General features: G+C 42.8%; 1 protein-coding gene across 4 annotated transcripts; it reads left to right on the top strand.

The window, feature by feature from the left end:
• The first annotated feature begins 16,244 nt into the window (after positions 1-16,244).
• On the top strand, positions 16,245-99,224 carry rap1gds1 (RAP1, GTP-GDP dissociation stimulator 1). 4 transcript variants are annotated; one of them, XM_062066167.1, is made up of 15 exons: positions 16,245-16,832; positions 23,200-23,307; positions 23,389-23,511; positions 23,580-23,705; positions 31,227-31,373; positions 38,043-38,171; positions 85,911-86,036; positions 86,163-86,306; positions 86,382-86,513; positions 86,589-86,723; positions 89,962-90,087; positions 90,161-90,312; positions 92,397-92,523; positions 95,391-95,519; positions 96,994-99,224. In XM_062066167.1, the coding sequence occupies exons 1-15, from the start codon at positions 16,829-16,831 to the stop codon at positions 97,119-97,121; spliced, it is 1,836 nt and encodes a 611-aa protein (XP_061922151.1). In that variant the 5' UTR covers positions 16,245-16,828; the 3' UTR covers positions 97,122-99,224. The 4 variants fall into 4 exon arrangements, with proteins under 4 accessions (XP_061922151.1, XP_061922153.1, XP_061922152.1 ...); XM_062066168.1 differs by having other exon boundaries at positions 16,247-16,832; positions 90,161-90,300; XM_062066169.1 differs by lacking the exon at positions 31,227-31,373.
• Positions 99,225-110,203: the final 10,979 nt, after the last annotated feature.

Raw genomic sequence — 110,203 nt, 5'->3', positions numbered from 1 at the left:
AAGGCCACTGAGTAGGTTAGAGTAGGGTTAGAGCAGTGGTCCCCAACCACCGGTCCGGGGACCAAGCCGCACAGAAACATTAATTAATTTATAAACTACCGCATTTTCTCCAACTTAACTTTGGCCTGTCCCACTAAACACACCAATAGCTTGTTAATAGATGAACAATACAACTCCTCATAGGAAGTCACCATTTGCTATATTTGTTATTAATGCACATTAATGGACATTTAAAATGTTAATGGGCCACATTGTAGCCAAAGGCTAATTTCCATCTGCAGTTCCCAGCAGGGTCATTGTACAAACCCCAAAACCAGTCAAGTTGGCACATTGTGTAAATCGTAAATAAAAACGAAATACAATGATTTGCAAATCCTTTTCAACCTATATTCAATTGAATAGACTGCAAAGACAAGATATTTAACGTTCAAACTGGAAAACCTTTATTTTTTGCAAATATTAGCTCATTTGGAATTTGATGCCTGCGACATGTTTAAAAAAAGCTGGCACAAGTGACAAAAAAGACTGAGGAAGTTGAGGAATGCTCATCAAACACTTACTTGGAACATCCCACAGGTGAACAGGCTAATTGGGAACAAGTGGTTGCCATGATTGGGTATAAAAGCAGCTTCCATGAAATGCTCAGTCATTTACAAACAAGGATGGGGCGAGGGTCACCACTTTGTGAACAAATGCGTGAGCAAATTGTCGAACAGTTTAAGAACAACATTTCTCAACGAGCTATTGCAAGGAGCTTAGGGATTTCACCATCTACGGTCCGTAATATCATCAAAAGATTCAGAGAATCTGGAGAAATATCTGCACGTAAGCGAATAAATTACGGACCTTCGATCCCTCAGGCGGTACTGCATCAAGAAGCAACATAAGTGTGTAAAGGATATCACCACATGGGCTCAGAAACACTTCATAAAACTACTGTCAGTAACTACAGTTTGTCGCTACATCTGTAAGTGCAAGTTAAAACTCTATTATGCAAAGCGAAAGCCATTTATCAACAACACCCAGAAACGCTGGGCCCGAGCTCATCTAAGATGGACTGATGGAAAGTGGAAAAGTGTTCTGTGGTCTGACGAGTCCACATTTCAAATTGTTTTTGGAAACTGTGGACGTTGTGTCTTCCGGTCAAAAGAGGAAAAGAACCATCCGGATATAGGTGCAAAGTTGAAAAGCCAGCATCTGTGATGGTATGGGGGTGAATTAGTGCCAAGGCAAGGGTAACTACACATCTGTGAAGGCATCAATAATGCTGAAAGGTACATACAGGTTTTGGAGCAACATATGTTGCCATCCAAGCAACGTTATCATGGACGCCCCTGCTTATTTCAGTAAGACAATGCCAAGCCACGTGTTACAACAGCGTGGCTTCATAGTAAAAGAGTGCAGGTACTAGACTGGCCTGCCTGTAGTGCAGACCTGTCTCCCGTTGAAAATATGTGGCGCAATATGACACATAAAATACCACAACGGAGACCCCAGACTGTTGAACAACTCAAGCTGTACATCAAGCAAGAATGGGAAAGAATTCCACCTGAAAAGCTTCAAAAATTGGTCTCCTCAGTTCCCAAACGTTTACTGAGTGTTGTTAAAAGTAAAGGCCATGTAACACAGTGGTAAAAATGTCCCTGTGCCAACTTTTTTGCAATGTGTTGCTGCCGTTAAATTCTAAGTTATTGATTATTTGCAAAAAAAAAAGTCTATTCAATTGAATATAAGTTGAAAAGGATTTGCCAATCATTGTATTCTGTTTTCATTTACGAATTACACAATGTGCCAACTTCACTGGTTTTGGGTTTTGTATATCGCAGGGGTTCCTAACCTTTTTGACCTTGGGACCCAACTTTTCCACAGCAGAGGGGGCCGACGACCACTCTGATATTAACACTGAATTAGTAATCTTACTCTTGATTTTGATAATATTCAATAATTATATCTAACCTACTTACAGTTTACTACCTTGTCAAATTATATAAAAACATGTGTTCATCACAAAGATTATATTGTTAATAAATAAACCTTAGGTTTAGGTCAGGCTTATTTGCAAATTAAGTACTAACCAAATAATACATTTACATACAATATGTATTATGTTGTGCTAAACTAAATAAACTAAATGAATAATTAATATGCTTCTTAACTAAATTGTCAATAAAATTAAAGTGCAAATGAAAATACAGTTTCACCACTTTAGTCATAATTTTTGCGCTTAAGAAATGTCTCTATGACAATAGCGCCAGACTTCTTCTGTTTGCTTTATATTGTCATTACTGCCACAAGTGGTGGAAAAGTGTATTACAACTGAGTACTGCTGCGGCCTATACGGACAACAACTGAAAAAACAGATTGTGGAGGTTGCCCTCCTGTGGGTTCTTCTGACCACAAGGATCCTCTCGTGAGCCCGGGATACATGTTTGAGCAAGACTTTTATTTGCATATATACAATGCGCAGGACTTATCCGCCAGCCGTGTGCGTGTGTCATGACGCAGAGTCGAACCCACGTTTCCTCTGCAGCTGGAGCTGCAGGCACCTCTGCTAACCCCTCTGCTGGCAGCATGCTCAGACACGCCTCTGCTCGTGCTGAGCACAACACGCCCACACAGCAACAAGCCTGCAAGCAATCAATGATCAACGCACCTGGACTTGACGAGGGAGAGCGGCATAAAGACCAGCGGACCCGAGGAACCTTTGCCAGAACGTCGCTAACCTTCCAGTAAGCATCACGTCTGGCATTCCCTTTTCCCAGTGATTTCCTCGTCCTTGTGGTTGCTCTATCTCTCCGTGTATTCCTCCTGGTTCATGCCCTTTTGTATTTCCACAGTGACTCCCCTGTCCTCCGTGATCGTGCCTTGTCACTCGATACCCATCCGGATTCCTGACTGCTCTCCCCGATCCACGACCTCCCTGCTCGGAACCAGACCACGCTGCCCTGCTCTTGCCCACGACCTCTTGCCTGTCCATGAACTGCCTCTTCGCCTTGCCCCTTTGGATAACCACGAAAGATACAACCAACATTTGCTGACAACAACTCATGGTAACATTTACATTATTAATATTACACATAGTCAACACTCATTCACTTTGAGTAGCATACACACGCCACGTATTGATCAAAGGTTTAAAATAAACCTTGAAAAACCGCAATCCTGCCCTGGTTGTCGCCTCCTTCCCTTCTCTGATACATAACAGTACGTTCTGGCCAACAACATGTCGGAACCAGGCGACAACGGCAAGCCCCAGGCCCAGATAGCCATATCTTCCGACCTAGCTATCCTTAGCTCCGTTGTTAGCGAACATCAGGTTCGGTTTACTGCCCTTGAGGATCATCTAGAGAGAGCCTTCACCAGACTATATTCCAGGCTGGACAACATGTGCCCCGGGGCCAGTCCTGGACCGGTGGTACCTCCTCGTGCTTCTCCAGTCCTTGGACCCGAAAACAGCATTTTTGCACGTGAGCCCAGAATTGCCAGCCCTAAACCCTTTGAAGGGGACTTTGAACTTTGTAGAGGGTTTTTGGTTCAATGTGACCTCATTTTCCGTCACCAGCCCTCCCGTTATTCCTCCGACGGCGCCAGAATAGCATTTATTTTTTCCTTACTTTCCGGTCCGGCTCTCAAGTGGGCTACAGCTGCAGTCGACAGGACCGTTGGGCTTAACTCCGACTATTCTGCCTTCCGTGCTGAATTTCGGGCTGTTTTTGATCACCCCAAGGATGGGCGGGACGCGGCCGGACGTCTGCACTCCATCTCGCAGGGATCCCGCTCCGTGGCAGCCTACACCTTTAGAGTTCCGGACTTTGGCGGCAGACAGCGGTTGGGGTGACGGGGCGCTCCAAAGCGCATTCCGTCGCGGTCTTTCTGAGGAAATCAAGGACGGTCTACTGAGGGACAGACCCACGTCCTGCAGAGATCTCATCGAACTGGCCCTCCAATTTGACCTAAGACTTTGTGAGCGAGCAGCAGAGCGAGACCAGAGAGCTGCCTCTAGGAGCCAAACTCTGCCTACCTTCAAGGCAGAAGTGGAACCAGACCACTCCCCTAGTACATCTATGGCAGTCCTGGTGAGCCATACTTTATTCCCCCGTAATGAAGAAAACCCCGACATACTGCTACACGCTATTCTGGCCTGGGACAAGAGGAGCATTCAAGTACAGGCATTTGTGGACTCTGGAGCTGACGAAAGTCTTTTGGACTACACATTCGCCCGGCTGATGGGCATTCCCCTGATCTCCCTGGACAAAACGCTGTCAGCACAGGCCCTGGATGGACGGCCATTGGGCCCCATCAAGTACCGCACAGAGCCCCTTTCCATGACCATTTCTGGTAACCACAAGGAGACCATCAGCCTATGGGTGCTGGAAGCTCCAGTAGCCCCACTTGTGCTTGGAAGATCTTGGCTTCGTCACCACAATCCCCATATTTCCTGGACTTCCGGCAGAATCCTAGCCTGGAGCACACCCTGCATGGCCAATTGTCTGGGGTCAGCGTCTCCTCCGGTCCACCACTCCACTACCCCGACTCCCCAGGCCGATCTATCCATGGTTCCTGCTTGCTACCATGACCTAGCCGAGGTCTTCAGCAAGGTACGTGCTCTGGGACTACCACCTCATAGACCCTACGACTGTGCCATTGAACTACTTCCTAACGCTACCCTGCCGTCTAGCCGCCTTTACAATTTGTCTCTTCCAGAGAAGGAAGCAATGAGGAAGTACATTACAGAGGGCCTTGCCTCGGGCATCATTACCCCGTCCAAGTCTCCACTGGCGGCGGGATTCTTTTTCGTGGCCAAGAAGGACGGGTCCCTTCGACCCTGCATTGATTACCGTCATCTTAACAACATTACCATCAAAAACTTTTGGAGAATTGCCTATTTGTTAAGGCAGAAAAATGCTGCTTCCACTCCTCTTCAGTGGAGTTCCTGGGATTTGTGGTCGAAAGGGGTCACATAAGACCCGACCCGAAGAAGGTGGAGGCCGTGGTGAAGTGGCCGCAACCAACCACGAGGACGGAACTTCGGAGGTTCCTCGGCTTCGCCGGCTTCTACCGACGATTCATCCAGGACTTCAGTAGGGTTGCGGCACCGCTCCATTCTCTCACGTCAACTAACGTGCCTTTTGTATGGACTCTTTTGGCTAAGAAGGCCTTCGAGGAATTAAAGGAGCGTTTTGTTTCGGCCCCCATTCTGGTCCACCCTGACTTGGACACTGCCTTCTTGGTGGAGGTGGACGCCTCGGACTCAGGGATTGGGGCTATTCTCTCTCAAAGATCCAAGAATGACAAATTAATTCATCCTGTTGCCTTCTTTTCTAGACGCCTGACTCAGGCCGAACAAAACTACGATGCTGGGAATAGAGAATTATTGGCGGTCCACGAGGCCCTGGTGGAATGGAGACACTGGCTGGAAGGGGCTAGACACCAGTTCCAGATCCTGACTGACCACAGCTACCTTCTGCACATCCGAGCTGCCAAAAGAATCAACAATCGCCAGGCAAGGTGGCAGCAGTATTTTTCCCGCTTCAATTACGTGCTCTCTTTCAGGCCAGGATCCAAGAACACTAAGGCTGACGCTCTATCCCGTTTATTCGTAAGAGAGCCCACTTGTCCATCAGTAGCGGAACCCATCCTTCCTCCCACTCGCATTGTGGGAATGGTAACCTGGAAGGTGGAGGACCTGGTAAAATCTGCGCTGCGCTCCAATCCAGGACCAGGAGGTGGACCACCCAACAAACTATTTGTCCATCGGGAGCTACGGCCCAGAGTCTTGGATTGGGGACACTCCAGCCTGTTCTCTTGCCATCCAGGTTTTCAACGAACTCTATCACTGCTGCGAAGACGTTTTTGGTGGCCATCCATGGCCAAGGACACTCATGAGTTCATCGCTGCTTGTTCTACTTGTGCCCGTAGCAAGACGTCACACAGGCCTCCCGCTGGTCTCCTTCACCCTCTCTCCATTCCTGCCCGTCCTTGGTCACACATTGCCCTGGATTTCGTCACAGGATTTCCAGCCTCTAGAGGTAACACCACCATCTTAACTATTGTTGACCGTTTTTCCAAGGCAGCCCACTTCATTCCGCTGCGCAAGTTACCTTCTGCCTCAGAGACTTCTGATCTCCTCACTCTACACGTCGTCAAGCAACATGGTATCCCGGTGGATATCGTCTCTGACCGTGGCCCTCAGTTTACATCACAAATCTGGAGAGCCTTCTGCAGGGGAATCGGGGCCTCGGTCAGCCTCACATCGGGATACCATCCCCAAAGCAACGGGCAGGCTGAGAGGGCGAATCAAAGCTTGGAGACCATGCTCCGCTGTGTCGCCAGTCATCAACCCACATCCTGGAGAAAGTTTCTGCCTTGGGTGGAGTTTTCCTATAACTCCTTGAAGAGCTCCGCTACCGGTATGTCTCCATTTGAGTGCTCATTGGGTTATCAACCCCCCTTGTTTCCCCAGCAGGAACTGGAAATCGCTGTGCCCTCAACAAGGGCTCATATTAGACGGTGTCAGAGGGTGTGGAGAGCCGCTTGTGCAGCTTTGGAAAGGGCATCCGAGAAGATGTGTCGCAACGCAAACCGTCATCGCATTCCAGCCCCATCCTATAAACCTGGACAAGTGATGCTTCTCACTAAGGACCTCAGTCTCCAGGTACCATCAAGGAAATTGGCTCCACGTTATGTTGGTTCATTCTCCATCATGTCGATCATAAATCCTGTATCTGTTAAATTGGCTCTCCCACCCTCGGTCAAGCGACATCCAGTTGTCCATGTGTCTCAGATTAAACCGGTAGCGGAGAGCGCTCTGTCCCCTCCTGTCCCTGCCCCCCCACCCTCTAGGTTCTTGTCTAACGGAGATCAGGTTTGGACGGTTAAGGAAATCCTCAGGGTCCGTCGACAAGGTAGGGGGCTCGTTTATCTGGTCGACTGGGAGGGATATGGACCTGAAGACAGATCTTGGGTGCCAGCCTCCTACCTTGCCGATCCCTCACTTCTAGAGGATTTCTACCGTGCCAATCCTGATGCTCCCCGGCGCTCGTCGGGGGCCTCGCATAAGGGGGGGGGGGGGGGGTACTGTCATGACGCGGAGTCGAACCCACGTTTCCTCTGCAGCTGGAGCTGCAGGCACCTCTGCTAACCCCTCTGCTGGCAGCATGCTCAGACACGCCTCTGCTCGTGCTGAGCACAACACGCCCACACAGCAACAAGCCTGCAAGCAATCAATGATCAACGCACCTGGACTTGACGAGGGGGAGTGGCATAAAGACCAGCGGACCCGAGGAACCTTTGCCAGAACGTCGCTAACCTTCCAGTAAGCATCACGTCTGGCATTCCCTTTTCCCAGTGATTTCCTCGTCCTTGTGGTTGCTCTCTCTCCGTGTTTTCCTCCTGGTTCATGCCCTTTTGTATTTCCACAGTGACTCCCCTGTCCTCCGTGATCGTGCCTTGTCACTCGATACCCATCCGGATTCCTGACTGCTCTCCCCGATCCACGACCTCCCTGCTCGGAACCAGACCACGCTGCCCTGCTCTTGCCCACGACCTCTTGCCTGTCCATGAACTGCCTCTTCGCCTTGCCCCTTTGGATAACCACGAAAGATACAACCAACATTTGCTGACAACAACTCATGGTAACATTTACATTATTAATATTACACATAGTCAACACTCATTCACTTTGAGTAGCATACACACGCCACGTATTCATCAAAGGTTTAAAGTAAACCTTGAAAAACCGCAGTCCTGCCCTGGTTGTCGCCTCCTTCCCTTCTCTGATACATAACAGCGTGCTTTCATTCTCGTGTGTCTTAGTGTGTGCCTCTCTGCTCCCACTCCAACTCCAACTGCCTTGTCTCGGCTCGGCTGCTGCTAATAAGCATGGCAGGTGATTGGATGATCAGTCCCAGCTGGGTAATGCAATCACCTGCCAGCTGTGCTTCGAGGAAACAGTGCTCGTGCCACTCTTTGCAGAGATGGACCGCAGCGGCACTGCTTCGGGATATCGCGTTGCGTAATCCACCAGGACTAGCACAAAACGATATTCCCGAGTGCTCGGGTGGAATGGTCCGACGAGGTCCATGCCAATTCGTTCAAACGGGACCTCCATGAGTGGTAATTGCGCCCTGGGGGTGGCCGCAGGATTGACTAGCTGGCAGTCCGAGCAGGCCGCGCACCGGACCACTACCCGGTTAAGTGTCTTATCATACCCCATGTGGTTAAAGTGCGCCACCTGGAAAACCATTTCCCGACGGCGTTTCGGCACCAACAACTGGGTGATTTCCTCTCCTGTTTGAGTGTCACGACTCACTCTATATAATCTATCCCTGATTAAAGCAAAATGAGGGAATGCCCGCGCTGTTCCCGGGCGCACCAGCTGACCATCAATAGAAATCACTTGGTCCCAGGCAGAGCGCAGAGTATCATCCCGAGACTGCTCGAGTGGGAAGTCTTCCATGGGGTGCCATTGGGGGTCCGGGGGGGCTTCCCGCGATACTCAGATAGTTTGCACTCGGTTTGCTGCACAGCTTCCATATTGGTTCGGTGTCCTACTACTTTGTTTACTTCCGTTCAAAAGCCACAGGACTGAATACAACCTATATTGTTTACTCTCTCTCTCTCTATATAAAAAATAATACATTATATTTTACATATTTATTAGATCCCAGGTGGAAACTGTCTTGTGTCTGTGTATGTACGAGTGCGTGCATTTTTGTGTCAATTTTGTGTTGAGGTGTGAAAAAAAGTAGTGTAATGTTTAATAAAAAAAATTAAACATTTACATAAATCAGGCCCTGTGATGAGGTGGCGACTTGTACAGGGTGTACCCCGCCTTCCGCCCGAATGCAGCTGAGATAGGCTCCAGCACCCCCCGCGACCCCAAAAGGGACAATGGATGGATGGATACATAAAACAAATTATCTGCTCCCATTTTGTGTGTGCATTGTATTGAGGTACACTTATCAAAGATTGAAAAAACTAAACCTTATATTTCCGATTAATCACGATTGATTATGAGGTAACTATAAGCAATGTGATTAATCGCAATTAAATATTTTTATTATATCAACAACCAGACGTGACATCATTTCCAACCCCTATCCCCTATGCTTGCATTGTTTTTGACTGTACGAACTGTTCAAATCGTGAAAAGGATAAAAGTTTATTTAGAGTTTCTCAAGAGGTAATTAAGAAGGGCGAAAGAGTGCAAGATTTTACAATACGATTACGAAAAAGACAGCACACACTCAGACTCAGGGAGCAGTGTCGAAGAATGCGCGAGTTTGCAGTGATCACTTCTTAAAAGTTTGTTCGATAGACTTTTAACGTTGAGTGTTTCCAGTTTAAGAATTTTCTTGGTTTTATTTGTATTTCTTAAAACACATTTTTGCTACGAGTGTTTCGAAAAGCATCAACTCAGCGAGTCCAAATAAAATAAGGCAACTGTGAGCAAAGCCCAAAAGAGTTAAGCAAAAGCAAAAATTATAAATTAATCTTTCAGCATACACAATGTTGACATCTATAGTTATATTTAGAGATGTCCGATAATGGCTTTTTTGCCGATATCCGATATTCCGATATTGTCCAACTCTTAATTACCGATTCCGATATCAACCGATATTGATAAATACAGTCGTGGAATTAACACATTATTATGCCTAGTTTTGTTGTGATGCCCGGCTGGATGCATTAAACAATGTAACAATGGGGCGGCGTGGCGAAGTTGGTAGAGTGGCTGTGCCAGCAATCGGAGGTTACTGGGGTTCGATCCCCACCTTCTACAATCCTAGTCACGTCCGTTGTGTCCTTGGGCAAGACACTTCACCCTTGCTCCTGATGGCTGCTGGTTAGCGCCTTGCATGGCAGCTCCCGCCATCAGTGTGTGAATGGGTGAATGTGGAAATACTGTCAAAGCGCTTTGAGTACATTGAAGGTAGAAAAGCGCTATACAAGTATAACCCATTTATCATTTATCATTTAACAAGGTTTTCCAAAATAAATCAACTCAAGTTATGGAAAAAAATGCCGACATGGCACTGCCATATTTACTGTATTATTGAAGTCACAAAGTGCATTATTTTTTTTAACATGCCTCAAAACAGCAGCTTAGAATTTGGGACATGCTCTCCTTTAGAGAGCATGAGGAGGTTGAGGTGGGCGGGGTTGAGGTGGGGGGTAGGGGGTAGCGGGGGGTGTATATTGTAGCGTCCCGGAAGAGTTAGTGCTACAAGGGGTTCTGGGTATTTGTTCTGTTGTGTTTATGTTGTGTTACAGTGCGGATGTTCTCCCGAAATGTGTTTGTCATTCTTGTTTGGTGTGGGTTCACAGTGTGGCGCATATTTGTAACAGTGTTAAAGTTGTTCATACGATTACCCTCAGTGTGACCTGTATGGCTGTTGACCAAGTATGCATGCATTCACTTGTGTGTGTGAAAAGCCGTAGATATTATGTGATTGGGCCGGCATGCAAAGGCAGTGCCTTTAAGGTTTATTGGCGCTCTGTACTTCTTGTATTTCTTAAAACACATTTTTGCTACGAGTGTTTCGAAAAGCATCAACTCAGCGAGTCCAAATAAAATAAGGCAACTGTGAGCAAAGCCCAAAAGAGTTAAGCAAAAGCAAAAATTATAAATTAATCTTTCAGCATACACAATGTTGACATCTATAGTTATATTTAGAGATGTCCGATAATGGCTTTTTTGCCGATATCCGATATTCCGATATTGCCCAACTCTTAATTACCGATTCCGATATCCCTACGTCCGTGTATGAACAATTTCCCTTGTGGATCATTAAAGTTTGTCTAAGTCTAAGTCTAAGTCTAAGTGTACACAGCGGCGTTTTAAAAAGTCATCAATGTTACTTTTTGAAACCGATACCCATAATTTTGAAACCGATAGCAATAATTTCCGTAATTACATTTTAAAGCATTTATCGGCCGATAATATTGGCAGTCCGATATTATCGGACATCTCTAGTTATATTTACTTTATTTACTTCTATAGTATATATAAATTATTCTTATTGTGAAACATAAATTACGCATCAATGTCCTTAAATATCAGTACCAAACAATCTACTTTATATGTACATATTTTTAATAATTAGGCTAAACCAATCCTTACTTTATTCTAAGCAGAGGTGGGACCAAGTCATTGCTTTGCAAGTCACAAGTAAGTCTCAAGTCTTTGCCCTCAAGTCTCGAGTCAAGTCCCGAGTCAAGACAGGCAAGTCCCGAGTCAAGTCCAAAGTCAAGACTGGAAGGTCTCAAGTCGAGTCCCAAGTCCTGCATTTTGAGTTTCGAGTCCTTTCAAGTCCTTTTAACCACAGACTAATATTTTTACACAGATTGTGTATGCTTTTAAAATGCTGTATTTATTTATTAAAACAAGTGCATTTGAAATAGCAGGAAAAAAAATACTGCTGACATTGCAATTCATAATAGCACTATTAACAGTAATTTTAATAGTTTAAACAATTTTAAACATTTAACTCATTCCTTTACAGAATAAACACATTTGCAAAAACAAACATTAACATACTATTGGTTGTATTTTATGAAAATAATATTACCACAGAGTTGAGAAGGAGCAAAGATCTTCAATATTTGTATGTGAAAATCACAAATAAATCTTCTGGGGGAGGATGACCCCCCTACAGGGGTTTGCTTTACAAACTTTCAGCCCCACCTAAAACAAAATTCACCAGCCGCCACAGATTATGATGCATTCTCATTTTAGGCAAAATATAAGACAATACTTTCTTAACAGTATAATTGTAACCAGGAATAAGTCTTCAAGTAACAATATTCAAATACTAACATTGTTGGGTAAAACAGCATTTGGTTTTATTCTGAATGTAGTGAAACAAATTGGTGGTTTTAGCTGATATAAAGAGTTTCAGGTGTTTATATATGTTTAAGTATTTGGCAGACGCTTTTATCCAAAGCGACATACATAAAAAATACATACATAACAATCACTGTAAACATGATCATTTAAGGGAAGAATGTAATACAAAATATCAATACAAAGTGTCAAGACAGAATAAACTCTCTGCTGCTGCAGCAACAGAGATACGGTCTATAGGTCCCTAAGATATATAGATATCTAATGTATTCATACATTGTTTATGTAGGATATACGCATGTATATATAACCTAATCATATTGTTTCTTCAATTTAAAAATAGATTACCGTTTTTTCCCCCTTCTCTGGGATTATATTCCCAGTTTTGATCTCGGACGTCTGGTCACTTATAGCGTATAAGAATATTATATTACTGTTAAGCAAACTATGAATAATAAAACTTGCCAAAACATGTGTCCGTTATCATAGCTACACGTATGACAAAAAACCGCGTGAAAATCAGTGGTATTCAGTGAGGTAAAATGAATTAAATGCGCTGACAGTTCATTGCTCCTGACAAATAAATTGCACTGAGTGGAGCGGATCACCACTCCAAGATGGCGGCGCCGCGTCTCGTCTGCGGCAGTAGGCAGTAGCGCTCAATGCTGCGTACCCTTAAAACATGTCTATGGTTATAACGTTAGCAGTGAGTTTACAGCCTCACTGATTTAACTACACAGCAAATAAAAGTCATGTTACTTAGCCAATAAACGTTATCTTACATTCAAAACGTACCCTTCTTTGGGCAACTTCAAATGTCGAACGAAGTTGGAAGTTGTTGCGTCTCTGTCTGTAATATTCGAACTGCGTGATTTGCATACGCAATTCGTTTTTTGTTGACCAAGTCGTAGTTTTAATACCCGAACGAAACCAACTTTGGCATAATTGTTTCTCTCTGCCGCATTGTTTGACAACTCTTGTTCGGTGGTGGTCCTGCAATTTGATTAGATGAATGCTGTGTGATGAAAACAACGTATAACTAATTTGATTGGCTGTTGTACTGACAGCACACCAGCTGACACGCAGCACACACGCTGATAGACAGACAGACACGTATAAAATGAAAGATACGGAGCGCTCCCAAATAACTTTTTAAGCTTTGGGTTTTGGGGAAAGTAGCAAGTCATGTCAAGTCAAAAGGCTCAAGTCCAAGTGAAGTCACAAGTCATTGATGTTAAAGTCTAAGTCGAGTTGCAAGTCTCTTTACATTTTGTCAAGTCGAGTCTAAAGTCATCAAATTCATGACTTGAGTCTGACTCGAGTCCAAGTCATGTGACTCGAGTCCACACCTCTGATTCTAAGTATTACTAAATGACAATATATAAAATAAAATACAACCAATAGTAAAGTTCACTCTTAGTTGTGAAAAGTAATCCCCTGTTTTCCACGATTCGCCAACTGAGCAAGAGCAATGATGAGGCGTCGCGTTTTTCCTTGTTGTTTCTGCTAGGGATGTGCGTATCGATCCTGTGGTATCGATATATCGATACTCACACGGTACTCATTTGGCATCACTTTTCTGAAAAAAGTATCGATATAAACCAAAAAACGGCGTGTGGGGGGTACAAGCTTCACTTTCAGATGTTTTTGATGACTTACTTAACTTACTATGTGCTGGGACACCCCTGTACCTGGCAGAGTATAGAGCTGGCCCAGTCACGTGACAGGAGACAGCGAATGAGCGTCGTCAACGTGCAACACACACACAGCCAGCCGACAGCGATGCAGCCAGGCATATCCAGTGTTGTCCAATTGTTGACTTAAAGGCCTACTGAAATGAATTTTTTTTATTTAAACGGGAATAGCAGATCTATTCTATGTGTCATACTTGATCATTTCGCGATATTGCCATATTTTTGCTGAAAGGATTTAGTATAGAACAACGACGATAAAGATTGCAACTTTTGGTATCTGATAAAAAAAAGGCTTGCACCTACCGGAAGTAGCGTGACGTAGTCAGTTGAACATATACGCAAAGTTCCCTATTGTTTACAATGATGGCCGCATGAAGTGAGAGAGATTCGGACCGAGAAAGCGACAATTTCCCCATTAATTTGAGCGAGGATGAAAGATTTGTGGATGAGTAAAGTGCAAGTGAAGGACTAGTGGGGAGTTGAAGCTATTCAGATAGGGAAGATGCTGTGAGAGCCGGGGGTGACCTGATATTCAGCTGGGAATGACTACAACAGTAAATAAACACAAGACATATATATACTCTATTAGCCACAACACAACCAGGCTTATATTTAACATGCCACAAATTAATCCTGCATAAAAACACCTGCGTGTTTGTTATGCTAGCTCCTAGCTCCTCTGCTAGCTCCTAGCTCCATAGAACACGCCAATACAATTCAAACACCTGATCAACACACACAATCACTCAGCCCAAAAGACCGTTTACCTAACCCAAGGTTCATAAAGCTTATATATTTTTAAAAAGTTACGTACGTGACGCGCACATACGGTCAAGTTATCGAATGTTTAGCAGCCAAGGCTGCATACTCACGGTACCTGATATTCAGCTGGGAATGACTACAACAGTAAATAAACACAAGACATATATATACTCTATTAGCCACAACCCAACCAGGCTTATATTTAATATGCCACAAATTAATCCTGCATAATAACACCTGCGTGTTTGTTATGCTAGCTCCTAGCTCCTCTGCTAGCTCCTAGCTCCATAGAACACGCCAATACAATTCAAACACCTGATCAACACACACAATCACTCAGCCCAAAAGACCGTTCACCTAACCCAAGGTTCATAAAGCTTATATATTTTTAAAAAGTTACGTATGTGACGCGCACGTACGGTACGGTACGTGTTATGCTAGCTCCTAGCTCCTCTGCTAGCTCCTAGCTCCATAGAACACGCCAATACAATTCAAACACATGATCAACACACACAATCACTCAGCCCAAAAGACCGTTCACCTAACCCAAGGTTCATAAAGCTTATATATTTTAAAAAAGTTACGTACATACGCAAAAAAAAGCCAAAGCTGCATACTCACAGTAGCACGTCTGCGTCTTTGTCATCCAAATCAAAGTAATCCTGGTAAGAGTCTGTGTTGTCCCAGTTCTCTACAGGCGTCTGTGTATCCAAATCAAAAGTCCTCCTGGTTAGAGTCTCTGTTATCCGAGTTCTTCCATCTTGACTGCATCTTTCGGGAATGTAAACAAAGAAGCGCCGGCTGTGTACTGTTGTGGCTGACTACGTTCGAAAAATACGTCCATTTCGCACCGACAACTTTCTTCTTTGCTTGCTCGGCTTCCTTCTCCATAATGCAATGAACATAATTGAAACAGATTCACGAACACAGATGTCCAGAATACTGTGGAATTATGAAATGAAAACAGAGCTTTTTCGTATCGGCTTCAATGTGGAAGGCATACCCGTGTTCGCCGGGCTACGTCACACGCATACGTCATCCTCAGAGGCGTTTCGAACCGGAAGTTTAGCGGCAAATTTAAAATGTCACTTTATACGTTAACCCGGCCGTATTGGCATGTGTTATAATGTTAAGATTTCATCATTGATATATAAACTATCAGACTGCGTGGTCGGTAGTAGTGGGTTTCAGTAGGCCTTTAAAACAGGCATTGTTTTTTTTTTTTTAGTAATTTTTACTGAATATTTTTGTTTAAATGATTATCCTAAATTCAAATAATTTCCACACAGGGGAATTTACTGTTAGTTGAAAATTGCTTGAGTATTTAAAACAAGATAAGAAAGAGATACAATTTGGAGATTCTTCATCTTTGCATTACAGTTTTATTTTTTTCCAAGAAAATCTTGAATATATGATTGAATGTGATTTTGGTTTTAATCTGTAACATGATTTCTTACATTTCGAAAACATTAGCCTATTTCATATTTCATTAATTGCTAATTATATCACAAACTTTAAAACATAACTGCAGCTTCTTGCAATTCGGATTTGACTGTTAATTGGAAAGCCCTAATATTTAATTATTATTATATATAATATATAGTTATTATTATATATAATATTTAATTTATTTTTCATATTTATGTTATTTATTTTAATTTTACTTTTATTATAAATTGACAATAATAAATGTGGTATAAATGGTCTGTATTTGTCTTGTGATTTGTCTTAAATAATAACAATAGTAATAATATTTTTGACTGACAAAAAAATTGCCAATAAGAAATTATTGGTATTGGTATCGGTATCGATGAAAATGCAAGAAAAAGTATCGGTATCTTTTCGACTCCTAAAAGTGTGGTATCGCCCATCCCTAGTTTCTGCTGCTGAAATACAAGTAGATGCCACTTTCAAGATGGCTGCTGAATTTCTTGCGCCCCAGCAGCCAATGCGGTGTCTACGACTATGATGTCTATGCTTTTTACATTTAGTTCCGGGTGTTATTTTTTTTCAGAATACTTAAAGAGGATAATGTAGTTTCTGCTTTATTGCTGCATTTATTCTGGAAGGTAGTTTCCGATTTTCATTTGACTGTTTACCCGGAACTCGATATTCTCACCAGTAGTTTATTTTGAAGGTTTAATCGGAAGCTTGCCTTGCCTTCCTTACTTTACTTTAACACTAGTGTACCTATGAAGATGTCCTTATTACTAAAATGAATATTCACCCTTTATGTGGAAATGAGAGGACATTAGAGGTATAAAATAACAGTTTACAAAACGGGTGCTGTTATTTATTTTCCTGGAAGAATCCTAGCCTTAGCTAGCAAGAAGCTGCCGATAGCTGTGGATGCTAAAAGGCTAGGCTAACTTCATCACGTTCTGAGGGGCGTGCCGAGTCGAGCCAGGCCGAGCTGAGTAAGCTGAACTGTCTGGTCTTTTAACGCTCTTTTTGTTAACAAGTGCCCTGGACAGATTCAACACCCACACCACTGTTTATTTCCTGGTGCAAGCATCCTGTCGAGATGGGTGAGTCGACCATGCATGCTAGCTAGCTTAGCAGGTTTTTCCATTCATTCGGCGTTGACAACCTGTGCATATTTGAAACTACTACCAGCAGCTGTAACACATGAATAACACTTAAATCAAACACGAAATATAGTAACAATCGTTAATGTCCTGTCACTGTTGCTTTGCTATTATGATCCGTTTAGCTGCATCCGCATACACAGGGTGGGGTAGTGCCCCATTTGCCCATGTCTTTTAATTATAACTTTTATCAATATATTTTTTTAATGTATTTGTTTTAATGTTTAAAGAGGGTTCCATCTTCTGAAATGGCGGTGTCCGCCTCATTGTGATGATGCTGCAGATGGCACTCCTCCATCTTTAAATTACAGCTGTTATGCAACACAAGCTGGAAGCGAGCAGCCCCTGCCCTGTTGCCTCTTCTTGTAAACACACACTTGATTGCCAAAACGTGTTTCTCCATTAGAAACGGTTAAAAAGATGGTGGCTGTTTTTCCCCCTCACTGCATAGCGTGCCAGGTGTCTATTGAAGGAAACGCAGGGTTTTATGGTGCACAAATGCATGGTTATGTATGTATAACTAATATATATGTATCTATATATAGCTATATATATATGTGTGTATATGTATGTATGTATGTATATGTGTGTGTATATTTATATATATGTATCTCTGAGCTGCCACCTTACCGTGGTAGAGGAGTTTGCGTATCCCAATGATCCTAGGAGCTATGTTGTCCGGGGGCTTCCATGCCCCTTAGTAGGGTCTCCCAAGTCAAACAGGTCCTAGGTGAGGGATCAGACAAAGAACAGCTCGAAGACTTCTATGGAAATACAAGAACCGAGACTCAGATTTCCCTCGCCCGGACGCGGGTCACCGGGGCCCCCCTCTGGAGCCACGCCCGGCGTTGGGGCACGATGGCGAGCGCCTGGTGGCCGGGCCTCCCCCCATGGGGTCCGGCCGAGCACAGCTCGAAGAGGCAACGTGGGTCCCCCCTCCAATGGGCTGACCACCCATAGCAGGGGCCATAGAGGTCGGGTGCAATGTGAGCTGGGCGGAAGCCGAAGGCAGGGCACTTGGCGGTCCGATCCTCAGCTACAGAAGCTAGCTCTTGGGACGTGGAACGTCACCTCGCTGGGGGTGAAGGAGCCTGAGCTAGTGCGCGAGGTGTAGAAGTTCCGGCTAGATATAGTTGGACTCACTTCAACGCACAGCAAGGGCTCTGAAACTAGTTCTCTCGAGACGGGCTGGACTCTCTTCCACTCTGGCGTTGCCAGCAGTGAGAAGCGACGGGCTGGGGTGGCAATTCTTGTTGAACCGCCCGGAGTTTCTTAAGGCTCTGGATGCTGTGGGGCTGTTTTTGTTGACAAGACTCTGCAGCATCGGGGGCGGTACCTCTGGATTGGCAGACCGGGGTGGTGGTTCCTCTCTTTAAAAAGGGGAATTGGAGGGTGTGTTCTAACTATCGTGGGATCACACTCCTCAGCCTTCCCGGTAAGGTCTATTCAGGTGTTCTGGAGAGGAGGCTACGCCGGATAGTCGAACCTCGGATTCAGGAGGAACCGTGTGGTTTTCGTCCTGGTCGTGGAACTGTGGACCAGCTCTATGCTCTCGGCAGGGTCCTTGAGGGTGCATGGGAAATTGCCCAACCAGTCTACATGTGCTTTGTGGACTTGGAGAAGGCATTCGACCGTGTCCCTCGGGAAGTCCTGTGGAGAGTGCACAGAGAGTATGGGATATCGGACTGTCTGATTGTGGCGGTCCGCTCCCTGTATGATCAGTGTCAGAGCTTGGTCCGTATTGCCGGCAGTACGTTTCCAGTGAGGCCTAGGCTGCCCTTTGTCACTGATTCTGTTCATAACCTTTATGGACAGAATTTCTAGGCGCAGTCAAGGCGTTGAGGGGATCCGGTTTGGTGGTTGCAGGATTAGGTCTCTGCTTTTTGCAGATGATGTGGTCCTGATGGCTTCATCTGGCCAGGATATTCAGCTCTCACTGGATCGGTTCGCAGCTGAGTGTGAAGCGACTAGGGTTGGGTTTCGTTTGAATTCGAACGATTCCGATTCCGATTCTTTGTTTCAATTCTGATTCCTGACGATTCTCGATTCCGATTCTTTTAAGAGGCAGGGTCAAAAAAAAGTTTAGGATATTTTAAATAAGCTAGCTAACCTACAGTCTTTCTGAATGAAATAGTCTGACATTCTCCATCAATTTTAATTCTATTAACTTTTTATGAACTTTACTATAAATTCCTCACAGGGCTGTTTTCAACTAGAATATAAATATCAAATCTATGAACTTCCATCCATCCATCCATTTTCTACCGCTTATTCCCTTCGGGGTCGCGGGGGCGCTGAAGCCTATCTCAGCTACAATCGGGCGGAACTTGAATATAAATATTATAAACTATGAATACATTTTCCCAGGGGTACACTTTCCTCAAGAGAGCTTTATTTTTGAAAACCTCATGAAAACACGTTTACACATAAGTGTATGATGCTGCAGGAAACCTCATGAAAACACCTTTACACACAAGTGTATGATGCTGCAGGAAAGAGCACATCGCAGAGCCTGGCTAGCAGGTTGTAAATTGTCTATGAAAAAATACGCGGGCTAATTTGTTTGCTGCCTCAACGTTGGCGCAAAACACATTATTTATTGCATATATATTGTTTTACTTACCGGATTCGGACTGCAGGTGCCAGGCTGGGCGTCGAAGCCAGAGGAAGAGGCAGAGGAGGACAGTCGGCGCAGCGCGTCGAAGACGGGACACGCATTTATATGTACTCCAGGAACTCGGAGGTGCTTTATCATGTACGACGTGCACCCTCCTAAGCACGAAACAGTCCTGTCGCACGTGTTACATTTCGCCGATATTTCATTTTTTTTAGTAAAGTAAAGCCACACTTTCGACCGCCGACGCCCGCTATCCATGCTTGACTGACTCGCTCGGCTACATAGGCTCGGCTATGCTAACACTTCCGGCGGTGGGCGCTTCTTCGTTGGTGTTCGGCGGACTTATTCTTTTTTTCCGGTCGGCGGACTTATTCTTTTTTTCCGGTCGGCGGACTGGGTATCGAAACTAGGAATCGAAATTTAAACTTTTGAACGATTCCGGGAGAATCGGAAAGTTAGTCCCGGTTCCAATCGATACTCGATACCCAACCCTAGAAGCGACTGGGATGAGAATCAGCACCTCCAAGTACGAGTCCATGGTTCTCGCCCGGGCACTCCACCACTGTAACACAGTGGTGGAGTGGAGACCCTGCCCCAAGTGGAGGAGTTCAAGTACCTCGGCGTCTTGTTCACGAGTGAGGGAAGAGTGGATCGTGAGATCGACAGGCGGATAGGTGCGGCGTCTTCGGTAATGCGGACGTTGTATCGATCCGTTGTGGTGAAGAAGGAGCTGAGCCGGAAGGCAAAGCTCTCAATTTACCGGTCGATCTACGTTCCCATCCTCACCTATGGTCATGAGCTTTGGGTTATGACCGAAAGGACAAGATCATGGGTACAAGTGGTCGAAATGAGTTTCCTCCACCGGGTGGCGGGGCTCTCGCTTAGAGATAGGGTGAGAAGCTCTGCCATCCGGGGGGAGCTCAAAGTGAAGCCGCTGCTCCTCCACATCGAGAGGAGCCAGATGAGGTGGTTCGGGCATGGTCAGGATGCCACCCGAACTCCTCCCTAGGGAGGTGTTTAGGGCACGTCCGACCGGTAGGAGGCCACGGGGAAGACCCAGGACACGTTGGGAAGAATATGTCTCCCGGCTAGCCTGGGAACGCCTCGGGATCCCCCGGGAAGAGCTGGACAAAGTGGCTGGGGAGAGGGAAGTCTGGGCTTCCATGCTTAGGCTGCTGCCCCCGCGACCCGACCTTGGATAAGCGTAAGAAGATGGATGGATGGATGGATGGATATTCATGTGTATATGTATGTGTGTGTATGTACTGTATATATGTACAGTATATACGTGTGTAGATATGTATGTGTATAGATATGTATGTGTGTGTATATATGTGTATAAATATATACATATACATATATTCATGTGCATATATATATATATATATATATATATATATATATATATATATATATATATATATATATATATATATATATATATATATACACTACCGTTCAAAAGTTTGGGGTCACCCAAACAATTTTGTGGAATAGCCTTCATTTCTAAGAACAAGAATAGACTGTCGTGTTTCAGATGAACGTTCTCTTTTTCTGGCCATTTTGAGCGTTTATTTGACCCCACAAATGTGATGCTCCAGAAACTCAATCTGCTCAAAGGAAGGTCAGTTTTGTAGCTTCTGTAACAAGCTAAACTGTTTTCAGATGTGTGAACATGATTGCACAAGGGTTTTCTAATCATCAATTTGCCTTCTGAGCCAATGAGCAAACACATTGTAACTGGAGTGATAGTTGCTGGAAATGGGCCTCTATACACCTATGTAGATATTGCACCAAAAACCAGACATTTGCAGCTAGAATAGTCATTTACCACATTAGCAATGTATAGAGTGTATTTCTTTAAAGTTAAGACTAGATTAAAGTTATCTTCATTGAAAAGTACAGCGCTTTTCCTTAAAAAATAAGGACATTTCAATGTGACCCCAAACTTTTGAACGGTAGTGTATATATATTAGGGCTGCAACTAACGATTAATTTGATAATCGATTAATCTGTTGGTTATTACTTCGATATATATATATATATATATATATATATATATATATATATATATATATATATATATATATATATATATATATATATATATATATATATATATGTGTGTGTGTGTGTGTGTGTGTGTGTGTGTGTGTGTGTGTGTGTGTGTGTGTGTGTGTGTGTGTGTATATATATATGTGTGTGTGTGTATATATATATATATATATATATATATATATATATATATATATATATATATATATATATATACACACAGCACAGACACTCGAGCACTAAGTCTTTGAAAACATTGCAATTCCAAATATTTTGCCTATGTTTTTTAATATTTTGTCAATATTTATTTCATGTCAGTGGGAACAGTGCAAGTTCTATTTTGTAAAAGTGTCCCAAGCCACTTTTGTATGTGTATATAAATTGGATATGTATCTGATGCGACTGCAGTCCAAACGTTTAGGTCACATTGACCCGGCCGATACGTCATGCGCCAAACTAAACGACTGGACAAAGGAGCAGAAAACAGTCAGTGGTGAAAATATAATGTTTTAGAAGTGATTAAAATATAGGAGGACTTACGTCAATGTCACATTGCTCTGCCTCATCACCAACGCCATCCTGGTACAGACTTCCCCACAAACTATCATAGTTAAAATTATTGCCCCCCTCATAATCTCCTATGTGAAACAATAATTATTCTTAGCCTGGCATATCTATAGCCATTTTAACAGGAACACAAATCAGGGCTACGGTATGTTTACTACGTTAAATAAAGGACTCTGCACCATGTTGCATTCAATGGTTTGGAAATGTGAAAGACGAAATAAAAAGATTGTATATAACAGAAAATCCCAATTGGCATTTTCCCTTTTCTGTGTGAACATAGCCTTAAACGTTGAACACAGTTTGAACAACCACTTTTTTATTTTGTATATTTTAGTTTTAGCTTAGCTAGAATTTGCTATTTATTGTTGCATTGTATTTATTCATTATTTCTACTGCATTAATTGTCTTTTATGGTTTGCGCAACACATTGGATCACCTAGGCTCTGAAGGGTTTAAATATGTCATACCAATAGTTAGACTTGACTACAAATACATCAAGCACTTGTATTTAATAGTTACCCTAAAAGTAATGCATAGATTACACATATTATACTTTATATTAAGTGTAAAAGTATGCATTATTCTTTTTTGTAATATGCCCTCCATCAATTACTGAAATAAAAGTAAAAGCAAATATACGGTATGTTTTTTCTCAAATAACAAAAACATTTATTAAACACTGTTTTTTGTTTTTATTATGCCACAATATTATTGTATAAATGTATCCATAGATAATAAGTAGAATATCTGATAAAATATGTTTAGCAGCGTTTGTTAGTGCTTTAAACTTCATCTTCTGCTTTAAAGAGTCTACCTCTGCATCCGCCACATTTTTTTATTGACTGTATCGTGCATTTATTCCTTCAACTGGAGACAGTAACAGGCATTTATCGGATTTTGATGTTTTTAAAAGATGGCAAATTGTATTATGGATAAGTCTAATTTTCGTCAAATTTTCACCCCCCAAAAGAAGTAAAAATAATAATATTTTTGGTAAAATATAATGCCAGTGATCTTTGATCTCCAGCGTCAGCTTTACAAATGTTTTCCTTTTTTTTGGTGTTCCAGACAATCTCAGTGACGCCCTGGAGAAGCTGAAACTTGCATCGACGGACAGCATAACAGACAGTGTGGAGAGCTGTCTGGACTGCCTGCTGAAAGCGCTCGTCAACAATAGTTTGTTTTTTAACCTATGTTTTGTTGCACTTGTGAACGCTAACCTAGCTCAACATTAATTATAACCGGTGTTCCTTACAGACACAGAGGCTAGCGCAAAGATTCAGGAAATGGGCATCCTTCCAATGCTGCCCACTATGCTAACCCCGCAGTCAACTTGCACCCCAAAAGTCGCTAACATCATTGCAGAGATGGCAAAAAACGGTAACAGTTCTATAGCTAACGTTTCAATTTATAACAAGAACTTTTAACTGTATCCCTTTTTTTCATAGAGTTCATGCGCAGTGCCTGCGTTGAAGCTGGCCTCATCCCGCCTCTCATTCAGCTGCTAAACTCAACCGATCAAGAAGTTCTACTGCAGACAGGACGAGCCCTCGGCAACATCTGTTACGATAGTCGTAAGTAGTATTCGCTATTGTTGCGAAAACATTGGTCCAAGTCTAATTTAGATTGCATGTTTTTCACTAACTGACAGGTTACCAGAATGGTGTGCTTTGTGTGAGTGACGTTTGCGTGCTAATTGTTTGACTTTTTTTGTGCGCAAAATGCAGGACACAAATTTATTCGTAGTGCAATCAAATTTTGTGGGATTGTCATGCCATGTCCACACGAACACGAATAATTTAAAAAATGCAAATAAAATTTCCATCTACACAACATTTCCACAGAAAAACACTTGCTGTCATGCGCATTTTGTCCAACCAGAAGCCTTAAAAAGGTACCACAGCTGACTTGACCGTGCATTATAAAGCCTCCATTAGATAGGTAGGTAGGTAGATAGATAGATAGATAGATAGATAGATAGATAGATAGATATTTAATTGATACCAATAGATATTCTTTCTGCTGAGTTCTAGGCTTGCTGCACCTCCGGGGCCCACTTTGTTAACTGCAGGGTCATTAGCGGGGGTTAATTGATGTATTGCTCCTTAGCCCAGAGCATCTCTTGATGGGGACATCTCCCCAACACTGCGTGCAGCTAACGGTCTTCAGGAGTTTTCTGATCCATACGTTCTACGTCTCCCCTACCATTTTCAGAAGCTTGCCTTCCCTGCCTCTTCTGATATTTGCCTGGCTCCCTTGTGCAGTTTGGCTCTCCTTAGCCTCAGGTCTTTTAGCAGCTGTGTCGTTGACTCTCCAACAAAGCCTCGCCCCCACCTGTGTAGAGGTTCACGTTCCATCCCACTTTCCCTACACTCCACAACCAGGTCAGCATATTTCGCCCTCCTTTTGGTCCCTCAGTGGTCACAGGTTTGCTTTGTCACAAGCCCCTGATCGAGGTTGCGAGGGCTGAGTAGAATGTCATAGGTTGCCTTGATGAGGAAATTTAGTCGAGTCTGTGGTAGTTTCCTGAGGTTGGCCCAGCTGACCTTCGGCATGGCTTAATGTATATCCTGTATTGCTCCTGCTCTATTCTGATGTTTTCCGCAACAAGGTCCTTCCTCTCCTTTTTGTCTGCTCGGGACCCAAGGCTGGGTGGCTCATCCCTTCCGAGGCTTGCCCACCCAGTCAGGACCCTGCCCACTCCCTCATAGTGTTGCAGTTTGCTCACTTTTTTTTTAACCGCTTTCTCAGCTCTCCATTTCCTCACCGTCGAGCATGCAGATTCTTCAATGCCTGGTTGGAAGAGTCCCAGAATTCCCTGACAGCGCCTGTACTGAACCGTCATCGATTTCAGGGGTAGCTGGAGAAAGTTCTATCCGTACAGAACTGCTGCTAAAAACATTGTAGAAGCCCAAGCCAATTGTTGATGGTGGAGTTGGCTTATTTACTTTCTGGGTGGCTGGCTTGACTCAGTCTTAGTCCTGCTGAAAGCCATTGATAGATGGTTTTCCTCATCTTCTTGTCTGAGAGGCAGAATGTGTATTGCTGTCCCTGACTTCATTTAGGCTGGTCCTTGATGCGGGGGATATTTTTCTGCCAGTGTTGAAATGGCCTTGTCATTAAGCTCCCCTTTTCGCAAGGAAATATTCCTTGACTTCTTCGGTTTGAATTCCATCCTTGCCCTGGCGATCAGCATGTCCAGTCTCTTCAGGAGGCCGTACATGCATGGTGCAGTTTTTTTTTAAACTGTTTTAAAACATTTTTTTTTTTACATTAAATCAACATAGAAAAAACATATGATACACTTTCAACTAGTGCATCAACCCAAAAAAACCTCCCTCCCCCATTCACACTCATCCACACCCACTCACACAAAAGGGGTTGTTTCTTTCTGCTACCAATATTCTGGTTCCCACAACATGGACAACACGTCTACAAGGGACACAGTCCCTGAAGCACACATGATTGTATGTGTTGCTGGTCCACTAACATTTTCATTAATTACTATTTTATATGTAATTATTTTTATATTGTTTTACTTTCTTTTTTATACAAGAAAATGTTTATTTATTTATCTTATTTTATTTTATTAAAAAAACAACAACCCTATCTTCACCAGACCAGTTTGTAAATGAAATAAGTTTTGTTTAAAGGGTTTTTAAAACCAGGTCCAGTCCAGATAATGTCCAAGTCGGGCTCAGCAACACACACCTTCATTCATGTACACTGAAAAAAAAAATTAGGGAACACAACAGATTGCATATAATGTATAAACAAATTTGCATTTTCAGAAAAAACATTTATGTACAGTCCAGGGAACACAACAACAGATATCATATAATCTATAAACATAATTAGGGACGGCGTGGCGAAGTTGGTAGAGTGGCTGTGCCAGCAATCGGAGTGTTGCTGGTTACTGGGGTTCAATCCCCACCTTCTACCTTCCTAGTCACGTCCGTTGTGTCCTTGGGCAAGACACTTCACCCTTGCTCCTGGTGGCTGCTGGTTAGCGCCTTGCATGGCAGCTCCCGCCATCAGTGTGTGAATGTGTGTGGTGATGTCGCGATGACGCAATCACTGCGCGACATTGTTATTGTTCCTCACATGCTTCTGTACAGCTCACCGTTAATGTACAGTTTATCCACAACAAGACGAGCTTGTTGTCCTTTCTGCCTAAAGAACTTCATAATTGGAATTAACTTACGTCGTCTCTCCACCACCTCGATTGGATATTGGCTGGTCATGAAGAATTTAGTACTGGAGAGAGCAAGCATTTCGTCTTTGCATTTGGAGTTAGTAAATTTTACAAGCATAGGTCTCGGTTTAGCATCCTCCTTGCGTCTGCCAATCCTGTATGCTCGTTCCATCTGGATCCTCTTGACTTCTTCCTCCGGGATGCCGAGTTGCTCCTTCAGAAAGGCTCTGACGAGGTTCTCTGCGATGGTGTAAGTTTCTCCTCCATCTTCGCTAATTCCCATGATTAGCAGGTTGTCCCGCATGCTCCTACAGCGGAGTTCCAACAAGACCGCCTTTAATTTCTCGTTCTCCGTTGTCAGTCTTGTAGTTTCGAGTTTCAAGCTTGTTTACTCAACTTTTAGCGTTGTCTGTTTCTTTTTTATCCCCACCATTTCAGCGTGATTGTGCTCGACTGATTTTTTCAGCTCTGAAACGTCAGTTTTAAGTTCATCCAAAATGTCCAGTTTTCCAAGTTTTTCAACCATAGCTTGTAACATTTTTCGATCGTCCAGAGTATAAGTTGCATTTTCGTCCAAATCACTGGAGGACAATTGATCACGGCCGCGTTTAGACTCCTTTTTTCCGCGTTGTGGCATGGTTGCAGGCGAACAATGAGTCACTCTGCGTTCGAGGCACCTTATCTTCCGCCAAATCACCCTCGTGAGGAGTATATATCTCACCAATTGCAGAGAGGTGGATATATATAAGGAAAACGACTTCAAATCTTGTGTCTCTGGCACGTTTATGCCATTTATAACATTACATACTGGGTTTTGTGTAGAGACGGTCTCAGCTCACGTTGCTCACGGCGGCCATCTTGTTGTTGGTGCAGTCCTCAGCAATTAGGTGACGTCGTCTATATAGCTTTTCAGTTGGGGAAACCTGTGGCCTCATGTAGTCGGGCTCCACCTGCCTTGCTCCGATCAGGATGACTTCAAAATCTGCGACTAAGAGAATAGGGGAAAAAGAATACGATCCCCACTTCCAGGAGCTGCCAATCAGTGACTAACTTTTGCATTACAAAGAAATGTGCATTGCCTCAAAGTAGAACATAACCATTGCCTTGATGTTGTCTGGTATGAAAATAAGTCCAATGTCAACACGATGAGAGGCGGGCGCTATGACAATCAGATCTTAATTTTCCTGCGGTCTATTGACAGCTGGTACTCTATTACTTTTTAGTTCAGGTCAACCCTTCTTCCATTCTGCCTTTCGTAGGGTTTTTGGGCTGTTGTTCTGCTTTTTTATCCCATAGTATAATTGGGTGTCTCCCCTAAGAGACATGTACGATAGATAGATTTACAAAAAATTACTAAAAACAAATAAGCAATATAGAAATGCACATTAAATGCACAAATAAAAATAGATGAAAGGGAAAAAAGGAAAACAGAATTGGACTGGATTCTCTCATTATTACCCTTATCCACTCGGCATCCATTGTACCGGTCACCCAGAGGGTGGTCCCTACATCTGCGGTCCCTACATATGCGGTCCCATCCAAGGTTACTCGTTTTTTCTTGGCTTGATGTGGGATCCATTTGGTTAAGTTTTTTTCTTGGGATCTGAGCCGAGGATGTCGAGTCAAGTCTTAAGTTACTAATGTCAAAGTCCGAGTCGAGTTGCAAGTCTTTAATGATATTGTTAAGTCGAATCCAAAGTCATTAAAATTTTGACTCGAGTCCATGCATCTGGTTATTAGACTCGATGGGAGGGGAGCTAGCAAAATGTAATAGAGTTAGACAGAGATTAAATGAGGAGATGGATTTGATATTTTAGAAAGTTTATTATCCTTGGTGATTGGATTTGGGGGCAGGAATATGGATATCAATGGTGATTGGAAATGTAGAGGTTTTGACTCAGGATTTCCTATATTGGCTCTCTGAGTCATATGCCCATATTGCCTACCACTTCATTTCTGAGACCAATATCAACCAATACTGAATACTGTATGCAACAGCTTTTACCTCAAACTATAGTCAGGTGACAAGGGGTGTAAAATTAACACATTATTCTTATTAAGTCAATGTAAAACCTTTTACTGTAATGCCACTGGGTACAGTTCACAAATAAAAACAAACACTGCACCGCAAATTACAGAAAACATTTTTTTACATTTTGTCTTAGTCATTAAAAAACATTAACAATAGTCAAGTAAAATAACATGATCAACTATCAACATGTAAGACATGTTAGTCTTTGAATAAATTCACTAATACGGATGTAAATAATAATGTTGATAGCTATACAATTTGTAAAGCTGTATCTATGTGGAAACAAACATTTGTATAAGAACAAATTAAAGTACAGTCTGAATGTATGAAAAATTCAGTATGAGACTACCATATGTACTAACATAGTCATCAACATTTTTTTTATCTTTCTTTCACACAGGAAGTGAACTAGATTTAAACATGCGAATGTTATGGTGTGAATGAATGATCTGTACTAGACATGAAAAAGGGGTAGAATTAAATATAAGCTTTGCCTCTTCCTTTTCCTTTTAGACATGTTGATTTGTGCAAATGTAACTGGTAGTACGTAATGTAACTTATTAAGCATGTCTGAAACAAATACATCATATCATACAATTATGAACAGAAATCTCACAATTTAGCATGTTTACGTCTTTGTGCATTACTGGTAATATTTTCTTTTCAGGCGTTTCGATTTTGTTCTGTCATCGACACATAATAAATGTGTAACGTGACGCAGGAGAAACACCTTCTCCGATGCTGTCATTGATAGAAATTGATTTTCTCCGTTCTACTTTTTCCTCATCGCAGTTGTCTCTTGTTTCCATTTTAACTGAGTAAAGCTCAGTAATTTTGTTTTATCGCTCTTGGTCGCTTTTTATTTTGCTGCATAAATGTTGCGTGCGACTGAGGTGTGCTGAGTGTGATTAGAAGTCCAGTATTAAAGGAAAACACTTTACTCACCCCTCACATAACGAGCGCTTTCCACTCATAGGAAACATTTTATTGTTATTATCTAAACGACCAACTTGGACACAATTTCACTCCATAGACATACTAGCAGCAAGCTTGTTGCTCTCTGAAGCCCAATGTAGCTTTTTACGGCATGTTGATGTCATTCTCGGCAGAAAAGCCGATACTGATATGACCAGATATCACATTTTTAGGCCAATATCAGCATCCCAATTTGACTGTATAGTTTTTTTATTTTTTTTTATTTTTTTTTTATTTTTTTTATTTTTTATTTTTTATAATGTCCTGCCCAGCTTCTCGGGCAAATCATATAGCAGATGTAGATGCCCATATCGGCTGTTCAGATTTACTTTACAAAAGAGAAGTGTAGGATACTTCTCTTGTTGCCTTACTTGTATTTTGACTGTATTAAATGTATTTATATTATCATTTGGTGCAGCCTGGCCGGAGCAGGAGGGGATAGAAAGAGAGAAAAAGGAAGACAGAGGGGGGAATTGTGGGGACAAGAGGAGGATTAGACAGAGAGACAAAAACAACAACAGCAAACACAACAACAACAACAACAACAACAACAGAGCAACATCAGCAAATTGACTGTATAGTTGATGGAGGGTGAAACCAGAGGAGCAGACAAGATCCAGGATGTGTTTGTGGGGACATTTATTTGCTAAATTAAGTTCAATGACTGTACAAGTTGAAGAAAATCCAAGGTAGGTTTATTGATGACTTTGTTATGGTTAATGCACTTATTTTTAAACTCTTACTGAACCTTTTTCACCTACTAGCAGCATCAAGAGCAAATGGCTTGAGGCCACTAATAGCACACCTGCACTCCACTAGTGTGGGGAGAGTTCCCTGTAAGGCTGCAGCACTTTTTTGTGCATAAAACAAAGGTTACTGATTTGTTTGGATTGTGTTTAAATATTGTGTGTTGCTATTACTACTTTGGATCACAACACAGGCCCAAAATGCTATCTCTGCAAGTTTTAGTAAGTTCCGCTATTTTTTTGTGTGTGGAACACAGGCCAAAGTTTTATTCGGATTGAGTTCAAATTTAGTTAGATTATAACTCAACATAGGCCCAAAGTTTTATCTCTGCTTTCAATTTGATGGATTTCCATCAGGTTTCATTTGAGCATCCATCAATCCATCCATTTTCTACCGCTTGTCCCCTTTGGGGTTGCGGGGGGTGCTGGAGCCTATCTCAGCTGCATTCGCGCGGAAGGCAGGGTACTCCCTGGACAAGTCGCCACCTCATCGCAGGGCCAACACAGATAGACAGACAACATTCACACTCACATTCACACACTAGGGCCAATTTAGTGTTGCCAATCAACCTATCCCCAGGTGCATGTTTTTGGCGGTGGGAGGAAGCCGGAGTACCCGGAGGGAACCCACGCAGTCACGGGGACAACATGCAAACTCCACACAGAAAGATCCCGAGCCCGGGATTAAACTCAGGACTACACAGGACCTTCGTATTGTAAGGCACATGCACTAAACCCAGTTCATCTTTAAAGTCCGATTGAACTGCTGCTTGCTTCTGGAGGTTTTAAATCCCAGCGGTCGCTGCAGAATCCACTAGAATGTGACATTTGTTTGAGCTATGTTTAGCCTAACAAGTTGAAATGCACAACATGATATACATGTTGTGCATTTCAACGTGTTTTATGGGTACTTTTCAACAATTTAATTTCTTCTTTTAGTGCAACATCAAAGGCTTTCTTACTTGTTTTCAAGATTACAGAGTTTTAAACGCATTACTCCAGTTTTCTATTGCATGATAAAATAGTATTACTATTAATAGTTTTACATGTATTACTTATAAAAATGTTATGGTTATTTTTCCCATATTATTATTTTCCCTCCTTTTGTTTGTGCTTGATTTGTGTCCCGGCCTCTTTTGTTTTGCAGATGAGGGCAGGATCGCGGTTGACCTGGCAGGAGGGGCTCAAATAGTAGCTGAACACATTAAAACCCTCTCCCAAAATACCGAAGTGGCAAACGAGAAGCTCTTGACAGTCTTTTGTGGCATGCTGACGAACTATAGCAATGATAACGGTAATAATGGCCGTCATCTAATATGATAGAACTAATCAGCGGGCTATTCTCTCCTTATACACTCCAAAACTTTGCATCATTTCACAAACACGAGTGTTTTTTGTGCTGTTTTTTTGCCATGCTTTGCCATTTTCCAACTTTCTTTTTGATTGAATTGTCGCCTAACATTTAGGTAGTTTTTTGTATAGCAAATTAAGTATTTAGCCTGTGTTTAGCCTCAATTTATTATAATTTGATGTACAAATAATAAATGCTTGATAGTGTATACAGTGAAGCTTTGAAGTCGCAATATTAAACACGTATACATGTCTTTATTATTGTTTAAGTATTAAAATTATAATATTTGAAGTCAAATGCCGATGATGTCACACAATTGTCTTTAAAAAAAATTGCTTTAAGTTATTTTTTTACATGCTAAATAATGGTAATTTTATTTATTATATTTTCAAAAATATAGTTTTGTAAAAAGTTGCTATTTTTGAATCAAAATCAACTATTTTAAATAATAATAGATGTTTTGTCATTCATACAGTCTGTTACAATTATACAAATGTATTGTTAAATAAAACCGTGACCGATAACCGCACTTTGATAAACTCATGCACCGGTGACACTGCTCATTTCATGGAAACGCAAGCTAGCGCTAGTTTGCTAGCGTCAGTTTCCTAGCGCTAGTTTCCATCCATCCATCCATCCATCCATCCATCCATCTTCAACCGCTTATCCGGAATCGGGCCGCGGGGACAACAGCTCCAGCAGAGACCCCCAGACTTCCCTCTCCAGAGCAACATTTGCGACTTCCTCCTGGGGAACCCCAAAGCGTTCCCAGGCCAGAGAGGAGATGTAATCCCCCCATCTGGTCCTTGGCCTGCCGCGGGGTCTCCTCCCAGTGGGACGTGCAACGAGGACCTCCTTAGGGAGACGCTCGTGAGGCATCCGCACGAGATGCCCAAACCACCTAAGCTGGCTCCTTTCCAAGCGAAGGAGCAGCGGCTCTACTCCGAGTTTCTCTCAGGTGACTGAACTTCTCACCCTATCTCTAAAGGAGGGTAGATGCCAGCCACCCTTCTGAGGAAACTCATTTCGGCCGCTTGTATCCGCGATCTTATTCTTTCGGTCATTACCCACACTTCATGACCATAGGTGAGAGTAGGAATGTAGATAGCTCGGTAGACCGAGAGCTTTGCCTTCTGGCTCAGCTGTCGTTTCGTCACAACAGTGCGGCAGAGAGACTGCAATACTGCCCCAGCTGCTCCGATTCTCCGGCTGATTTCCTTCTCCATCTTTCCCTCACTCGTGAACAAGACCCCGATATACTTAAACTCCTCCACCTGGGACAGAGTCTCGTCCCCTACTCGGACTGTACAAACCATCGGTTTCCTGCTGAGAACCATGGCCTCAGATTTGGAGATGCTGATCCTCATTCCAGCCGCTGAACACTCGGCTGCGAACCGATCCAGTGAGAGCTGAAGGTCACGAACCGAAGGTTCCATCAGGACCACATCATCTGCAAACAGCAGTGACGCAACCTTTAGCCCCCCGAGACGTATACCCTCTTGAAATCCTGTCCATGAAAATCACAAACAGAATAGGTGACAGAGCGCAGCCCTGGCGGAGACCAACCCCCACTGGAAACGGATCCGACTTACATCCAAGCACCCGGACACAACTCTCGCTTTGGTTGTACAGAGATTGGATGGCCCTCAGCAGGGTTCCCCTCACTCCGTACTCCCTCAGCACCTCCCACAAGATCTCCCGGGGGACCCGGTCATACGCCTTCTCCAAATCCACAAAGCACATGTAGACTGGATAGGCATACTCCCAGGCCTTCTCCAGGATTCCCGCAAGAGTAAAGAGTTGGTCAGTTGTTCCACGACCAGGACGGAATCCACATTGCTCCTCTTGAATCTGAGGTTCGACTATCGGCCGGACCCTCCTTTCCAGTACCTTGGCGTAAACTTTCCCAGGGAGGCTGAGTAGTGTGATACCCCTGTAATTAGCATACACCCTCTGGTCCCCCTTTTTGAAAAGGGGAACCACCACCCCAGTCTGCCACTCCCTCGGCACTGTCCCAGACTTCCACGCAATGTTGAAAAGGCGTATCAACCAAGACAGCCCATCAACACCCAGAGCCTTCAGCATTTCTGGACGGATCTCGTCAACCCCCGGAGCTTTGCCACTGTGGAGTTGTCTAACTACCTCAGTGACTTCACTCCGAGAGATCGACGTCGATCCCCCATCATCCTCAGGCCCTGCTCCTATCAGGAAGGGTGTGTCTGATGTATTTGGGTTCAGGAGTTCCTCAAAGTGTTCTTTCCAACGCCCTACGACTTCCTCACTTGAAGTCAGCAAAGTCCCATCCTTGCCGTACACAGCTTGGATGGTTCCCTGCTTCCCCCTCCTGAGGTGTCGTATGGTCTTCCAGAACAGCTTTGGTGCCGCCCGATAGTCCTTCTCCATGGATTCCCCGAACTGCTCCCACACCCTCTGCTTAGCCTCGTCCACAGCCACGGCCGCTGCCCTTCGGGCCCGTCGGTACCTTGCAACTGCCTCCGGAGTCCCCTGGGATAACATACCCCGGTAGGACTCCTTCTTCAGTCGGACGGCTTCCCTGACCACCACTGTCCACCAGGGTGTTCGAAGGTTACCGCCCCTTGAGGCACCTAAGACCTTCTGGCCACAGCTCGCAGCTGCAGCTTTAGAAATAGAGGCTTTGAACATTGCCCATTCCTGTTCAATGTCCCCAACCTCCACAGGGATGGCAGAGAAGTCCCGCCGGAGGTGGGAGTTGAAGTCCTTCCGGACAGAGGACTCCTCCAAACGTTCCCAGTTCACCCGCACTACACGCTTGGGGTTGCCAGGTCTGTCCAGAGGTTCCCCCACCATCTAACCCAACTCACCACCAGATGGTGATCAGTTGACAGTTCAGCCCCTCTCTTCACCCGAGTGTCTAAAACATACGGCCTCAGATCAGCTGATACGATTACAAAATCGATCATTGATCTTTGGCCTAGGGTGCTCTGGTACCAGGTACACCTATGAGCATCCTTATGCTTGAACATGGTGTTTGTTATCGCAAGTCCATGACTAGCACAGAAGTCCAATAACAATCCACCACTCAGGTTCAGGATCAGGGAGACCGTTCCTCCCAATCACGCCAGTCCAAGTATCACTGTCATTGCCCACGTGCGCGTTGAAGTCCCCCAGCAAGACTATGGAATCCCCTGCCGGCGCCCCATTCAGGACCCCATGCAAGGTATCCAAGAAGGCCGAATACTCTGAACTCCTGTTTGGTGCGTACGCACAAACAACAGTCAGAGTTTTCCCCCCTCCAACCCTAAGGCGAAGGGAGGCGACCCTCTTGTCCACCGGGGTGAACTCCAACGTACAGGCACTCAGCCGGGGACTCGTGAGTATCCCCACACCCGCCTGTGCCCTCACACCCTGAGTAACTCCAGAAGTGAACAAGGTCCATCCCTTGTCCAGGAGTGTGGTTTCAGAGCCCTTGCTATGCGTAGAGGTAAGCCCCACCAGATCCAACCGGTAGCGCTCCACCTCTCGTACCAGCTCAGGCTCCTTCCCCACCAGCGTAGAGACGTTCCACGTCCCGAAAGTCAGCCTCTGCTGCCCCGAATCGGTCCGTCTGGAGCCTCCAGTTTCACTGCCATCCACTTGGCAGCGCACCCGACCCCACTGGTTCCGACCGCGGATGGTGGGCCCACGTGGCAGCTAGCGCTAGTTTGCTAGCTAGATTACATGCTAAGATGAATACAAGAGACTTTAAAGGGGAACTGCAGTTTTTTTGGAATTTAGCAATGTTTAACAATCATTATCAAAGACATGACGATGGATGGATTAAAAAAACAACAACATTCTAAATATTTAAATAAATGTAAACAAAAGTTTGCTTACAGCGGAGCCAATGGGAGGTCTTTCATTCCGCCAATAAAATCCAACGAATAACCATTCAAAAAGCGCCAACAATACTCTATTTACATTTGGTGACTTGAATATTAACAAATATTACTGATATTGTTATTACAAGCGCTAACACAGACAAACGATTTATAGCGGCGACATGATCACGACCCTGCGTCCCTATGTTTACATCATCGAGTAGTCTGCTGTTTCCTCGCTTCCCTCCTCCTTGGAAGTTTATTGTAAATCATAAATCATGCCTCTCACCTCGAAAGTAGATGACTGAGGATATAATCCGACAAGTTGGTACGTTTTGACAGCCATTTAGGATCTGGAACTGGCGAGAAGGACACGAAAAGATGCTTAGTCCCCCCACACACCACCCCGTTGCTTTGCGAGGAATTATGAGTCATTCTTCATCTAGATGACAACAAATGAACATCCTAGCAGTCGGCTTCCTAATAATAGCAGACATTGTAAATTATGTTTTATTATGTTTGTTGACTCTCAAAGTCCGCAGTGAGTAATAATCAGTGATGAAGAAAAAAAAGCAAACATTGTGACGCGTTTTTTAAATGAATGCGCCGCGTATGCTTAAAACTATCAAAATACTTAAATATTAAATGTTATTATAAATGTTACTACATTACATATATATTTATATCATATATATAAAACCCTAATGTAGGAGTTTGGTAGTTTTTTTGGGGGGGGCTTTATTGGCAGAATTGAACGGCTCCCAGTGTAAGCGGACTTTTCATTGCATTTATTTAATATTTAGAATGCATTAAAAAAATAAACAACATCCATCATCATGTCTCTCATAATGATTGTGAACGATGGGCAAAATTCCCCAAAAAATGCAGTTCCTCTTTAACACCTTTCCACATTACAAACACATTGCTGTCTGAGCGACTAAGATATTCAATTGTGCACATTGAACCTAGAGGCTGTACTCTCTTTGCACAGAGTAATAACTGTCAAGAGGCTCGGAAGTGATGGAATTGACGTCAACACCTAAAACCTTTGCGGATTAAAATGAATAAACACAAACATATAAATTACTGCTTTGACAATAAAGTGCCTCTGAAGACGCCAGAACAATATTTAATGTTTCTTCTGCCAAGGAAAGAACTGTAAATAGTGAACGTATTCACAGTGCTTCACTTTTTCCACATTTTATGTTACAGCCTTATTTCAAAATGGAATACATTTATTTTTGTTCTCATAATTGTACACAAAATACCCCATGATGACAATGTGAAACGTTTTTTTTTGTTTTAATTTTGCAAATATATCACAAATAAAAAATCACATGTACATAAGTATTCAGATCCTTTGCTCAATACTTTGTTGATACACCTTTGGCAGCAATTACAGTCTCAAGTCTTTTTGACTAGAATGCCACAAGCTTGGCTCATCTATCTTTAGGCAGATTCCTCTTTGCAGCACCTCTCAAACTCCATCAGATTAGATGGGAAGTGTTGGTTTTAATCCAGGATCTCTCTGTACATTGCTGCATTCGTTCGTCTTAGTCTAGTCAGGGAGGTGACCAAAGATTGAAGTCTTTGGCGTGAATGCCAGGCGTCATGCTTGGAGGAAACCAGGCAACCCTGATCACCAGGCCAATACCATCCCTACAGTGAAGCATGGTGGTGGCAGCATCATGCTGTGGGGATGTTTTTCTGCGGCAGGAACTAAGAGACTAGATAAGATAGAGGGAAAGATGAATGCAGCAATGTACAGAGACATCCTGGATGAAAACCAATGCTTCCCATCCAACCTGATGGAGCTTGAGAGGTGCTGCAAAGAGGAATGGGCTAGATGTGCGAAGCTTGTGGCATCATATTCAAAAAGACAAAGTATGGAGCAAAGGCTGTGAATACTGATTTATGTACAGTATGTAATTTTAATTTAGTTTTTCATTTTACATAATTTTGCTAAATTGAAAATTTTTTTTTTCACATTGTCAAGGGGTATTGTTTGTAAAATTTTGATACAAAAATGAATTTATTCCAGTTTTGGAATAAGGCTGTAACATAACAAAATGTGGAAAAAGTGAAGCGCTGTCAATATTTTCCAGATGCACTGTACTTTGAGTGTCTGTTTATTGGTTAAAATATTTCAATGTGTATTTATTAGCATTTCGTTGAGCACTTTCACCAATATCGTGATGCTAATAATGTAATAATTATGGTGACATAAAACTTAATATGAAATCTTCATATTGTTACATCCCTTTTGTTATACTTTTCATATGATATAAATACTCTGTATTTATATTTTCCTATTTAGACGATTAAATTATGTTTTAAATGGCTTCCTTTGCGATATGATCGACCTCTGACCCAATTTTGGCTTGTGATCCACGGTTTATGGGAAAAATGCATTATTTAGGCATTAGGCTGTGTTTTTTTGGTGGTTTTTATTTGACTTAAGAATGTTTTTCCTTCCTTTCCAGGTGCTTCTAATATCTTACTGGCAATGACCTGCTTATGCTTACTGTATGTTAATGCTTCACAACAACAAAACTGGTCCCTCTAAGTATTGCTGTTGACTTTCCATCTCTCCTTGGTGGTGTAACGGTACAAGCAGATGGCATGTGTTCGATTCCCAACCAGGGGTGCATCAGGAAGGGCGTTTAGCAAAAAGTCTAAGCGTGTAAATTGACTAATTGTACCGACCCATGACAGGGAAAAAAAGCAGAAAGTAGGGGGAAAAATAATTTTTGGATTCTTTTTTTGTCTTCAGATTCCTTACAAGGTCAGCTAATCAGCATGGGTGTCATTCCCACTCTGGTGAAGCTCCTAGGTGTCCATTCTCACAACACTGCTCTGACCGAAATGTGTCTCATCGCCTTTGGGAACTTAGCCGAGCTAGGTGAGTAGTTAATAATTATTATTTCTATTGTTTTCTGTTTTTATGATACAAGGTGGCAGATATTATACAATACTTACATACAGTAGGCAAAGTAAGTATTTGATCCCTTGCTGATTTTGTACATTTAGTCACTTACAAAGATATGAACAGTGCAGAAATGCTATGGTACGTTTATTGTAACCAAGCGATAGAATGTAGCAAATAAAATCTAAACTAAATAACATCAGATACATGTTATATATACACTACCGTTCAAAAGTTTGGGGTCACATTGAAATGTCCTTATTTTTGAAGGAAAAGCACTGTACTTTTCAATGAAGATAACTTTAAACTAGTCTTAACTTTAAAGAAATACACTCTATACATTGCTAATGTGGTAAATGACTATTCTAGCTGCAAATGTCTGGTTTTTGGTGCAATATCTACATAGGTGTATAGAGGCCCATTTCCAGAAACTATCACTCCAGTGTTCTAATGGTACAATGTGTTTGCTCATTGGCTCAGAAGGCTAATTGATGATTAGAAAACCCTTGTGCAATCATGTTCACACATCTGAAAACAGTTTAGCTCGTTACAGAAGCTACAAAACTGACCTTCTTTTGAGCAGATTGAGTTTCTGGAGCATCACATTTGTGGGGTCAATTAAACGCTCAAAATGGCCAGAAAAAGAGAACTTTCATCTGAAACTCGACAGTCTTGTCTTGTTCTTAGAAATTAAGGCTATTCCACAAAATTGTTTGGGTGACCCCAAACTTTTGAACTTTAGTGTACATTTGTATTTGATCACCTCCGCCAGCTCCATGCAAGACTGACCTGGTGGGGCAAGGATAATTGTGAGAAAGGTGAGGGACTATCCCAGAATGACAAGGGATGAGCTGGTTAATGATCTCGTAAGAGTTGGGAACAGAGTCACCAAGAAAAACATTAATAGTAACACACTTTGCCGTAATGGGTTGACTTCCTGTAAGGTCCACCTGCTCAAGAAGGCACATGTACAGGCCCGTCTCAGATTTGACCTCAGGCTTGAGAGATTGTGATACGCTCACATGAGACCAAAATGGAGCTCTTTGGCATGAGTTGACTCAGAGAAATGCGAATATGAGTCCAAAAACAGCATCCCTACTGTCAAACATTGAGGAAACTTTCCGCTATGGGGTTGTTTATTTGTTTGCAACACTAATAAACGTCTGACTTCTGTGCTTCCCATTAAGGTTTTATCCACCCAGTACAAAGTGATGTTTTGCATTGGGATTTCCCTCAATAAGATACAATATAATCAGTGGTGTGCCGTCAGGGCCAGCATGCTGGCCTAACATAACCAGAAATCATGATCATAATTAAATATAAAACTATTTTTTATTTTCTTTCCCTAAATATCTAAAAGTATTCATATTCTCTTCGTGTCGTATTATGCTCGTTCCAGTGCTGTTGTTTTTAGTTTTAGTTTGTATCCAATCAGAATGCGGCTAGCTTATGTTGCCATGCTGTACGAAATCTGCCAGAGGCCTTCAGAATCAAGAATGCGGGCGTCCGTGCACTGTAAGCGATTGGGGACATACAGTGATAGACAGTTGCGATAGATCACAAGTTGTTGACAGTAGCCTATCCAAGTAACCTGATGTTAACAAGACTGTGATTGGATACTCACTTGTCACTCCAAAGTGACTATCCAATCACAAGTTTCAGTTTAGCAGGAAGCGGGAAGTGTTGCGCCATAGCCAGACCGGGATAGCAGAGAAAGAGGACAAAACATTTATTAGGTGGCAGATATAGATTTGCAAGGCCATTTTCAAGAAGGATATTTAAAGAGAATCTACATCTTGTGAGACGATGTTGGCCAACCCCGGAAGCTAGTTTAGCTGTTCTGGCGATGAAATGGGGAACGGCGTTGAATAGGTCCGACTAATTATGAGGTGCAATTTTGACAGTACCACGTAAGATATGTTTTAATTGCTAATGTGTTTTAATAGATTTTTATATGCGCCAGAAAATAACCCGTTTTGTATACTGTGTATGTGATGTAGGGCGTAATTGTGTTTCTGTATAATATTTCTCAATCAATTATGGTATTTTGAGAGGTAATCTTTGAAGTCAGACATCACTGAAGGCCTAGGTGGAAAACGGAAGGCCCGCCACTGAATATAATTCATGTTATTTTTTCTCTGTCCCTCTCTGTAACAATAAAACTACAATTACAATTCTGGACTGTTCATATATTTATAAGGGGTTAAATTTACAAAATCTGCAGGGCACTACACTACACTATGCGCTTATGTATTGGAATGATTGAAGTTAAGTGAAACTCTTTATTTGTGTTACCGGTAATTGTATAGTGAAACCTACTTAAGTCGATCCTGTGTATGTTGATAACGCTTCCAATGAATCAGATTGGGTTGTTATTACACAGGTAGGTTGTCCGCTTTTGTCTACATAGAATTTGAGAGCCCACGGTGTAATAAAATCCTTTATTATTGTTAGGGATGGGTACCTTTTCACATTTAAACCGATACGGTACCAATTCTCAGTACCTGGAAATCGATTCCGGTACTCAACAGTACCATTTTTCAGTACATTTGTGTGTGTGTTCATGTGGCAGTAAATGTTAATTTGTTTAATAATGAAATTAAAAATTTATATATTTGGCACTGAGCTGATAATTATAACTGTCCTGTCCAGTTGTTATCTTGCATATCTTAAACTTCTGAGACTCGTTTGCCAATATGCATTAATTTCAGTTCGTCTTAGGTGTGTTAATAGCAAAGTAGTCTTTGCTAATAAATGTAATGTGCCAGTCTTTGCTTTTGTTGAGCCCTAAGTATTTGTATTGTAAGTATTGTAGTTATTACACACCAGCTGTTTGATTGCAATGTGCACCTTAGTTGTAGTTTTGATGGCCACATTTGGAGGTGTTGAAATTGCCATCCAGCTAACGCATTTTAAAATAGTGGATTCTTACTTTTAAAGAGCTTTCTGTGAAGCATACTAGCTTTGATAGCATACACAATTCCAACATTGTACTACAAATATGCATGTTTGCCCGTTAAGTGTTTGAGCCGGCAGCTGGATGTGACACCACATTTAGCAACGGTATCAAAATATGGCACCGTTTGATTTTCCGTGAATTGGTATTGCTAACAAAATTCAGTCGGTACCTTTAAAAGTACCATGTTCCCTAATTATCGCTTATTCTCTTACAGCTAATAAGTAAATGTGGAAGCAATGGCTAGTTTCAGTTTTGGTTATTTCGACCACCGCTTGTGCTCTTTATCAGTTAGCCATTTTGTAAGGGGTCGGCAAATAGGCAAATAAATGTAATAAATTTTTTTAAAATTCAAATTAATCGGTCCATTGTATTTATTCAAAGATGGATGGAGGGAAATTTTTAAGGCTGAAACGACGCGTCGACGTAGTCGACGTCATCGGTTACGTAAATACGTCGACTCCATTTTTGTGCGTCGACGCGTCGCATAATGACGTCACACTACCGTCATGGTGAAGCGCAAAGCAGACGATCAAAGAAGACGATGCGAGCGGTGCGAGCGAGGGGGGAAAAGCATGCCAAAAGTGGTCAAAAGTGTGGGAGTATTTCAATAAACGGCCTAATAATGTTGTTGTATGCACAGTGTGTCGAGCGGAAATGGCCTATCATAGCAGCACAACGGCTATGAACGAACATTTGAAAAGAAAACCATCAACTAGTCAATCGTCCGTGCGAGCATACGTTGTCATCATTACACAAAAACATGAATGTGTCATTTGTATCTGCTAGGGGTGTAACGGTACGTGTTTTGTATTGAACCGTTTCGGTACGGGGATTTCGGTTCGGTACGGGGGTGTACCGAACGAGTTTCTAAGCTAAAGCTAAAGTCTTAACAAGCTGCTTTGCTCCGTCTGCCTGTCTCAGCACGCAGCATTGTCCCACCCACACAACCATCTGATTGGTACACACGCAGCATTGTCCCACCCACACAACCATCTGATTAGTACACACGAAGCATTATCAGCCAATCAGCAGTGCGTATTCAGAGCGCATGTAGTCAGCGCTTCAGCGTGGAGCAGATAGGTGTTTAGCAGGTGAGCATCAGGCAGCGGACTCTCCCCAAATGATAATAAACACCTCCCAGTCAACTACTAGTAACATCACTATGAGCCCGTTGACCTTCTAGAAACTTAAACTGCAGCTCAGCTCACTCGCAATCCTGGCTTGAGGTGAAGGCTAATTACCTCTCAGTTCCAGCCATATCGACCCCTTCTGAGCGCCTATTTTCAGCTGTTGGGAATATTGTAAACAAGAAAAGAACCAAACATGTAGACATGCTAACCTTTCTTCATTACAACTGTTAGACACTCACTGGAATGAGTAGAATTGGTTATTGTGTACTGTGTTGGACTGGATGTTTATTTTGCACATTTTAAAAGCAATACTTAATGTTTACAGTGCTCCAGAATATTTACATTGGCACTTTTTTGTATTGGATGTTTATCTTTATTTTTGCACATTTTAGCAAATAAGCAATACTTTCACTTTTGTTGAAATGTTTACACTGTTGTTACAGAATATTTAGTTTTGCACTTTTTTGTATTGGATGTTTATCTTTATTTTTGCACATTTTAAAGCAAAATAAGCAATACTTTTACTTTTGAAATGCTTATACTATTGCAGAATATTAAGATTTGCACTGGATGTTGACTTTTATATTTGCACATTAAAAAGCAAATAAGCTACTTTTAATTTTGTTAAATGTTAAAAGTTTTAAATGTTTACATTGTTACAGAATATTTAGTCATGTTGTTGTCAATGTTGACTGAGTGGCCATACTTCTTTTTTTTTGTAAATAAAAGCCATGCTTTCTGAAAAAACGGGCCTACTTTTATTTTTTCATCTTCATTTTGAATAAAAAAATAATCGATAAAAGGAAAAATAATCTATAGATTAATCGAAAAAAATTATCTATAGATTAACCGATTAATCTAAAAAAATAATCTATAGATTAATCGATAGAAAAATAATCGTTAGCTGCAGCCTTAGAAATTTTCTATGTGCATCGTTTTATAATTTAAAAAAAAATCCATTATATTTTATGTGATTTTCTAATACCTATAGGGCAGGGGTGGGCAATTAATTTTTACCGGGGGCCGCATGAGCAACCCGAGCACTGCTGGAGGGCCACATCGACAATATTTCAATTAAATTTTGCTCAATATTATTTTTGATATATACCGTAAGATAAATAATAATAATAATTAATAATAATAGTAATACTTCAACATAGTGTGTGTAACAGCATTCCATGACTAATATAAATAAATTAACATTAATAATAAATGACAGTAAAATAAGCACACGTATGACTGAGGAGTCATAGTGTAACTTTTTGTGGTGTTTGAGTTGTCCGACTTTTTGTGTGGCCATAAACGCACCAGTGGTTTAGTGCTATGCGTGTTGGTGACAGATGACAAGTTGGTTTTGGCCTGGTTTGTACGGCAGAAAATGACTAGTTTTTCGAAATAGAATTGTTTTACTCATGTTTTTGGTGTGGTTATGTCCGAATATAAACAGTTTTGCTCAATAAAGTGATCGATATAATTCCTGTCCTCGAAGCATCTCGATAGACGTTACAATAATTGAACGGTGTTCAATTGAACGGTGTTGACGAACACCGTTAGGGCCGCTTGTTGTCACTGTCACTCAAAGTTGGATTGCAAAATTACATAGAATAAATATGTTTATTTTGTTTAGAATTCAGATGGGATTTGATTTGGTGCGCGGCATATATTTGCTGCGCGCAGCGGACGCTTGAGCAGTGCGCAATTGCGCAGGCACGCACCTTAGAGGGAACGTTGCTTTGCAGTCCATGTCTTGTTGAAAACACGCCATTCTTCATCAACTTTTCTCTTTTTAGCGTCTCGGGGGTAAACCGTGCATCACTTGTCGCTGCATGTGCACCTTCACTCGCAGGTTACACACGGACACACGTCCATAAATAATACTTTTCAAAATAAAAGCAGCACAGTTGTATTGCGCGCACGACATAGATGTTTTTTCAACTTTATTTTGTAATTTGTGATTGCAGCTGTTCACATTCACTCACAATCACGCACATGCATACGTCCACACGGAAGTAATACAAATAACGATTTTCAAAACAAAAGCAGCACCGTTGTATTGCACACTCGACATAGATACTTTTTAAAATTTATTTTGTAATTTATAATTGGCCTCACGCGGGCCGGACAGGGACGCACAAAGGGCCGGATGCGGCCCGCGGGCCGCAGAATGCCCAGGTCTGCTATAGGGGAACTGCACTTTTTTGGGGGTCATTCACAACCCCTATGTCCGATAAGAGGACACATGTCTTTCTCTTTGACCACGCAGTCTGATAGTTTATATATCAATGATGGAATCTTAACATTGCAACACATGCCAATACGGCCGGGTTAACTTATAAAGTGCAATTTTAAATTTCCCGCCACACTTCCGGTTGAAAAAGCCTTCGGAGGATGACGTATGCGCGTGATGTAGCCCGGGGAACAGTGGTATGCCTTCCCCATTGAATACAATACAAAAAAGCTCTGTTTTCATTTCATAATTCCACAGTATTCTGGACATCTGTGTTGGTGAATCTTTTGCAATTTGTTTAATGAACAATGGAGGCTGCAAAGAAGAACGTTGTAGGTGGGTCGGTGTATAGCGGCTGGCTGTAGCGACACAACAAGGATTACTCACTTGGATAGCAGACGCGCTAGCCGATGCTAACTGGCCACCGCACGGATGATCGGGTGAAGTCCTTCATCACGCCATCGATCGCTGGAAATCAGGTGAGCACGGGTGTTGATGAGCTGGGCAGATGATGGCTGGCTGGTGTAGGTGGAGCGCTAATGTTTTTATCATAATAACTCTGTGAGGTCCGGTTGCTAAGTTGCTAAGTCAGCCTTAGCGTCGTTAGCAACAGCATTGTTAAGCTTTGCCAGGCTGAGATCTATTAACCGTGTAGTTACATGTACATGGTTTAATAGTATTGTTGATCTTCTGTCTATCCTTCCAGTCAGGGATTTATTTATTTTGTTTCTATCTGCATTTGAGACAGATGCTATCACGTTAGCTCAGGCTAATTAGCATGAGCTTCGTCGATGTTGGGGTAGCAATTCTTGTTGCCCCCCCGGCTCAGAGCCTGCACGTTGGAGTTCAACCCGGTGGACGAGAGGGTAGCCTCCCTCCGCCTTCGGGTGGGGGGACGGGTCCTGACTGTTGTTTGTGCTTACGCACCAAACGGCAGTTCAGAGTACCCACTCTTTTTGGATACACTCGAGGGAGTACTGGAGAGTGCTCCCCCGGGTGATTCCCTTGTCCTACTGGGTGACTTCAACGCTCATGTTGGCAACGACAGTGAAACCTGGAGAGGTGTGATTGGGAAGAATGGCCGCCCGGATCTGAACCCGAGTGGTGTTTTGTTATTGGACTTTTGTGCTCGTCACAGATTGTCCATAACAAACACCGTGTTCAAGCATAAGGGTGTCCATATGTGCACTTGGCACCAGGACACCCTAGGCCGCAGTTCCATGATCGACTTTGTAGTTGTGTCATCGGATTTGCGGCCTCATGTTTTGGACACTCGGGTGAAGAGAGGGGCGGAGCTTTCTACCGATCACCACCTGGTGGTGAGTTGGCTGCGATGGTGGGGGAGGATGCCGGACAGGCAGGCCCAAACGCATTGTGAGGGTCTGCTGGGAACGTCTGGCAGAGTCTCCTGTCAGAGAGAGTTTCAATTCCCACCTCCGGAAGAACTTTGAACATGTCACGAGGGAGGTGCTGGACATTGAGTCCGAGTGGACCATGTTCCGCATCTCTATTGTCGAGGCGGCTGATTGGAGCTGTGGCCGCAAGGTAGTTGGTGCCTGTTGTGGCGGTAATTCTAGAACCCGTTGGTGGACACCGGCGGTGAGGGATGCCGTCAAGCTGAAGAAGGAGTCCTATCGGGTTCTTTTGACTCATGGGACTCCTGAGGCAGCGGACAGGTACCGACAGGCCAAGCGGTGTGCGGCTTCAGCGGTCGCGGAGGCAAAAACTCGGACATGGGAGGAGTTCGGCGAGGCCATGGAAAACGACTTCCGGACGGCTTCGAAGCGATTTTGGACCACCATCCGCCGCCTCAGGAAGGGGAAGCAGTGCACTGTCAACACCGTGTATGGTGCGGATGGTGTTCTGCTGACCTCGACTGCGGATGTTGTGGATCGGTGGAGGGAATACTTCGAAGACCTCCTCAATCCCACCGACACGTCTTCCTATGAGGAAGTAGTGCCTGGGGAATCTGTGGTGGGCACTCCTATTTCTGGGGCTGAGGTTGCTGAGGTAGTTAAAAAGCTCCTCGGTGGCAAGGCCCCGGGGGTGGATGAGACCCGCCCGGAGTTCCTTAAGGCTCTGGATGCTGTGGGGCTGTCTTGGTTGACAAGACTCTGCAGCATCGCGTGGACATCGGGGGCGGTACCTCTGGATTGGCAGACCGGGGTGGTGGTTCCTCTCTTTAAGAAGGGGAACCGGAGGATGTGTTCCAACTATCGTGGGATCACACTCCTCAGCCTTCCCGGTAAGGTCTATTCAGGTGTACTGGAGAGGAGGCTAAGCCGGATAGTCGAACCTCGGATTCAGGAGGAACAGTGTGGTTTTCGTTCTGGTCGTGGAACTGTGGACCAGCTCTATACTCTCGGCAGGGTCCTTGAGGGTGCATGGGAGTTTGCCCAACCAGTCTACATGTGCTTTGTGGACTTGGAGAAGGCATTCGACCGTGTCCCTCGGGAGGTCCTGTGGGGAGTGCTCAGAGAGTATGGGGTATCGGACTGTCTGATTGTGGCTGTCCGCTCCCTGTACGATCAGTGTCAGAACTTGGTCCGCATTTCCGGCAGTAAGTCGGACACGTTTCCAGTGAGGGTTGGACTCCGCCAAGGCTGCCCTTTGTCACCGATTCTGTTCATAACTTTTATGGACAGAATTTCTAGGCGCAGTCAAGGCGTTGAGGGGATCCGGTTTGGTGGCTGCAGGATTAGGTCTCTGCTTTTTGCAGATGATGTGGTCCTGATGGCTTCATCTGGCCAGGATCTTCAGCTCTCACTGGATCGGTTCGCAGCCGAGTGTGAAGCGACTGGGATGAGAATCAGCACCTCCAAGTCCGAGTCCATGGTTCTCGCCCGGAAAAGGGTGGAGTGCCATCTCCGGGTTGGGGAGGAGACCCTTCCCCAAGTGGAGGAGTTCAAGTACCTAGGAGTCTTGTTCACGAGTGAGGGAAAAGTGGATCTTGAGATCGACAGGCGAATCGGTGCGGCGTCTTCAGTAATGCGGACGCTGTATAGGTCCGTTGTGGTGAAGAAGGAGCTTAGCCGGAAGGCAAAGCTCTCAATTTACCGGTCGATTTACGTTCCCATCCTCACCTATGGTCATGAGCTTTGGGTCATGACCGAAAGGACAAGATCACAGGCGGCCGAAATGAGTTTCCACCGCCGGGTGGCGGGGCTCTCCCTTAGAGATAGGGTGAGAAGCTCTGCCATCCGGGGGGAGCTCAAAGTAAAGCCGCTGCTCCTCCACATCGAGAGGAGCCAGATGAGGTGGTTCGGGCATCTGGTCAGGATGCCACCCGAACGCCTCCCTCGGGAGGTGTTTAGGGCACGTCCAACCGGTAGGAGGCCACGGGGAAGACCCAGGACACGTTGGGAAGACTATGTCTCCCGGCTGGCCTGGGAACGCCTCGGGATCCCCCGGGAGGAGCTGGACGAAGTGGCTGGGGAGAGGAAAATCTGGGCTTCCCTGCTTAGGCTGCTGCCCCCGCGACCCGACCTCGGATAAGCGGAAGAAGATGGATGGATGGATGTTTTCGGCTGTACAAACGGTTCAAACCACGAAAAAGGATAAATGTTTCTTCAGAATTCCACGAGAGGTAATAAATAAGGGCGGAAGAGTGCAATATTTTACGAAAGACATCAACAAAAGTGGCACACGCTGCAGTACAAGAGAGCAGAGTCGAAGAACGCATGAGTGTGCAGTGACCACTTCGTTAAAGGTTTGTTTGATATATTTTTAGTATACTTTACTCCAGTCCCTCTCAAATAGTGGGGCGGGCCCCTCTGGTGCGATGCCAGGAGGGGGCGCGTGTGACCTCAGGGAACATGTTTTTTTTTTTTTCAGTACCACAATATGATGAAGCGTATGTAGCACTTGGTTTCACTGTAACCACGGTGGAAGACGAGGAAAGACCGATGTGTAGCTTCCTTTAAAGTTAATAAGCTTACAATGTTATGCAGAGGTATAGTTATAACAATTTTATAGACAACATTTACTATTTATAGCAGGGGTGCCCATTACGTCGATCACAAGCTACTGTTTGTGTGTAAGAATAATGAGACCCGAGACAACAGTGTATATTCTAGTCTGACTGTATTCAACTGGCGCCAGAACATCACACATGCCCACCTCCTCTATGCTGCTGGGGCATACCATTTCACAAGAGGTGTTGTGACAACACAAACCCTATAACATCTCCCTATTTATAGATGCCAACTTTTACATTGCTGAAAACCTTAGTGCAAGCACAGTGAGAACCAATCTTTTAGTGCAAATAATACTTTGTGCAAACCAATGTCATTCCAGCATTACAACAATCTTTTTTTTTTTTTTTTGTGTGTGTGTCAACAACCTTAACAAACCAGTCCCAGGTATACTTTAACCAACAAAACTCAAGAGTTCGGACGTGCCTAAAGATCAAGTCTGTCAGGCACTTTCACCACCCTGCCACTGGCCGTCCTGTGTCCGGCTGGCGTAAATAGTGGTGGTGGTGGTGATGGTGATGGAGGTGGTCCAGCCATAGGCTCGTGCTGGTCACTCTGCCTGAGTGGTCTGACGGCCTGGACACCTGTGTCAGTGTCCATTACTTTGCTGGGTGGACCGCTGGGTTGCCCATCAGGTGGGCAGCTGTGCTGTACACAGTTTTTCTCAGGGTGGCGCTCGGCCGCGTCCCTCTCCGCTGGTCGCAAATCCACCCGGTTACGGCGATATAATGTCCCCTCAACATCCACTAGGTACGATCTGAGGCCCACCTGTTGTAGACAAATTCCTCTTCGCCACCTGCCCGTCCTGACCCCAGGCAGGGGCTTCATCCTTATGTCCTGTCCAATACACAGCTCAGGCAGGTCCCTGGCCGATCTGTCATACCAGAGTTTGGCTGTCTGGTGTTTTATCCGCAGCTTGTCTGGGACCCCAATGACCACACTCTGCTCCAAAAGCTTGTCAGCGACTGGGAGCGGAGTCCTCAGCCTACGAGACATCAGTCTCTGTGCGGGGCTGCTGAGCATGCCCTCCGTGGGCGTGTTCCTCCACTGCAAAATGGCCAGCCATGGGTCATTTCCCGCGCTGGCTGCCTTCTTGCACAGAGCCTTCACTATCTTCACGGCCGATTCTGCCTTCCCATTCTATTTTGGGTGCCTGGGGGAGGACTTGACATGGTCAAAGTCCCACTCCTTTGCGAATCTCCTGAAGGTCTCACAGTCAAACTGAGACCCACAATCTGTTATCACGCGATCCGGTTGTTTTCAATTACGTGAAAACTGGGCCTTGCACCTCAGCACTGTGGTCTCCGCTGTAAGTTCTGGAAGCAGTTCTATTTCCCAGAAATCAGAATAATGGTCAACAATAATCAGAAAGTCTTTGCCCGCTTGTTTGAACAGATCCATGCTGAAGATCTGCCAAGGTTGTGTAGGAAGTGCATGGGACATCATTGTCTCCCGCTGCTGCTCATGTGAGTATTCATTGCACGCTGAGCACTGGCTCACATAGTCCTTGATCTCGCTGTACATGTTGGGCCAGAACAGCGTGTCTCTGGCTTGTCTGTAGCAGGCATCTCCTCCTACATGGCTGGTATGGATGCGTTTCAACATCTCTGCACGCAACGATTTTGGTACTATGACTCTCTGGCTTCTGAATGGTACTCCATCCTGTGCACTGATCTCGTCCCTGATTGACCAGTATTCTCTTATCGCCAGAGGAGCATCCTCTCGGCAATCTGGCCATCCCTGGATCACCACCTCTTTCAATAACTGAACGCTCCCATCGCCCTCCGTGTGCGGTCTTATCTGGTTTAGCCGCTGGCTGGTGACGTTCAGGTATTCAGCCTGGTTTATTAGTCAGTGGCCTCTTGCTCCCTCTGCAGGCAGCAGATGGACTGCTTTGTATATTTAGTGTCAGTCCCCTGTGTTGGAGCAGTGGCCCTGTTCAGTGTGTCACTAATATGCATATTAGGACCTGGCTTGCACACTACCTTTTGAGATTGTAGGCCTGAAGAGTGAGCAGCATGCTCTGAAGCCGTTTGGGTGCTGTGAGGAGGGGCTTTGTGAAAATTTAAATGAGCGGCTTGTGCTCCGTTTCTGCTATTATCTCCGCTCGCCCATACAAATAGTAATGAAAACGCTGGCACAAAAACACAATACTCAAACACTCTCTTTGTATTTGTGCATAATTCTGTTCAGTCTGGGTCAGCGCACGCGATGCGTACCCCACAGGCTGACCCTCCTGCATCAGGCAGCAGCCCAGTCCTTTCTGACTCGCATCGCTCTGGATGACGACTGGCTTTGTCACGTCGTAGTATCTCAGGATCGGGGCAGTTGTGACCAGTCGCTTGATCTCCTCGACTACAGCGTCGTGTTTGGGCAGCCAGTGCCATGGGACATCTTTGTCCAACAGCCTCCGTAGTGGCTCGCATACCTCAGATAGGCGTGGCATGAACCTTGCGAGGTATGTCACAAACCCGATGAACCGGCCTTGGCGTCTTCAGAGTGTGGCATGTCCCGGACCGCCCTACTTTTCTCAGGGTCCACTCTGAGCCCCTCTGCCGAGAGAATGTGTCCGTGAAACTTGACATCTCTGACCCTGAATTGCACTTTCTTTAAACTCAACCTCAGCTTAACCTCCCTGCACCTCTGCATGAGTGCCATCAGTTTTGTGTCATGGTCATGTATGGCCTCCTCATCTGCCTCCCCACACCCAACCACCAGTATGTCATCTGCTATTGGCTCTACCCTGCTTAAACCTGCCAGTAGCTCATGCTGCTTCCGCTGATATATTTCTGGGGCCACAGACACCCCAAATGGCAGCTTTAACTAGCGCTTCCTGCCCCACGGCGTCCAGTACATGGTGGTGTAACTGCTCTCCTCGTCTATTTTACACTGCAAAAAAGCATCTCGTGCATCTACAAGTGTGAATATGCGAGCCCTAGGCAGCTTGTGTAACACATCTTCAAGTGTCTGCATTATGTTGTGAGACCTCCTTGGGGCCTGATTCAATGACTTAGGGTCTATGCAGATCCTTAACTTCTCTGGCTGTCTGATAATCACCATGTTGCTAATCCATTCAGTAGGCTCTGTCACTGAGATTAAATGGCCCTCTTTTTCATATTTGTCTAGCTGAGCTTTGACTGCATCTCTGAGAGCCACTGGGACATTTCGTGGAGAAGCCTGCACTGGGGCTACGTCAGTATGTAACTCAAAATGAACATCCCCTGGGAGTGACTCAACTGGCTCGTTGAAAACATCATGATAAGTCTGCACAAAGTGCTGCCTGGTTAGTGGTCCTGAGCTACTATGCCCTACCATAAGCAGCTCCTCTGGAATGGTGAAGTGCATTAAACCTAAACGCTCACTTGTTTCACCTGACAACAGGGGTCTCTGCCCGCTTCTTACTATCTCAAATTGTAGTTTGTGTGCTTTTTCCCTCACTAGACATTCTGTTCGGAATATGCCTATGGAGTGCATTGATTGGCCCGAATACAGTACTAATCTGGTCTGTCTTGGTAGTAATTTAGCCTCCGGAGCAAGTCTCCTCATGTCTTTTATGCTCATAACATCACAGGTTGCCCCTGAATCTAACTGACACCTCTGAGACCCTCCATTAATTTTTATGTTGGCAAACCATTTCTTCCCCCGACCCTGAATTGCCCCTATGCAGTCTGCTGTGTATATGTGGGCCTCTGTGTCAAACCTGTCCATGTCCTCATGTACCTCCAGCTGCATGTAGCTGTCGTGTAGCTTGGCCCCTCTTCATACACACCTTGGCAAAATGATTTGCTGTTCCACAGTGGCGACAGTTTTTTCCAAATGCAGGACACAGGTCGTGTCTGCGCCTGTGCATGTTCCCGCAGAATTTGCACGTGCTGTTTTCACTGCCTGGAGTCTGATACTGAACCCTGTCCGAGCGTTCCAGCCTGGGCGGGACTCGTGGCCGCCGGCCATCCGTTGCATGCACTGTCTCTAGTGCCCTGTCCTGTGTGATCGTTTTTATCCTCTTGTCTGTCATCTCAGCAGCTCTGCATATTTCTATGGCTGATGCAAGTGTGAGATCCTTCTGTCTGAGTAGACGACAGCGCACGCTTTCATCACTCACACCCAGCACCAGTCTGTCTCTTATCAGATCCTCTCTGAGTTGTCCATACTCACAGGAAGCAGCCTTCTCCCTCAACTTTGTTACGAATGCATCAATTGGCTCCCCCTCATCTTGCTTGCAGATGCCAAAAAACGTATCTCTCAAATATGACGTTTCTAGCTGGCTTGAAATATCCCTCCAAGGCATCGAGAATAACTGTCAGGTCCTTTCCTTGCGAGTCCCAAGTTTTGTTTGTATATGTGACGACATTCCCCGCCTATCACTCTTCGTAAGGTTGCTGCTTGTACCTCTTTTGCTTTGTTTTGTAATCCTGTAGCAAGTACAAAGTCTTCGAATTCTGCTCGGAAGTTTTCCCAGTTACTTGCAAGATCGCCACTTATCTTTATCTCCTCCAGTGGCGGGATGTTTGTAGCCATGGTGATGTTGTTAGCCTAGCTTGTTGCTAACGTCGTTCCACTCTTTTCTTTTTTTCCCTCGTCTTCACGGGCCCCTCCGTGAAGCACGGTACTCTTCCACCTAACTTTGTGTGGTTCTAGTTACTTCTGACACCATGTTTGTGTGTAAGAATAATGAGACCCTAGACAACAGTGTATATTCTAGTCCGACTGTATTTAACTGGCGCCAGAACATCACACACGCCCACATCCTCCATGCTGCTGGGGCATACCATTTCACAAGGGGTGTTGTGACAACACAAACCCTATAACAGCTACCGGTCGACCGTAGAGGGTCTGTCAGTCGATCGCCAGCGAGGCATTAAAAAAACAGATCTAAAAATTAGCTATCATCAATCTTCACTATGACGTCACTTTCGTCACTTGATTGACATTCATGGCACCTGAGGGTCTTGTGAGATGACACTGATTGCATCGAGATCATTATTAAGAAAAAATGACAGAGAAGAGGGTGAGAAACACTTTTTATTTCAATAGACTCTTGCTGTCAAAACCCTAAAGGCCGACTGCACAGTTCCTGTCTTCACAATAAAAGTGCTGCTTCATCCTGCCTGCACTAACAAAATAAGAGTCTCAGGAAGCCAGAGCGCACACAAGCTAGCAAGCTACGGAGTTTGCCGTCAATGTATTTCTTGTAAAGTGTATAAAAACAAGTATGGAAGCTGGACTAATAAGATGCCAAAAACCAACCACTTTCATGTGGTATTGGACAGAAAGGAAGACTTTTTTTCTCCTCCATTTGAAAATGTGGACGTTATCAGCACCACTGTTTGATTCCAATCAATGCAAGTCATAAGGATCAGGTAATACACCAACTTATATTCTTGTCTTCATGAAAGAAAGGAATCTATATGTGTTAAACATGTTTGTATTATCATTAAACACCTTTAACTTGTTAACAAAAACGTCTCTTTCATAAATAAATCAATATGAATTATATATATGAATGAGGTAGATCCCCTCTACTTGGTCAATTGAAAAGTAGCTCGCCTGCAGAAAAAGTGTGGGCACCCCTGATTTATAGTCACGGTGGAGAGTAGGGGGGAGCGAAATATTTTCTTCTTCCTAGGGGGTGCGTAACAGAAAATATTTGAGAAGCACTGCTTTACTCAAACGGTTGGTATTTCCCATTGAAGTATTACCTTTAAGGCACATTTGATAACAAGACAAAAATCAAATATGATGATGATTCTGTAATTGTTAGTTTGTTAAATGGATACGCAGTCACGGGTGTCGAGCTGTCGGGTGCTAGTTTGTCGCAAGACGCAAAGTTGAATCATGAAATGCAACCTTCCCGGAGCAAAAACGATGCATATTTGTCCGGGATAAACATTTCATTGACTCAGCCACACACAAAGAAGTTGTAAACCTCCATGCTTTTCCAAGTTTTCATTTGTTTTGTCATGTAGAATGACGTTGGAGCACAATCCAATCCAATCCAATCCAATCCACTTTATTTATATAGCACATTATATATAAAATAATAAAAATTTCACAAAGTGCTGCAAAGAAGTTGAGACATACATACTCGGAGAGTCAATATTACAAAACATTTAACTTTTATGTAATAAATACATAAAATACATCAAAGAAAATAAAATCAACTAAACTCTCATGCTGGTTTAAAAGCTATAGAGTAAAAACATGTTTTAAGACCAATCAATCAATCAATGTTTATTTATATAGCCCTAAATCACAAGTGTCTCAAAGGGCTGCACAAGCCACAACGACATCCTCGGTACAGAGCCCACATACGGGCAAGGAAAAACTCACCCCAGTGGGACGTCGATGTGAATGACTATGACGTGATTTAAAACTCATTAAAGAGGGAGCCGTCTGAATAGCAAGAGGGATATCGCTCTGGATGTGACACAGGTTTTTGGGACGACATTAAGAAACTGATCAGCTGACCTCAGAGACCCTTGTGGGGGTGTACCGTATTTTCCGCACCATAAGGCGCCCCGTGTTATTAGCCGCACCTTCAATGAACGGCATATTTCAAAACTTTGTTTACCCATTAGCCGCACCGGGGTTATTAGCCGCACCTACGCTGCGCTAAAGGGAATGTCAAAAAAACAGTCAGATGGAAGTCAGTCAAACTTTAATATATTAAAAACCAGCGTTCTAACAACTCTGTTCACTCCCAAAATGTAATGTGCAATCATGTAACGTGCAAATGTGCAATCACAAAAATAGTAACACTCAAAATAGTACAGAGCAGAGCAATAGCAACATCAATAACTCAACGTTGCTCGAACGATAATGTCACACAACACACAAAATAAACATTTAAAGCTCACTTTCTGAAGTTATTCTTCATCCATAAATCCCTCGAATTCTTCTTCTTCGGTGTCTGAATTAAAAAGTTGGGCGAACACGGCATCCAAAATGGCTGGCTCCGTCTCGTCGAAGTCATCAGAGTCAGTGTCGCTGTTGTTGTCCAGCAGTTCCGTGAATCCTGCCTTCCGGAAAGCTCGGACCACAGTTGAGACCGATATATCAGCTCCGGCATTTATAATCCACTGGCAGATGTTGGCGTATGTTGTCCGGCGCTGTCTCCCTGTTTTAGTGAAGGTGTGCTCGCCTTCGGTCATCCATTGTTCCCACGCCGTTCGCAGTCGAGCTTTAAATGCCCTGTTTACACCAATATCCAGTGGTTGGAGTTCTTTGGTTAATCCACCCGGAATGACGGCGAGTGTTGAATTAGTGTGTTTCACTTGTTTTTTTACACCATCAGTTATGTGGGCACGCATGGAGTCGTAAATCAACAAGGATGGAGCTGTGTGAAAAAAGCCGTCTTTACAGTAACACACAAATGAAATGAATCGTATTATCCGTGCGCTTCTTCTTCTACGGGGGCGGGTGCTCACCTTGGAGGTTGCTTACAGTAGAAGAAGAAGCGCTTCCTCTTCTATGGGGGCGGTTGCTTATCGTAGAAGAAGAAGCGCTTCCTCTTCTACGGGAAAAAAAGATGGTGGCTGTTTACCGTAGTTGCGAGACCTAAACTTTATGAACACGAATATTAATATTAATCCATACAAAAGCCGCACCGGGTTATTAGCCGCGCTGTCAGCTTTTGAGAAAAATTGTGGTTTTTAGGTGCGGCTTATGGTGCGGGAAATACGGTACATTTTTAAAACTTCTAACATATATTGGGCGCTAATTTGTTAAAGGCCTACTGAAACCCACTACTACCGACCACGCAGTCTGATAGTTTATATATCAATGATGAAATCTTAACATTATAACACATGCCAATACGGCCGGGTTAACTTATAAAGTGACATTTTAAATTTGCCGCTAAACTTCCGGTTCGAAACGCCTCTGAGGATGACGTATGCGCGTGACGTAGCCCGGCGAACACGGGTATGCCTTCCACATTGAAGCCAATACGAAAAAGCTCTGTTTTCATTTCATAATTCCACAGTATTCTGGACATCTGTGTTCGTGAATCTGTTTCAATCATGTTCATTGCATTATGAAGAAGGAAGCTGAGCAAGCAAAGAAGAAAGTTGTCGGTGCGAAATGGACGTATTTTTCGAACGTAGTCAGCCACAACAGTACACAGCCGGCGCTTCTTTGTTTACATTCCCGAAAGATGCAGTCAAGATGGAAGAACTCGGATAACAGAGACTCTAACCAGGAGGACATTTGACTTGGATACACAGACGCCTGTAGAGAACTGGGACAACACAGACTCTTACCAGGATTACTTTGATTTGGATGACAAAGACGCAGACGTGCTACTGTGAGTATGCAGCTTTGGCTTTTTTTTGCGTATGTACGTAACTTTTTAAAAATATATAAGCTTTATGAACCTTGGGTTAGGTGAACGGTCTTTTGGGCTGAGTGATTGTGTGTGTTGATCATGTGTTTGAATTGTATTGGCGTGTTCTATGGAGCTAGGAGCTAGCAGAGGAGCTAGGAGCTAGCATAACAAACACGCAGGTGTTATTATGCAGGATTAATTTGTGGCATATTAAATATAAGCCTGGTTGTGTTGTGGCTAATAGAGTATATATATGTCTTGTGTTTATTTACTGTTGTAGTCATTCCCAGCTGAATATCAGGTACCGTGAGTATGCAGCCTTGGCTGCTAAACATTCGATAACTTGACCGTATGTGCGCGTCACGTACGTAACTTTTTAAAAATATATAAGCTTTATGAACCTTGGGTTAGGTAAACGGTCTTTTGGGCTGAGTGATTGTGTGTGTTGATCAGGTGTTTGAATTGTATTGGCGTGTTCTATGGAGCTAGGAGCTAGCAGAGGAGCTAGGAGCTAGCATAACAAACACGCAGGTGTTTTTATGCAGGATTAATTTGTGGCATATTAAATATAAGCCTGGTTGTGTTGTGGCTAATAGAGTATATATATGTCTTGTGTTTATTTACTGTTGTAGTCATTCCCAGCTGAATATCAGGTCACCCCCGGCTCTCACAGCATCTTCCCTATCTGAATAGCTTCAACTCCCCACTAGTCCTTCACTTGCACTTTACTCATCCACAAATCTTTCATCCTCGCTCAAATTAATGGGGAAATTGTCGCTTTCTCGGTCCGAATCTCTCTCACTTTATGCGGCCATCATTGTAAACAATAGGGAACTTTGCGTACATGTTCAACTGACTACGTCACGCTACTTCCGGTAGGTGCAAGCCTTTTTTTTATCAGATACCAAAAGTTGCAATCTTTATCGTCGTTGTTCTATACTAAATCCTTTCAGCAAAAATATGGCAATATCGCGAAATGATCAAGTATGACACATAGAATAGATCTGCTATCCCCGTTTAAATAAAAAAAAAATCATTTCAGTAGGCCTTTAAGAGATTTAAAAACAAACAACAATATTTTAAAATGAATTCTAAAATGAACTGGGAGCCAGTGAAAGGATGCTAAAATGGGGGTAAAGAGTTCATGTTTTTTAGAGCCAGTTAAAAGGCGAGCAGCAGCATTTTGGACTAACTGCAATCGAGCGATTGCAGTTAGTTGAGCGATATGTCCTCAAGACAATTTAAAAGTGATTTTAAACATGTGTCACTTTTCTTTTTTAAAGGACATATATTTGCGTATCATCCGCATAAAGATGATATGATATATTATCCATCCATCTTATGTTTTTCAAAAATGTATTGAATGGGCAGGGTGTACACTGAAAACAGGATTGGTCCTAGGATTGAACCCTGAGGGACACCACAGGACAAGGGAGCAAAGGCCGAAGCCGAATCATCAATTTGGATTTTAAAAGTTTTGTTTGTCAGAAATTACCTGAACCATTTCAAGGGTGTTCCCTTTAAACCCACACTTTGTTCTAAGCGACTAATAAGAGTTGTGTGATCCACTGTGTCAAATGCAGCATTTAAATACATCCATATCCATCCATTTTCTACCGCTTGTCCCTTTTGGGGTTGCGGGGCATGCTGGAGCCTATCTCAGCTGCATTCGGGCGGAAGGCGGGGTACACGCTGGACAAGTCGCCACCTCATCGCAGGGCCAACACAGATAGACAGACAACATTCACACTCACATTCACACACTAGGGCCAATTTAGTGTTGCCAATCAGCCTATCCCTAGGTGCATGTCTTTGGAGGTGGGAGGAAGCCGGAGTACCCGGATCTAGAAGAATTAAAATGGCAGAATCGCCAGAATCAGTGGATATCAAAAGGTCGTTAAAACCTTTAAAAGTGCAGATTCAGTGCTATGAAAGGCTTTAAAACCAGACTGAAAAACATCAAGAATAGCGTGCTAATCAAGATAAGACTGTAATTGTAGAAGCACAGCTCTCTAAAATCTTTGAAATAAATGGAAGCTTTGAAATGGGTCTAAAATTTGATAACATAGAGGGATCTAAGTTTGGCTTCTTTAGCAGAGGTTCCACAACAGCTTGCTTTAAATAATTAGGGACAGTCCCTGAAGCAAGACCGCTGTTAATTATTTCTTGGACATGGGGGGCGATAACATCCCAGACGTCTTTGAACAGACGAGGTGGCATTAAGTCCGTGGAAGATGCTGCAGGTTTGAGCCAGTGATACAATTTTGTTGAGCGAGGACAGGGACGGCGGCTCAAACTGTTGGAAGGTGAATGGACAGTTGAGAAGAATGGAAGGGTCAAAAAATGGGAGAGAAATGTTTGCCCTAATTGTGTTAACCTTATCATTAAAATAGTCAAGACATTTTCCACAGACTTCTGGCGAAGCTTCCAAGCATGTGGATTGGGGAACATTTAAAAAAGAATCAATTGTTTTACATAAAACATGTGGGTTGTTAAAATTACTTGTAATTATATCAGAAAAGTGCTTGTTCTTTTCTACCCTCAGAATGTTCTGATACTCTTTCCACAAGTCTTTCAAGCTTATCCTTCTTCTATTTACGCTCCGCCACAAGATAGTTCGATATATCTGCGACCTCCATCGATGGATAATCCTTGACATCACTCCACAAATCTTTTTTTGATAAAGTACAGGGATCTATTCCATTGCATAGTTGGATTTTTTTGCAGGAAGATCTAGGCCCCTTGCGTACAACAGCCATCTTGGCTTGATTTACCACCACTTTTTTTCACTTCCGGGAAGAAGTGGTCACCTGGTGGAATACAAGCAATAGCAAACAAGCTACAGATGTACAATATGTTAATAAATTAACACACGCATAAACAACTTTACTTAGTGCACCATTCACATCATATACAGGTAGTACATCCGGTTTCCAGTTTGCCGTGAGAGACTGCTCGCTGCTGTTGCCGCGAAAAAGCTCAAGGTTTCTTTTGCCAGTTACTGTAATTAAACACGAGTTGTTTAATGTTCACAATGGACCAGGGGTCGGCAACCTTTACCACTCAAAGAGCCATTTTGGCAAGTTTCACAAATTAAAGAAAGTAATGGGAGCCACAAAAAAAAATTTAAAATTTAAAATGAAAAACACCGCATACAGAGCTTAAATGCTTTGTGCTATGTTACCCAGGGGTCTCTGACACACGCACCGGCACGCACTTTAATGTGGAAATTTGATGTTAGCGCAGCCCGCGAGTTTTGAATGAATGGCACTTGATAGTGTCATACTTGCCAACCCTCTCATTTTTCCCGGGAGACTCCCAAATATCAGAGCGTGATGACACTGCTTTTGGCGCCCTCTACAGTCTGCCCTAACAGTGTACCTGCTCGACCACACGTAGAATGCAGTTTCAGCTTGTTCACGTAAGTGACAGCAAGGCGTACTAACTCAGCAGCCACACATCTTACACTGACGGTACCAATACCCAGAATCCCATGCAGCCCTAACTCTTCCGCTCAACCAACGCCCGGAGAGGGGGGGGGTTGATGTGTGGGGGGATTTGGTGGTAGCGGGGGTGTATAATGTAGACCGGAAGAGTTAGGGCTGCATGGGATTCTGGGTAATGGTTGTGTTGTGTTTATGTTGTGTTACGGTGGGATGTTCTCCAGAAATGTGTTTTTCATTCTTTTTTGGTGTGGGTTCACAGTGTGGCGCATATTTGTAACGTAACAATGTTAAAGTTGTTTGATACGGCTACCGTTAGTGTAAGCTGTGTGGCTGATGAGTAAGTATGCTTTGCTGTCTCCTGTGTGTGCAAGTAATAACAACATGCAACATGTGGCTGGACTGGCACTGTATGTAAATGCTATAGAGGACAATTACTGCAGTGCAATTAGGGCACGTCCTTTATTTAGTAATTAGAGTGTAAATAGGATTATTTTTTCCCTGGGAGTAATCTATGAGAGACACTGAGATCCATAAGTCTCCTGGGAAAATCGGGGGGGTCGGTATGTATGTAGCTGAGCCGCATCAGAGTGGTCAAGGAGCCGCGGGTTGCCGACCCCTGCAATGGACAAACCTGTCCGGGCTAAAACAGGACGGTGAACGATCTGTATGGAGTCAGTGAGCGGTGATTGGAAACGGAGCAGCTAAGCTACAATGTAACAGCTGTTCGGCGACGAGCGGATACAGCTTACGCAAACAAACATCTATCCCAAGTTCACGAACAGTCACAATGAATGACATTGAGCACATCAAAGCGTCACTCAGCTTTCTATCGGACGAAGTGACTGTGATCAGAACAAAGCAGAAAATGATCCTCGATATTGTAAAAGAAGTGCAAGCGCTGTAAGTGATACTCAAAGAAAAAGACAAGAGGATCGTAGAGCAGGAGAAAGGAGTGAAAGATTTGGAACAGCATAGGAGGATGAATGATGTGATTGTCACCGGGCTCCCAATAAGATCCAGGTCGTTTGCTGGCGCAGTTTCTGGTGACATCAGAGGTAACTCTGTGGACCAGGAGGCCATCGCTAACAAGACGGAGCAACAGGTCGCAGCCTTGTTGTGATCAAGAGGTATTGAGCTGCACTGCAGTCGTATTGAGGCTTGCCGTCCTTTACCCAGTAGAAAACTGTTCTTCTGAAACAAGGACGAAAATTAAAAGGATCCAAAGTCTACATTAATGAGCATCTCACAAAACAAAATTCTGAAATTGCAAAAAAAGCCAGAGAGCTGAGGAAGCAAAAGTAAATCCAGAACACATGGACCAGCAACTGTAAAGTCTTCATTAAGCGCAATGGCACACCGGAGGAGGCTAAAGTGCTTCTAATTAAGAAGGTAGAGGAACTGAATAAGTATATGTGAACGAGGAAAATAGAAGGTAACACACGCAGACACTTTATGAATATGCCATTGACTGAAGGCATTCAAAACTCACCAGGAGAGGCTATATTAAAGTTAAAAGTTAAAGTCCCAACGATAGTCACCACGCACACACTAGGTGTGGTGAAATTATCCTCTGCATTTGACCCATCCCCATGTTCACCCCCTTGGAGGTGAGGGGAGCAGTGAGCAGCAGCGGTGGCTACGCTCGGGAATAATTTTTAGTGCGCATGCGTCAATCTAAACGGCCGCTGCTGCAGTTCGCTCCGTCCTTGTCTTTTGTTTTTGTTTTTTGTTCGCTTTGTACTTCAGAATCAGAATCAGAATAGTTTTATTGCCATTGTTTGAGAACGGGTTCACAAACTAGGAATTTTTCTTGGTGCAATCGTGCAACATAAACCACACATATAACACATATTTGGTAATAAAAAGAGCTATCAGTTACAGTTACGACTTAGAAGGAATTCAAGGAGCTACTATTAGGAGTTATTGTTCATGTGCCTGATGGCCGAGGGGAAAAAACTGTTCAGGTGGCGGGAGGTGTGGGTCTGGATGGAGCGTAGTCTCCTGCCTTCACACTAGTGAAGAGCTCAGACGGACAACAGGGGAGAAGCTCTTTCATCTACACCAGGGAACAGTTGTTAGCGGCACCAGTTATTAGCACCCAGCTAACGGACCCGGCGCTATCTAACCAGATCCCGGAGGAGCTAAAAAGGACTTATGGAGGTGCTCGTGGCTGTCGAGGGAAAGGGAGACGCTCGAGACAGAAGTGGGCTGAAGCGAGGAGGGAGAGAAGGAGATATAAACCATATCTTCCTTCCGTCGTCATGGGTAACGTGCGGTCTCTGGCAAATAAAATGGATGAGTTGTCGGTGCTTGCCGCTAGTCAGAAAGAATAGCGTGAGTGTAGCCCAGTGTGTTTTACTGAGACGTGGCTGCACGACGATGTTCTGGATAGTAACGTCTCTATAAACGGGTTTCAAACGGTGCGCGCTGACCGGGACCGAACCAACGGCAAGCGGAAAGGAGGGGGGCTTGCTTTGTTTAATAATAAGAAATATTGTCTTCCCGGTCATATCACAATAAAAGAGCGCCACTGTGACCCGAATATAGAGATGATAGCTGTAGGACTCAGACCATATTATTTGCCCAGGGAGATGTTATGTTATCGTGATGGCAGTATACATCCCCCCTTCTGCTAACGCTGCAGCTGCCAGTGACGTCATCCACAGCTCGATAGCCAGACTACAAACCAAGCACCCAAAAGCTCTCATCCCCATCTCGGGGGATTTTAATCATGTTACTATGGACAAATCACTACCAAACTTCACTTAGTATGTCAGCTGCCACACCAGAGGTAATAAGATCCTGGACCTGCTGTACGCAAACATCAAGGATGCTAATAGCTCCATACCACTACAGAGCTGGGCCGGTCAGACCACAACCTTGTTTACCTCAACCCCTGTTATGTGCCTCTGGTCAAAAGACAGCCTGTGACCAAAAAAAAACAGTGAGAAGGTGGTCAGAAGGGGTCCAAGAGACACTACAGAGCTGTTTTGAGGTAACTGACTCGCAGGTGCTCATGGAGCCTCATGGAGAGGACATTGACGGGCTCACAGAGTGCATCACAGACTATATCAACTTCTGTGTTGACTCAAATGTCCCATCAAGGATGGTCACCTGCTACCCAAACAACAAGCCGTGGGTGACCAAGGACATCAAAGCCTTACTGAATGAGAAGAAGAGGGCATTCAATGCTCGTAACAGGGAGGAGGTGCTTTTCTGTCTTGCCTCTTGGTGAGGGCAGTCACATTTTTCTCCGCTCCCTCTTCCCTGCGTGCTTTCTTCGTGTCCTTGTCCTGTCTGAACTTTTTTGAAGCCTCTTTCTTTGCGCTGTCCTCAAATCTAAACATCAAACATGGATATGGTCAGCTGGACTCTCGACGCAATTGACAAAGTCTTTTCGACAAGGAAAATAGGTTCGGGGGAGCCTGGCTACCCTGATGGAACCATTGCTGCGGGGTACGTGAGAGACTCCTGGGATAAATGGAGAATCATGTGCCTCTCAGTCCTTTCCATCGAGGACGTGGAAGACATCTACCTATTTGGAACCGTGATCGCGGGGCACCTGCGGATTGGGCTGGGCATTGCTCTGGTGTATCGTCAAATTCGGAAGACGATGGCAGCCACTCAAGCGGCCCAACGGTTGTTCATCGCAATGGAAGGATTGGGTCGGGCTGTGGGAACACAGACTGTGGCGATTTCAGATTTGAATCGCAAAATGGATCTCATCTTGGAGAAGCTTGCTGAGAAGGAAGAATTAAATTGAACTTGAGAGAGCTAGCACGGACACAGAGCAGGATTGTTTTGACTGCTCGAAGAAAACAACATCTTAATCTACGATTTGACTCCCTCGAATCAGGATCAGGCTGTTCTGAAAAAACTCCCCCGAGGACTCCTCCACGATGGACGCTTTTGACCTTTTTTTTTTCAATAACACCTGGTGTCGAACTTTGAGATCGGCCCCGGTCCACAAAAACATTTCAACATCTCACCCAAGTAATTGGGCATACATGCACGCACCCCCCCCCCCCCCTCCCCCAATCAACGCCCTCACCACCGCTTAATTCCTCTTCGGGGTTGTGGACGGCTGAGTAGCGCTTTATAGCGGCAGCCGGCCTCCAGGGTCCCAAATCCCCCCCCTCTGTTGCGAGTTGTTGTGATTACATGTATCATGTTTATGTGTGCTATGCTATGTGAGGTTTTTTCCTCGGACTCAGTCTGGACCCTTCCCGAGGGTCCAACCTTAGACTGATACTTTTTTTACTCTTCCCCCTTTCCCAATGTCACCTTTTTCCCACCTTTTTTAAGGAGCGCTGTAAGTGGTGGGAGTGGAGCTAGACTCTGGCGGTGGTGTCAGAGAGGAGAAGTCTAGCAAAACTCCTAGCCATTATGGACAACACCTCCCACCCACTACACTCGGACCTTGCGGAGAGAATGAGCATGTTCAGTGGAAGGCTCAGACTCCCAAAATGCAACACTGAACGATACAGGAGGTCCTTCATACCGACAGCCATCAGACTGTATAATGCATATGTTCCTTGACTGCACTTAAATGTAGAGTATATGTAGAATATATTTATATTCCATCCATTTTCTACCGCTTATTCCCTTCGGGGTCGCGGGGGCGCTGGAGCCTATCTCAGCTACAATCGGGCGGAAGGCGGGGTACACCCTGGACAAGTCGCCACCTCATCGCAGGGCCAACACAGATAGACAGACAACATTCACATTCACACACTAGGGCCAATTTAGTGTTGCTAATCAACCTATCCCCAGGTGCATGTCTTTGGAGGTGGGAGGAAGCCGTAGTATCCGGAGGGAACCCACGCAAATTCCACACAGAAAGATCCCGAGGCCGGGATTGAACTCACGACTACTCAGGACCTTCGTATTGTGAGGCAGACGCACTAACCCCTCTTCTACCGTGCTGCCCTATTATTTATATATTATATATTATATATATACACTACCGTTCAAAAGTTTGGGGTCACATTGAAATGTCCTTATTTTTGAAGGAAAAGCACTGTACTTTTCAATGAAGATAACCTTAAACTAGTCTTAACTTTAAAGAAATACACTCTATACATTGCTAATGTGATAAATGACTATTCTAGCTGGTTTTTGGTGCAATATTTACATAGGTGTATAGAGGCCCATTTCCAGCAACTATCACTCCAGTGTTCTAATGGTACAATGTGTTTGCTCATTGGCTCAGAAGGCAAATTGATGATTAGAAAACCCTTGTGCAATCATGTTCACACATCTGAAAACAGTTTAGCTCGTTACAGAAGCTACTAAACTGACCTTCCTTTGAGCAGATTGAGTTTCTGGAGCATCACATTTGTGGGGTCAATTAAACCCTCAAAATGGCCAGAAAAAGAGAACTTTCATCTGAAACACGACAGTCTATCCTTGTTCTTAGAAATGAAGGCTCAAACAAAAAATTGTTTGGGTGACCCCAAACTTTTGAACGGTAGTGTATATATATATTATTTTATTTATTATTATTATTGTCTATTGTGAGCGTACTGTGGTGCTGAATTTTCCCCAGGGATCAATAAAGTACTTTCTATTCTATTCTATTCTATTTGGTAAATTAAACCCCAATTCCAACCCTTGATGCTGAGTGCAAAGCAGGGAGGCAAAAGGTCCCATTTTTATAGTCTTTAGTATGACTCACAACCTTCCAGTCTCAGGGCGGACACTCTAACCACAAGGCCACTGAGCAGGTCTTATTGGCAACGTGTGTACAATATCAGCAGGAACTGGTCAATTTTGAATATACTGAGCACAATATGCATGAAGTGGACTATGAAATAGACCCGGACAATCACTTTTTTTCGTCTATTAACAAAGAATGTAACTATTACTCAAATGAGCAATTTATGCTGATTTTCAATTGTAATGACACCTTATCAATTGTGCACTTTAACTGTAGAAGTTTAAATGCAAACTTTAATAAAATTAAGGATTACTTATAGCAATTCAAACAACCATTTAATATAATTGCCTTAACGGAAACATGGATTAATAAAGATAGAGAGTTGAATTTTGCATTTGAAGGCTGAATTTATGTGGGTAAATAAACAAAATAGGGGGGAGGAGGAGTAGCACTATTTGTGGACAATTCATTGAAATTCAAAATAATGGATAACATGACAGCAGTTATTGATGTATTGGAGTGTATAACAATTGAGGTTATTAAAGAAAATCAGAAAAATGTAATAGCAAGTAGTTTATATCGAACACCAGGGTCTAATCTTGAACAGTTTACGAACTGGATGGAGGAAACCTTCTCTCAAAAGACACACTTACCAGTGGGTGTAAACTTATTTGACGAACAGGCGTTAGTTTGTGAAGTTAAATGACAGTTGCTCTTCATGTCTTCATATTCCATATGGTGTTGCGCAGGGATTAGTTTTGGGTCTAAAGTTTTTCATTTGATATATTAATGATTTGTGTAAGGCTCTGGATGCTTTGGGGCTGTCTTGGTTGACAAGACTCTGCAACATCGCGTGGACATCGGGGGCGGTACCTCTGGATTGGCAGACCGAGGTGGTGGCTCCTCTCTTTAAGAAGGGGAACCGGAGGGTATGTTCCACTTATCGTGAGATCACACTCCTCAGCCTTCCCGGTAAGGTCTATTCAGGTGTACTTGAAAGGAGGCTACGCCGGATAGTCGAACCTCGAATTCAGGAGGAACAGTGTGGTTTTCGTCCTGGTCGTGGAACTGTGGACCAGCTCTATACTCTCGGCATGGTCCTTGAGGGTGCATGGGAGTTTGCCCAACCAGTCTACATGTACTTTGTGGACTTGGAGAAGGCATTCGACCGTGAAGTCCTGTGGGGAGTGCTCAGAGAGTATGGGGTAACGGACTGTCTTATTGTGGCAGTCCGCTCCCTGTATAATCAGTGTCAGAGCTTGGTCCGCATTGCCGGCAGTAAGTCGGACCCGTTTCCAGTGAGGGTTGAACTCAGCCAAGGCTGCCCTTTGTCACTTATTCTGTTCATAACTTTTCTGGACAGAATTTCTAGGCGCAGTCAGGGCGTTGAGGGTATCTGGTTTGGTGGCTGCAGGATTAGGTCTCTGCTATTTGCAGATAATGTGGCCTTGATGGCTTCATCTGGCCAAGATCTTCAGCTCTCACTGGATCGGTTCGCAGCCGAGTGTGAAGCGAATTGTATGGGAATAAGCACTTCCAAGTCCGAGTCCATGGTTCTCGCCCGGAAAAGGGTGGAGTGCCATCTCCGGGGTTGGGGATGAGATCTTGCCCCAAGTGGAGTTCAAGTACCTTGGAGTCTTGTTCACAAGTGAGGGAAGAGTGGATCGTGAGATCGACAGGCGGATCGCTGCGGCGTCTTCAGTAATGCGGACGCTGTATCGATCCGTTGTGGTGAAGAAGGAGCTGAGCCGGAAGGCAAAGCTCTCAATTTACCGGTCGATCTACGTTCCCATCCTCACCTATGGTCATGAGCTTTGGGTCATGACCGAAAGGACAAGATCACGGGTACAAGCGGCCGAAATGTGTTTCCTCCGCCGGGTGGCGGGGCTCTCCCTTAGAGATAGGGTGAGAAGCTCTGTCATCCGGGAGGAGCTCAAAGTAAAGCCGCCGCTCCTCCACATCGAGAGGAGCCAGATGAGGTGGTTCGGGCATCTGGTCAGGATGCCACCCGAACGCCTCCCTAGGGAGGTGTTTCGGGCACGTCCGACCGGTAGGAGGCCACTGGAAAGACCTAGGACACGTTGGGAAGACTATCTCTCCCGGTTGGCCTGGGAACGCCAACCGGGAAGAGCTGGACGAAGTGGCTGGGGAGAGGGAAGTCTGGGCTTCCCTGCTTAGGCTGCTGCCCCCGCGACCAGACCTAGGATAAGCGGAAGAAGATGGATGGATGATGTGTGTAATGTCTCAAAATGCTCCTAAGATGGTCTTATTTGTAGATGATACAAATATATTTTTTTCTGATAGTAACTTGAATAGACTTATTGATACGATCAATTTAGAAATGAAGAAAATGCAAACATGCTTCAAAAGGAACAAGTTGTCTCTAAATTTAGGTAAAACAAATACAATTCTACTTGGTAATAAGAAGATAAATACAAAAATACAAATCCTGATTGAAGGGATTAACATTGTGCGAGTTCAGCATAGTAAATTCCTGGGTGTAATGATGAAAAATGTATACATTCATTTTAAATTATCAAGAAACATTGGAGTGTTTGCAAAAGCACGACAAGCGCTAGATGGAAAATCCCTCCAGCAACTATACTATTCATTCATTTATCCTTACTTAAGTTATTGTGCAGAAGTTTGGGTAAATAATTATAAAACCAACATACATACCTTAACAATCTTACAAAACGGGTACTTAAAATTATCCATAATGTGGGGTTCAAGGAACACTCAAATAGCTTATTTTTAAGGTCAAAACTGTTAAAACTTTCTGATTTAGTAGAATATTTGACAGGGCTTATCATAATAAAAGCAATAAATTATCAATTGCCTGCAAATATTCAAAGTTTATTCATAGAAAGAGATGTGGGGTATAACCTCAGAGGAACGGCAAACTATAAACACGCTTTAGCACTTAGCACAAGGAAACGTTTTTGTGTCTTAGTCTGTGTGGGGAAAATATGGAACAGCTTGAGTGATGAGCTCAAATACTGTTCAAACATTGAGCATTTTAAGAAATTGTACAAATCTAATATTTTGGTTCGGTATAAGAAGGTCTAGTCTTGTTTTGAATGTGAGTATGAATGTACTTTGATATACCGAGGTACTGTAATTGTAAGCACATTGTTCTGGGCAAATCGAATTATGTGGATCCAGATGAATGTGATAAAATGTGGTTCAGAGGAAACTGGATATTAGTTCAAGTTAACTATGTAAAAAAAAGGGGTGAATTCAAAAAGTTTATACTTCTTCCCATTACCCTTTTGTGATAATTTTGATTTAATTTTTTTAAATTTAATTTTCTTTTCTTTTTTTGTGAAATAATAATATTGCCATTGAGCACAAGACTGTTCTCTGGAGATATACATGTATATTATGTACTACATGTATGATATGGAACTGACCACGACATACTCAATAAATAATAATTCACATCTGTATTTACTCTTCCAGTTGCTTAAACAAACAACCTTTTTAGATGACAGCGCTGATCTCTTTTTTTGTACAAACTACCTTGAAGGTAGTTGGCGACATGACAACATCTTGCAGCACTAGGCCTTTTACAGATATTAAGTGGCCTACATGCGATGGCTGTCCATTTAGAAAAGGCATTGATATCTTTGGTAAACGCAGGTAAACTCAGCCAGGATAGTTTGTATTCCTCTGTTTTCTGTCCATGTAGCGTTCATGCTAGCGGCACCATCCCCATCTTCATGTTTCGCTTTAAGATGCTATTTTAAACTTGATGTACGCTGATAAACTCAGGTAAACTCAGCCAGCACAGTTTGTATTCCTCTGTTTTCTGTCCATGTAGCGTTCATGCTAGCGGCACCATCCCCATCTTCATGTTTCGCTTTAAGATGCTATTTTAAACTTGATGTACGCTGATAATAGGAAGGTTTGTCGCTGCAATGCCAATTACCTCCATTTTATCTTAAGTTCCGTCTTGAGTTTTTTCTTTGAAGGGTGCAGAGCACACCACTCTAACTGACGTGATCACTGCCTGTGAAATGAAATTCTCCCATTTGTCAGTGGTACAGTGCCTGAGCGAGTCACCTGGCAGGTCATCCTTGAGGGGCATCTTCTTGATGTATTCCTGGAGGTCTGTTGCTTCCTCCTCTCTAGTGCCTCTGACGGTCACTAGTCTTCTGCCTTGCTCTTTTCGCTTGGTGTATAGCTTCAGGATGCTGGACTTGGGGTGGAACCTTTTGTGCATTGTTAGGCGCTTTCTTGCCTTGATATCAGTGTCTTGCATCTCTTCCAGTGTCCTGGGTATTAAGCCAGCGGGGCATAGGTGTTAATGGCCTGGATCTTATTCTTGCTGTTCAGCCGGCTCTTCAGGATCTGCCTCACCCTATTTAGGTTTGTGGCTGTGGCTGTGGCTGAGTGCCAAGCTGCCTTCTTATGGTTATCATTGGCCTGTGTGATCCCCAGGTATTTGTAGCTATCCTGTTGAATAGAATAGAGACATGACAAATACAGTTGGCTATTCTGTTAGGTGCATTTGAAATGTAATATACACAATAAATAATATGTTTAAAATGAATAAATAAATACTAGTATTGACAACAGTGCAACAGTGAAAAACATCTAAGCTATTGGGACAGATTCAATATCCAAATGGCCCACGGGTAAAAACTATTTTAACTCTATTAGTCCTGCTCTTGTGTGAGCAAAATCACTTTCCTGATGGCAGCAGGTTGAACAAGTGCTGACCAGGGTGAAAGCGGTCTGCCAGGATTTTCTTTGCTTTGCAGAGGCAGCGAGAGTGAGCAATGTCCTCTAGGGAGGGCAGAGGGGAGCCTATAATCTTCTCCGCTGTCCTGATCTGCCGAGGCAGCGAGTGTGAGCAATGAATGAAGTGGAGTCTCTGCTGTTCCTTTTTGTCCAGTGCTAAAGTGTTGACTGTCAATGTAAGTGCCTCTGAGATGTAAGTTCCCTGGAACTTAGGAGGTCACACATGATCATAACACATGGGGGGGACTGGGGGCAGTCTCCACACATGCTCAATTTACTACAAGTGGAACATCTTCCCTTCTCTGTCTCCTAAAATCAATGACCTTTTCATTGTTCTTTGTGGTGTTCAGCCTTGGGTAGTTCTAGGTGCACCACCATGTCAGCACCTGTATTTCCTCTCTGTAGGCTGTTTCATCACACCACGTGATCAGGCCCACCACTATGGTGTCGTTCGCAAACTTGGTGATGGTGTTCGATGGATGAATGGGGACACAATCATATGTATAAGGCATACATGCAGCAGCCATTCTTGTGATCATCTTCCCTCGTCTAGATATCATTTTTGCCACATGTTAGTAATTAGTTGGAATTTCAATCAATCAATTAATCAAAGATTACTTCCATCCATCCATTTTCTACCGCTTGTCCCGTTCAGGGTTGCGGGGGGTGCTGGAGCCTATCTCAGCTCCATTCGGGTGGAAGGCGGTGTACACCCTGGACAAGTCGCCACCTCATCACAGGGCCAACACAGATAGACAGACAACATTCACACTCACATTCACACACTAGGTCCAATTTAGTGTTGCCAATCAACCTATCCCCAGGTGCATGTTTTTGGCCGTGGAAGAAGCCGGAGTACCCGGCGGGACCCCTATATGCCCTAAATCACGAGTGTCTCAAAGGGCTGCACAAGCTACAACGACATCCTCGGCTCAGATCCCACATCAGAGCAAGAAAAAACTCAACCCAATGGGATGACAATGAGAAACATTGGAGGGGACCACAGATGTGGGGACACCCCCCTGGGCGACCGGTGCAATGGACGTCGAGTGGATCTAGCATAATATTGTGAAAGTCCAGTCCATAGTGGATCTAACATAATATTGTGAGCGTCCAGTCCATAGTGGGGCCAGCAGGAGATCATCTTGAGTGGAGACAGGTCAGCAGCGCAGAGACGTCCCCAACTGATGCACAGATGAGTGGTCCACCCTGGGTCCCTACTTTGGACAGCTAGCGCGTCATTTGTGGTCACCAAATCTATGCCGCCCACGAAGGAGAGGGGGGCAGAGCAGAAAAGAAACGTCAGATCAACTGGTCTAATAGGGGGGTCTATTTAAAGGCTAGTGTATACAAATGAGTTTTAAGATGGGACTTAAATGCTTTACTGAGGTAGCATATCTAACTGTTACCGGGAGGGCATTCCAGAGTACTGGAGCCCGAATGGAAAATGCTCTATAGCCCGCAGACTTTTTTTGGGCTCTGGGAATCACTAATACGCCGGAGTTCTTTGAACGCAGATTTCCTGCCGGGGGCATATGGTACAATACAATCAGCAATATAGAATGAAGCTAGACCGTGCAGTATTTTATACGTAAGTAGTAAAACCTTAAAGTCACATCTTAAGTGCACAAGAAGCCAGTGCAGGTGAGCCAGTATAGGCGTAATATGATCAAACTTTCTTGTTCTTGTCAAAAGTCTAGCAGACGCATTTTGTAGCAACTGTAATCTTTTAATGCTAGACATAGGAGACCCGAAAATAATACGTTACAGTAATCGAGACCAGACGTAACGAACGCATGAATAATGATCTCAGCGTCGCTCGCTAGTGGACAAAATGGAACAAATTTTAGCGATATTACGGCAATGAATGAAGGCCGATTTAGTAACACTCTTAATGTGTGACTCAAACAAGATAGTTGGTTCGATGATAATACCCAAATTCTTTACCGAGTCGCCTTGTGTAATTGTTTGGTTGTCAAATGTTAAGGTGGTATTATTAAATAGGTGTCGGTGTCTAGCAGGACCGATAATTAGCATTTCCATTTTCTTAGCGTTGAGTTGCAAAAAGTTAGCGGACATCCATTGTTTAATTTCATTACGACACCCCTCCAGCTGACTACAATCCGGCGTGTTGGTCAGCTTAGGGGGCATGTAGAGTTGAGTGTCATCAGCGTAACAATGAAAGCTAACACCGTATTTGCGTACGATGTCACCTAGCGGCAGCATGTAGATGCTGAAGAGTGCAGGGCCAAGAACCGAACCCTGGGGAACTCCACACGTTACCTTAACATACTCCGAGGTCACATTGTTATGGGAGACGCACTGCATCCTGTCAGTAAGATAGGAGTTAAACCAAGACAAGGCTAAGTCTGACATACCAATACGTGTTTTGATACGCTCTAATAAAATATTATGATCGACGTATCGAAAGCAGCGCTAAGATCAAGAAGCAGCAACATGTATGACGCATTAGCATCCATCGTTAGCAATAGATCATTAGTAATTTTTGCGAGGGCTGTCTCCGTAGAGTGAGTTGCCCTGAAACCGGATTGAAAGGGTTCACAGAGATTGTTAGAGGCTAAGTGTTCATTTAGCTGCTGTGCAAGCTCGAGGATTTTCGAAATAAACGGAAGGTGGGACATCGCCCGGTAGTTTACCATGAGGTCAGGATCGAGGTTAGGTCTTTTGAGCAGAGGATGAATAACCGCTTTTTTGAATGCTGGGGGAACAGTGCCAGAGGAAAGTGATACAATTATAATATTTAGCACTGATGGTCCTAATATTACAAACAGTTCCTTGATAAGTTTCCCAGGAAGTGGGTCAAGTAAACATGTTGTTTGTTTTATCCCATTTAGACGCCGTAGAAGTTCCTCTAATGTTATTTCATCATAAAAAGAGAGACTATTTTGGAGGGCAATATCCGTAGTATATACATTCTGTTAACATTCTATGTTAATAAAACCCAGTTGTTCTCAAACAATGGCAATATACTATTCTGATTCTGATTGTGGCTGGGATGCATTGTCTTTAATCTCCTTTCTAATTAGTTCAATTTTCTTATTAAAGAAATTCATAAAGTCATCTGCCGAGTGGGTGGAGCTACTGGGAGGAGTCCCTTGTTGGGTTAGCAATGCTACTGTACTGAACAAATACTTAGGATCGTTTTTGTTGAGGCGGATGAGATTTGAGTAGTAATTAGCTTTAGCTAAGGTAAGCATGCATTTATAAGTTATTAACCTATCAGTCCATGCTTGATGGAAAACCTCAAGTTTAGTCGCGTGCCATTTGCTTTCCAGCTTTCTACATGATAGTTTAAGAGCTCTAGTTTCTTCTGTAAACCATAGGGTACGCCTTTTAGGGGCTTTTTTTTAGCTTTAGCGGTGCTATACTATCAATGGTGTCGTGCAGGGCGTAGTTAAAGTTGTTAGTCAGGTTATCAATAGAGCCCGCATAATTTGGGAATGGCGCCATTACCGAAGGCAGTAGGCCAGCAAGAGTCATCGTTGTGACAGCATTATTGTTGCAGCTGCTAAAGCAGTTATTATTATTAGCTTGTTGACAATGAGTCAGAAGTTCGAATTTTATAAGGTAATGATCGGACATTACTTTAGTATACGGTTAGGGGTAAGGTTAAGGTTTTCATTGTATATTAGTGCGACCCCCCCAATATGGGCTTTTTGGTGAAAAGCCCATATTATAAGTAGTGGGCTGTTTTGACAAATTTTTGTTAAAGTTATCCTTAGTAGTAATATTAATAATGTTGCGTTTATTTTGCATAGTGCGCTTTATATTTTCGACCATATCTAGGAATTGATATGACGGGAATCTTCAGATTGTTTGCTTGGTGCTGCGATACACTGAACGCGTCATAATTTGCCACCTCAGTAGAATGCATGTCCACCTCTGGCATCCATCCATTTTCTACCGCTTATTCCCTTCGGGGTCGCGGGGGGCGCTGGAGCCTATCTCAGCTACAATCGGGCGGAAGGCGGGGTACACCCTGGACAAGTCGCCACCTCATCACAGGGCCAACACAGATAGACAGACAACATTCACACTCACATTCACACACTAGGGTCAATTTAGTGTTGCCAATCAACCTATCCCCAGGTGCATGTCTTTGGAGGTGGGAGGAAGCCGGAGTACCCGGAGGGCACAGTCACTGCAGAAAAGACATTAGGTGAGTTGTGTATTATTCTAGGAGAAATGCTATGTGTGCAGGGATTTTCCAGCCTGGCGCTAGCTAGTTCTAGCTTAACTGACTCCTCACCCGGACTAACAGACACTGTAATTGCCTGTGACCGGGCTCGCTCTAGTGTAATTAGTCAAGTGTGACTCAAACATTAATCTAAGTTCCTAGGCAGGATGATGGCGCCTTCCTAGTTAGGATGAAGGCTGTCCCTCATCAACAAGCCCGGTTTGCCCCAGAAAGAGGGCCAATTATCAATACACGTTAGTACCTGTTGTCTACAAAAACTAGAAGCCACTTGTTAAGCGAGACTAATCTGCTATACCTCTCATCATTGCCTCTCGCAGGCAGGGGGCCGGACACAAGTACTCGATGCCTGGACATCTTTCTAGCGAGATTACAAGTCCTAGCTATGCTTCTCTTTGAAATCTCTGACTGGCTTATTCTAGTGTCATTGGAGCCAACGTGTACAACTATGTTTGCATAGCTAGTGGTGCGATTAGCCTGTCGTACGTGTTTACTAGGCCTGTTGCGAGTTAGCTCCCTAAGATTAGCTTCAATGTCAGGTGCTCAGGCCCCGGGAATACACTTAATTGTGGCTGGTTTGCTAAGCTTTATGTTTCGAGTGATGGAGTCCCCAATGACTGAAGTAGACTGGGGTGTAGGACTAGCTAAAGAGCTAAATTTATTATGCGTCTCAACCGGTTCACCGTTGCTTATAGGCCGCTTAGAGCTGCTATAAGCTGGGCTAGTTAGCTCGCTACGGCTAACGCTAGCAGATGTGTCCGCAACGTCTAAAGTTACGAGATTACTCTGCTCTAACTGCCGGACACGGCCCTCTAGCAGAGTCAACCTATCCATGAGAACAGTGCACGAAGAGCAGGGAGCCATACTCACGGTATTTCTTTCACCGAGTCAAATTAAGTTAAAGTTAAAGTACCAATGATTGTCACACACACACTAGGTGTGGTGAAATTTGTCTTCTGCATTTGACCCATCCCCTTGTTCACCCCCTGGGAGGTGAGGGGAGCAGTGGGTAGCAGCGGTGCCGCGCCCGGGAATCATTTTTGGTCATTTAACCCCCAATTCCAACCAGTTTTTGCTGTCTTCAGGGAAGTGGTCGCGATGTGTGGGAGCAGATTCCTTTAGACCGACAGCGCCTTTCTCTGCGCTAGCTTTTTTAGCTTAGCAGCTAGCTAGCTGAGAGAGGGGTGGTGACACAGAGATTGGGTGATTTGCAAGTTAAATAAGACTACTAAGTATGTTTGGGAAGTAGTAAAGAAAGCTGTAAAACAATTAGAAGCACACAGATAGAACGATGCCTAGCTTTTTTGCAACAGCAACAGCGAGCAGTCACTCACGGCAAAACATATAAATAATAATAATTTCTACAACTACTGGTATTTTTTTTTTACCTGTTCCTAATTGTGTTGGTCCATGATGATCGTCAAGATCCTGGACAAATGATACGGCCATTGGTATTTTTCTTAAATTATTTTAAAGCTGACTGTAATTATGACACGCTGTCACGCATAAAAAAAGACACGGGTGGGATCTGATAATCAGTTTGGAATAATCACAAATAAGGAAGCAACACTACACAACGGTTTGTAATACTGCAATATTTCCTACTCAAAAGTCCCTCAAAGTCATGCACGTTAGTAAAAGTTAGTGTCAGTTTGAAAGGAATGTGCTTTACTCACGACCGCGCTTGATCAACCGTCCTCTCAGCGATACAGTAATCCACAGGCCAATCCATATTAATCTACTCAAAAAGTAACACATTTATTTAATATAATAATCCATAAAGTTGCTCTGACGTCACTCCATCGCGCCGTATGTTCCTCTGGCATCAAAACATATCTTCAGGCATGTGATATTTCTGTCTATAGTCGGAAATCCGTCTTTTTTATCTCTGTAAAAATATTTTTTTTAAATTCAGTTTTTCTTTATTTTTTCCGACTTACAATGTGTGTTAAAATCTTGATCCATCTCTTTGCCATACCTGCCAACAACTACGGTTTTCCCGTAATGAGTAAGTTTTTTGATTATCCAGTGGTAAAAACTTCCATTCAAAATTATTAACTTAAAAATCGAAGCTACGTAGCGAAGCAACTCCACAGGCAGGGGGAAACATGTACGGGAAACATCAATGATGATTGGTTGGTTAGGATGAGTCACGATTTGTTAAGATTAGGGCAAAACATTACGGACATGCCAATCAGAGGCAAAATAGGGCGGGTCATCCAACCAGGAAGGGAAATCGCAACAGACGCGCACATCCCAAATGACGACGAGAGAGTCAAAGAAGAGAAGAGGAAATTTATATATTAAAAAAACTAGTGGAAGATGGCAGAGGGATTATTTTCTTTACATTTTATTTAAGCGATGTAGACGACGTCCAGGACACCCACAATGCGTCGACTTGCCCACATATGGACAAATGTATGCGTCTGGATAAAACAATCCTCAAACATTAATTTTAGTTGTTTACCATGTAAGCCCAAATCAAAACTGCTTTCGACATGGAAGACGTGGGATACACATTTAAGAACAAACATGATTGTGGCAGACGTGATGACTTTTGCTACGGTATAGCCTGTCTAAATGCTAAATTTCATTTTCATTGATGTTTTAGAACAAGACAGTAGCTGACATTTTGTTCATTTTTTCTACTGTTTATATTTTGACATTTAATATTTTTTGACTGCAATATATTTGTTATTTCATGCTATAAATCACAAATGGTTATTCGGATAAAGGAAGTTATCTAATAGAATAAACATTGTTTGTACTCTTTATGATTTTAGCATTTGGAGCAGTTAGAAGTGGAGAGGGAGTCAAAGAGACAGAAATTGGCTATAGAATCCGAGGTGAAATCCACTAAAGTAGAAACAAAAAGGAAAATGCAAGCTGCTCAGAAATTTGACAGGAAGGCTCATGTCTCAGCCATCAAAGCAAAAATGCCAAGGTAATTTGTGAATGAAGCAAAGTAATGAGTAAAAAAATTAAATAACTAGATGAACCATCTGTGGCCGTGAAGTGAACACTAGTAAGGTTGTAAATACTGTATAGCATGGGTGTCAAACTCCAAAATTGGCCCGCCATGTAATTTCACTTGGCCCTTGAGGCAATATCAAATTAACACTAGAGCTGGCCCGCCGATTATATACAGCGGCGGTGCCGCGGTAAGACCGCATTCACCGCTAATTCTCATACTTGCCAACCCTCCCGGGAGACTCCCAAATTTCAGTGCCCCTCCCGAAAATTGTCACGTCTGCTTTTCACCCAGTCCACCGAGTGCTTGCCCAGTCACATAATATGTGCGGCTTCTGCACGCACACACAAGTGAATGCAATGCATACTTGATCAACAGCGATACAGGTTACACTGAGGGTGGACATATAAAAAACTTTAACACTGTTAAAAATATACGGCACACTGTGAACCCACACCAAACAAGAATGACAAACACATTTCGGGAGAACATCCGCACTGTAACACAACATAAACACAACAAAACAAATACCCAGAACACCTTGCAGCCCCAACTCTTCCGGGCTGCAATATACACCCCCGCTACCACCAAACCCGCCACCCCCAACCCCGCCCACCTCAACCGATGCACGGAGGAGGGGGTTGGTGGTAGCGGGGGTGTATATTGCAGCCCGGAAGAGTTAGGGCTGCATGGGATTCTGGGTATTTGTCCTGTTGTGTTTATGTTGTGTTACGGTGCGGATATTCTCCCAAAATGTGTTTGTCATTCATGTTTGGTGTGGATTCACAGTGTGGCGCATATTTCTAACAGTGTTAAAGTTGTTTATATGTCCACCCTCAGTGTAACCTGTATCGCTGTTGATCAAGTATGCATTGCATTCACGTGTGTGTGTGCGTACAGAAGCCGCACATATCTTGTGACCGGGCCGGCACGTTGTTAGAATGGATGAAAATCAGACGTGACGACAGCTCGTAGAGGACGTTAAAGGCAGCGCCTTTAAGGAACGCCCCCAAGACTGTGGTCCGGGTGGACCACGAGATATAATGACTGATGAACACCTTCGTTCAATAATGAAGGTTGCCTCAGCTCAAAGCCTGAGCCCCGACATTAATAAACTAGCATCCAAGAAAAGATGCCAGGTATCTGGCTTGGGCACATCAGATTAGATCAGTGTGTTGCAAACTGAGCAGTTTAAAGTCCTGAATGGTTGGTTTATTCATTGTTATTTTATTATCAAATTTATTAGCCTGTAGAAAAAGTTGATATTTACCTCAGAAGGCTGCAAATAGAAAAGAGGCATTCAATTTTTATTTAAATTGTATTTGATAAGCCATTGATATTTTTTAATTATTATTATTATTATTATTTGAAACTCGATTTTGCATGTCATTATAAAGTTATATAAGCCTTGCTTGTTCAATATTCAATGCAAAACTTGTTTGGATCCTATTAAAAGGTTAATTTGTTCAACCTTGGCGGCTTTAAATGTTGGCCCACTCTGTATTTGAGTTTGACACCCCTGCTGTATAGAGTAGGCTAACCCATATGGTTCCTGTGGATGTGAACACAAGTTGTAATTACTGTAGTGACTAAATAACATTGTGACTGAAACAGACATAGTGATTAATTATGTCAACTTTGTTGATCATTTTTCAATGATTTAACCCTTGTGTGGTGTTCGGGTCTGTGGGACCCGTTTTCGATTTTTATTAAAAGATACAATTAATTAATTTTTCAAACTGAGACTCACTGGCTTTGGCTCATTTTCTGTGAAGAACATATATCAGAATACATATTTAATGAACACACACCATACACCCCCCCTACACATTTCTATTACATATAAGATGTCCGGGGTCCACTGGACCCGGGGCTAATAGAAGTGTGGAAATTGATGTTCTGTGTACCACACGCACACACACACACACACACACACACACACACACACACACACACACACACACACACACACACACACACACACACACACACACACACACACACACACAGCAGGCCTAGACGGGGAGGACAGAGTGTAGGTACAGAGAACATGAGAGGGTCAAATGTGCGACAAAATGAGCGCAGACAGTGTTGACAAACAATGTTGCAACCTTGTGTGGGAACCGCAGGTGCAAAAACACAAAAGAAGAATCCCTGTGGGATGCAGAAACTGGCAGATAAATTTCCATGAAACGTTCATATTGTTGTTACTCAGCCAGTGTTTGTGGGTCTTAGACTTAGACTTACTTTTTATTGTCGTTCAAATTTGAACTTTACAGTACAGATAAGAACAACATTTTGTTGCATTAGCTGGTTGGCAGTGCAGGATAAAAAAGCAATAAGGTGCAGATATAAATAAATAGATTACTGTAAAGATAAATATATTGCACTTTTGCATATGCATCCAGGTTTATGGATGTATGTTATATTGTCTTTATATTCCAGCGAGTTAATCCATTTTTGGGGGGAATTGAGGGGATTATTATGATGCGTTCAAGAGTCTTACGGCCTGAGGGAAGAAGCTGTTACAGAACCTGGAGGTTCTGCTATGGAGGCTGTGGAACCTCTTTCTAGAGTCCAGCAGTGAAAACAGTCCTTGGTGGGGTTGGGAGGAGTCTCTGCAGATTTTCTGAGCCCTGGTCAGGCAGCGGCTTTTTGCGATCTCCTGGATAGGAGGAAGAGGAGTCCTGATGATCTTTTTCGCCGTCCTCACCACTCTCTGGAGGGACTTCCAGTCTGAGGCACTGCAGGCTCCAGTCCAGACAGAGATGCTGTTGGTCAGTAGGCTCTCTATAGTGCCTCTGTAGAATGTGGTGAGAATGGGGGGGAGCTGTGCTCTTTTCATCCGACGCAAAAAGTGCATGCGCTGCTGAGCTCTTTTTACAAGAGCTCCGGTGTGTAGGGACCAGGTCATATTGTCAGTTATCTGCACCCCCAGGAACTTGGTGCTGCTTACCATGTCCACCACTGTGCCGTTGATGAAGAGTGGAGCGTGGCTGGACTTGTGCTTTCATGAAGTCGACAATGATCTCCTTGGTCTTGTTACGTTCAGGACCAGGTTTTTGGTTCTGCACCAGTCAACCAGATGTTTCACCTCCTCCCTGTAGTCCATGTCGTTGTTGTCACGGATGAGGCCCACTACTGTCGTGTCGTCCACATACTTCGCAATGTGGTTAGTAGTGGACCTGGCGCAGCAGTCATGGGTCATCAACGTGAACAGCAGCGGACTCAGGACGCAGCCCTGGGGGGAGCCGGTGCTCAGGGAGATGGCACTGGAGGTGTTGTTGCCCACTCTCACAGACTGGGGTCTGTCTGTGAGGAAGTCAAGCAGCCAGTTGCATAGGGGGGTACTGAATCCAAGGGGGGCCAGTTTGCTCACCAAGTGCTGCGGGATGATGGTGTTGAATGCCAAGTTGAAGTCCAGAAACAACATCCGCACGTGTGTGTCCTTTCCTTCCAGATGTGCTAAGCTCAGGTGGAGCGGTTAGAGCGATAAGCAAACTGGTATGGGTCGAATGTGGGGGGAAGTCTGGAGACAATGTATTCCTTTACCAGCCTCTCGAAGCACTTCATTACAGATGTTTTTTGGGATAAGTCAGTATTTTAATATTAAAGTGTTTGATTGTGAGGCATTAAAAGCCACAAAATGCAACGGGTCCATCAGACCCACAAACACTGGCTGAGTAACAACAATATGAACACCACACAAAGGTTAAACACTAAAACATTTTAAATGGTGCTTTTTTTGCGCTAATTTTTGCATGTCCAATTGCTGAAAAAACAGGATTCGGGCCCCCCTTGTCCCCTCACCTGGCTTGACCTGGACCTTTTCATTTAGCCGCCGAACATCACCCAAATAGGCTTGATGAAAACATTCAAACTAGGGTTGCTCATGTATGCAGTACTCACGCCTCCCTGCAGCGGGGCAACAACGAGAAATATGTGGCACAATGAAGCTGCAGTGAGGTGTGCAGAAGGAGACTACTCATTCAAACCAAAAATGGCACTATCAACCCTGAAAAAAATCAAAATAAATTGCGAAAATTTGACTTTTAACAGCGACTGGACAACAAAGTATGAATGTTCTTCCCCGGTCCAGTGGTTGAGTCGTTGTTTCCTGTCAAAACTTTTAAGCGGCGGACACACTGTTCCAGACCAGCAACAACAGGAGAAATCCACTCGTGTCAGCTTTATCACAAAACTTGGTCAAATCTTTGGAAAATAGATATTGTGCATAAAAATATAAAGTTTGTTTTGTATTGAAATTGCTGACTTTGTGATGTCTTTTGTATTTGTGGCCGTGTTATTTGTCTGAGTAACTCTCAGGCAAGCAAGGCTTATTCACTGAAACATTGAATACATGCAGCACTAAATTTGACCAGTAGAGGGCGATGACACTACACGTGTTGAGCCACGTTCATTGTGTGCAATGTTTGCTGGGGATGTTTAGTCTCTATCTGCGCAAACTTCTGTAGTTTATTGTGCGAATGTATTAAAGGCCTACTGAAACCCACTACTACCGACCACTCAGTCTGATAGTTTATATATCAATGATGAAATCTTAACATTGCAACACATGCCAATACGGCCGGGTTAACTTATAAAGTGCAATTTTAAATTTCCCGCCACACTTCCGGTTGAAAACGTTTATGTATGATGACGTATACGCGTGACGTCAATGGTTGGTACGGAAGTATTCGGACCCATTGAATCCAATACAAAACGCTCTGTTTTCATCCCAAAATTCCACAGTATTCTGGACATCTGTGTTGGTGAATCTTTTGCAATTTGTTTAATGAACAATGGAGACTGCAAAGAAGAAAGCTGTAGGTGCGATCGGTGTATTAGCGGCGGACTACAGCAACACAACCAGGAGGACTTTGAGGTGGATAGCAGACGCGCTACCGTGAGTACAGCTTTGGCTTCCAAACATTTGATCGCTTGCCCGTACGTGCGTGTCGCTATGTGCATGTCACGTACGTAACTTTGGGGAAATATGTGTTTCTTGCCGACTCTGATGGCGGCCGGGGTGTCGTCGAAAGCTACAACGCCCGCTGCCGTCCCGTAGCTAAGTTAGCTTCAATGGCGTCGTTAGCAACAGCATTGTTAAGCTTCGCCAAGCTGGAATTTATTAACCATGTAGTTACATGTCCCTGGTTTAATAGTATTGTTGATCTTCTGTCTATCCTTCAAGTCAAGGGTTTATTTATTTTGTTTCTATCTGCATTTGAGCCCGATGCTATCACGTTAGCTCAGTAGCTAAAGAGCTTCGCCGATGTATTGTCGTGGAGATAAAAGTCACTGTGAATGTCCATTTTGCGTTCTCGACTCTCATTTTCAAGAGGATATAGTATCCGAGGTGGTTTAAAATACAAATCCGTGATCCACAATAGAAAAAGGAGAAAGTGTGGAATCCGATGAACCCTTGTACCTAAGTTTCGGTCAGAGCGAAAAAAGATATGTCCTGCACTGCACTGTAGTCCTTCACTCTCACTTTCCTCATCCACAAATCTTTCATCCTCGCTCAAATTAATGGGGTAATCGTCGCTTTCTCGGTCCGAGTCTCTCGCTGCATTGTAAACAATGGGAAAATGTGAGGAGTCCTTCCTCCGGTGACGTCACGCTACTTCCGGTATAGGCAAGGCTTTTTTTTATCAGCGACCAAAAGTTGCGAACTTTATTGTCTTTGTTCTCTACTAAATCCTTTCAGCAAACATATGGCAATATCGCGAAATGGTCAAGTATGACACATAGAATGGATCTGCTATCCCCGTTTAAATTAAAAAAATTCATTTCAGTAGGCCTTTAACACTAAATCTTCTATTTTATTTATGTAAAATACACAATGGACGTTATACTTTTGTAATGTTTATTTTATGTTTATATGTTCAGTCTTACAAACCTAATTGAAGGAAGAAGTATAAAAACATTAAACTGAGGAAGGAAAATAATTCAAAAGAAGGAACATTAGTCCTCAACAAAACTTCTGGAGCTTCTGTTTCTACATGTTGTTAACTATCTGTCTAACTGCACACGCTGGAAACGAGTAGCAAGGGCAGAATAATGAATGTAATGACAGTGCAGTGTGAAAGCTGATGTGTTTACTTAAACACAGTCTTAAAGGAGTATATACTGCGGAGGCATTTTCTGACGAGACATCCACATTTTGATGTCAGACCCCTGAGCCCTTGGGCTACTGAAACTGCGACCTTCTTCATTATGTAGCTGAATAGCCCTGGCATATGGTGCATCTGGTTTTACAGTCTTAGTTGATTTCCCTGTCAACCAGTAGCTGGTGTTAGCAACGCCTTTCTGTTCTCAGTTCATGTATTGACCCTTCTGCCTACTCACTTTGGCTGCTATGATACTGATAGGTGCTTCCATGTGGTGCTGCTGCTGAGGTAGGTCATAAGTCTGTAGTTTGATGATACTATTCCTTTTTAGAATTCCTTCATGATGAGGACTGTCCAACCTTTGTGTTAGCCACTCTGGGTGTGTCAGCAATGTGTGGGTGTGTTAGCAACTGGTTAATCTTTGCTGCCAGGTGTTCATGTTAAGCCCTGGTGCTGTTCTATACATTTTTGCTTGAATACATGCCACTTTTAAAACTACTGGGTCTTGTTCTGGGAGGTTGCTTTGCTTTGCTTGTAAGTCCAGTGTGATGCCTCCTTCTCAAATGCTCTTTTAGTATTGCCCGGTCTCAGCCTTGGGTGCATCTGTTATGGTCTTGCTACCGTACCACTGACAGTGGACCTTACCTGGGCATATGACAACCTCATGTTTAATCTTGCTTTATTTCTTTTTGTTCTTAATGTTCATACCTTTACTCAGCTCTATCAGGAGGCTAACTTCTCCTAGAGTCGTCATTATTTTTCCTCTAGTTTTCCCTTCCATGGAGTAGGCCTTGCTCCTTCAGACTATTCATGCTGCTCCTTTTGTAGCCAAACATCTCTTGGATGACTGATGCGCTATATATATATATATATATATATATATATATATATATATATATATATATATATATATATATATATATCAGCTGATCGGTCTTGTTGACATTCTTGGTAGAACTTACCCCTAATGTAGTTTAGCATTTTCTGAGACTTGCGACTTACAATTTGGTTCAAAGTGATTTTGCCTCTGAATCATCCATAATATGTAAACCAAAATAGTTCCAAATGCCACATCTGAAGGATGGTGGATGATGTTTCAGTCAGACATATATCTTAAAACAGACTCCTAGAGTCGTCATTATTTTTCCTCTAGTTTTCCCTTCCATGGAGTAGGCCTTGCTCCTTCAGACTATTCATGCTGCTCCTTTTGTAGCCAAACATCTCTTGGATGACTGATGCGCTATATATATATATATATATATATATATATATATATATATATATATATATATATATATATATATATATATATATATATATATATATATATATATATATCAGCTGATCGGTCTTGTTGACATTCTTGGTAGAACTTACCCCTAATGTAGTTTAGCATTTTCTGAGACTTGCGACTTACAATTTGGTTCAAAGTGATTTTGCCTCTGAATCATCCATAATATGTAAACCAAAATAGTTCCAAATGCCACATCTGAAGGATGGTGGATGATGTTTCAGTCAGACATATATCTTAAAACAGATTTGCAAAGAACTAACTTCGCATGCAGCGTCTGTCTCTGCAGTTTAGTCTGATTGATGGGAAAGCCGTCGAGCAAGTAGAGGAGGTTAGAGCCACACGTTCAGCATCTCCATACTTTTTTACGTGATAAGAACTTTGGTGTAACTCCAATAGTTAGCAAATAACCATAGAGTCTACCACTGATGATCTTGCAGTGTATTAATAACTCGACAAGACTGAGGCAACAATATGTGGAATTATTTGTTTGGGTACTAGATTCCACAGAGTGTAAAAGTTTGTTAGGCAATAGTTGGCGGTACATTAAATATCACTACATTTTTTTTTGGTCAAAACCAAATCTTATGAAAAGTTTATGAGAACCAAGGTACCTCTGTATTGCTTATATAAATACGTCTTTCATTGTGTCTTCAGAGTCAAGCAAAGAGCAGTTTGCATCCACCAACATTGCAGAAGAGCTGGTTTGTCTTTTTCAGAAGCAAACAGAGCACGAGAAGAAAGAAATGATTTTTGAGGTTTTGGCTCCTCTGGCAGAAAATGGTAATTTATTATTATTTAGTACTGTAATTGTTATTGTTGTGATTATTCTTCTAATTGTTCATGTTATTGCAAATATTTTTGAAATTATTTTATTATTATTTTTGCTACCATAATTGTCCTGTCCAGACGTGATCAAGTTGCAGCTGGTGGAGGCGGGCTTGGTAGAGTGTCTCCTAGAGGTGGTAGCCCAAACTATAGATGGAGAACGAGAGGAAGAGGTGGCCCAGTTGAAGACTGCCTCTGACCTAATGGTGCTCTTGCTGCTGGGAGGTAAGAGGGTACATAGTGTCCACAGGCGGCATGCTTGGCACCATTACATCATGTGACTATGATTGTCTTCTCCAGATGAGTCCATGCAAAAGCTGTTTGAGGGCGGAAAAGGGAGCGTCTTCCAGAGAGTTCTCTCCTGGATACCGTCTCATAACCACCAGCTACAACTAGCCGGGGCTCTTGCTATTGCTAATTTTGCCCGCAACGGTAAGTTTTAGTTTTACATTGCTGTTTATTCACTTACATTCCTACTTCTCCTGACTGCCATGTTTGCGTTCACAGATGGTAACTGTATCCACATGGTGGACACCGGCATCGTACAGAAGCTACTGGAACTGCTTGACCGCCACGTTGTGGAAGGCAACGTTACTGTGCAACACGCTGCTCTTAGCGCACTACGAAATCTAGCCATACCTGGTAAATCCAAATTTACTCAATCTACTGTGCAGCTGAGATAGGCTCCAGCGACCCTGAAAGGGACAAGCGGTAGAAAATGGATTGATGGATACTGTATGAGCTACATTAGCATTATAGCCGTTCCATCACGATGTGTGTGCATGCATTTACTTTTGAACCTTTTCATAGTCCAAGTGAGATTACGACTTTATTTTGCAAGGGTTCATACATCAGTGTGGATAGCACCGGTGGGTGAAATGTCTTGCCCAAGGACTCAACAGCAGTGACTAAAATGGAGGAAGCTGGATTCATACCAGGAACCCTCAAGTTTCTTTTATGTGGGAGGTACTCACAGGGAAACCTTGAATCTAAGGATGTTTACCTTAAATATAAGTAGATTTGGGCTAAATCTGGGAACTTTGTTACTAAATTGTGTGTCCTCTAATGTGTCTCACCTGTGCTGCTATGACAATTAAGTTCCTTGAAGTAAAACTAAAAGTATGTTTATTTCGTAACAGTATAAAATACAGTCAAACACAAATAGACAGAGTACACATTGACAGAGTAACAGAAATCTAATTTCAAAGCATAATATTAATAGATGATCAAATAAACTGGAATTCTCACATTAGAAACGTGCAACATTAGGTGTACTTCAATAATGAATAAAGCAAAAGATGTTTGGGACCAAAAGTCACTACATTTAATGTACTCCCATGTTACCATATTGAACTTATTGTGTTGAAATATGGAGAAATAACTATAAAAGTATGTTTCATTCACTAACTGTGTTACATATTGAAATTTAATGATTTGATAGATTTTGCAAACAGTTAAAATTATCCACAAAGTAAACTATGTACAACACTTCTTCTCAACAAAAGATATATATCGATTTGCTAAATGTTTTAAACATTTAGCATATCGATATGTCGAGTAAACATTAGTACGAAGGATTAAACAATGTATTTATTTATTCATCTGTTTGTTTTACAGATTGATCAAAATGTTAGTAATTGCTGTAAAACTAAATACAGGCTAGTATCGAATAAGCTCTCCTTCCATTTACTTCTTTTTGGACATGTTGAAGTGTGAAACTGTAAATGTGTGATGTACTACAGTGTACAATGCATCTGGAAAGTCTTCAGGGCTTTTACCACATTTTATTATGTTACAACCTTAGTCATTCATATTTGTCATCAATGTTCTACAGGCAATACCACATAATAACAATGTTTTTAATGTTGCAAAATTATTAAAGACATTCAAAAAACAAAAAACTCACATGTACATAAGTATTCACAGCCTTTGCTCAGTACTTTGTTGATGCACCTTTGGCAGCAATTACAACCACAAGTCTTTTTGAATACGTTGCCACAAGCTTGGCACATCTATCTTTGGGCAGTTTTGCCCATTCCTCTTTGCAACACCTCTCAAGCTCCATCAGGATAAATAGGAAGCGTTGGTTTTCATCCAGGATGTCTCTGTACATTGCTGCATTAATTTTTCCCTCTATCCTGACTAATCCCCTAGTTCCTGCCGCTGAAACACATCCCCACAGCAAGATGCTGCCATCACCATGCTTCACTGTAGGGATGGTATTGGCCTGATGCAAAGGTGCATCAACAAAGTACTGAGCAAAAACTGTAAATACTTTTGTACATGTGATTTTTTTTAGTTTTTTTTCTCAATTAGATTGGTTAAAATCAATCTAAAACCCCAGAACATAAAAATACTAGGATACACAAAGCTATGGATTGACCACAATTGCAACTTAACTACAAAGTGCCTGAATATTTTACCAAGTTTCTGCATCTGGTTAACTTTTAATTACTAGAGGTGGGGGAAATAATCGATATTTAGATGCATTGGACGATATATGGACGATTATAAAATTGATTAGTAAATGTCAATAATCGATAATCGATTTAGTTATTGTAAACAAAGTAATGCAGATAGTTCTAAAATTTGGCTGACTGCAGCGAGCCATCTCACCGAGCGATCCGACCAAGTCCTTTATCGTGCACTTATGTTCCAGTTTTCACATTTTCATAAATTTAATACATTTTGGAAATAATTTAACTGTTCTGCCCGAATGCAGCTGAGATGGGCTCCAGCGCCCTCCGCGACCCCGAAAGGGACAAGCGGTAGAAAATGGATGGATGGATGTTTATTATTCCAATTTTTTTTTTGAAGTTGCGAATAAACACCTTTAGTGAAATGAAAATAAAAAATAAATAATCTAAAGATTAATTAATAATCGATTTTTAATGGAGTCGTAGCTCCTGAATCGTAATTGAATCGTAAGGTGCCCAAAGACTCCCACCTCAGTCCTAGTAATATTCTGTCAGATAGTGTCAGAGTCGCTTTGTGTTAGCGCCACAATGTTGGGCGTGTGCAGCCTTTCTTCATATGTAGCTGTGTGCTAAGAAGTGTCAACAACCTAAGTAGACATGGAACTGATCTGAAAGGCCGGAACATAAACATCAATGCAACCTTGTGCCGTGACCACAGTGGTGAAAGCCAGAAAATGTCAAACCTTCAAGTCTAACCTTTAAAGTAACTCATTACTCATGTTGTGAATCTTTGGGCACCGCACAGTTGGTAAATGGTAAATGGGTTGTACTTTTATAGCACTTTTCTACCTTTTTTTAAGGAACTCGAAGCGCTTTGACACTATTTCCACATTCACTCATTCACACACACATTCACACACTGATGGCGGGAGTTAAATAACATTCGATTCTAGGGGATAAAGATTCGATTCAGAATAGATTCAAAACAATTCGAAATGATTCAATACTTTTTAAATAACATTGGGTGCCAGTTCTATGATGCGTCCATAAATTAGATGAACAGCTCTGATACATTTCTATATTTCTTCAAAGAAAACGGGTTTTGTTAAATAAAATACTTCCCAAACATTTAATAAAGTCAAATATAAATAAGGCAAATACAAATAAGGCAGTATCCAACACTTGTTTACTCTTTTCTAAAGTAAATCTGTACATCAACAATATGATTTGTCTGCGTAGCTGCACACGACAGATTGGATAAAATAAAACACTTTTTTTCAAATTGATTTTTGATTTTTTTAATCAATTAAGATTCATTACAAATGAGAATCGCGATTAATCTGAAAATCGATTTTCTTTTGACACTCCTATTACCTTGGTTCTGGTCAAAATCTGGTCGCCCCACAGTTTTGAATGTGCAATCCATTAATCAAAGAAAATGTTTTATGGTTTGTCTCCACTAGTCGTGAACAAATCCAAGATGCTATCTGCTGGAGTGGCCGACGTGGTGTTGAAGTTCTTGCAGTCCGAGATGCCGCCGGTCCAGTTTAAACTCTTGGGGACTTTACGTATGCTTATTGATACACAAGGTACAAAATGTAACGGATCTGAAAAAAAGAAGCGAGAAAAGGGTGCTAAATACTTGACTTTGGTTGTTGGCAGTGGAGGCAGCGGACCAGCTCGGCGCCAACACGAAGCTGGTGGAGCGTCTGGTGGAGTGGTGCGAAGCTAAAGATCACGCCGGGGTGATGGGAGAGTCCAATCGACTTCTTTCTGCTCTGATTCGACATAGCAAGTCCAAGGTAAGACATCAGGTGCGGGCAACCACAACGCAGTCCTTTGTATTATTGTGTTGATGTCAAATACTGTATATGTAAAAGGGTCCTATTTTGTTAACTTTGTTTTTTTTCTAAAAATCTTGCCTTTCTTCATACTTTCTCCAAAAATTTGCTCAATTTGTGATGTGTCATCCCAGTTGTAAGTCCATATACGGTAGAAATTTACCGGATGATCTTTGCGCGAGTCGAGGTAGTCAACAAGTTCCTTCTTTGTCTCTATCCTCTTGTTGTGGGGCAGACTGGCTCGTGCATGCACATGCATCCTCCGCCGTTGCCATTTCTAATACAAATTAGCGTACGGTTAGAATTTAGATCTGTCAGCAGATGGCTGAGGAGAAGACGACACAGTCAAAGTGGAGGCTCGTTAATAAGACCGCCCACAAAATGACGCATCCTGAATAGCGACTTGAAGATGTTCTGTAGAAAGATAGATAGATAGTACTTTATTGATTCCTTCAGGAGAGTTCCCTCAGGAAAATTAAATTTTGATTCAAATTCAAAATTACATTTAGAATTTTGACCAGAGAGCCATCTTTACATGTTATGTAGACCACAAAGAATTGTTTGAAATGTAGAAAAAAAAGTCATCATCTGACCCCTTTAAAGGCCTACTGAAACCCACTACTACCGACCACGCAGTCTGATAGTTTATATATCAATGATGAAATCTTAACATTGCAACACATGCCAATACGGCCGGGTTAACTTATAAAGTGCAATTTTAAATTTCCCGCCACACTTCCGGTTGAAAACGTCTGGATATGATGACGTATGCGCGTGACGTCAATGGTTGATACGGAAGTATTCGGACCCATTGAATCCAATACAAATAAGCTCTGTTTTCATCCCAAAATTCCACAGTATTCTGGACATCTGTGTTGGTGAATCTTTTGCAATTTGTTTAATGAACAATGGAGACTGCAAAGAACAAAGCTGTAGGTGCGATCGGTGTATTAGCGGCGGACTACAGCAACACAACCAGGAGGACTTTGAGGTGGATAGCAGACGCGCTACCGAGAGTACAGCTTTGGCTTCCAAACATTTGATCGCTTGCCCGTACGTGCGTGTCGCTATGTGCATGTCACGTACGTAACTTTGGGGAAATATATGTTTCTTACCGACTCTGATGGCGGCCGGGGTGTCGTCGAAAGCTACAACGCCCGCCGCCGCCGCCGCCGTCCCGTAGCTAAGTTAGCTTCAATGGCGTCGTTAGCAACAGCATTGTTAAGCTTCGCCAAGCTGGAAATTATTAACCGTGTATTTACATGTCCATGGTTTAATAGTATTGTTGATCTTCTGTCTATCCTTCCAGTCAGGGGTTTATTTATTTTGTTTCTATCTGCATTTGAGCCCGATACTATCACGTTAGCTCAGTAGCTAAAGTGCTTCGCCGATGTATTGTCGTGGAGATAAAAGTCACTGTGAATGTCCATTTCGCGTTCTCGACTCTCATTTTCAAGAGAATATAGTATCCGAGGTGGTTTAAAATACAAATCCGTGATCCACAATAGAAAAAGGAGAAAGTGTGGAATCCAATGAACCCTTGTACCTAAGTTACGGTCAGTGCGAAAAAAGATACGTCCTGCACTGCACTGTAGTCCTTTACTCTCACTTTCCTCACTTTCCTCATCCACGAATCTTTCATCCTCGCTCAAATTAATGGAGTAATCGTCGCTTTCTCGGTCCGAGTCTCTCTCGCTGCATTGTAAACAATGGGAAAATGTGAGGAGTCCTTCCTCCGGTGACGTCACGCTACTTCCGGTATAGGCAAGGCTTTTTTTATCAGCGACCAAAAGTTGCGAACTTTATCGTCGTTGTTCTCTACTAAATCCTTTCAGCAAAAATATGGCAATATCGCGAAATGATCAAGTATGATACATAGAATGGATCTGCTATCCCCGTTTAAATAAAAAAAATTCATTTCAGTAGGCCTTTAAAGAACATGTTTCTATTTCAAGATCTTGTTCAGCAATCCTTTTTGTCTTTGTCCAATGTTGATAAATTTGTTCGTATTTCCAAATCTTAATTTCCTTAATTTTTAATTGAACATCTGCTTTCAGGAGGTGGTCAAGATGGTCATCCAGGGAGATGGAGTCAAGCACTTGGTAACCATGGCGACCAGCGAGCACATCATTATGCAGAACGAAGCGCTGGTGGCGCTGGGCCTTATTGCAGCACTTGATTTGGGTATAATAGAAATTCCATCCATCCATGTTCTACCGCTTGTCCCTCTCAGGGTGGTGGGGGCCTATCCCAGCTGCACTCGGGCAGAAGGCGGGGTACACCCTCGCCACCTCATCAATTCCTAAATACAAAACCAAAGCTTGTGAAGTTGGTACGTTGTGTAAATCGTAAATAAAAACAGAATACAATGATTTGCAAATTCTTTTCAACCGATATTCAATTGAATAGACTGCAAAGACAAGATACTTAACGTTCGAACTGAAAAACTTTATTTTTTGCAAATATTAGCTTATTTGGAATTTGATGCCTGCAACATGTTTCAAAAACAAGTGGCAAAAACATCTGAGAAAGTTGAGGAATGCTCATCAAACACTTATGTGGAACATCAGAACAACAGGTGAACAGGCTAATTGGGAACAGGTGGGTGCCATGATTGGGTATAAAAGCAGCTTCCATGAAATCCTCGGTCATTCACAAACAACGATGGGGCGAGGTTCATCACTTTGTGAACAAATGCGTGAGCAAATTGTCAAACAGTTCAAGAACAACATTTCTCAACGAGCTAATGCAAGGAATTTAGGGAGTTCACCATCTACGGTCCGTAATATCATCAAAAGGTTCAGAGAATCTGGAGAAATCACTCCTCCTCCTCAGCATGCCCGTGACCTTAAATCCCTCAGGTGGTACTGCTTTAAAAACTGACATCAGTGTGTAAAGGATATGACCACGTGGGCTCAGGGACACTTCAGAAAACCACTGTCAGTAACTGCAGTTTGTCGCTACATCTGTTAGTGCAAGTTAAAACTTTACTATGCAAACCGAAAGCCATTTATCAACAACACCCAGAAACGCCGCCGGCTTCGCTGGGCCCGAGCTCATCTAAGATGGACTGATGCAAAGTGGAAAAGTGTTCTGTGGTCTGACGAGTCCACATTTCAAATTGTTTTTGGAAACTGTGGACGTTGTGTCGTCCGGACCAAAGAGGAACATAACTATCCGGATAGTTATAGGCACAAAGTTCAATAGCCAGTATCTGTGATGGTATGGGGGTGTACTAGTGCCCAAGGCATGGGTAACTTACACATCTGTGAAGGCACCATTAATGCTAAAAGTTACTGTACATACAGGTTTTGGAGCAACATATGTCGCCATCCAAGCAACGTCTTTTTCATGGACGCCTCTGCTAATTACAGCAAGACAATGCCAAGCCACATTCTGCACGTGTTACAACAGCGTGGCTTCGTAGTAAAAGAGTGCGGGTACTAGACTGGCCTGCCTGTAGTTAAGACCTGACTTCACTATAAAAGTGGGTGACATTGTTATCACCAGGAAAGATGAGGTCACCTACCTGGGTTCCATTCTAGAGGCTAACCTTTCCTGTGATAAAATGGCAACCAAGGTAATCAAAAAGGTTAACCAACGAACGAGATTTCTCTACAGAATCTACTCTCTGGTCAACAAAAGCACCTCGAGGATTCTGGCGGGAACTCTCGTTCAACCCTTTTTCGATTACGCATGCACCTCCTGGTACCCTAGCACCTCCAAAACCCTCAAATCTAAACTCCAAACATCTCAGAACAAGCTAGTCAGGTTACTTCTAGACCTCCACCCCAGATCCCACCTCACTCCTACCCACTTCTCCAAAGTGGGCTGGCTCAAGGTGGAGGACACAGTTAAACAACTTGTATTGAGCCTAGTCTATAAAATCCACTACACCTCCCTGATACCAAAGTACATGTCAAACTACTTCCTTAAAAAATGACCGCCATAACCACAACACCAGGGGGAGCTCCACTAACCACGTTAAACCCAGATTCCGAACTAACAAAGGTCTTAACTCATTCTCTTTCTATGCCACATCAATGTGGAATGCGCTCCCAACAGGTGTAAAAAAAGGGCATCTCTATCCTCCTTCAAAACCGCAATAAAAGTTCACCTCCAGGCAGCTACAACCCTAAACTAACACCCTCCCCGGATTGCTAATAATCAAATGTAAACAATCAAATGCAGATACTTTTTCTTATGCCTTCTGATCTCTCTCTCTCTCTCTCTCTCTCTCTCTCTCTCTCTCTCTCTCTCTCTCTCTCTCTCTCTCTCTCTCTCTCTCTCTCTCTCTCTATATCCACTACTTGCTGTCCATATCCTACCCCCCCCCCCCTCCCCACCCCTGATTGTAAATAATGTAAATAATTCAATGTGATTATCTTGTGTGATGACTGTATTATGATGATAGTATATATCTGATAGTTTATATCTGTATCATGAATCAATTTAAGTGGACCCCGACTTAAACAAGTTGAAAAACTTATTCGGGCGTTACCATTTAGTGGTCAATTGTACGGAATATGTACTTCACTGTGCAACCTACTAATAAAAGTCTCAATCAATCAATTAATCAAAACCTGTCTCCCGTTGAAAATGTGTGGCGCATTATGAAGCGTAAAATACGACAATGGAGACCCCTGACTGTTGAACAACTTAAACTATACATCAAGCAATAATGGGAAATAATTCCACCTGAAAAGCTTCAAAAATTGGTCTCCTCAGTTCCCAAACATTTACTGAGTGTTGTTAAAAGGAAAGGCCATGTAACACAGTGGTAAAAATGCTTTTGCTTTTGCCACTTTTTTGCAATGTGTTATTTCCATTAAATTGTAAGTTAATGAATATTTGCAAAAAAAATTTAGTTTCTCAGTTCGAACATTAAATATCTTGTCTTTGCAGTCTATTCAATTGAATAAAAGTTGAAATGGATTTGCAAATCATTATATTCTGTTTTTATTTACGATTTACACAATGTGCCAACTTTACTGGTTTTGGGTTTTGTATAATGATATATGTACACACATATACACTTTTTTTTTTTGTAGTTGCAGCTGAGAAGCACTTTGTGGCTGCCGACCTCGTCGCGGTTCTTCACAAGCTTTTGTCTGATGAAAGGAGTGCACCCGAAATTAAATATAACTCCATGATCCTCATTTGTGCAGTCATGGGATCTGGTGAGTTTGCTTTTCATTGTATATTTAGATAAGCAAATACAGTTACCCAGTTTTTGTGCCTTATACTCCAGTTTCCACTTTGCTGAAGCAGTCAGGTTTCTTCTTTGATAAATAACAAATATAAACATCAATGTTACAGTTTCATAGTACACACTCTCCACTTTGCTGCAGCGCTCCGTTTACTCACTGCCCTCAGTCTTCTGTTTGATCAGTTGCAAAACTGAATACATTTTAATGTTTCTGTGCGTTAGCTTTGGATGCTGCAGCATTAGTCTCCTTTTGTCTCACGTTTGATAAATAACTTTTGCTGTTAAACAATTAGGATTTTTAATCAGATTAACCTGTGTTTTAATTTGGGTTCCATCCATCCATCTTCTTCCGCTTATCCGAGGTCGGGTCGCGGGGGCAGCAGCTTAAGCAGGGAAGCCCAGACTTCCCTCTCCCCAGCCACTTCGTCCAGCTCCTCCCGGGGGATCCCGAGGCGTTCCCAGGCCAGCCGGGAGACATAGTCTTCCCAACGTGTCCTGGGTCTTCCCCGTGGCCTCCTACCGGTCGGACGTGCCCTAAACACCTCCCTAGGGAGGCGTTCGGGTGGCATCCTGACCAGATGCCCGAACCACCTCATCTGGCTCCTCTCGATGTGGAGGAGCAGCGGCTTTACTTTGAGCTCCCCCCGGATGGCAGAGCTTCTCACCCTATCTCTAAGGGAGAGCCCCGCCACCCGGCGGAGGAAACTCATTTCGGCCGCTTGTACCCGTGATCTTGTCCTTTCGGTCATAACCCAAAGCTCATGACCATAGGTGAGGATGGGAACGTAGATCGACCGGTAAATTGAGAGCTTTGCCTTCCGGCTCAGCTCCTTCTTCACCACAATAGATCGATACAGCGTCCGCATTACTGAAGACGCCGCACCGATCCGCCTGTTGATCTCACGATCCACTCTTCCCTCACTCGTGAACAAGACTCCGAGGTACTTGAACTCCTCCACTTGGGGCAGGGTCTCCTCCGCAACCCGGAGATGGCACTCCACCCTTTTCCGGGCGAGAACCATGGATTCGGACTTGCTAAAAGTCCGAATCCGACTGGGAGCAGTTACACTGCTTTACAAATAGTCGTCCTGTCACTGCTTCTTTTGTTTTTCCTGTTTTTCTTCTTTTATATGTTGTTTTTTTGTTTTTAAAACCCTTTTTTCCTTTGTAGCTTGTTTGCTATTTTCATTTTAGCGACAACTGGTCAATGAAAATAGAAGTCCTGAAGTAATAACCCAGTTTCAGTGCCTTTGACGCTTCAGAATTACACTCCACGTCTTGCTGCCCTCAGTCTCCCCTTGGATAAAAATACCAACAATAAACCGATGCTAGCTCACCAGGTTATCGTGCATTAGCAATGTATCAGTATGATACTCCACTGTCTCCACGTTGTTGCCCTCTTGGAAAAATCATAGAAATTAATGAATTCCTCTTCATCATTCCAGAGCCTCTCCACAAAGAAGTCCAGACCCGTGCATTCATCAATGTGGTCTCCAAGCTCCGTTCGCACGAAAACAAGACGGTGTCGCACCAGGCTTCTCTCACTGAGCAACGGCTAACCGCCCAGAGCTAGAATGCTTACCCAGCTCCACTCCTATTAATGCCTGCACCTACTTTACCTTGTACCCCCCTACTCCTCCTATCGTCGTCATGTGCCAAGGTACCATGTTGCATTATCAACCAAACAGTTCGACACATTTATATATAATGTAGAGCATAATGAAAAAAATAAATTAGAAGCTGTAGGAACACCACTACACTAAAAGCCATAATAATGAGGTTTATTTATTTGGGTGATGCGTTCAGGTCCTTCATAAAAAGACTGTCACTCTTAACTTGTGCATGCAACGCAATATAGACGACCATAGCTGTGACGCCATTTTGCCCAACGCTATGAATGACGCGGCTCAATGTGTCTCCATATTAAATATACAACTGCATGTTCTTTTTTTCCTGTCTTTTGAAACCCAATACTTTTTCCAGTGTTCCAAAACAACTGATGTAGGATCTACAGATTTAGGGCAAGGAAGTGCTAATGCCAAACACAAGTTGATTAGTCATGTCTAGTTAACATTTTCCCCCATATAGTGGCCACAATAGAGAGTAGCTGGTGACTGTTTGTTTATTTTTTTTAATATTAACAACCTAATATTAACTTCTTTTTTTTTTTTTAATCACCCAAATTAATTAATTTGATTAAAATCAATTTATAAGCATGTATTGTCATTTTATCAAATAAACTCCAATAAAAATAGATATAATAGTGTCTGAACTAAAGGATTTATCTCAGTATCTTTCCAATAGTGTCCAAATAAATGTGATTTAATTAAATATACAAATATATTGTCACAAATAAAAAGTAGGCTTCACCATAGTTTTTTTGAATTATTTTTTTCCAAAATAAGTGTTATTGAATTAAATATAATGAATCCAAACATACTGTATATACATTTTTGATAAATAAAATGATAAATGGGTTATACTTGTATAACGCTTTTCTACCTTCAAGGTATTTAAAGTGCTTTGACAGTATATCCACATTCACCCATTTACACACACATTCACACACTGATGGAGGGAGCTGCCATGCAAGGCGCTAACCAGCACCCATCACGAGCAAGGATGAAGTGTCTTGCCCAAGGACACAACGGACGTGACTAGGATGGTAGAAGGTGGAGATTTAAGCCCAGTAACCAGCAACCCTCCGATTGCTGGCACGGCCACTCTACCAACTTCGCCATGCCAAATCAATTATATTATTAGACATTTTTCAGAATTTTTTTTAATTAATAAAGTATATACATAAAAAACAGCATAACCATCCAAACGAAGGCGGTATTCCCAATTTGTATTTTTTTCCAAAGTTGATTATAATTTATTTTAAAATGTGTTATGAAAACAATATACATTTCTTAAATAATTTCCCCCTTCTGATTTTTTTTTATCAGTTTAAAATATAAAACCAAGTATCTCCAATTTTGTACCATTTTGTTTTATTTTTACAGTTTTTCACAAATGTATTACATTTAGATAAAAATAATCTATAAAAAATTAATTCAAAAGTATTGAAACAAAAAAAACAAATAATATTTAATTACCAAATAATAAAACAGTGTATCTCCATTTTTTGTGTGCATGTGTTTGTTTGGATAGAAACAAAATTGTAAAAACAAGATTTGTCATATATAATATGATTGATGAAAAATAAAATATAACATCTTAGTTAGTGAGATGTTTATTCATTATTTCATTAGCGATAAAAACTCAACGTCAGCATCAACTTCAGCTTTACAGATGCCAGGAGGTCATTACAGGCCACTATTTGAGGAAATCTGGAAACTGGGATTAGATTATTTTTGTTTCAGTGTAGGACAAGATTGAACTATATTTATGTGTAATTTGAATTGTAAAAAACAAAAGCAGCAAGCAGTCGCACACTAAAAAGAAAGTATGGCAAGTTTTAACAAGTGCGTGCACATTAGACACAAGGGTCTAATATTTTTTAGTTTTTAAGTATGAATGTTTCTTTTTCAGTGACATGAGATGCATCCATAGTAATACTACCATGGACATAATATTACATGTTTGTTGTAAATGTTTGAAATAAGAGAAAAAAAATTGTACATTTGGATGATTGTAACTCACATAACAGATAATTAAAAGATGATAGCCAGCTGGGGGGTCTCTTTGTTTTTTATTTTTTGGTGCATACAGTTTTATGTTTTATTTTTAATATAATGAGTGACAAAACATAAAATGTTATCCAGAAAGTTTTTATCATGTTAATGTTACTCCTCAAATGGATTATTTCATTATAGAAACATAGTCGGGAAATATGAGCCAAAAACACTAGCTTGCATACATACATGGACACATACCTACATACATAAATACTACATACATAAATACATGCATGCATACATAAATGTAGGTACATACATACATACTACATGCATACATGTATGTTTATAGGTATGTATCTACATACATATACACATGCATACATGTTTGTATGTATGCATCTACATACAAAACCCAAAACCAGTGAAGTTGGCACATTGTGTAAATCGTAAATAAAAACGGAATGCAATGATTTGCAAATCCTTTTCAACTTATATTCAATTGAACACACTGCAAAGACCAGATATTATTGTTCGAACTGAGAAACTTAATTTTTTTTGCAAATAATCATTCATTTAAAATTTAATGGCAGCAACACATTGCAAAAACGTTGGCACAGGGGCATTTTTACCAAGGCCATGTGTTACATGGCCTTTCCTTTTAACAACACTCAGTAAACGTTTGCGAACTGAGGAGACCAATTTTTGAAGCTTTTCAGGTGGAATTATTTCCCATTCTTGCTTGATGTAAAGCTTAAGTTGTTCAACAGTCCGGGGTCTCCGTTGTCGTATTTTACGCTTCATAATACGCCACACGTTTTCAATGGGAGACAGGTCTGGACTACAGGCAGGCCAGTCTAGTACCCGCACTCTTTTACTACGAAGCCACGCTGTTGTAACACATGCAGAATGTGGCTTGGCATTGTCTTGCTGAAATAAGCAGGGGCGTCCATTCAACATACGTTGCTCCAAAACCTATATGTACCTTTCAGCATTAATGGTGCCTTCACAGATGTGTAAGTTACCCATGCCTTGGGAACCAGTACACCTCCATACCATCACAGATGCTGGCTTTTGAACTTTGCGCCTATAACAGTACGGATGGTTATTTTCCTCTTTGGTCCAGAGGACAGGACGTCCACAGTTTCCAAAAACAATTTGAAATGTGGACTCGTCAGACCACAGAACACTTTTCCACTTCGCATCAGTCTATCTTAACCCTTGTGTGGTGTTCATATTGTTGTTACTCAGCCAGTGTTTGTGGGTCTGATGGACCCGTTGTATTTTGTGGCTTTTAATGCATCACAATCAAACACTTTTATGTTAAAATACTGAACAGATGTTTACCTTATCCCAAAAAACATCTGTAATGAAATGCTTCGAGAGGCTGGTAAAGGAATACATTGTCTCCAGACTTCCCCCCCACATTCGACCCAAACCAGTTTGCTTATCGCCCTAACCCAGGGGTGGGCAATTAATTTTTACCGGGGGCCGCATGAGCAACCTGAGCACTGCTGGAGGGCCACATCGACAATATTTCAATTAAATTTTGCTCAATATTATTTTTGATATATATCGTAAGATAAATAATAATAATAATAATAATAATAATTAATAATAATAGTAATACTTCAACATAGTGTGTGTAACAGCATTCCATGACTAATATAAATAAATTAACATTAATAATAAATGACAGTAAAATAAGCACACGTATGACTGAGGAGTCATAGTGTAACTTTGTGTGGTGTTTGAGTTGTCTGACTTTTTGTGTGGCCAGCATAGCACCAGTGGTTTAGTGCTATGCGTGTTGGTGACAGATGACAAGTTGGTTTTGGCCTGGTTTGTACGGCAGAAAATGACTAGTTTTTCGAGATAGAAGTGTTTTACTCATGTTTTTGGTGTGGTTATGTCCGAATATAAACAGTTTTGCTCAATAAAGTGATCGATATAATTCCTGTCCTCGAAGCATCTCAATAGACGTTACAATAATTGAACGGTGTTGACGAACATCGTTAGGGCCGCTTGTTGTCACCGTCACTCAAAGTTGCATTGCAAAATTACATAGAATAAATATGTTTATTTTGTTTAGAATTCAGATGGGATTTGATTTGGTGCGCGGCATATTTGCTGCGCGCAGCAGACGCTTGAGCAGCGTTGCTTTGCAGTCCATGTCTTGTTGGAAACACGTCATTCTTCATCAACTTTTCTCTTTTTAGTGTCTCGGGTGTAAACCGTGCATCACTTGTCGCTGCATGTGCACCTTCACTCGCAGGTTACACACGGACACACGCCCATAAATAATACTTTTCAAAATAAAAGTAGCACAGTTGTATTGCGCGCACGACATAGATGTTTTTTAAACTTTATTTTGTAATTTGTAATTGCAGCTGTTCACATTCACTCACAATCACGCACACGCATACGTCCACACGGAAGTAATACAAATAACGATTTTCAAAACAAAAGCAGCACCGTTGTATTGCACACTCGACATAGATACTTTTTAAAATTTATTTTGTAATTTATAATTGGCCTCACGCGGGCCGGACAGGGACGTACAAAGGGCCGGATGCGGCCCGCGGGCCGCAGAATGCCCAGGTCTGCCCTAACCGCTCCACAGAGGTTGCCATCTCCTCTGCACTCCACCTGAGCTTAGAACATCTGGAAGGAAAGGACACACACGTGCGGATGTTGTTCCTGGACTTCAGCTCGGCATTCAACACCCATCATCCCGCAGCACTTGGTGAGCAAACTGGCCCCCCTTGGATTCAGTACCCCCCTATGCAACTGGCTGCTTGACTTCCTCACAGACAGACCCCAGTCTGTGAGGGTGGGCGACAACACCTCCAGTGCCATCTCCCTGAGCACCGTCTCCCCCCAGGGCTGCGTCCTGAGTCCGCTGCTGTTCACCTTGATGACCCATGACTGCTGCGCCAGGTCCACTACTAACCACATTGTGAAGTATGCGGACGACACAACAGTAGTGGGCCTCATCCGTGACAACAACGACATGGACTACACGGAGGAGGTGAAACATCTGGTTGACTGGTGCAGAACCAACAACCTGGTCCTGAACGTTGACAAGACCAAGTAGATCATCGTCGACTTCAGGAAGCACCAGTCCAGCCACGCTCCACTCTTCATCAACGGCACAGCGGTGGAAATGGTAAGCAGCACCAAGTTCCTGGGGGTGCAGATAACTGACAATATGACCCGGTCCCTACCATACTTGCCAACCCTGAGACCTCCGGATTCGGGAGATGGGGGTAGGAGAGTTGAGGTGGTGGTGGTGGGTAGCGGGGGTGTATATTGTAGTGTCCCGGAAGAGTTAGTGCTGCAAGGTGTTCTGGGTATTTGTTCTGTTATGTTTATGTTGTGTTATGGTGTGGATGTTCTCCCGAAATGTGTTTGTCATTCTTGTTTGGTGTGGGTTCACAGTGTGGCGCATATTTGTAACAGTGTTAAAGTTGTTAATACGGCCACCCTCAGTGTGACCTGTATGGCTGTTGATCAAGTATGCCTTGCATTCACTTATGTGTGTGTAAAAGCTGCATATATTATGTGACTGGGCCGGCAGGCTGTTTGTATGGAGCGGACGTAACGACAGGTTGTAGAGGATGCTAAAGGCAGAGCCTTTAAGAAACGCCCCCAATATTGTTGTCCGGGTAGAAATTCGGGAGAAATTCGGGAGAATGGTTGCCCCGGGAGATTTTTGGGAGGGGCACTGAAATTCGTGAGTCTCTCTGGAAAATTGAGAGGGTTGGCAAGTATGGTCCCTACACACCGGAGCTCCTATAAAAAGAGCTCAGCAGCACATGCTCTTTTTGCGTCGGATGAAAAGAGCAAAGCTCCCTCAGCCCATTCTCACCACATTCTACAGAGGCATTATAGAGAGCCTACTGACCAACTGCATCTCTGTCTGGACTGGAGCCTGCAGTGCCTCAGACTGGAAGTCTCTCCAGAGCAGGGGTGTCAAAGTCAAATGGACGGAGGGCCAAATAAAAAATTTAGCTACAAGCCGAGGGCCGGACTGTTCGAATGTTCATTGAAAAATTTTTAAATGACGCATATAGTCTAGTGAACCTAATTGAACCTACTGAAAACCTAACAAATATATTCCAATATGATCAGATAAATAAAGCAATATTTTCTTATGGCTCTGTCAGTAATCTTTAATTTTCAACAGACACAAAATACAAATTTCCTTTATATAAAAATCCCCATAACATGAACATTAAATGAAAGAAACCGGTATTCAAGGCACCATCAGTAGCCTATATTTTCTATTTTAGCAAAAGTGGGCTAAATTTACTTCAAAGAAAAAAAACAATAATAGCAATTTTCTATCATCCACTCAACTGAAATATTTTTAAAATATAATTAAATTGAAATACAATAAAATAAAGTGCAAAAATCTATAAATCAAAAACAACACTTTGTTTAAGGAGAAGTAACATGCAGTGAACATGCATCTTTTCCCGTATCTTCGCTACCAGTCCGCTCCTGTGTCCACACATCGCAGGTGCTCCGTCGGTTGTCAAACCCACGAGTTTTTCCCAAGGCAGCTCCATCTCATTTACACATCTTGACACCTCTTCATACAAATCATGCCCCGTAGTTGTGCCATGCATAGGACGTAAAGCCAAAAACTCCTCTGTCACGCTTAGGCTGGAGTCCACTCCGCGGATGAAAATTGACAACTGGGCAATGTCAGAAATGTCGGTGCTCTCATCCACAGCCAAGGAATATGCAATGAAATCTTTTCCCTTTTTCACAAGCTGCTCTTTTAGATTGATGGACAACTGGTCTACTCTCTCGGCAATGGTGTTTCTGCTCAGACTCACATTTAAAAAGAGTTGCCTTTTTTCTGGGCAAACTTCGTCACAAACTTTAATCATGCAGTTTTTGATGAAATCTCCCTCCGTAAATGGCCGGGCTGATTTAGCGATCTCTTCTGCCAAAATAAAACTGGCCTTGACAGCAGCCTGGCCTTGTGATTTGGCTTTTTTGAACAGAGCCTGTCGAGATTTGAGGCCTCGTTTTAATTCCTCTGCCTTTTGTAGCCTTTGTTCCATGTCCATATTCTTGTTTTTGTCCGCGTGTTTCGTTTCATAATGTCGTCTCAGATTATACTCTTTCAGTACCGCCACACTTTCTCCACACAGAAGACACACAGGTTTTCCAGCTACCTCCAAAAACATATACTCCGACTCCCACCTTGTTTGAAACCCCCGGTTCTCAGTGTCCACCTTCCGTTTTGCCATTTTTGATGGGTATCTGAAAGTTAATTTTACTGTGATGCTGACGACTGCTGTGCCAATAAATATTGAAATGAAGCAGCCTACTGCTCGGTGCGTCACCGTTGCATTGTGGGAAATGTAGTATTGGTGCGTGTAAAAGATCTGCGGTCTGCGGGCCGGTTCTAATAATAAATCAAGATCATCCCAAGGGCCGTAAAAAACCTTCTCGCGGGCCGGATATGGCCCGCGGGCCTTGACTCTGACATATGTGCTCCAGAGAGTAGTGAGGACGGCGGAAAAGATCATCAGGACTCCTCTTCCTCCTATCCAGGAGATCACAAAAAGCCGCTGCCTGACCAGGGCTCAGAAAATCTGCAGAGACTCCTCCCACCCACACCAAGAACTGTTTTCACTGCTGGACTCTAGAAAGAGGTCCGCAGCCTCCGTAGCAAAACCTCCAGGTTCTGTAACAGCTTCTTCCCTCAGGTTGTAAGACTCTTGAACACATCATAATAATCCCCTCAATTCCCCCCCAAAATGGAGTAACTCGCTGGAATATAAAGACAATATAACATACATCCGGGCAGCACGGTGGAAGAGGGGTTACTGCGTCTGCCTCACAATACAAAGGTCCTGGGTTCGATCCTGCGCTCGGGATCTTTCTTTTTTTTTTTTTTTTTTTTTAAATACATGTTTTTATTGAACTTGACAGGCATTACAACATGCAATAGAACAGTAATCACATTTTCCCCCTTTTTTTCCCACCCACTTCCAAGAAAGGTACAGTCACAAATGGAAAATAATTAGTACATCACTTTCTTCTCAACATAGGCAGATAGTAAATATACACCCAGAATAAATATAAATAAAAATAAATAAAAAAGGAAGCTGGTTTATGAAAAGTGAACTTTCCATGTGTCCTATAGCATCTTTAATTTAGCTATGTAGTCAACCACACCGCCCCAAACAGAATAAAACTTCCCAGGTGCCCCCCTAAGATTGAACTTTATTTTCTCCAGATCTAAATACATCATAAGGTCTTTAAGCCATAAGGAGGCTTTGGGGCAGACTGGTGACTTCCACTCCAGCAAAATTCTGCTACGTGCTAATAAGGATGCAAAGGCAATACTATCCTTAAATTTTCTCCTTATTTGGGGATCTGATACCGTCCCAAAAATAGCCATTTCTGCACATGGTGTCAGATTTAAATCCAATGCCTTAGCAAGGTGTTTGAAAATAGTTTCCAATAATCCAGCAAATGGGGACAAGACCAAAACATGTGTGTCATGTTTGCAGGTGACATGTGACATCTGTTACAAGTATCCGAGATATTGGGGTATATTTTGGAGAGTTTGGAATTAGTGAAATAAATACGGTGGAAAACCTTGAATTGTATTAAATTAAGCTTTGAACAGGATGTACTGTTGTTAATTCGGGTTAAGGCAGAATCCCAATCTCCATCATCTATAGATCTGCCAAGCTCTTCTTCCCAATTGCTTCTGATTTTATCAAGAGACGTTTTACTAAACTGGGATATTAAGATGTAGATTTTGGAGATTAGGCCTTTCTGATTTGTGGGAATATCTAAAATTGAGTCAATTAGCGAATTAGGTGGAGTATTAGGGAAAAAGAGACTATTTGATTTAACAAAATTACGAACCTGAAAGTATCGAAATAGGTGAGATTTTGGTAGGTCAAATATTTTACACAGTTCACTGAAACTAGCGAAGACATCACCAATATATAAGTCCTTTAGCCTGCTAAGGCTTGACTGCTTCCATAGAGAAAACGCTACATCTGTGCTAGGAGGGAGGAAGAGGTGGTTATTATGAATGGGGCTGTGGTTGGATAAGCCCTGCAGGCCGAAAGTATTTCTAAATTGAGACCAGATTCTAAGGGTAGAAATGACGATTGGACTACAAGTAAATTGGGATGGTCGATAAGGTAATTTTGATGTAAGCAGATCCAAGAGAGAGGTAGAACAGGAACTAGCTTCAGACTTGCACCAGATTAATTCAGGTTCTTGGATCCAGAGAGTCACTTTGTGTATGTTAGCTGCCCAATAGTAGTATTTTAGATTAGGGAGTGATAAACCACCTACGGACCTATGCCTTTGCAGGAACTCTCTTCTAATCCTGGGAGTCTTGCCTTTCCATATAAAGGATGAAATTAATTTGTTTATTATGCAAAAACAGGAATTGGGTAAAAAGATAGGCAAACATTGAAACAGATACAAAAATCGAGGAAGCACATTCATTTTGACACAGTTTACCCTGCCAGCTATAGTTATGTGTAAATCATTCCACCTTTCCAAATCTAATTTAAGTTTGTCGATTAAAGGTGGAAAATTGTCCTTGTAGAGAGCTGGTAGCTTACGACAAATATGTACACCTAAGTATTTGAAGCTATTCCTGGACATCTTAAATGGGAAATATCCATCAGGGATCTCAAGGGCCAAATTATTCACAGGGAAGCATTCACTCTTAGCAAAATGCAATTTATAGCCAGAGAATGATCCAAAATTGTTTAGCAATTCAATAATCTCTGGAATGGTAGGGATTGGATCAGATATAAACAATAGTAAATCATCCGCGTATAGAGAATGTGTGTGTTCTAGACCGCATCTATGGATTCCTTTACTGATACCAGCCGATTTAAGAGCAATGGACAAGGGTTCGATTGCAGTAACAAATAACAATGGGTTTAGAGGGCACCCCAGGCGTGTACTTCTGCCAAGTGTGAAAAATTGGGATAACATCCCATTTGTGCTTACGGCAGCCCTAGGAGAAGAGTATAGAAGTGCTATCCAAGATATATATTCAGACCCAATGTTGAACCTCTTTAAGACCTCCAATAAATATCCCCGCTCCACCCTGTCGAAAGCTTTCTCTGCATCCAAAGAGACCACCACTTCTGGCGTCTCCTCGGATGCTGGAGAAAAAATAATGTTAAGAAGGCTACGAATGTTGGAAAGAGTGCCGGTTTTTCATAAACCCAGTTTGGTCAGGTGATATGATGTTTGGTAAAATTGATTCAAGGCGAAGGGCCAGTGCTTTAGCTAAAATCTTATAATCAGCGTTTAAGAGAGAGATGGGACGGTAAGAACTACAATCAGAATCTACTTTTCCCGGTTTTAGTAATAAAGTTATTGACGCTTCGATGAGAGTTCGAGGCAAGGTACCCCAGTCCAGAGAGTCATTGTACATATTTAAAAGGACAGGAGTCAGTTTATCTGAGAATTTTTTATAAAACTCTATAGGATAGCCATCTGGGCCAGGGGCCTTGCCGCTCTGCATTAGTTTAATTGAATCTACAATTTCCCGGATTACTAAAGGTTGATCCAAAGCGCTCTCTTGAGTAGTAGTTATGGATGGAAATTTCAAGTTATCCAGGAAACTCAACATGATTGTTTTATCTGCAGCGCATTGTGAAGTACAGTATATAGTTCAGAGTAGAATGATTTGAAGGTGTCATTAATGACTGAAGGAATGACTGTAAGTTCATCTGTAAGGGTTCTGATTTGTCGAATTTGCTGAGATGCCGACTGGCTTTTAATTTGGCGTGATAGATGGCGCCCTGCCTTCTCACCGTGCTCATACAGGAAGCCACGAGATCGTAAGAGTAATTTTTCAGTTTCTTGTGTTGACAATAAATTGTAGTTCATTTGCAGATTTTGTCTATCTTTAACCAGTTCAGGGTATGGAGATATTGATAGCTGTCTGTCCAATTCTGTTATACTTTCCATGAGCTGCTCCTGTTTTTGTTTTCTCAATTTGTTTTGTCTTGCCGAATAAGAAATAATCTCTCCCCGGACTACCACCTTTAATGTCTCCCAGAGTAAAGACGGGGATATGGGAGTAGAGTTATTGGTGACAAGAAAATCATTTATCACTTTGGAAATTGTTTTGCAGAATCCATCATCATTGAGTAGTGTGCAATTAAACCTCCATGGAGTCTGCGTTTTTTTAAAGAGTGTAAACGAAAGATCAAGTAACAATGGAGCATGGTCAGATATCACTATTGTTGAATATTCTACATTATCGACAGCCGGAAGGATATTATCATTTATGAAAAAGTAGTCAATCCTTGAAAAAGTTTTATGGACCTGGGAATAAAAAGAGAATTATTTTTTATCTGGGTTTTTGATTGATTGAGACTTTTATTAGTAGATTGCACAGTACAGTACATATTCCGTACAATTGACCACTAAATGGTAACACCCGAATAAGTTTTTCAACTTGTTTAAGTCGGGGTCCATGTTAATCAATTCATGGTAAAGAAAGCGCCACTGGTCCACACCTCCTATTTGACCCATGAGTTTTGAAATTGTTTTGGCAATTTTTAATGGGGGGCCCTGCCTTCAATGTTTATTTATCAATGTTTATTTATATAGCCCTAAATCACAAGTGTCTCAAAGGGCTGTACAAGCCACAACGACATCCTCGGTACAGAGCCCACATACGGGCAAGGAAAAACTCACCCCAGTGGGACGTCGGTGAATGACTATGAGAAACCTTGGAGAGGACCGCATATGTGGGTAACCCCCCCACCCCATCTAGGGGAGACCGAAAGCAATGGATGTCGAGTGGGTCTGACATAACATTGTGAAAGTCCAGTCCACAGTGGATCCAACACATCAGCGAGAGTCCAGTCCACAGCGGGGCCAGCAGGAAACCATCCCGAGCGGAGACGGGTCAGCAGCGCAGAGATGTCCCCAACCGATGCACAGGCTAGTGGTCCACCCGGGGCCTTGGATTAGATTTGTCTAGCAACGGGTCTATTGCACAGTCCAGGTTCCCCCCCACCTCCCCAATATTAAACGATGGGAACTGAGGTCTGGCAAAAATGAAAACACTTTCCTAATAAATGCTTCATCATCCCAATTGGGTGCATAAAGGTTGGCAAAGACAACAGACATATTATTAAAAGAACCCGAGACTATTACAAAACGACCTTGATGGTCAGTTATGACATTTGTTGGGCTAAATTGGGTTCTTTTATGTATTAAAATAGCTGTACCCCTTGCTTTGCTGCTAAAATTCGAGTGAAAAGATTGTCCAACCCATGAGGCCTTTAATCTATGGTGATCCTTAGTGGTCAGATGAGTCTCTTGTAGGAAAGCAATTTCAGTTTTAAGGTGTTTTAAATGGGAAAATACTCTACCTCTTTTGACTGGGCCATTGATCCCTTTAACGTTCCAAGAAACAAATCTCAAGCAAGATAACCCTTTTTTGTTTGTATTAGCCATAATCACATTTGTAAAAATATGGTGAGATGACACAATGCCTTGTAGAAGGAAGTGGTATTAACATACAGACAGGACTAAAAGAAAAAACTAATTTGTAGGACCTAACACACAACCCCCCCCCCCCAAAAAAACCCCATAGAAACAAGAAACAAATATACACTCCTAAACCACCCTAAGCTTGTCCTGAGAACTAGAACTAGCAGCGGGACTCCATAAACTCTGTTACTTCCGTATGACAATCTGTGAACTAATATCACCGAGCAGATAGGGCTCCTGTATCTGCTAATGTGTTTATAATGTACAGTAGCTGCCACTTAAATATAAATAAGCAAAAAAAGTTGCAGTGCAGAAATTGACCAACAAATATAACCATACCTCAAATAAGTTGCACAACAGGATGATTAGTTGCCTGCAAGCCTGGATAAACAATGTCCATTGTTTTTCTGACGCACCCGTTAATGTCCTCTTCAACGTACTTTTGGCCTGAAACGTCTTCCATACAAAGTCATCTTCCACTAACCTGTGGGAGCGATGCGCTCGTCGT

Source organism: Entelurus aequoreus, linkage group LG12 (assembly GCF_033978785.1).
Source record: "Entelurus aequoreus isolate RoL-2023_Sb linkage group LG12, RoL_Eaeq_v1.1, whole genome shotgun sequence".
NCBI lineage: Eukaryota > Metazoa > Chordata > Actinopteri > Syngnathiformes > Syngnathidae > Entelurus > Entelurus aequoreus.
This window is presented reverse-complemented; position numbering and strand designations above follow the sequence as displayed.

Excerpts from the sequence above, each read along its gene's own strand:
- rap1gds1 (XM_062066167.1), top strand. Across the intron at positions 31,374-38,042 it reads GAACTATAGCAATGATAACG|ATTCCTTACAAGGTCAGCTA; the intron begins GTAATAATGGCC and ends TTTTGTCTTCAG. Across the intron at positions 86,514-86,588 it reads TGCTAATTTTGCCCGCAACG|ATGGTAACTGTATCCACATG; the intron begins GTAAGTTTTAGT and ends TTGCGTTCACAG.